This window comes from Lactuca saligna, chromosome 9 (assembly GCF_052625555.1).
Source record: "Lactuca saligna cultivar CGN05327 chromosome 9, ASM5262555v1, whole genome shotgun sequence".
Classification (NCBI taxonomy): domain Eukaryota; kingdom Viridiplantae; phylum Streptophyta; class Magnoliopsida; order Asterales; family Asteraceae; genus Lactuca; species Lactuca saligna.
The window spans coordinates 24,255,839-24,385,477 of record NC_136425.1 but is presented as its reverse complement, the minus strand read 5'-3'; the positions used below and the strand labels follow the sequence as shown (position 1 = coordinate 24,385,477).

The 129,639-nt window shown below is 36.9% G+C and overlaps 6 protein-coding genes and 2 pseudogenes across 12 annotated transcripts; 4 read left to right on the top strand and 4 right to left on the bottom strand.

Annotated features, from left to right (window-relative positions):
* Positions 1–10,278: 10,278 nt before the first annotated feature.
* Positions 10,279–10,932, bottom strand: LOC145018166 (dirigent protein 21 pseudogene; annotated as a pseudogene).
* A 7,030-nt stretch (positions 10,933–17,962) lies between these two features.
* Positions 17,963–18,639, bottom strand: LOC145018115 (dirigent protein 21 pseudogene; annotated as a pseudogene).
* Positions 18,640–56,133: 37,494 nt separating this feature from the next.
* On the top strand, positions 56,134–59,964 carry LOC145018769 (amino acid transporter AVT1A-like). 3 transcript variants are annotated; one of them, XM_078976616.1, is made up of 13 exons: positions 56,134–56,331; positions 56,434–56,603; positions 56,947–57,242; positions 57,336–57,550; positions 57,760–57,783; positions 57,861–58,041; positions 58,131–58,347; positions 58,492–58,627; positions 58,709–58,728; positions 58,921–59,066; positions 59,152–59,195; positions 59,288–59,350; positions 59,451–59,964. In XM_078976616.1, exons 1-13 carry the CDS (start codon positions 56,329–56,331, stop codon positions 59,541–59,543), a joined length of 1,608 nt encoding a protein of 535 aa, XP_078832742.1. In that variant the 5' UTR covers positions 56,134–56,328; the 3' UTR covers positions 59,544–59,964. The 3 variants fall into 3 exon arrangements, with proteins under 3 accessions (XP_078832742.1, XP_078832741.1, XP_078832743.1); XM_078976615.1 differs by having other exon boundaries at positions 56,431–56,603; XM_078976617.1 differs by having other exon boundaries at positions 56,134–56,603.
* A 9,175-nt stretch (positions 59,965–69,139) lies between these two features.
* LOC145014531 (calmodulin-7-like) lies at positions 69,140–70,493 on the top strand. Its single transcript, XM_078972916.1, has 2 exons — positions 69,140–69,355; positions 69,898–70,493. The coding sequence occupies exons 1-2, from the start codon at positions 69,280–69,282 to the stop codon at positions 70,269–70,271; spliced, it is 450 nt and encodes a 149-aa protein (XP_078829042.1). The 5' UTR covers positions 69,140–69,279; the 3' UTR covers positions 70,272–70,493.
* An 843-nt stretch (positions 70,494–71,336) lies between these two features.
* LOC145014530 (protein FAR1-RELATED SEQUENCE 6-like) lies at positions 71,337–74,312 on the top strand. Its single transcript, XM_078972915.1, has 3 exons — positions 71,337–71,466; positions 71,788–73,939; positions 74,015–74,312. Exons 2-3 carry the CDS (start codon positions 71,789–71,791, stop codon positions 74,129–74,131), a joined length of 2,268 nt encoding a protein of 755 aa, XP_078829041.1. The 5' UTR covers positions 71,337–71,466; position 71,788; the 3' UTR covers positions 74,132–74,312.
* A 2,669-nt stretch (positions 74,313–76,981) lies between these two features.
* LOC145017880 (Nuclear transport factor 2 (NTF2) family protein) lies at positions 76,982–79,003 on the bottom strand. Of its 2 annotated transcripts, none has more exons than XM_078975831.1 (3): positions 78,831–79,003; positions 77,869–78,061; positions 76,982–77,739 (listed from the first exon to the last, which is right to left on the bottom strand). In XM_078975831.1, exons 1-3 carry the CDS (start codon positions 78,897–78,899, stop codon positions 77,168–77,170), a joined length of 834 nt encoding a protein of 277 aa, XP_078831957.1. In that variant the 5' UTR covers positions 78,900–79,003; the 3' UTR covers positions 76,982–77,167. The 2 variants fall into 2 exon arrangements, with proteins under 2 accessions (XP_078831957.1, XP_078831958.1); XM_078975832.1 differs by having other exon boundaries at positions 77,869–77,974.
* A 22,141-nt stretch (positions 79,004–101,144) lies between these two features.
* On the bottom strand, positions 101,145–103,282 carry LOC145018487 (uncharacterized). Of its 4 annotated transcripts, none has more exons than XM_078976367.1 (3): positions 102,813–103,282; positions 101,626–102,661; positions 101,145–101,450 (listed from the first exon to the last, which is right to left on the bottom strand). In XM_078976367.1, exons 2-3 carry the CDS (start codon positions 102,592–102,594, stop codon positions 101,178–101,180), a joined length of 1,242 nt encoding a protein of 413 aa, XP_078832493.1. In that variant the 5' UTR covers positions 102,595–102,661; positions 102,813–103,282; the 3' UTR covers positions 101,145–101,177. The 4 variants fall into 4 exon arrangements, with proteins under 4 accessions (XP_078832493.1, XP_078832494.1, XP_078832492.1 ...); XM_078976368.1 differs by having other exon boundaries at positions 103,051–103,282; XM_078976366.1 differs by having other exon boundaries at positions 101,626–102,607; positions 103,051–103,281.
* Positions 103,283–122,745: 19,463 nt separating this feature from the next.
* On the top strand, positions 122,746–128,299 carry LOC145014215 (uncharacterized). Its single transcript, XM_078972587.1, has 3 exons — positions 122,746–123,323; positions 127,259–127,289; positions 128,065–128,299. The coding sequence occupies exons 1-3, from the start codon at positions 122,801–122,803 to the stop codon at positions 128,234–128,236; spliced, it is 726 nt and encodes a 241-aa protein (XP_078828713.1). The 5' UTR covers positions 122,746–122,800; the 3' UTR covers positions 128,237–128,299.
* The last annotated feature ends 1,340 nt before the right edge of the window (positions 128,300–129,639 follow it).

Genomic DNA, 129,639 nt, shown 5'->3' with positions numbered 1-129,639 from the left:
AACAACTCGGCGAGTCCAGTTTGACTCGGTCCATCTGACCATCCTGACTCTCCCTTGACCCACTGAGTTCACCTTTCCCAACTCGGCGAGACCACTCGCTGAGTGGTCGCGCAACATTCATGCTACTCGCCGAGTCTGTTCTTCGGACTCGGCGAGTCCGTGCCATGCACTGGCTCAATCTTGCTCTAAAGGCCAGATCCAGTCCACTAATCCATAGATCCAGTCCCCCCATGCTTATTTAGCACGTAAAGTCACAACCTTGATGCATAAATAACCTCTACATGATCACAAATGATGATTTTGACTCTATTACTTCAACACAAGGCCAAGGACTCCATTTTCACTCATAAAGCTTGATGAGTGAGGCCCTCTGGACCTCTATGGATCCAGATCCATGGTCTCAACTCAAAGAGGGGACAAAAGGGCACCAAATCACCCCATAAATGATCATATTAAGCCCTAACTTGCATCAAGTTCATCAAACAGGAAATGGTCCGAAAATAATACCTCTAGAGTGATGATCCAAGCTCCAAATCCACGAAGTATCAACCTCCTTTGCTTCCTCTTGCCTAGAGCCTCCTTCTTCTTGCTAAACAACACTCACAAGGTCAAGATTTGCTCTCAATCCTTCACCAAACGCTCAAGAACTCTAGGGACACACTCTGGGGGTTGGATGAGCGCAAATGACGGCCATAAGGCCCTTTAAATAGGCCACAAACCCAGAGATTTAGGGTTTCACTACACAGCGCAGACTCGCCGAGTCCATACCTTGGACTCACCGAGTCCAAGCGCGCACCTTCTCTCAAACCCGCGTCTCTACTCGGCGAGTCTGAGCCCCGACTCGCCGAGTCCCTCTTACAAAATAACATAATTAAACTTTCATTATACCTGGTAAAAATCCGGATGTTACAAAAGTTTTCGTAAGTGTTAGTAAGTTAACTGAGATTGTTACTTAATGTTAGTTTCTGTTAGTGATCTCCATTATGTTAACGTTTATAAACCGTCGTGACAGTTGTGTGAAACGTGATCACAACAAGATGTAGCGTTTAGTGACGCCGTCTTAATGACAATGCTAGCTTTACGGCGGAATCTAATGGTGTCGACAATAAAGCTTGCATCGACATTAAAAGGGTCGCCGTTAATACCTTCTACCGGCGATCCATGTGAGGTTTCTACTAATGAATTGTAGCCCTACATTTTTAAGTTGATCCCTCATGTAAGGTTTGTCTTCATAAATAAGCACTAGAGGCGACACCGTCGCCGCTAATGCTCTCGAAAATGCCCGCGAAGAATTCCCTCTAACGCGTTGCCGCTATTAACTATTGTCGCCACCAAAAGCGTCGCCGATAAATGTAAGTCCCTTTAATTCGTTCAACGTCCTAAAATTGGATGTGCCCTCGATTTCCCCCCTCTCGATTTTATCGAACGAATTCACCGGCTATTTGCAATGATTGTCACCCACATCATCGACCGGTGCCACCAGCCTCCACCCCCACTTATACAAGTCTGTTTCAACCCTCACTTATTCATGACATTGACTTTAACGACGACGAATACTCAACTTTTGCAGGCTTCTCCAGTGACGATATGTTCTCTCTTACCTCCTTTTTCTTTCTCATTTTCTTCTGATCAACATGTCGACTCTATTTTGCTTTTTTTTTTTTTTTTTTAAATGATTTTAAGGACTGCAATTGAACCACAACCACTCATCTCTTGTTCTCTAACGACTACCACCACCACAACACCATTGGTTCTCTTCCCTCCTTTAATTTCTCTTTCTCTTTCTCCTCTAATGAAAATTTTGACCCTAATTTCATATTTTTGTGGTTGTAAGACATCACAAACGTCACGAGCTAATGTCTTAAAAGTCCTTAAGTTTTGAAAATATTATTGGTTCTACCCTTTAAAGTTTTTTGGTAAATTAAAGCAACATATTCGTTTTAATTTTTCGCATTTTTGCCCATTTTAGGTGTTTCCCGGTCACTTGCAGGTTGCCTAAATGGGACGCCATGTCGATGATGATTGTGCATTTTTTGCTGATTTGGCACTAAGTTGTTAATTACTTAAAAAGGAACGCACTAAGCACAAGAAACATGCAGGATTAGAGCTCTCTCCATACGGAATGTCAATAACCAACTTTACCACTAGGATGGGATGCTTTTTATGTATGGATGTCCAACTTTTTCAGTTTAATATATAACTAGGAAAAAACCCTATTTGCCCCGTGTCAGATTTTTTTATTAAAAACCATATCAAGGAAGATATAATAAAATTTGACTTTTAGGACTTTTGACGTTGAATTCGAAGAACTATTCCCAGCTGATTCTGTCAACGAAGAGACTTTTCTGACGCGTATGCAACGTCCCAAAACTTATAGGGTAAAAATTTCATTTTTATTATATATTTAAACATTCATTATCCATTAGTCAAACATTTAGAAGTATTTCAAAATAAAACAACTATCAGAGTTCATTCCTAAAATCACAAATTGCGGAAAACACGGGTGTAAGGGTTGCGATCAAGTCGGACCCTTCCCCTTTGAAACCGGAAGTACTTGAAACCATAAACCATAAACTGTAAGCACAAAGTTTAGTGAGTTCCCCAAATACCACATACTTTACATATCATACGAGGCATAAATATCAAACATACAATAGGAGGTCACATGTGCCAACCATAATCTTATCATTATTCCACGAGTCGTATCATGTGACAATTAGGGGTCCTGCATAGAGACCCAAGACTTTTGACCAGCGAGTGAGATGCCAGCAGGGTTGAGGTCAGTGTAGCACATGCGGGAAGTAGCACGATGGAGTTTGTCGATTTAGGGTTCAGGTTGCTTTAAGTGTGGTAGGATTGGTCATGTCAGCAGAGATTTCCCCCGAGGACGAGTCATTTATGTTTCCATTGCAACCAGGTGGGTCACGAGAATGTCGACTATCCGATGCTGTGGGTGGAGCAGTATGTGTACCTGCTCTAGTTACTTTGAGGATCACTGATAGTCACGAGGGTAAAATGGATGTTCCCATGGTGAGGAGTCAGACATTGCAGTCACGAGCTGAGGATATCCGAGTTCCGCCAGCTGATGTCACACACATTTTATTTTGAGAATATTAATATGCCGTTTTGCATACCGAGAGCCGTGCTTAGATGATATTCAAGTGATATGGTTTTGGATGTCGATGTGGTAGGCATTGACCACTGTCAGAGCAAGCTTTAAGTGAGATAATACCAACAACTGGTTCGATCTTTGGTGGTATCAGCAAGGAACTCAAGGAATACTCAAGGTGGGCATGTTGGGTTTGAATGCAGGAATTATAGGGATCATTTAGGAATACGAGGCAATTAGGAATTGGTTTGATTGTAGGTGTAAGATTGGTAATTGTCAAGTTCATACCTTCGAAGTGTGGTCAGTTGTAGGTTCGCATGGGAATTACACTAGTGCAAGTAGGTTGTTGAATTGGTTTGTACCCGTTTCGATAGTTGAGATTTTGTTGTTCGTCATTCGATAAGCCGTTAAGGACTTATAGTGGATTTAGTGGAAAGTGCTCGGGAATATTGATCTTTTTATTTTTAAATTTGGAATCCCAATAGATGTCCCAGTACAATAGAAATGGTTGAAGGAACTGAAGAGAATTTCTCAAACAACCCAGAGAAGTTCACATTACTATTGGAGGATGTTGAAAAGCCCTTTACAAAGGATGTCATAAGTATACAAAGTTGTCTGTATTGGTCCAGCTTTGGAACTTGAAGAGTAAGTACGGGGCATCAAATAAGTTCTTTAATGAATTACTACCTTTGATAGAGAGTATGTTACCTGAAGATAATGAAATCGTTAAAAGTATTTATAAGGCAAAGAAAACACTAAAAGCAATGGATTTAGGATATAAAAATATACATGCTTGTATCAACAATTACATTTATACCAAAATAACTATTCTGATTTGAAATTTGTGAGGAATCAAGATGGAAGGTGGACAAGCACTAAAAAAAAGGAGTACTATAATATTCCAGCTAAAGTTTTGTGGTACTTCCACATCATTTCACGCTTTCGACAGCTCTTTAAAATAAAGAGCATTGTAAAGGATCTAATATGGCACAAGCCTGGTTGTCGCAGGAAAGATAACGGTGTACTATATCACCCGACAGACACACCAGCATGGCCTAACACAGATGATAGGTTCCTCGAAATCTTTAATAATGGATGAAATATACGACTTGGCATTTCTACTGATGGGGTTGACATAAACAGAGGAAACAAACATCACAATGGTTGCCCATTTTAACCGTCATTTATAAACTTCCACAGTGGCTGTATATGAAAATAAAGTTCATGATGTTGTCATTACTAATATTCGGTTCGCCATGTAATGATATTGATGTTTATTTAGAACCCTTGATTGATGATCTTCAAGTATTATTTGAAAAGGGGTTGATACATATGATGCATACACTAAAGAGAAGTTCACTTTACGTGCAGTTGTTTTATAGACCATTGATGTGCATTGATTATACCTGACCAATTTTAAATTTATAACCTAACAAACTTAACTAGCTAGAATGCACCTAGGCAATGTACCCAGTCGAATTACAGAATAGTTTAGGTAAGTCGGGTGTCGATTACAGGGAACGATATTTAATTTATAAAATAACTACTAAAAGTTAAACTAAGAAAACAACTAAAATGGGGGGTTTTTTTATCTGATTTTACAAGTTCAGAAAACTTAAATTAAAATAACTAACTAAATACTAAAGTAAACAGCTAGAAAGACAATTCTAAATCAAGAATAAGGATACTTTCGTTTAGCTTCGAATCCCTCCTGTTTCTTATGGTTGATTTCAAGATAATTGATTAATTCCCTTAGTTACCAAATAAAAGTTATTGGTCATCATGGTCAGACATATGCTAGTTAGTCTGACCATGATGACTAGCCTTTGAACCCACTTGATCAGTCATTATGAAGATGTAAAGATCAAAGAACTAGCACTCCTAGTGCCATGATGACTAGTAACTTGGTTTTGGGGTGTTGATGAAGATGTAAAGATAACCTTTGAAACCTTTGAACCCACTTGGCTAGTCTTCATGAAGATGTAAAGATCAAAGAACATGACTAGTCATCATGTCATACTAACAAGCATATTTTAGAGAGAATTACTTTATACAAGAAGGAACTAGCGTTCCAAGTGCCTTAATCTTGATGGTGGATACTTGTAGAGAAGATCATGTTCTTTGATCTTTACATCTTCATCAACACCCCAAAACCAAGTGGGTTCAAAGGCTTCAAAGGTTATCTCTAAAACATCCTATGGTTGTTTTTTATTTCATTCTAACCTCTATAAATGGATCCATGATTGTTTGGTTTTGTTATAAACTCAAAAATAATACTACTATTTTTAAAGCTTCTGTTGTCGGTTTTATGAAAATCAAACTTATATTTTGTATGAAAACCCATCAGTGGTATCAAAGCCATCTTTTATATGTTAGAATGATTTTTTATGTTTGATAATCTTTGGTTTTGGAAAACAAGCATGGATTTTTTTGGTTAAGAAAAAATCTATATTTGTCTTCTTTGGCAACTTCTTGGTTAAAATTATTTATTTTATATATAACCATTTTTCATGCATCTTGGTTATATAAAATTTGCCTTAGAAAAAACAAAGACTTGTTTGTTATAATATTTGATATATATTGTTGTATACAAACATGTCATCTGGAACTTTGTGTTGTGTTTGGTTGATATTTATTTATTCATAAGATGTAATAGATAAATAGATAATTTTTCATTTGTTGAATTGTTGTAAAAAATTAGTTAGACTAGTTGTATTTCTTTTTAAATGTAACAAGATGAATAAATGACCACCTTGAAGATGACTTAACAATTTAAGATCACAATCCCAACCGTAAGCTTCTACTTTTGGTTTTTGGGTTAGTTATAGTGTTAATGGTTTAAGTGTTGAAACTTTCACAACATGAAGATTTGAAGTCATTTTGCAAGCATGAGTTGACTTGGCAAGTGGGAGCTTGAAGACCCTTTTGAAGTGTTCCTTTAGTCATTTAGAAAATACTTAATACTTATTGTGATGACTCACAAAAATTATTAGTAGATATAGCTTGGTTTATACACATTAAAATGCATGCATGTGACGTTTAATTTTATGATATTTTATGTTATGTTTTGTATATTAAAATGAGTTTTACATGTTAAACAACATTTTAACATAATATAATATCATTTGGAGTTTGAGTAAAAAATATTTAAAAGATAACATAAGATGTTTAGGATATTTGTAAAAGCATTTTTACCGTTATCGGTTTATCGGTTAAAAATCGATTTTTGTTGAAAATAATTTTATTGTAAAACTTATAAATACCCAAATTTAAAATATTTGAAATGTTTTAAAAGATTTTTAAACATTATATAAACTTCATGTCTTTATAATAAAAAATAGTGTTTTTATTAAAAAGACTAAAATCGGTTTATAGCGTTATAACGACAGATAATAAAATTAATGATTATGTTTTGCATCAAAACTTAATATATGATATTGGTGTTTTAAACATAATGCCACATGTTGATATTATGTTTTATGCATATTAAATGAGATTTAAAACATAAGTATCATCACCTATGTTCTGGTTTATTAAAATATGATTTTTATTATAAGATGCATAATATTGAGTTTATAAGATAAAATTAGTTTATTCTATAAATTCAGGAAGTCATAAGATTTTGATTTTAAAAGGAGATTTAAAATAGTGATTTTATAACTCATTCAAAACTCCAAGTCTTAAATATAAAACCAAATTTTATTAAGACTTTTACCGGTTCTTAAAACCGATCTACGACTAAACTTTAAAATACCGGAGTTTAGTTTATAATTGATCGCGACTAATGGCAAATAAAATAAAGTTTTATTTGGCACTTGAAGAACCTCATAACAAGTTATATGAATTTTACAAAAGAGTATATGAATTTTTGGATACATGTAATATTCATGAGACTATGTTTTTATAAACTATAAGTGTAAAACATATATAAAACCTTTTCTAAAAAAGGAAACCATTGCCGTCTTTTTGAAGAACACTCGTTATCATTTGTATGGTATTAGTGTCCCAAGGTCACCTGGTCATTAGGATTGGATTATTATGTTGAGGGTAGTTTTGTAGTTTCTAGTTTCTAAAGGGTCACCTTGTCATTGATTAGTTACAATACTACACGTTGTTTCAAGTAGGATGACTTGATCGGAATCTTGTATGATAAAGGTCACCTAAGCATGAGAGGTCTGGGGCATAAATGTGATAAACATGCCAAGTTAAGCAATAGTTGTTTAGAATCCCATAATCTAAGAGTTACATATCGTATGTAATTGATAATCACTACCTACTGAGTTTGATTAAGTTCATGGGATAAAGGTCACCTAACCATTTACTTGTTTCATTACTTGGATCCTAAACTTTAATAAATTAATGTTTTTAAAAAATAATAGAAGGTATTAATTTTTTAAAGACTAAATATTGAAAATACTAAATAAAACTTTGTTAAATTATGTTGATAACTGTTAATAAATTTATGTCCTGCAAAACCTCTCTCTTGTTGAGTTTCAAGAGACAGTAACATTTGATGGTTATAATTTCTATAACTGGTATAATATATTGAGGTTCTAGCTTTAAGAGAAATAGAAATTATATATATATATATATATATATATATATATATATATATATATATATATATATATATATATATATATATTATTGAAAGTTCCTATATGCTAAGCTATCAATTGCCTGCTATAGGGGTGCTATAGCATTTTACGGAGGTCAATAACCGCTATTTTCAGTTAAGCGTTTTTGTTTCGCAGTACCACTATTTGCGGTGCTATTCACTGCTATTTACCGCTATTTCAATAATAACTATAGTGGCGCTATGGGCGCTATTCCATTTCCGATCACATTTTGGGCAATTTGGTTACTTTGTAAATGAAAAAATGGTTTTAATGATCTCACTACACTTTCATTTTAAAAATATCGAACAACTAACATAATTAAAAGCATTCAAAGCAACTACATCTATTGACAAGTCTCTTTCTCTACTCACAACGATTTGAGTTGCTATGGTCGGACTCCATTTATGTTTTTTTTTTGTGAATCGACCCACACCTATGAGGCTACGAATTGGGACTTAGCTCCTTAAATCAACCACGACCTACTAATACGATATTGAACATGTGAAATGCGATTGAACTCAATTTGACATTTTGACACTACCTAGTTTCCATAGTACTATAATAAAATATTAAGTTATGTTTTTATATGACTTTTAGGTTTCATCATATTAATTGTATATAGAGTTGTAGTATTAATACTCAAATATATAAATTCTATATAAATATAATATAATTTAAAAAATCCTCCTCTTTTAAAGAGGTATGACCAAAAATATAAAAATATGGGGGTTACTTGTCACCCTCCATGCTTTGTCTCCCATGCTTCTAAATGCTAGAATTACTTTAGAGTATTTTAATCAAAAAGCCTTACTTTGCATAGACTATATAAGAGATGCATGAGAAACATATAACTTCTGACTCACAAGATCAGACTGTGGGCTATAGCAGGAATCGAGTAGAAAAGAATTTGTTCCAAAAAAGTAACGTGCCGAGAAACATATAACTTCTTACTCACAAGATCATAGCAACGATATCCTTTCTGACTAATCCCATACCCCAAAAATATATAAATAGCAGATTTTGGCCCCAGCTTGTTCCTTTCAACATGAGGACGAAGAACAAAACAAGTACATCCAAAAACTCGTAAAGAAGAGTAGTTTGGTGGATGACCATATAACTTCTCAAAAGGAGATATTTCTAAATTCAATGAAGTAGGGATACGATTAATCACATACACAGCAGTTAGGACTGCTTCTCCCCAAAAGGCACTAGGGACATGCGTAGATAGGAGCAATGAGCGGGCAGTCTCAACAATATGACCATGTTTTTGTTCTGCCACACCGTTTTGCTGAGGTGTGTCAGTACACGAAGACTAAGACTGGTGTATGGTACCATCAGAAGCAAGTAACTGATTGAAATCATTAGAGGTATATTCACCCCCTAAGTCACACCTGAAGCACTTAAACACAGCCGAATGTTGAGTTTTAACGAGAGCTCTAAAATTGCTACAAAGACTTCTAACAAGGTATCAAACCTCAGCTCCGATACCATGAGAACATTGTCATATGATTATATCAAAGAGAAATTACAAGGGTTCTTAGACAAAAGCATGTAGACTACAAGGAATAAAGCGGATATAAATATTAGCTAGACAGAAACACTAATGAGCTAAAGACAAAAAAGAGCCCATAAACAAGCGGGCTAATAATATAGACTAACATTGTGTTTGATTAGGAAGGAGAACGAGGAAATAGATGGCAAAGAAGGGTCAAGAGAAAAAAATTAGGTGAGATTAGAGGGAGAGAAACCAGTGTGTATATTTTAGGTTTTCAAAACGGTGCAACACCATTTTTGATTTTTGGAAAGATTTTGATATTTCTAAAACAATTTTTAGTTTCCAGAATCATTTGGGTTACAAGTTTCAGATTATTGATTTTTTATTTTGCAATTCTGGAGAAGAGCGTACTGGGAGAAGAAGATAAGGAGTGGGTGTGCATATTTCTGGTGGTGCACCATTTTTTGATGATAGTGTCGGCGGTTAAATGTTCAACAAAAGAGGAAATAATATATGTATAGTATTTTAGATTTAAAGTTCGACGGACCCCCAATTTTAGGTAGATTATTTTACAATAATTAAAAACAATGAGAAATGTTAAAAATAAAAGAAAATTAAGATTGAAAATGACATTGTAGTCTATTTATATCACGCATGGGATTAAACGTGTAAATTTAAACTAACAGTGCATGAAGTGTGCAATTTCTAACCAAACGAGTGATACTCTGAGTTAATTATTGAATATGAGGATTGAACGTGAATTTTGGTACCTGGACGATAGACGATTCGTTTAATTACTCTGTAATATTATAAATGACAATTTTCTAAAGTAGAATGCTAGTGTTTTTTTTTTTTTTTTTTATGTGTGGTTACCATGAGTATTAACCTAGTAGGATAATGTTTGAATAAAAGTCAATGTGAAAGAATAATACTTTTCTGAAAAATATAGAGACAACATTATGATAAACGAGAAATAACTAATTCAGCATAAACAAATACACAAATGTACACTCATAAATAAAGAATATAAAAATAAAATTATCATGAACCGAAAACCAGAAATAAGAACATCAATAAGCAAGAATGAAAAGTTAATATCAATAATGAAGGACATAAATATTGTACTCAACAATGGCATCTCGATTGGTCGCATTAAGAAAATAAGTCCGAGCTTCAGCATACCCTCGAGCAAATCGGAAAACACCACTCCCTCCAATCACCGGGAACTCTCTTACCGGCGACATAAGAGGGTTCCGACCCAATATACTCAAAGTGCTTCCATTATACCTTTCTTCATCAAACACATAGTTGTGAACCATCATAAAGCTCATATTATTCAAATCCGCAGATGCATACATCCCTTGAGCTCTTCCCACCCGAGTAGAGTTAGGTTCCGGCCCCACTGTCAAGAGGTTGTCCACCATGATCACCGCCCCAAATCCGGTGGCGGAAGTGTTGGTAATTGGGGCTTCAGCCACCCGAATGGCGGTTGCATTTGGGCCGCCAACCACGTTGTGGTAGAAAAAATGGAGGTGCGTTAGGTTTTGCTTTCCACGTGGCATCGCTGTTCGTCGCAAGCTGGTTGAGAAAGTCTGGGATTTTCCGGCGAGGAGGAGTGAGAGAAGGACGACTATGAAGGTGGTGGCAGCTGTGGAAGTGGAGATGAGATTGTTTGCCATTCAGTTCGATCTTTTAATTTGAGAAATAGCTAGAAAGTGGTGGATTGAGATGTTTTTTCCTTTGCATGGTGCTTGCCTATTTATATATACTTGAAAGTGAAAACTTTTGCAGAATAACTTGTCATAATAAATATTTCTATATATTAATACTTCTATGATGTAAAAATATTGAATAAATCTAAAACCTTGAACTTGATTATAAAAAACTGATTACACGTTTTTTCAGTATATATTTTCTTATGAATAAATCTTCAACCTGAATTTTTTTATACATTTACAAGGGTAAAACTAAATATTATTATACATTCAATTCATCCTTGTAAACTAGGGGCAGAACACGGGATTTAAAAAAGGGGGTTAAATATATATGATACTTGAATTCATTTGAATAATTTTGTTTATAAAACTATAGAGTTGAAGAAGTTTTACGATGCAGTTCATCTTTAATGTGATATAAAAAAGAAACAGACAAAAAAATCTGAGACTATAATTGTTTTGGGTAGTTGTGATGATAATTTACAAAAATACAATGTTGAAAGTTTGCGCCGATTTGAAACTAACTGATTGTATTGATCCTTCATATTTTTGATTGGTGGATGTGCATGGTTTTGAAACCTTTATGGCATCCACCACGCAAAACTGTTTGACCTTCTCCATGGTCAACGAATATAGGGTTTGACTTTTGCTTGTGGTACTTAACTTTATCCACACAATACAATGCTCCATAATAATTAATTCAAAAATTAGTTGCCATATCTTTTATCTATGATATTAACATCTAGATGTTCCTAACCATCTCCCTCAAAGACATCAAGTGTTGTTTATTTTATTTTTTGTGACACTGAGTTATTTAAAGCTAAGACCAAGGAAAGAGGAAATATACATAATTGTTTGGGTAATCATTGCTCGGAGAGATAATGTAAAGGAAATAAAAGCTCGAAGAAGTAAGAACCAAGTCTTCACATATGTAGACTAATAGACACCACCGATGAACTTGTTGAGATCATATTCCTACTGGATTCACCGGTAAGAATTCTATTATTATGGCATCAAAAGTTGGGGATAATCAAATTCAGAGAAGGCTAAGGAGGCTTGAAGAATCCAAAAGATGGAATGAGCATAAGGCTAAACAGAAAATTAATAAGAAATTGGTCGCACATATCCTACTCTTGAACTTCGGTACTCAACTTCCTATATATAAGACATCTAACGCATGAATCATGTACTAGAATTCTCCTTCTTGAGAGTTCGAGATGTTCTTTCACATTGTCAAGATGAAGTGTCAAAATGGAACTTGTCTTTGACAGTGTTAATTAAGGAGTTATTCATGTATTAGGGCCGGCTCAATAGGTTTTGAGGCTCTAAACGAACCAAAAATTTAGGGCCCTTTGATATTTATTATATTTAATGTTATAAACTCTCATCCTTGATCATTCATGCCATTTGGATAAAACCAAAAACAATTAAAATACAAATTAGATAACTTAATAGTAGAACATTGTGTCTTAATCAGAAGGCATTATATAAGATCTGAAACAAGAATCTCATTCAAAACAAATTATGAGGCCAAACCAAAGAATCTGTCCAGCTACCATTAACATGGCAGCCAAGTTTTTGATTCAATCTCAGCCCAAGTGGATGTGCTTGAGAAGCCCAATATCTTTTATATTTTTAGAGACCATTTTCATTTGTTATCTTATTTAAGCTATGCAAAGTGTCCAATTTGACAGCCCAAAATTATTTTCAATCTTTGAGCCGATCACGTGAGGATGAAGTTAAAAAAAAGTGCACCAAAACAACTAAACAAGAGGAATGGGATGACTTAAAAAGGCCACACACATTTTTTGGGGGGGGATCCACACTGAGAAAAAAAAGGCAAGAACGAGAACGGCAAACTTAAAGACTTATTTAGCATCAAAACAATCGTAATTTCTTGTAGTAAGTTTTATATTTTGTTGATTGAATTGTAGTTTCCGGAGTTTAGCAGTGGGACAAAGCTTATGCAAACATTACCGTTTCAAATTCAATGACAGCAGAATAGTAGATTTTGATTTTTGAGCAATGGAGAAACAGAGAACAGCAGCGATTCAATCGTCTGTCTTTTAGTGTGAAACAGTGGAAGAATCGATTGGAGAAGAAGGCCTAGAATTGAGTCATAGAATGGAGAAAAAACAGAAGTTTAATCATCTTGCGTCTTAGACATCGTCGCAAGCATGATTGTAGTTGAAAGAATCGCAAGCGTGATTTTTTGTGGAATGGGAGTAGGGCATGGAGCGTAAATAGATGGAGACTAGAAGTAGACTCGAAATTAAATGGTCCCGTTACAATTGGGGGCCCTAAGCCCTACCTTTATTCACTAAAGCATAAGGTCGACCCTATCAACTATGATATTGACTAACCTAAAAGTTTTTGTAAGTTTTAGTAAGTTAACCGCGATTGTTACTTAATGTTAGTTACTGTTAGTAATGTCCATTATGTTAACGTTTATAAACCGTCGCGACGGTTGTGTGAAAGGTTGTGATCACAACAAGATGTAGCCTTTAGCGACGCCACTTTAACGACAATGCTAGCTTTAGCAGCAGCATCAGGTGTCGACACTAAAGCTTGCATCGCCGCTAAAGGGTTCGTCGTTAATACCTTCTACCGGCGATCCATGTGAGGGTTCTACAAGTGAATTGTATCCCTACATTTTTAAGTTGATCCCACATGTAAGGTTTGTCTCTATACGTAAGCAATAGAGGCGACACTGTCGCCGCTAATGCTCCCGAAAATGCCCGCAAAGAATTCCCTCTAACTCGATGCCGCTATGAACTATTGTCGCCACAAAAAGCGTTGCCGATAAAGGTAAGTCCCTTTAATTCGTTCAACGTCCCAAAACTGGGTGGACTCTCCACTGTTTCCCCTTTCGATTTCTATTGAACGAATTCACCAACTATTTGCAACGATTGTCACCCACATTATTGATCGGCCTCGCCAGCCTCCACCCCTACTTATACGAGCTTGTTTCAACCTCACTGGCTCATGACCTTGACTTTAACGACGACGAATACTCAGGTTCTGCAGGCTTCTCCGACGACGGTATGTTCTATCTTCCGTCCTTTCTCTTTCTCATTTTCTTCCGACCAATATCTCGACTTTATTTTGCTTTTTTTAATGGTTTTAAGGACTGCAATTTAACCATGACCACTCATCTGTTGTTCTCTAATGACTACCACCACCACAACACCATCGGTTCTCTTCCCTCCTTTATCTTTCTCTTTCTCCTTTAATGAAAATTTTTACCCTAATTTCATGATTTTTTGTGGTTTTAAGACATCACCAACGTCATTGGCTAATTTCTTAAAGGTCCTTAAGTTTTGAAAATATTATTGGTTCTACCCTTTAACGTTTTTTTGGTTAATTAAAGCATCATATATTTTTTTTAATTTTTTGCGTTTTTGCCCATTTTAGGGGTTTCCCGGTCACTTGCAAGTTGCTTAAATGGGACGCTGTGTCGATGATGATTGTGCACTTTTTTTTGTTGATTTGGCACTAAGTTGTTAATTACTTAAAAAGGAACGCACTAAGCACAAGAAAGAGGAAGGATTGGAGCTCTCTCCACACGGAATGTCAATAACCAACTTTACCACCAGGCTGGGATGCTTTTAATGTATGTATGTCTAACTTTTTCAGTTTAATATATAAATAGGAAAAACCCCATTTTCCCCGTGTTACATTTTTTTTATTAAAAACCCGTATTAATGAAGATATGAGAAAAATCGACTTTTAGGACTTTTGACCCTGAATTCGAAGAACTATTCCAAGCTGATTTCCTCAATAAAGAAACTTTTTCAGACCCATCTGTAACGTCCTAAAAATTATAGGGTAATTTTTTCATTTTAACATATATTTAAACATTCATTATCCTTTAGTCAAACATTTAGAAGTATTTCAAAATAAAACAATTATCAGAATTCATTCCCAAAATCACGAATTGCAGAAAATACGGGTGTAAGCGTTGCGATCAAGTCTGACCCTTTTCTTTCGAACCGAAAGTACCTCAAACCATAAACCACAAACTGTAAGCACAAATCTTGGTGAGTTCCCCAAATACCATATACCATACATATCATATGAGCCATAAATATCAAACATATAACAAGAGGTGCTATGTGCCAACCATAGTTTTATCATTATTCCACTAGTCGTATCCTGTGACAAGTAGGGTCGTGCAAAGAGACCCAAGACTTTTGATCAGCGAGTGAGAGGCCAACAGGGTCGAGGTCAGTGCAGCACGTACGGGAAGCAGCACGATGGAGTTTGTCGATTTAGGGGTTCAGGTTGCTATAAGTGTGGCAGGCTTGGTCAGGTCCGCAGAGATTTCCCTCGAGGGACCAGTCCGTTATGTTTCCATCGCAACCAGGTGGGCCACGACAACCGCAACTATCCGATGTTGTGGGGTGGATCAGCATGTATACCTACTCTAGTTACTTTGAGGATCATTGATAGTCACCAGGGAAAAGTAGATGTTCCCGTGGTGAGGAGTCGGGTATTGCAGTCACATACTGAGGAGATCTGAGTTCCACCGGCTGACGTCGTGCATATTTTATTTTGAGAATCTTCATATGCCATTTTACATACCGAGATCCGTGCTTAGAAGATATTCAGGTAAGATGGTTTTGGATGTCGATGTCGGAGAAATTGACCACCATCAGAGAAAGCTTCAAGTAAGAGAATACCAACAACCGGTTCGATCTTTGGTGGTCTCAGCAAGGAGGAATCCGCAAGGTGGGCATGTTGGGTTTGAATACATAAATTATAGGGGTCATTCGGGAATACAAGGCAATTAGGAATTGGTTTGATTATGGGTGTAAGATCGGTAATTGTCAAGTTCATACCTTCGAAGTGTGGTTAGTTGCAGATTCTCATGGGAATTACACTAGTGCAAGTAGGTCGTTGAATTGGTTTGTACCCGTTTCGATAGTTGAGATTTTGTTCTCGTCATTCAATAAGTCGTCGAGGACTTATAGTGGATTTAGTTGAAAGTGCTCGAGAATATTGATCTTTTTGAGATTTCAGCAGCTTTAAGTAGTCAGGTTGCAAGATAGATTAGAAATCTATCAATTATGTGGTTGGAAGAGCACAGTTGAATCCAAGTGGGGGAGAACCGCTTAGACTATGGGATTGCACAAGAAATGAGATTTCTGGTTACCTTGCACATTAGTTGTGTTGTATAGAGGGTATGTGATTAATTTCGAGGAGTATTCACTTAATTTTGGCTAATGCTCCTGTACATAAGCAATAGAGGCGACACCGTCGCCGCTAATGCTCCCAAAAATGTCCACAAAGAATTCCCTCTAACTAATTGCCGCTACTAACTATTGTCGCCACAAAAAGCATTGCCAATAAATGTAAGTCCCTTTAATTCATTCAACGTCCCAAAACTGGGTGTGCTCTCGATTTCCCCCCTCTCGATTTCTATAGAACGAATTCACCGACTATTTGCAACGATTGTCACCCACGTCACCGACTGGTGCCACCAGCCTCCACCCCCACTTATACTTGACAGTTTCAACCCTCTCCGACTCACCACTTTGACTTTAACGACGATGAATACTCAACTTCTGCAGGCTTCTCCGACGACGGTATGTTCTTTGTTCCCTCCTTTCTCTTTCTCATTTTCTTGTGACCAACATTTTGACTCTATTTTTTCATGGTTTTAAGGACTGTAGTCAAACCACGACCACTCATATGTTGTTCTCCAACGACTACCACCACCGCAACACCATCAGTTCTCTTCCCTCCTTTTTCTTTCTCTTTCTCCTCTAACGAAAATTTTGACCCTAATTTCATGATTTGTGGTTTCAAGGCACCACCAACGTCTGGGGCTAATGTCATAAAAGTCCTTAAGATTTGAAAATATTGTTGGTTCTACTCTTTTACATTTTTTGGGTTAATTAAAATCGCACATTTGTTTTAATTTTTTGCATTTTCGCCCATTTTAGGGGTTTCCCGGTCACTTGCTGGTCGCGTGAGTGGGATGCCATGTCGATGATGACTATGCATTTTTAACTAACTTGGCACTAAGTTGTTAATTGCTTAAAAAGGGGCGCAATAAGCACAAGAAACAGGCACACATGGAATGTCAACAACCAACTTTACCATTAGGTTGTGATGCTTTTTGTATATGTCTAACTTTTTCAATTTAATAAACAACTAGAATAAAACTCCATTTGCCTCACGTCAAATTTTTTTTATTTTAAAACCGTATTAATGAAGATATGGGAAAAATCGATTTTTGAAGACTTTTGAGCCGATTCCACCAATAAAGAGACTTTTTCAGAGTCGTCCCTAGAACTTAAACGATTGTTAATGTGTTAGAGCAATTGCAAAACTAAAGATAAAAGATAACTGCCTCATATGGTACATGTGAAATCGATTTCAATGCTACATCTGGAGTTTTCTTGAAGAATGGCATATTAAACTTAGGTGGTTTTTAAAAAAACCGGCAATAATTTCATTGGACCTTAGAGGCGGCCTATGAGATGAACGGATGAAAATCAATAGCTGAAGGACCAAAACAATCAAACCCTTAAATTATTAAAACATTTATTCATATGAAGATTGAAAAATCATTTTCGACCCGGCCCTATTATCTCTAAATTGCCTAGCTTAGATCTACGGACGTTACATATTGTATTATACTTCTTTTACCTGTGGACTAGACCTGAGTAGGTTGGGGGTACATAAGGTATGGACGACACACATTCATGCATGCGCAAATCGGGTTGTCCCTATGTACGTTGGGCGTACCCATGCGTATGTACGTTGGGCGTACCCATGCGTAAGTACACGAGCCAAGGGTACATAAGGTATGGACGACACACATCTGTTGTTACCATGAGTATTAACCTAGTAGGATAATGTTTGAATAAAAGTCAATGTGAAAGAATAATACTTTTCTGAAAAATATAGAGACAACATTATGATAAACGAGAAATAACTAATTCAGCATAAACAAATACACAAATGTACACTCATAAATAAAGAATATAAAAATAAAATTATCATGAACCGAAAACCAGAAATAAGAACATCAATAAGCAAGAATGAAAAGTTAATATCAATAATGAAGGACATAAATATTGTACTCAACAATGGCATCTCGATTGGTCGCATTAAGAAAATAAGTCCGAGCTTCAGCATACCCTCGAGCAAATCGGAAAACACCACTCCCTCCAATCACCGGGAACTCTCTTACCGGCGACATAAGAGGGTTCCGACCCAATATACTCAAAGTGCTTCCATTATACCTTTCTTCATCAAACACATAGTTGTGAACCATCATAAAGCTCATATTATTCAAATCCGCAGATGCATACATCCCTTGAGCTCTTCCCACCCGAGTAGAGTTAGGTTCCGGCCCCACTGTCAAGAGGTTGTCCACCATGATCACCGCCCCAAATCCGGTGGCGGAAGTGTTGGTAATTGGGGCTTCAGCCACCCGAATGGCGGTTGCATTTGGGCCGCCAACCACGTTGTGGTAGAAAAAATGGAGGTGCGTTAGGTTTTGCTTTCCACGTGGCATCGCTGTTCGTCGCAAGCTGGTTGAGAAAGTCTGGGATTTTCCGGCGAGGAGGAGTGAGAGAAGGACGACTATGAAGGTGGTGGCAGCTGTGGAAGTGGAGATGAGATTGTTTGCCATTCAGTTCGATCTTTTAATTTGAGAAATAGCTAGAAAGTGGTGGATTGAGATGTTTTTTCCTTTGCATGGTGCTTGCCTATTTATATATACTTGAAAGTGAAAACTTTTGCAGAATAACTTGTCATAATAAATATTTCTATATATTAATACTTCTATGATGTAAAAATATTGAATAAATCTAAAACCTTGAACTTGATTATAAAAAACTGATTACACGTTTTTTCAGTATATATTTTCTTATGAATAAATCTTCAACCTGAATTTTTTTATACATTTACAAGGGTAAAACTAAATATTATTATACATTCAATTCATCCTTGTAAACTAGGGGCAGAACACGGAATTTAAAAAAGGGGGTTAAATATATATGATACTTGAATTCATTTGAATAATTTTGTTTATAAAACTATAGAGTTGAAGAAGTTTTACGATGCAGTTCATCTTTAATGTGATATAAAAAAGAAACAGACAAAAAAATCTGAGACTATAATTGTTTTGGGTAGTTGTGATGATAATTTACAAAAATACAATGTTGAAAGTTTGCGCCGATTTGAAAGTAACTGATTGTATTGATCCTTCATATTTTTGATTGGTGGATGTGCATGGTTTTGAAACCTTTATGGCATCCACCACGCAAAACTGTTTGACCTTCTCCATGGTCAACGAATATAAGGTTTTGACTTTTGCTTGTGGTACTTAACTTTATCCACACAATACAATGCTCCATAATAATTAATTCAAAATTAAATTAGTTGCCATATTTTTTCTGTCTATGATATTAGCATCTTAGACGATGAACAAGACCAAGTTGCATGAGATACGCAACTTTCCAACGCGCTTCAAGATCGAGAAAGAAGACTATAATATGCACATCTAGATGTTCCTAACCATCTCCCTCAAAGACATCAAGTGTTGTTTATTTTTTTATTTTTTTTGACACTGAGTTATTTAAAGCTAAGACCAAGGAAAGAGGAAATAGACATAATTGTTTGGGTAATCACAGCTCGGAGAGATAATGTAAAGGAAATAAAAGCTCGAAGAAGTAAGAACCAAATCTTCACATGTGTAGACTAATAGACACCACTGATGAACTTGTTGAGATCATATTCCTACTGGATTCACCGGTAAGAATTCTATTATTATGGCATCAAAAGTTGGGGATAATCAAATTCAGAGAAGGCTAAGGAAGCTTCAAGAATCCAAAAGATGGAATGAGAATAAGGCTAAATAGAAAATTAATAAGAAATTGGTCGTACATATCCTACTCTTGAACTTCGGTACTCAACTTCCTATATATAAGACATCTAACGCATGAATCATGTACTAGAATTCTCCTTCTTGAGAGTTCGAGATGTTCTTTCACATTGTCAAGATGAAGTGTCAAAATGGAACTCGTCTTTGACAGTGTTAATTAAGGAGTTATTCATGTATTAGGGCCGGCTCAATAGGGTTGGAGGCTCTAAGTGAACTAAAAATTTGGAGTCCTTTGATATTTATTATACTTAATGTTATAAACGCTCCTCTTAATCATTAATGCCATTTAAATAAAGCCAAAAACAATTAAAATACAAATTACATAACTTAATAATAAAACATTGTGTTTGAATCAGAAGACAAAAATATATTATCTCATTCAAAACAAAACCAAATTATAAAGTCAAAACACAGAATTCTGTCCAGCTAACATTAACATGGCAGCCTAGTTTTTTATTCAATCTCAGCCCATGTGGAGGTGTCTCAGCAGCCCAATATCTTGAGAGACCATTTTTCATTTGTTATCTTATTTAAGCTATGCAAAGTGTCCGATCTGACAGCCCAAAATTATTTTCAATCTTTGAGCCTATGACGTGAGGATGAAGTTAAAAAAATTGCACCAAAACAACTAAACAAGAGGAATGGGATGACTTACAAAAAGGCCGCACACATTTTTTGGGGAGGATCCACACACACACACAAAAAAAAAAAAAAAAAAAAAAAAGGCAAGAACGAGAACGGCGAACTTAAAGATTTACATAGCATCAAAACAATCTTAATTTCTTGTAGTAAGTTTTATATTTTGTTGATTGAATTGTAGTTTCCGGAGTTTAACAGTGGGACAAAGCTTATGTAAACATTACCGTTTCAAATTCATTACAACAGAATAGCAAATTTTGATTTTTGAGCAATGGAGAAACCAAGAATGGCAGCGATTCAGTCGACTGTCTTTTAGTGTGGAAGAGTGGGAGAATCAATTGAAGAAGAATGCCTAGAATTGAGTCCGAGAATGGAGAAAAAACAAAAGTTTAATTGTCTTGAGTCTTAGACGTCGTCACAGGTGTGATTGTAGTTGAAAGAATCGCAGGCGTGATTTTTTTTGTGGAATGGGAGTACGGCATGGAGCGTGAATAGATGGAGACTAGAAGCGGACATGAAATTAAATGGGCCCCTTACAATTGTGAGCCCTAAGCCTTACCTTTACTCACTAAAGCATAAGGTCGGCCCTATCAAATATGATGTTGATTAACCTAAAAGATTTCTTAAGTGTTAGTTAACCAAGATTGTTATTTAATGTTAGCTTCTGTTAGTGATGTCCATTATGTTACGTTTATAAACTGTCGTGACGGTTGTATGAAACGTTGTGATCACAACAAGATGTAGCCTTTAGCGACGCCACCTTAACGACAATGCTAGCTTTAGTAGCGGCATCAGATGGTGTCGACACTAAAGCTTGCATCGCCGCTAAAGGGGTCGTCGTTAATACCTTCTACCGGCGATCCATGTGAGGTTTCTACGAATGAATTGTAGCCCTACATTTTTAAGTTGATCCCACATGTAAGGTTTGTCTCCATACATAAGCAATAGAGGCAACACCGTCGCCGCTAATGCTCCCGAAAATATTCGCGAAGAATTCCCTCTAACTCGTTGTCGTTATTAACTATTGTCACCACAAAAATCATTGTCGATAAAGGTAAGTCCTTTAATTCGTTCAACGTCCCAAAGCTGGGTGGACTCTCGATTGTTTCCCCCTTTCGATTTCTATTGAACGAATTCACCAACTATTTGCAACGATTGTCACCCACATTATCGACCGACGCCACCAGCCTCCACCCCCACTTATACGAGCTTGTTTCAACCCTCGCTGACTCATGACCTTGACTTTAACGACGACGAATACTCAAGTTATGGAGGCTTCTATGGTGACGGTATGTTCTCTCTTCCCTCCCATCTCTCTCTCTTTCTCATTTTCTTCTAACTAACATGTCGACTTTATTTTGCTTTTTTTTTAATGGTTTTAAGGAATGCAATTGAACCACAATCACTCATCTGTTGTTCTCTAAAGACTACCACCACCACAACACCATAAGTTATTTTTCCTCCATTCTCTTTCTCTTTCTCCTCTAATGAAAATTTTGACCCTAATTTCATGATTTGTGTGGTTTTAAGACATCATCAAGGTCACGGGCTAATGTCTTAAATGTCCTTAAGTTTTGAAAATATTATTGTTTCTACCCTTTAACTTTTTTTGGTTAATTAAAGTAGCATATTTGTTTTAATTTTTTGCATTTTCGCCCATTTTAGGGTTTCCGGTCACTTCCAGGTTGCCTAAATGGGACGTCATGTTGATGATGATTGTACATTTTTTTTGCTGATTTGGCACTAAGTTGTTAATTACTTAAAAAGGAACGCACTAAGCACAAGAAACAGGTCGGATTGGAGCTCTCTCCACACGGAATCTCAATAACCAACTTTACCACCAGGTTGGGATGCTTTTTATGTATGTATGTCTAATTTTTTTTAGTTTAATATATAACTAGGAAAAAAAAACCTCATTTTCCCCGTGTCAGATTTTTTTATTAAAAAATCGTATTAATGAAGATATGTGAAAAATCGACTTTTAGGACTTTTGACGCTAAATTCAAAGAACTATCCCCAGCTGATTCCGCCAACAAAGATACTTTTTTAGACCCGTATGTAACGTCCTAAAAATTATAGGATAAAATTTTCATTTTTAACATATATTTAAACATTCATTATCCTTTAGTCAAACATTTAGAAGTATTTCAAAATAAAACAATTAACAAAGTTCATTCCCAAAATCACGAATTGCAGAAAACATAGGTATAAGCGTTGTGATCAAGTCTGGTCCTTCCCTTTCGAACCGAAAGTACTTGAAACCATAAACCACAAACTGTAAGCACAAAGCTTGGTGAGTTCCCCTAATACCACATATCATACATATCATACGAGCTATAAATATCAAACATACAACATGAGGTGATATGTTCCAACCATAGTCTTATCATTATTCCACGAGTCGTATCATGTGGAAATTAGGGGTCCTGCAAAGAGACCCAAGACTTTTGACCAGCGAGTGTGTAATGCCTGTAGATCCGGGCTATTCAATTTAGAGACGATAAGCATCAAAAATGACTTTTTTGATGGAAGATTATTTAGAAGCAGTGATATTAACTAAGTTGTAGTATCTGTTACAAGGATTCCGTACATATAAAGAACGCCGAAATCCGAGTTATAACGAAGAAGTTATGACATGTCGAAGTTTCACGACAGAACCGACACGACACAGCACGATGTAAATAGTGAATTTACGTTAGAGCGATATTTGGCCTTAGTGATCTAAATAAAGGTCTTAGAATACGTTAAACCAAGAGCGTGCATAAAAAGAACGTCTTAATCTGACTTCGTATGAGGAAGTTATGATTTTTCGAAGTTTCAGCATTAGCAGTATGCAGCCGAAACTCGAGATTGAGGTCGAGTGATATTTAGCCAAAACTTTCTAAATGAGAATTGAAGATCTCATCAATATTAGTCCAACGATAAAAAGACAGATGAAAACGGAGTTCATATGAAGGAGTTACGAATTCCGAACGAAGTTTTCGTGTCTCAGCCTACTAAAAATAATATATTAATAATATATTAAAATTAAATTCAAAATTAGCCAACAGAGTCTAAATGAGAGTTGTAGAGCATAATCTCACCTTCACGTCGATATAAAGAACGTCAAAAACGTAGTTCGTATGCAAAAGTTATGAATTTCTGAAGTTTGAGGAGCGAAACCCCAAAACTGTTAGAGTTCACGACGTGAATACAGTATTCACGACGTGAACTCAGTATTTATGACTTCTGGAGTCTGACAGACGCAACTTTCGATGACGCATGCAGTGAAGACTGAACTCACGATGTGAATATTTGAGATTCACGACGTGAATCCATAAAATCAGCCCTATAAATAGAATTCAAGGGGCAGTCGAGTTTGGTTGCTCAATCTCTTCTCTCCCACTCCCGATACTATCTCTAAGCCCTATTTTAACCCCCTGAAGCCCCGGTATCATCCCAAGACCCGAAGCCTAAAAATCCCGAGAAGAAAAGAGTTTCCAAGCCGAAGCTCTGCCTGCGAGAAGCCCGGTGTGTGAAGATCTTCTAGTTTCACCAAAGAATACTACTTCTACAAGCAGTAGTGCTGTCCGATCATCTTCTGATCAAGTGAGTGTATAGTCACTTTCTTCTTACACATAAATATTAAGTATTTGCTATGAAATACGTATTATGTGTGTATATATTGTTGTTTATTTGAGATAATTATGGAATGGATAAATTATATAGATATTAATGAGTTAAACTGTATATGTATCTTGTATCTACGAATATGTTGGGTAGAGCATGGGTAGATGAGATTGTTGGTATGGGATAAAGGATGATTTGGATCATGAGATAAAAGGATAAAGATATAAACTTGTTATAGATTCGGGAGTATGGATTAGATCAAGAGGTTAGTTTTAGATCCAAGAATATGGATTAGGTAATGAGGTAAATTTTAGATCCGGAAGTACGGATTATGTAATTTTGAACTAAGTGTTCATCCGATAGGGTATCATGTGCATATTCCATTTCATGGGCATAATTTTGATACAAGTATTGATTAAAGTATTAATTATATATGTATGTGAAGTATTTGTTATTACCCGAAATACGTGTTATATATATATATATATATATATATATATATATATATATATATATATATATATATATATATATATATAATTGATGATATACAACGTACGAACCAGTTATGGTCCAATATGTGTTAAGATGTGTATATATGATATTATTACTTAAAACTTTGTGCTAAGTATTCTCATAGTTAGCGTTTCCAAACAAAGATAGTATCGGAAATTGATTATAGGCATTGTAGGCTTGCCTAGTGATGGGTTAAGACTTAAATAGGGATGTTTAGTTCCATTAAGTTTGTACATTGGGTAGCCTCTTATTAAGAGTACGTGTGTTGTGAGATTGATGATCGGTGGAGTACGTCCTACGTACAGAAGTACATTTTATCTATGAAGTCCTTTTCAAAGCTCTATGTCTTGGGTGCTGCTTGTGCCAGGGTACTATTATGTTCTCGGGTACGAGTCTTTCGCATACCAGAGTACAATAATGTGCCAGAAGTACTATCATGTACAAAGTCTTTTGACAATTTTGTATGTCAGCTACGGGAGCGTACATGATTACTCTAGTAGTATTTCCCCATACTTTTATTTTGAGAGAGCTTTGGAGTCAGTGTTTCTTTTATGAGGTGATCGACCAAGCTTCATTTGTCAGCGTTTTCTTTCACGAAGTAATTTAGGGAACGTCGTAGACTGCCTAATAAAGTGTGTCGGTAATAGACCACTGCTAGGTATGTCTGGTGTTATATTGCTGGATAGGGTGCGCCTGGGGGTGAAATACCTCATGTATTCAGGCCACTGCTAGGAAAAGTTCGATGCTAGATAGGGAGAGTCTGGGGGTATAATACCTCACGATATTCGGACCACGCCTAGGCATTGTTATCTAGATAACTACCCCTGGATTAAAATGTCTTGTGGTTCTTTCTTTTACGAATGAAGGTTCGTGGTGAAACTTATTCCATTCCCCTCATTTGATGTCTTTATTGATCCTCGTTTGTTGTCAGGGAATTTCCGAAGCGGCTTCGTCAGTTTGTGGTTCATATCAATTCCTTAGGCTAGATCTCGTAAGATCATTGTATAGAGTCAGTATGTGGGGATTAACGGGATGGGATATATTGTTTTAGAAATATGTTTTATATGTGTTTATAATATTAGTAGTTTTGCAGGATCGATATATACTTTATTATCACATTGTTTGAACTAATAGCTTTCATACTCTGAGTTCCTTAGGGGATTGGGTTCACCAGGGATATTCGAACTAAGTGTTCATTAGATATTTGAACTTAGTGTTCATCAGGGATATTTGAACTAAGTGTTCATTAAGTGTTTGTGAACTAGGTGTTCATTGGGTAATATTGGAACTAAGTGTTCACTAGGTGTTCTTGAACTAGGTGTTCATTAATTAGTGTAAACTGCATGTTCACCAGAGGTAATCTAAGAACCTTGGCAGCACTAGACTGTGTGCCAGTTCCTTAGGGCAATCCTTAGGAATGAATAGGAGAAGGGTAATCAATTCTTAGGATACATCTTTAAGAAATAAATGGAGATAATGGGGTGGGTAATTAGATTGATTGTTTGATAATTCAATATAATAATTATATTATTGTGGGTTGAAAACCCTATATGCTCAACAGGCTCCCAATCCTGACCCTCTCAGTTTTCTTTGTATTACAGGTTATGGTACGAGAGCATAAGTTGGCTGACATAATGAGAAATTTTGGATTATAGGTCAGTAGTTATGAATAACTGTTGTAAGGTCTATTTTTGTTCTGTTTATGCTTTTGTTCTGTATTGAACATGACATCCCGAGATTTTGTTATATAACGAAAATACTTTTCTTTAAATAAATGTTTTGATAAATTCTTATCATATTTTGTTTTGGGAACAAATTCCGTAACTGTTTTCTTTAAAAGATTGCTCGGATTTTAAAAACAAAGCATAAACAAATCGGTCTTTTATGGCCGTGAAATTGGGGATGTCACATAGTGAGAGGCCAGCAGGGCCGAGGTCAATGCAGCACGTGCAGGAAGCAGCACGATGGAGTTTGTAAATTTTAGGGGTTCAGATTTCTATAAGTGTGGCAAGCTTGGTCAGGTCATCAGAGATTTTCCCCGAGGGATGAGTCTGTTATGTTTTCATTGCAACCAGGTGGGCTACGAGAAGGCTGACTATCCGATTTTGTGGAATGGAGCAGTATGTATACCTACACTAGTTACTTTGAGGATCACTGATAGTCACGAGGGCAAAGTGGATATTCCCATGGTGAAGAGTCGGGCATTGCAGTCACGGGCTAAGGAAATCCGAGTTCCACCAGCTGACGTCGCGTATATTTTATTTTGAGAATCTTCATATGCCATTTTCCATACCGAGAGTTGTGCTTAGAAGATATTCAGGTAAGATGGATTTGGATGTCAATGTGGGAGGCATTGACCACCGTTAGAGCAAGCTTTAAGTGAGAGAATACCAACAACCGGTTCAATCTTTGGTGGTATCAGTAAGGAGGAATCCGTAAGGTGGGCATGTTGGGTTTGAATGCAGGAATTATAGGGGTTATTCGGGAATACAAGGCAATTAGGAACTGGTTTGATTGTGGGTGTAAGATCAGTAATTGTCAAGTTCATACATTCGAAGTGTGGTTAATTGCAGGTTCGCATGGGAATTACACTAGTGCAAGTAGGTCGTTGAATTGGTTTGTACCCATTTCGATAGTTGAGATTTTGTTCTTCGTTATTCGATAAGTCGTCGAGGACTTATAGTGGATTTAGTGGAAAGTGCTCAGGAATATTGATCTTTTTGAGACTTTGGGGAGTATTCATTTAATTTTGGCAGGTGTGTGTTTGCTAGGATTGGATAGTAATGAATGCTAGTAGTTGTTGGCTCAGGTTGTCGGCAACTTTGAGTAGTCAGGTTGCAAGATAGATTAGAAATCTATCAATTATGTGGTTGGAAGAGCGTAGTTGAATCCAAGTGTAGGAGAATCGCTTAGACTATGGGATTGCACAAGAAATGATATTTTAGGTTACCTTGCACATTAGTAGTGGTGTATGGAGGGTATGTGATTAATTTTAAGTGGAGATTGTATTTGAGCCTCTTTTCCTGTTCTTTTTCATGTTTGATGAAGGCTTTAGGGTTCGAATCATAACTCAAACACCTTATTGGGGTATAATTGGATTACGTTTTGTCTCATGATAATTATGGTTAGTATGGTAGATGCATGGTAAGACCATGGGTTGGGTCCATGGCAGTATGGAAGTGTTTTAAGACTACGGGGTGGTCGTAGCATTCACTAGGATGACAGGTAGTGATAGAAGTGATGTAAGATTGTTGGGTGGCTATTGCATTCACTAGGTTGGTAGGTAGTGATTGAGTTGTTTTAAGACTGCGGGGTGGCCGTAGCATTCACTAGGTTGGCGTTGTAATAAAAGTGTTGTGAGACCGTGGGAAGGCCCCAACATTCATGGTATCAAGGAAGGATGTGGGCCATATGGAGTCGATCATGATGTAAGACTGTAGTTGGATGGGCAACATTTATTTAGAGCAAAGTAAGTGACATTGCATCAGTGTGTTGGTTGGTTATGATATCCTTGGTTAGAACAAGAGGGTTGTTGAAGCCTTATATACAAGTAGGTTCGGGTAGCTTAGTCATACAACCTCTTGGATAGAGTCTCATAGTGCATTCATTTGAAAGGAAGTTGATTTCAACAATTGGTCGGTAATCCGACGCTTCAGATAATTTGTAGATCAGCTCAGAGCTCAAAAGATCTTTGATAGATCGAATATGTGAATGTTGATCAGCAGGAAAATTTAGGGTCGTAAGGACTTGGTTCATATTAGATAGCGAAGTGGAACCATATTGGCTGTGATTTAGAATGGTTTTGTATGTCGGGAAGTCAGATAAGGTATTGGATTCCTGGTTTTGAGCTAAGTAATGATGGTTGTCTGTTATCAGTTCACGTCAGCAGGAGCAAGGATTCGTCCATCGTTAGTATGTTACTTTTTCTTAGGATGGGTTCAATTATTTGAAGGCCATAATATGTTAGGGTCAACTTTTATCAGGAATCTGGTAGGTGGTCAGGGTGTATATTGTAACGCCCGTAGATATGGGCTAGTCAATTTAGAGGCAATAAGTGTCGAAAACGAATTTTCGGAAAAATATTATTTATAATAAATATTCTTAAACAAGTTGTAGAATATGTCTCACGGTTTACGTACACATAAATAAATCCGAAATCCGAATTATAACGAATAAGTTATGGCTCGTCGAAGTTTTACGGCAAAACTAGCACGACACCGGGAAGCGTAAATAGTAAATTTACAATGGAGTGACTTTTAGCCTTAGCAATCTAAATGAAAGTTGTAGTATAAGATGAACCAAGAACATACAAAAAAAAGAACGCTCAAATCTAACTTCGTATGAGGAAGTTATGAATTTTCTAAGATTTGGCTTAGCAGTGCACGGCCCGAAACTCGATTTTTAGTTCGAGCAGTTTTTGGCTTACGCGACCTAAATGAGAGTTGAATATCTCATTAATAGGAACTCAACGGTAAAAAAGAAAGACAAAAATGGAGTCCGTATGAAGGAGTTACGAATTCTTCGCGGTCAATTAATAGTCTAAACGTCTCCTACTGTTAAATTTGAGATCGGTCAAGAATTACCCAACGGAGTCTAAATGAAAGTTTTAGATCTTGATTTTACCTACGCATTAAAAAAAGAACGTCAAAAATAGAGCTCGTATGCGAGAGTTATGATTTTTCTAAATTTGAAGGCTGATACACGATAGGGGGTGATGTGGCACCACCAGAATTGGACACGTGGCACCACCAGAAGTCTGCCACATGCCCCAACTCGGCAAGTAGGTCCTCCTACTTGGCGAGTCCATCTGTCAGCACCCCTAAAAATAGAGGTGTCGGGTTCCCTCACTTCCTCACACCTTCAAACCCTTCCTTCTCTCTCTAAAGCCCCAACCCCCCCCCCCCCTAAAGTCTAGGTAAACCCCCTAGCACCTGAAGGAAGCCGCAAGGCTCCCGAAGTCTCGAGAAAAGATCATTTCGCTCAGAAACTCTACTCTGGAGGAGCCCGGTTTTCGATAAAACCTGTTGTAAGTGAGTTATGCCTACCCTATCTTTAGTATAGGTTATGTTTCAATATAGTAATGTTATTAGGTCCTTAAATTAACTATTTGGGCTATTATTATGAGTTATATAGAGTGTTGTTTAACACTTATATAATAATAATAATAGCTAGACTATTAATTAGTTGCGGTTAATGTTAGACTAAACCTTAGTGATACTGATACTAGGTTGTATCGAGGGATAACTGTTTTGAGATAACGAAGCGTTGTTTGAAGGCAGAATCACCACCTTTTCCAAGTGAGTGCATAGTCCCTTTCATGAACATGATTTTAATAAAAGTATTGATTGAAGTATTAAATATATGTTTATGTTTGAGTTAATTGATGTTGCCTGAAAAATGTGTTAAAGAACATACCTGATTATATATGATGATTTAGGATAAAGAGTAGACCTAAATTAATTATGAGGAATATTGGGTAGTATTTTCTTACAAGTACAAGTGAGTTATACTCAGAGAATAGAACTTTAGTATATGTCATTTATCCAGGATCATGGATTAAGACATAGCCATTCGTCCCTAGTCCGAGAGTATGGATTAGGTATAATCATTCATCATTAATCCGAAAGTATGGATTAGTCATTCGTCCCTAGCCCGAGAGTATGGATTAGGCATAATCATTCGTCGTTAATCCGAGAGTATGGATTAGTCATTCGTCCCTAGTCCGAGAGTATGGATTAGGAATAATCATTCTTCATTAATCTGAGAGTATGGATTAGTCATTCGTCCCTAGTCCGAGAGTATAGATTAGGCATAATCATTCGTCATTAACCCAAGAGTATGGATTAGTCATTCGTCCCTAGTCCGAGAGTATGGATTAGGTATAATCATTCGTCATTAATCTGAGAGTATGGATTAGTCATTCGTCTTTAGTCCGAGAGTATGGATTAGGCATAATCATTCGTCATTAACATGAGAGTATGGATTAGTCATTCATCCCTACTCTGAGAGTATGGATTTGGTAAATCCGTTCATTTTTGATCAGGGAGTATGGATTAGGTAAAGCGGTTAATCTTAGGTCTGAGAGTACGAATAGTCTCGTTGTGAGGATCGACGGGGTGGGATAACAGTTTCTTATATATATATATATATATATATATATATATATATATATATATATATATATATATATATATATATATATAGTGAAATTGTATATTTTGTGAGTTCTAAATTATATATATGATATAACATTGTGGGATTGAAAACCCTATGTACTCACCAGGTTTTCCAACCTGACCCACTCAGTTTATTTGTAATACAAGTGTCGATATGAAGTTACATTACACTGAGAGATTTAAAAGAGATGTAGATCACTATTCACTAGTGTAAATGAATGTAAGTTCTGTTAATGCTTATATTTCTGTATTGACGATGACATCCCAAATGTTCTAAAAGTGATTAAAAATACATTTTTTTAGAAATGCTTTAGTAACACATTTATCGTATTTTTCTGGGAACAAATTCCACAACATTTTTATTAAAAGAAGTACTCTAATTTTCATAAAGCATAAACAAAATCGGTCTTTTCTGGCCGTAAAAATGGGGATGTCACATATATGTATTCGGGTATCTGTAAATTTGTTCAGTCCGGATAGGTTTGTTCGGTTTAAGTTGTGAAGTTGAGTCTTTGTAGGAGTAGTTTTGATTGGTTATGTCTGTTTGGGAGTCGAACATTGTTCAGGGTTTTCAGTTTCAGGCATATCGGTTGGATACTCATTGGCTTAGGTGAAAAAGTTGATGTTCATTATTCATTAGGGCTTATGATATCTGTTATTTTGGGTTCGACAGCAGTAAGGGTAGGTGGTCATCAGAGCGAGGTGACCTCCTATTCATTTTTAATATTTAGGGAGTTCAGTCAGGACCGTTTAGTTCACTAAAAGAGATAGTAAGGAATGATTTTGAGGACAAAATCTAATTTAAGTAGGGAGAGTTGTAACATACTGTTCGAGATCATTTTGTGATTCAGAGTCGTGGGGTGGAAATCGATTGTGTAAAGGATTTGGGCCTTAAGGAGGCAATGTTTAGACCTTTTAGTAGGAGGTAATGATGGTTATGAGATCTAAACCTTTAAATTATGTTTTGGAGTCGAAGGGTAATACGGGAAAAGTCATAAGCCAGGTTCTTGCATGAAATGTGGATTTTTGTTCGAGAAGCTTTTAGTCCAAGATATTTAGATAATATTGTAAAGCTCCTCAATACCTTTTCGTGGATATAAAGAATGTCAAAAACAGAGTTGGAACGAAGAAGTTACAACTGTTTGAAGTTAGGACAGTTTTTGGGTCAGCTGCATAGGTTTGGCGTAAATTAAGTACGCTAGACATTTTGAGTAGGCCTTAGCACACTGGGTGTAAATTGAGTACACAGGGCGTACGCGATCAGTTCCCAAATCCTATTGTTGTGTTTTGAGATCTATTTAAGCTCCTTTACTCCTTCAAACTCATTCCATTCTCAGCCTCCACCTCTTCAACACCCTTTCTTGTAACCCTAACCCTAGATTGAGCATTGTGAGCAAAAAGAAATTTTTTTTCTAATGTTTTGGAGTGTTCTTGGTGCACCTTGGAGAAGAAGAAACTCAATGAAGAAGTGTTGGTTGCATTGGAGCTTGTAGATCCGGACTTTGTTCACCTTGATCTTTCTCATAGAGGTATAAAGTTTAAATCTTGATGATGAAATTGTTAGATCTAGTTAGTTTTGAGTGTTATGAGCCTTTGGTCACTGTAAGTGCATAAAATTTAGATCTTGAAGGTTTCTTACCTTGTTATAGATAAAGTTTGAAACCTTATACATCTAAACATCATTTTGATTTAGATCTGAAGGTTAGAGACTTGGACTTAATGGATTAAGTTGGAAAAGATGCACTTTTGGGTCCCTTTGAGACTGAAATGCTAGATCTTGTTTGTTGCGACCATTCTAATTGATAAAGTTAGACACTTTATCTATTATGGAACTATTTATGAACCATAAAATGTGATCTTGGCCCTTTTATCCCTTCCATACAAGAGTTGTGATCTCTTATTGGGTTAAAAACTTAGAGTTTTGCTCATTAAGCACTTTATAGCCATGAAAAGTCATAAACTTAGAAACTTTATGACTTAGGACATCATTTTGGGCTTGTATCTAAGTTTTGGATGTAAGGACTTAATGAAATAAGATCTTAATGGAGTTTTCGGACTGGGTTGAGTACGTTGGGCGTACGTGGTGGTATGCTACTCGTACGCAGTCAGTGCCCCGCTTTTGGTCAACATCAGAGTACGTTGGGCATACTCTTTTGGTACGCAGGCGCACCCTGCTAGGAATAAATATTGACTTTTGGACATTAACCGTTGACTTTGACTTTAACCGTGGATGGCTAAGTTTGACCTAAGGGCATTTCAGGTAATCTGATTTATAGTTTGAGATTTGGGTTCCTGTTAAGTGTATAGGTGACTGGTAGAGATAACGTTTAGATAAGTGATTGATGCAGCAATTCTTTCAGACTGTGAGGTGAGGTTACTCACCATATTCATGGGTCGAAGGCACCAATGTCGACTTATTTCTTGTTATGTAGAATGCTTGTTGTCTTTGTGATAGTTATATGAAAGACCATGGGGGTTGCCTATGACGCTTCGGCATCGCAAGGAAAGACCATGGGGGGTAGCCCATGACACTCGTATGTAAGACCGAGAATTAGCCCTCGGCATTATGAGAAAAGACCATGGGGTAGCCCATGGCACTCGTATGTAAGACCAGGATTTGGCCATCAGCATTATGAGAAAAGACCATATGGGTGACCCATGGCATTTGTATGATTTGGTATGTACTATTTTGGGGAAATCACTAAGTTTTGTGCTTACGGTTTCATATTTATGGTTTTAGGTACTTTCTGTTCGAAAGGGAAAGGCTCGGCGTGACTGCACAACATCCCCTAGAGTTTTCCGCATTGGAAATTAATAATATTACTCGGATGTTTAAATGATATATTCACTTGATCGGTTTTAGAACAACTCATTTTTATGATTTATTGTTTTAAAAATGAAAAAAATTTACCTTGGATTTTTGGTTCATTACAATAATTGAGTTGAAGGACATTTTAAACCATAATATTGAAGTTGAATGACGTTTTAAACCATAGTATTCCAAAAAGTTTATAGGGTTGATCCCTTGTTTATAACGTAGTCAGTTATAGACATAATTAACAAAATTTAAATGGAAAGATCAAAGAAGATGACCATACCCCCTCATGGTTAATCACACAAATGGGCTATGGCGATGCAAATACAACTGTTCTCAAGGCATGGATTAATCATATGTAAATTTGTAAGTCGCTATGGCATACTTAGGAGATGAAACATTTGAAATGGTGATAAGAAGTGAACCTTTTCTTTCATCCTCGGAACAAATTTTGATCAAGCCTATGAATAAAAATCCAAATTGACTCCCACCTCTTTTATCCATGGTGAAACAAGTTCAATTACCCACCTCAAGAATGTGTTGTACTGTTAGTATATCCCATATCAGTATATAAGTGAATAAATATCTTGGAGTCATCCTTCTTTCACAATAGCTCTTTGGGAGAAACAATTTTGGGTCCTACATATATTTACATGATATCAGAGCCTCACGGAATCTGAGGGAGAGTGTTACTAGGAATGTTATTGTATCCCACACTGGTGAGTTACGGTCTAATAAGTGACTATATATGTTGGAGTCCCCCTTCTCTTTGCAACGGATATTTTGGAGAGATAATTTTTGGTTCTACATATATATTTTATTTGAGCAAACGATATCTGATTTGGAGTTAGATAAACCCTAACTTACTCCTTGAAACTGAAACAGAGGAGGAAACGACAAGACCTTTCTTGTGAAATAAAAGTTTGCCTCCTTTTTCCCTTTTTCCCTTGTCTTCATTTAAATCGACATACTCATGTCGCTGGTTTTGAGGAAATCAGATAATGGACAAAACAAATGCATCAAAATAAGACTCTTTCACCGATATGGGATTCTTTTTTGTCTTAATGTTGTCTATTCATTGTTTAGCATTGATTTTTTTGTTCATTTGTTTCAAAATTTGTGATCCTCGGTACTTTGTAGTTGATATCTTGCTTTGATAGATATCTTATATACCAATTCAATATGAAGATTAATTTGATTCTAAAGGAGCATTCAAATGACATTGTGGTCAAACAACTCGATACAAGCTTCACTAAAATTATTCTCTATTTCCCTCCAGTTTAGATGTTAAATTTTGCAGAAAATAACTATGAATCACATAGTATTCTTCTATCTGCTCCGTTTAAGTGTTTGTAGAAAATCTTTTGCTCCTTGGCATTATTGTTATGTGTCTTGCACCAAAATGATGTGCAATTAGATCTAGCATAACAAGGTTAATTTGTGAAATCTTGTTTGTATTCCATGAATTTGTTCTTGTCCAAAATGTTAGAAATTGATCTTCAGCCATTGTTTCCTTTCTAATATTGTTAATGTTTTCGTATGTAAATGTTGATAATGTAGTTTCTATATTATAAGTTTGGTTTATATTAATCATAATAGACCTGAACCAAAACTAGTTAAATTAATTAATTAAAGACAGAACACACATAACAAAAGTACAAGAGTGTAGCTGAACCAAGCATAAGCCATGGAACTTGATCAATTATCAAATGAAGCAGTAACACATAAATAGTGACATGCATACTCACAATCCAAACACTTCATGTGGCATCCCCAATTTCACGGCCAGAAAATACCGATTTGTTTATGCTTTTTTTTTTTAAATCAGGGTATTCTTTTAAAGAAAACGGTTGCGGAATTTGTTCCCAAAACAAGATATGATAATAACTTATCAAAACATTTCTCAAAGAGAATGTATTTTCAATTAATAATAAAACCTCAGGATGTCATGTTCCGATACAGACATATAAGCAGAAATAGAACTTACATTCAATTACACTAATGATTTATATCTCCTTTAAATCTCTCTGTGAAATATGTCTTCGTATTGATACATGTGATACAAAGAAAACTGAGTGGGTCAGGCTTGGGAGCCTGGTGAGCATATAAGGTTTTCAACCCACAATGTTATATATATATATATATATATATATATATATATATATATATATATATATATATATATATATATATATATATATAGAATCAAGATCAAATAAGAAGGAAATTTTTGGTAGGAAGGTAAGAAGTTTTTTTTCTACATATCTTTTTCACGAACAAACAAAATGAATCATTAGATGATTCATTTGTAAGATGATTCACAAGAAAAAATTCTCAAAAAAACATCTCGATGATTCATTTATATAATGATTTTGTTGTTATTCACTAAAATTATCATAAAAAGTGAATTTTTTCTTAATTTACTTAAAAATGAATCATAAAGATGTTTTTCTGAGAATTTTTTCTTGTGAATCATCTTACAAATGAATCATCTAGTGATTCATTTTTTTAGTTCGTCAAAAAAATATGTAGAAAAAAAACTTCTTACCTTCCTACCAAAAAAAATTTCTTACCGGATCTATATATATATATATATACACACACACACACATATAGAACTCACAACTTATATAATTTCACCATATAAAAACAACTATTATCCTACCCTATCGATCCCACAACGACACGATCTAACTCTCGTATCTAAAATTTTCCTCTTTACCTGATCCCTACTCACGGATCTAAAACTAATCTCTTCACCTGATCCATATTCCCGGATCTAAAACTAACCTTTTGGTCAGATCCATACTCCCGGACTAGGGACAATTTACTATACCTGAATCCTGATTTGATCCATACTCTCGGATCTAATAACAAGTTTATCTTGTTTATTAATAGTATCATTCTCGAGATCCCTCTCGCAATACATGTCAATGAGTTTTTAGAGTACACCGGTGAACACATCGTTCACAAACACCTACAAGTTGCGCACTTACTAGTGTTCCACTGACTGTCTAGAATAGTCTGTGGTTATCATCCCTACTCTGCTGAATGACGGGGGGCCATCGTTTGGGTAAAGGTTTCACTTATTTTCCAGGTGTCAGCCTCATCTCAAGATCTATATCACCTCTTATCTCATTATCCAACTCATCCTTTTATCACACACCAACTATCTCATTTACCCATGTTCTACCCAACATATTTATAGATATAAAATACATATACAGTTTAACTCATTTAAAAACTATATCAAACATCCATTCCAAACTCATCTCAAATAAACAACAATATATAAACATATAGCACGTATTTCATAACAAATACTTCATATTTATGTGTTAGAAGAAAGTAACCACACACTCGCTTGATTAGACGATGCTCGGACAGCACTACTGGTTGTAAAAGTAGTATTCTTCGGTAGATCTGGAAGATCTTCACAAAAATCAGGCTTCTCGCAGGCAGAGCTTCGACTCGGGAATTTCACTTCTCGGGATCTTCGGGGCTTCGGGGACTTGCTTCGGGGCTCGGGAATGATGTCGGAGCTTCGGGATATTTCTTGCACGAAAAACGAGTAAAACGGGAGAGAGAGGAGAGAAATTGAGCAAGGAACTCGGCTGCCCTCGCACCCTTTATATAGGGGCTGATTCTTCGAACTACACTGGGCGTAAATAGAGTTACGTTGGGCGTAATTTGGATAAGGCCACTGACTCCCCCCTTTGTATAATATCCGAATTTATATTTAAATTAAATACTTTAATTACTTAATAAACTTCAAAAATTCGTATCTTCCTCATACAAGCTCCGTTTTCGACGTTCTTTATATCCCCGCGTAGGTGGGACTACGCTCTACAATTTTTATTTAGACTCCGTTGGCTAACTTTGAATTTATTTTTATTATTTATTTTTAGTAGGCCGGTACAGGAAAACTCCGTTATAAATTCATAACTTTTTCATCCGACACCCGTTTTCATCTGTCTTTTTACCGTTGGACTACTAACGACGAGATATTCAATTCTTGTTTAGATTGTTTCGGCTAAAAACCGCTCGATCTCAAATCGAGTATTCGGGATTCATACCGCTAAGTCGAAACTTAGAAAAATCATAACTTCCTCATACGAAGTCAAATTTGGACGTTCTTTTTATGCACGCTCTCGGTTTAACGTATTCTATGACTTTCATTTAGATCGCTAAGGCCAAATATTACTCTAACGTAAATTCACTATTTACGTTGCGCTGTGTCATGCCGGTTCTATTGCGAAACTTCGACAGGTCATAACTTCTTCGTTATAACTCGGATTCCAGCGTTCTTTATATGTATAGAATCCTTGTAACATATACTCCAACTTAGTTAAGATTATTCATCCTAAATAATATTCTATCAAACAGTCATTTTTGACTAGCCCTGATCTATGGGCGTGACACTTCAAGATCATATTGTACATCAAATCTTCATCACACTCATTACACCGACCATGGCACTTAATCCCTTGAACAAAGGCTAGACGATGTGGGTGACCTTTTATCTCAAATATCCCTCCAAACTGGACATGTAAATAATAAAAGATGCGTCTATTATAGGCTCCACGTATAACTTGCTCACAATGAAGGATTTCAGGCGCACATGCAGGATGCGTGGACTGGGTGAAAATACTACAATGGTAGAACCAATCTTCAGGGTCGAATTTGTGCTCACAAATTTCACAGAAGTATTCACAACGATGATTCTCAACTGGATTATATGTTAGGTTCATTGCATTCTTATCGTGCTTGTGCCTGATAATTTTAGGCAATAATAAAGCGCACTTTAAATCCAAATAGAAATCACAAGAGGGAAAATAAAACGCGATGCAGTCTTTGAGGTAAAAATGACATGTCCTGCAATACGCTTTTGGTAGATAGGATGAAGATGTTATTCTTAATAGGAGATGTTCCGAGTGTGCTTCATGCGTGATTTCTTTAGGTAGGAATGCACAATTGACATCTATATAAAAGAAGCACATCGTACATCCATACACAAAACTGTTGGAAGGTAACTTGCAAATTGAACAGGTAAACCCACTAAAGCAAATACGATAGATGTTTGGAAAGAGAATGAGTGTATGCTTTGGATGACCCGGGTGATTTTGTACTTGAGAGGGTAGTTTTGCACACCATTCATGAAGAACAAAACCACAACTCATATGAACATCTTGTGAACACTTGTAAAATGGAATCTTCGTGACTGGTTTCACACATCCATCACATAATAGTTGAATTTTCTTCATTGGGTTGTGAAGAAAAATTGATTTGTCATCGAGTGATGTTTGCACGTCTAAAAGAATCAGTGGGAGTTTATGACTAAAATGCTCAAGCATTTCTCCATGGCTTTCTTTTACTACAAATTTCTTTTGATTGAAAAATTGGTGTTTTAAAAGGTTGTAACTTTCATTAGGAAATGGACAACGCAACAGATTAGGATGATCCTCGTCTTTGAAATTTCTAAAAGTCTTTCCACGACCTGATAAAATTGATAATAAATTAAAAAAGGAACTAAGATCGGAAAAATCTTGAGCACACAAACAAGTAGAAGAAAAAAGAAGAATAAATATGTTACTTGGATACATGATAGACATAAAAGGATCTGTCTTGGATGTTGCATAATTAAGATGGACGTAATATCGACATTTATCACATTTGTAAATCCAGAAGTAGCTACATAAGTCATCATCACACACTCTACAGTTAAGGTAGAGCTTAGCTTTCATATCATTTTTGGGAAAAGAATATGCAAGGGTAAGTGGATGAGAATGGGTGAAAGTGTCATTAGTATGTTGTTGGATAAGTAATTTGGTAGGCAACAAAGCACAATCCAAGTGGATGGAGAACCAAGAACAAGTGGTGCAGTGGTAGAAGGTCCCTACATGTTCCTCACCACAAGCATTGCAACGTGACAACTAAAAGACTATACAGAGAAAAAAAGAACAAGAATGCGTGTGAAAGAGATGAAAGGTAAAGTAAAGAAAAAACCCTAATTATGTTCCCTTTAGATTATACAGACCACTTTATATACAGAAGTTCTACAAGGGTAAAAAAGGAAAAACACACAAAAAAGGCAAATATGCAACCTTAATTACAAGACATAAAAGCTTGAATTGCAAGTCTGTCAAAAATCCTAAAAATATGTACACCAAGTTATTTGGTTACCATAATTACTCTTACACCCCCCCCCCCCCTTAAGTAAGACGTCCGTAAGGAAGGCGCAACTTGATAGATAAGGAGTTAAACCTAACTTTAGAAATTCCCTTTGTGAACAAGTCAGCTAACTGGTCCTCTGTTGAAATATAGTGTAACTTTAAAAATCCACGAGTGACCAGTTCTCTTATGAAATGGTAGTCGATATCAATGTGACGGGTACAGACATGAAAGACAGGATTGCGTGCCATATGTAAGGCTAATAAATTATCACAAAAGAGAGAGGTAGGATGAAGAAAGATGTTTAGTTCACGAAAGAGGTATGAAAACCATCTAAGCTTCGTTGTAGTAGTTGCAAGGGCACGGTATTCAACTTCACTGCTTGATCTTGAAATTGTAGATTGTTTCTATGCAGTCCAAGATACAAGATTTGGACCAATATAGATAAAAGTACCTGTGGTAGACCGACAATCATTCGGATCTCCTGCCCAATTAGAATCAGAGTAAGCTCGGATGTTAAATGTGAATGACAGGTAAAAGGTCAAACCCTCTTGTAGTGTGCCTTTAATGAACCTTAGTATGCGTTTAGCAGCCTAAAGATGAGAGGTGCGCGGTTGGTGCATGAATTAACATACTTGATTAACTGAAAAAGTAATGGCCGGCCTAGTAAGTGTAAGGTATTGTAGGCCACCAACCATGTTACGATACTCCGTAGCATCAAAGAGAAGATCACCCTCATATAATGACAACCGTGAATTAGGAGCACTAGGGGTAGTTGCTGGCTTGCAACTAGTCATGTTAAACCTCTCCAAAAGATCTAGAGCATATCTAGTCTGTTTTAGCTGCAAAGTATGAGAACTACGAGTTACCTCAATGCCTAAGAAGTAATGCAAGTCACCAAGGCGTAGGCTGTCAAATGTGACACATATCACATCAACAATCAATGAAACACTGGACGAAGAAGATCATGTTATAATTATGTCATCGACATAAATTAGAATAACTGTAGTAGACTCCTTAGTGTGTCTAATGAAGAGAGATGAATCAGATTGGTTGTTAAAAAAACCTTGGAGTAAGAGAAAATCATGAAACTGTTGAAACCATGCCCTTGGACTTTGTTTGAGACAATAGAGTGCACGATCCAATTTGCACACATGATCTGGAAAGGATTTAGAGATGAAACCCGAGGGTTGCTTCATATACACATCTTCATGTAGAATGCCATTGAGAAAGGCATTTCTAACATCCAGTTGTTTGATATCCCAACACTGAGCATGAGCTAAGGAAAGAACGGTACAGATCGTTGATGGTTTAGCCACCGGGCTGAATGTATCAGCATAATCAAGTCCTTCCTGTTAGGTGAACCCTTGTGCCACTAATCGAGCCTTGTGGCGCTCTAGGGACCCATCAGCTTTGCGTTTGACCTTAAAAATCCATCTACATCCCACAACATTCATACCTTGTTGAGATGGAACAAGGCACCAAGTCTTGTTTTTGTGTAGAGCAGTAATTTTTTCCTTCATTTCCTGTTGCCAATGATGAAATTTGGTTGCTTGTTTAAATGTCTGTGGTTCATAAAACATGTCATCTAATTGAGTGGCTATCATACCATGAGGCAAGGAGTGTGGTAGAAGTTTGTTGGTAGATCTCAGCAATAGGTCTGACCTTGAGGACTGGATTTAAAATATTTGGACTTTTCAGGGACAGGATTTGTAGAATCTGATCAAGGAGGGGTGGCGGGTGGTGAAGAAGAAACCACAGGAGTGAATTTTGTATTTTGTAGGGAAGAAGATTTGTCCGGGTGAGGTTTAATTGAGTTTTCGGTTCAACAAATGTATGTTGATTATTAAATTGCGCTTTGTTGGGCCTACTAGGCATTAGAGGATTTGACACTGATATTGGGCTTGGCATGTGAGGTGGCTGCCCAGTAGTAGTTGAACGGTGGATTTCGTCTGAATTTTGTGTTACTGTAATTTCGGGTTGTGATATTGCTTGCGAGTTTGAAACATGGTGATGAATGTTTTCAACAAAATGGTTGGTCTGCAGTGGCGGTGTTTGCCCATTTGAAAAACCTGCACTTTTATTTTTCAAGGGAAAATCCAGTTCATCAAATACCACAATATTCATTTCCGTGTTCTCGATTCAATAGTTTGTTCTAGTGTATTTAGTCATATGTGATTATATGTATCTAATCACATATTATTTATGTCAATAAGATTCAAATTCACGTTCTCAGTTCAATATTTGTTATCATATATTTAATCATATGTCATTTATGTATTTTATCACATACTATATGATTAATATGGACAAAGAACAACTATTGAATCGAAAACACAAAAATGAATATTGTGCATAGAAGTCATATGCGATTAGATCATATAATCACATATGATTTAATACACAAGAACAACTAACGAATCAATAACGCGGAAACGAATCTGTTTTCTTACCTTTCAAACCATTATTAAATTTTGATCAAATAACATTGTTAAAGTTCCCCCTTTTATATTTTCAGGAATATAAAGATCTCATTCTAATGATTTTTGGTTGATTTTATATTAAATTTACAAGTTAGTAACTTTAAGTTGTCACTTTCCAGACCACTCAACACTCTTGGAATAAATTGTACCAATCTACTCGAATTACATCAGACCCATTATATGTGAGAAACTATACATCCATATCTAACTATAGGCTTTGGAATTATGGTATTTGGAGTTTTGATAAGTTTATTATGATTTTTTGAAGACAATGCATGAAATTTGGGACTACATGGACCAACCTGAGAAGATTTTACCCCTTAAGGATTTGGAATTTCGAAATGTGATTCAAAGTTTGAAGAAACTAGAGACACTAATATTTTTAGAAAACTAAGTCTCATGATTTTTAGGTGTTCTTGTTAACTTGTACGAATTTTAGAACTTGAAGGATAGATTTGGGAAATTTGATCATAATAGCTTTTAAATCACTTTTGGCGTTCTATTAAGGACTTAATGGTTAAGCCCAATATTGTAATATCTTGTTTGTTAAATAAATAAATAGATAAAATTGGTTAATGAATTGTAGCCCTAAAATCCATAATATTTATCGGGGTGTTGGTTTCAGGGAGTCAAATAGCATGATTTAGAGTTTCGGGGTTAAAGTGTAATTTCGGAACTTATTTTGTTAAGATTTTCAGTAGTCAGTGGTGTTTGGTATCATTTGGACTTAAAATGAAAGGAATTACAGGAGTAGGGGTGTAATGGATAAATATGGGAGCTGTTTCAAAATTATTTATAGAGGGAGGGACCATAGTTATCATTATGGAAATAAGTTTGGGATGGAGTCGGGTATATAGCACTCTCGTAACCCTAACCCTAAGAGCGATATCAACCGCCACCTCCACCCTTATGTTTCCCCCTTCGTCTCCGGCGCCGATACCACCCGACTCCAACTCGTTTTCGATCAGCAAACGACAGCAAGCGACCACGAGATGGCCTCCACCCTCACTTCCTCAACTTCCGGCGCGCACCACCATTGTTATTGAGGTCGCTGCCGCCTCCTAGCCATTATCTAAGTTGCGAACCACCGACTACGCCACCTCAGTGCTACCAATGGTGGAAGGATTGATGAACCAGTGGTTGGACGTCGGGGCAAAAGAGAATGAAGAGACGATGCATTTTTGTTGCCGATGAAGATGTCCTGGATACAGTTTCATTGTCACCGAACCGCCGAAGCCACCTGTTGATTATGCTGGGGATCGAACACCGCAAACATGTGCTGCCTGTTACATTGAATACCAAGATTGTCGTTGCTTCTTTTGTGGCGGAGGACAAAGACCGACGGTGGGACGTCAGGAGTGAGGAGGGGCAAGCCACTGCCGCCATAGCCACTGTTGTGACCGCCTTCCAGCTCCATATGCCAATGGCAACATCGATTGTAGGCGCTACTGTTTTTTCCGGACCATCGTACGCCACCATGATGTGGGTGGTCATGTTCATTCCCGAGCAAGAGACGTCTTTTGTGTGCATGTTTCAGTTGTAGTATGTGGTTTGTTTGGACGGAAAACCAAGAATAGCCACCACCACCACCATCGTGAGGTGGTGGCTGCTAGTCTGCCACCATCTACCACTGCCGGCCACCACAAGGGTGGTTGTGTATGTGTGTGTGATTATATTTGTGTGTATGTGTGTGTTATTGGGATTTGTGTTGTAAATTGTAACCGGTGCTAGTATAAAAAAAAAAGTCATAACCACGGTGGTGGCTACGCCACCAACCGCCGTGTTGGGTGATGGTGTGCTTTGTTTGTGTTTAGATTTCGTTTGGGGTGCTTGGACAAAAATGGACTAGAACCATAACCACCACCACTATGTGGTGGCCGCCATCGTAAGCCGCCATTGACCACCACTACTCGTGGTAGTAGTGGTTGGTGCCCGACTTGTGTTACCCTAATGGGCTCAATAAATCCCTAATTGACCTAAAAGCCTAACCATGAGACTAATTGGAAAGTATTTGGGTTGGAAACCCTAATTAGGGTTTGGAAAACCCTAATGTCATGAAACCCTAATTTTGGGAATTGAACGGGACCCGCACTAGAATTATTTACTAAACTTAAAATATTAATTAGTAATCATTTGCATTTAACCTAAGTCAATATTAGACTTAATGGATTAAGTCCATAATGGGTTAAGTAGGAAGATTTAACCCTAATCGTCATTTCATGTGAAACCCCTAATTTCACTTGGGCCTTAAGTTGGGCCTTTATTTTGGGCTTTTTTGATTGGGTTATTGATAGGCTATCCAAAAATAAGCATATGGATTAGAATATTTATATGGACTTTAGGATAAGGCCCATTGGAAATGCTTGGGCCCAATTTGGAAAATTTGGACATACTTGGGCCTTGATGATTATAGGATATTGGGTCATTAGAGTACCAAGATTTTGGACTAGAATAAAGGGATGGGCCTTAAGGAAAGACCACGTAGAGGTCTGGGCCTAATTTGGAAAATTGGGCCATATGTTGGGCTTTGGTCCATTACTTGACTTTTGGGCCTTTAGAGTGTGAGTTAGACCTTGTACTTGAATCAAGCTAGGTTAGGGGTAAAGTAGTCTTTTACCCCAAGCATGGACTTATGGTTATGTATTGAAACCCATTTATTAATTAGGTGTTGTTTTGATGATTGACAGCTAGGGAATCTATCAACCAGCAGCTAAAGTTTATCCGCGAAACTTCAGCAGTGTGAGTTGAGTTATCCTCACTATACTAAGGGGTCAAAGGCACCAATGTCGGCCCATTGGATTTGATATCCCAATAGTTGATGATGTGTTAAATATGAGATAGTTATACATGCTAGTTTGCTATGCCAGTTTGGTAGATCTGTAGGACTACCTGTGTCATTGTTTGATTATCTATATGTGCAATTAACTGTATATGTAGACATGTTATATGGGTAGGATTAAGGTTGCATTGCTTCGTGCGGTGACCAACAAACCCTAGAGTATGCCAGATATGAGCTGAGGGCCGGGAAGGCATATCGGACTCATACTGAGGACTCATTAGCATACCATATACGAGTTGAGGACCGAGTGGTATGCCAGACTCGTACTAAGGGCTTGAGGGTATTGGAGCATTCCAATTACGAGCTGAGGGGCAGAGGAGCATGTCAGACTTGCACTGAGGGCTGATCAGTTATGTTTCAGTCTTACGACTGAAAGGGGCAAGCCAATCATAAGTTGTCGGCTCAAAAGCAAACCAGACTTATAATGTTGTAACGACCCGTTTCTGGTATGTTAATTAATTTGATTTGGGCTAAGTTTTCAAGAGGGACTCGGCGAGTTCTAGCCTGACTCGCCGAGTCGGGTCGCGCATCTTGTGCACGCGGGAGCCGGCGACTCGGCGAGTCCATACCCTGGACTCGGCGAGTCCGTCCGTCTGGGTGAAACCCTAACTCCCCGGGTTTGCTCACTATTTAAACCCCATTATAGCCTCCATCTCGTCACTTTCCCCCTGAGAGCACTGTGAGAAACCCTAAACCTCCCTCTTGTGAGCTTATAAGTGATCTTGTTCCATTTTGTGAAGGGGTGAAGAAGGAGAAGAAGAAGGAAGCAAGGAAACGAGTTCTAGTGCCAAGATCCAAGATCAAGTGTGAACTTATTGAGGTATTTTCGGAGTTCTCTTCTGGTTTCATGCTTAAACTTCCATTAGAGCTCTTTTAAGGGCTATTTGATGCTTGTTCCAAGCTTTATGCTTGCTTGAATGTGTTATTAAGCCGAAATACCTTTGGATCTGAGTGTTGGGGTGTTGTAGAGTCCAGATCCACTGTCTTTTTGGAGTTACATTGCTTATTAGCCATGGATCTACCCTTATTGTGCATATTTTAGTCTTATTTCCCTCATTCATGTGGTTGTGCACGTAAAGTTGGAAACTTTACGTGGTAAAACAGCTTAATGGACCTAGATCTATCATTTGCATGTGTTGGATTCAAGAGAAATCGAGTAAAAATATGTTGCATGGCGGCGACTCACCGAGTCGGAAGAACGACTCGACGAGTCAGGTCGCGAGTCCCGAGTTCTTCAGTTTCTTCAGTGTCGAGTGGACGAGGTGAGTTAGGGAGTGGACTCAGCGAGTTAAGAGTAGACTCAGTGATGGAGGGACTCGACGAGTTTGTTCATACAACTCGGCGAGTCCAAGGCAATCTTCTTGAGGATTAAGAACAACTCGTCGAGTCTGTTCATCTGACTCGGCGAGTCGGATGAAGATCATCTGAGTTCTTGGATCCAGAGGGTACTCGTCGAGTCGATGCCACACTCGACGAGTAGCAGCATGTAAGAGTTGAACGGAGAGTCTAGGACTCGGCGAGTCGGATATCCCGACTCGGCGAGTCAGCCCTGAGTAAGTCAACTTTGACCAAGGGTAAAAGAGTCATTTTACCCTGAGTGTAGTGCTAGTGATTGATTGAGTGTGTTTATGGATTTGTAGCCGAGGAGATTCAGGAGCAGCAGCCGTTAGCTTTCCGAGCCGCACACTCATCCGCTAGCTTACGAGGTGAGTTTCCTTCCCGTAGGGGCGGGTCTAAGGCCACAATGCCGGCCCGTCCAGTTAATAGTAGTTTCCGGACTTCGGTCCGATGAAGTAGTTAGTATGTTTGATGCCTTCGTGGTTCAGACATAATTCATGTGCTATGTGTTATGTGTTTTATGTTCCGGGTTGCGGCCCGATGCAGTATGCAATATGTTTGTTATGATATGCTATGCTATGCTCAGTCAGTTCCGGGCTCTGGTCCGATGCAGGGGACACGGTCCCAGTCAGTTCCGGACTTCGGTCCGATGCAGTCAGTTCCGGACTTCGGTCCGATGCAGTCAGTTCCGGACTCCGGTCCGATGCAGTTAGTTCCGGACTCCGGTCCGATGCAGTTAGTTCTGGACTTTGGTCCGATGCAGGGGACAAGGTCCCAGTCAGTTCCGGACTTCGGTCCGATGCAGTTTCCGGGCCCCGGCCCGATGCAGTGGGCAAGGCCCAATATGTGTTTATATGTTGTTGTATGGTATGTGGTAAGTTGGGGGAGCTCACTAAGCTTCGTGCTTACAGTTTCAGTTTTGGTTTCAGGTACTTCCGCAAGCAAAGGGAAGAGCTCTGGATGACGGCATCGCACACACCACCGTTTCAGCTTTAGTCTGGATTTGATTTAGTTGTTGTTTTTGGATATAGCATGTTACAGTTTCCGCACAGTACTTTATTATATTTTGGGACATATCACGCATGGTTTATTTATATGATACTCTGATTATAGTTTTGATGGTATTAAAAACGAAATTTTTGGGTCGTATTTTTGGGTCGTTTCAAGTTGGTATCAGAGCCCTGGTTTGAGGGATTCGGATACACTCTTGGGTGTATCTGAACTCAAACTAAAGGGAAATAAAAGATTTTTAATAAAATGTTTTTACAAAAGAATTTTGAAAACACTTAGAAGGAAAAGAATTGTTTTAAGAAAGAGGTGTGTGCATGCGGTCAACCGAGCTCAAGTAAGTACTCCCAAATTACCCATACAAGTTATTTGTTCAATTTCAGTTTAGTAGAACAGCATGCTAGAATAGGACTAAGGGTGTAGGAGAACGCCTTATGTGCCTGCTTATGTGTTACAGCTCTATGAATATTGCATGCTAGAATTGAGTAGACAGCAGTAGGATAGCCTGTTTAGGTTATGCCTGATAGTATGAGCTTAGCATCCTATGCTAGTGCAGTTTCTTGTTATAAGAATAGCTTGCGTGAGTCTGTTTCCCTTGTCCGAATGCTGCTTGCTTTGTGCTTAGTGGGATTCCGAGTAATGGGAGTTAGCCATTAGGTGGACACGTCACACCACATGTAATCAGGTTTGAATAATCCCAGAGTGCTGGAACTGGCCCTACTGCGCAGCTCTTGTTTGAGTCCAACCGTTGTAGGGACGGATCTTTTACTTGAAGGATTATCCGATCCTCATCACATGTGATGGTGTTCAGGTGATGGCTAACTGGCAGTGCAAGGAGACCTACAGCAGCTGAGAACCAGTCGTATTGAGCTCGAGTTTTCTCTAGGGCAAGCCTAGGGTGAGAGTAGCAGAGAATAGCAGCGGTAGAAGTGACTTGGGGAAGTCGAGGCAGTTCTTGAGGAAAGTATGGATAGATGTGGAAGGTAGTAGGGGCCCATACTACTGGAAGCAGAGGATCCGTACTCGAATCAAGGAAGGCCAAGATTAGACCAGGAAGCTAGTAGTCGTATCATGATCCCTTGAAATATTTCAATGTTCTGATGTTGTTATGATATGTTTCAGAATGGTAGTTTTGCGTCCGAGGCCAGCAGCCGGCAGTTCAGATGCCGGAGGAGGATCAGGATCAGGATCCGACCCGGAGGTCGGACAGATCGATGAGCAGACCAAAGAGTTCCTTTCTTCTGAGATTACTCGCATCATACTTGAGCAGACTCCTGTGATCTTCGGTTCGATCAAGGAGGGCATTTTGGAGATGATGGATGAGAGACTGAGTACCTTCCGTACTGAGATGGCGGCCGTGATGGGGTCGCGCACACTCACTTTCAGGGAGTTCAGGGCATGCGGGGCTCCTGACTATCACGGGGCACGGGACCCCATAGCGAGTACCAGGTGGTTGGCGGATGTGGCCAACGCATTCCGCACTAGCAGATGTCCCGAGGGGGACAAGGTCAGATTGGCATCCTGTCTCCTGAAGGACAGGGCACGTGACTGGTGGGAGGAGGTGGGACATACCATCGGGGATGATGCGGCATTGGATGCCATGACCTGGGCTGATTTCTCTACCAGGTTCAGAGCGGAGTTCGCACCGGTCATTGAGGTGCAACAGTTAGCCAGGGAGTTCCAGGATCTTACCCAGACTACCGAGACAGTGGCGGAGATCACCGCCAAGTTCAGGGAGCGGGCCCTTCTTGTTCCTCAGTATGCAGCAGATGAGGAGATGAAGAAGGCCCGTTATCACGAGATGTTGCGGAGCGACATTCGTATGTTTGTGAGCCGGTCCAGTTGCAAAACACTGGACGACATGATTGCTAGAGCCAGAGAGAGGGAGATTGATCTCGAGATGGAGAGGAAGAGGAAACCGGAGGCGGTTTCGGGTGCAGGCAGTGTGGGCAAAAAGCCCAAGGTTTCAGATCACAGGACCAGGGGTCAGCAGAGCCACGGTCGATGTGGCAAGTGTGGGAGGTTGCACGAGGGGGCGTGCAAGGCAGGGAGTTCCGGCTGCTACAAGTGCGGTCGGACCGGGCATATGAGTAGGGATTGTACGGCCCCTGCCACTACGGTTATAGCATCGGATCTGATTTGCTTTCAGTGCAATCAGAGGGGACACAAAAGGTCCCAGTGTCCCAGTTTAGCTGCAGCAGGGAAGGTGCATGCACCCGCCCCTGCTACTTTGAGGATCACGGATGGCCGTCAGGGCCGAGCTGATGCGCCGGTGGCGAAGAGCAGGGCATTTCAGATGACAGCAGAGGAGGCGCGAGCGACTCCTGATGTGGTGACGGGTATGTATATTTCTTTCATCTTTTAATTATTAATATATCGTTTGAATATTATTTGATGGTACGCTTTATTTAGGGTCGTTCTCGGTGAACGGCATCCCTGCTTTGGTATTGTTTGACTCGGGGGCCACCCGATCATTTGTATCGCTTGCGCTTAGCAAGAGATTTAGCAGAGCTCCGGGGGAACTGGATTGTCCATTAGAGGTTGAGATAGCAGATGATAGGACCGTGAGGGTCGACAAAGTATATAGAGGGTGCTCCCTTCAGATATTTGAGGAGCAGTTTTCAGTGGATTTGGTTCCGATTCCCCTGCGCGGGAATAAAGTTATTGTGGGAATGGATTGGTTAAGCCCCAATGGGGCGGTGATTGATTGTGAGCTTCAGCTAGTGAGGGTTCGCACTCCCAGTGGGGGAGAGATAGTGGTTCAGGGTGAGAGGCCCCAACAAGGATTGACCTTCTGCTCTGTCGCTAGGGCGAGGCGCTACGTTCAGCAGGGTTGCGCCGGTTATGTAGCCTACGTCTTGGATGCCCGGGATAAGGGCAAGACGACGATCGATGATGTTCCTATTGTTCGAGATTACCCGGATGTGTTTCCCGAGGATTTGCCGGGGATACCTCCTGAGAGGCAGGTTGAGTTCAGGATCGACCTGGTTCCTGGTGCGGCTCCGATAGCCAAAGCACCATATCGACTTGCTCCCCCTGAGATGCAGGAGTTGTCTACACAGCTTCAGGAGCTGTTAGACAAGGGTTTCATTCGACCGAGCAGTTCGCCTTGGGGAGCGCCGATCTTATTTGTGAGGAAGAAAGACGGGTCGCATCGGATGTGTATTGATTACCGGGAGTTGAACAAGGTAACGGTGAAGAACCGTTACCCACTTCCGAGGATAGATGACTTGTTTGATCAGCTCCAGGGAGCGTCTTGGTTCTCCAAGATCGACCTACGCTCCGGTTACCACCAGATCAGGGATTTGTGTATGAGGATGACGGTAATCACTCCTTTGTTGGAGCGGATCAAAGAGGCTCAGATGGAGGGTCTCAAGGAGGAGAGGCAGAAGTGCGAGAGGATAGTGGGTCGAGTAGCTTCGTTCGACTACGACAGTCGGGGTTTGATGATGCTTCATGGTAGGGTGTGGGTACCGTACTGGGGTGGGGTACGGCAGGTATTGATGGACGAGGCCCATAAGTCTCGATTTTCTATCCATCCAGGGGCGACGAAGATGTATCGAGATCTTCGACCTGATTATTGGTGGCCCTGCATGAAGCGAGACGTCGCTTGGTACGTTGAGAGGTGCTTGACCTGCCGGAAGGTCAAGGCGGAGCACCAGAGACCTCACGGCAAGATGCAGTCATTGGACATTCCCGTGTGGAAATGGGAGGACATCACCATGGATTTTATCACCAAACTTCCCAGGACCGCACGTGGAGTAGATTCGATATGGGTAGTGGTGGATCGATTGACGAAGAGTGCCCATTTTATTCCGATCCAGGAGAGTATATCGGCGGAAAGGTTAGCCGATATCTATGTGCGAGAGATTGTGGCACGTCATGGAGTGCCGGTATCGGTAGTGTCGGACCGAGATGTTCGCTTCACGTCCAGATTCTGGAAGCGGTTTCACGACGAGATGGGTACTCGTCTCCATTTCAGCACCGCTTTTCATCCTCAGACTGACGGGCAGAGCGAGAGGACGATTCAGACTCTCGAGGACATGCTTAGGGCATGCGTTCTGGATTTTGGGGGCTGTTGGGATACGTATCTTCCCTTAGCGGAATTCTCGTATAACAACAGCTATCATGCGAGCATTGATCGACCTCCTTTTGAGATGTTATATGGCAGGAAGTGCAGGACCCCGATTTGTTGGGGCGAGGTCGGTCAGCGGGTTATGGGGAGCACCGAAGTGGTGCTCAAGACGACGGAACTGATCCAGCAGGTCCGTAGTAGACTGCAGATTGCGCAGAGTCGGCAGAAGAGCTACGCCGACAAGAGGCGTTCAGACTTGGAGTTCCAGGTAGGAGACATGGTTCTTCTGAAAGTCTCACCTTGGAAAGGTGTCATCAGGTTCCGGAAGAGGGGCAAATTGGGCCCCAGATTTATTGGTCCTTTCAGGGTTTTGGCCCGGGTGGGTCGGGTTGCTTACCGGTTAGATCTTCCCGAGGAGCTCAGTTTGATACACAACACCTTCCATGTGTCGCAGTTGAGGAAGTGTTCTAGCCTGACTCGCCGAGTCGGGTCGCGCATCTTGTGCACGCGGGAGCCGGCGACTCGGCGAGTCCATACCCTGGACTCGGCGAGTCCGTCCGTCTGGGTGAAACCCTAACTCCCCGGGTTTGCTCACTATTTAAACCCCATTATAGCCTCCATCTCGTCACTTTCCCCCTGAGAGCACTGTGAGAAACCCTAAACCTCCCTCTTGTGAGCTTATAAGTGATCTTGTTCCATTTTGTGAAGGGGTGAAGAAGGAGAAGAAGAAGGAAGCAAGGAAACGAGTTCTAGTGCCAAGATCCAAGATCAAGTGTGAACTTATTGAGGTATTTTCGGAGTTCTCTTCTGGTTTCATGCTTAAACTTCCATTAGAGCTCTTTTAAGGGCTATTTGATGCTTGTTCCAAGCTTTATGCTTGCTTGAATGTGTTATTAAGCCGAAATACCTTTGGATCTGAGTGTTGGGGTGTTGTAGAGTCCAGATCCACTGTCTTTTTGGAGTTACATTGCTTATTAGCCATGGATCTACCCTTATTGTGCATATTTTAGTCTTATTTCCCTCATTCATGTGGTTGTGCACGTAAAGTTGGAAACTTTACGTGGTAAAACAGCTTAATGGACCTAGATCTATCATTTGCATGTGTTGGATTCAAGAGAAATCGAGTAAAAATATGTTGCATGGCGGCGACTCGCCGAGTCGGAAGAACAACTCGACGAGTCAGGTCGCGAGTCCCGAGTTCTTCAGTTTCTTCAGTGTCGAGTGGACGAGGTGAGTTAGGGAGTGGACTCAGCGAGTTAAGAGTAGACTCAGTGATGGAGGGACTCGGCGAGTTTGTTCATACAACTCGGCGAGTCCAAGGCAATCTTCTTGAGGATTAAGAACAACTCGTCGAGTCTGTTCATCTGACTCGGCGAGTCGGATGAAGATCATCTGAGTTCTTGGATCCAGAGGGTACTCGTCAAGTCGATGCCACACTCGACGAGTAGCAGCATGTAAGAGTTGAACGGAGAGTCTAGGACTCGGCGAGTCGGATATCCCGACTCGGCGAGTCAGCCCTGAGTAAGTCAACTTTGACCAAGGGTAAAAGAGTCATTTTACCCTGAGTGTAGTGCTAGTGATTGATTGAGTGTGTTTATGGATTTGTAGCCGAGGAGATTCAGGAGCAGCAGCCGTTAGCTTTCCGAGCCGCACACTCATCCGCTAGCTTACGAGGTGAGTTTCCTTCCCGTAGGGGCGGGTCTAAGGCCACAATGCCGGCCCGTCCAGTTAATAGTAGTTTCCGGACTTCGGTCCGATGAAGTAGTTAGTATGTTTGATGCCTTCGTGGTTCAGACATAATTCATGTGCTATGTGTTATGTGTTTTATGTTCCGGGTTGCGGCCCGATGCAGTATGCAATATGTTTGTTATGATATGCTATGCTATGCTCAGTCAGTTCTGGGCTCCGGTCCGATGCAGGGGACACGGTCCCAGTCAGTTCCGGACTTCGGTCCGATGCAGTCAGTTCCGGACTTCGGTCCGATGCAGCCAGTTCCGGACTTCGGTCCGATGCAGTCAGTTCCGGACTCCGGTCCGATGCAGTTAGTTCCGGACTCCGGTCCGATGCAGTTAGTTCCGGACTTTGGTCCGATGCAGGGGACAAGGTCCCAGTCAGTTCCGGACTTCGGTCCGATGCAGTTTCCGGTCCCCGGCCCGATGCAGTGGGCAAGGCCCAATATGTGTTTATATGTTGTTGTATGGTATGTGGTAAGTTGGGGGAGCTCACTAAGCTTCGTGCTTACAGTTTCAGTTTTGGTTTCAGGTACTTCCGCAAGCAAAGGGAAGAGCTCTGGATGACGGCATCGCACACACCACCGTTTCAGCTTTAGTCTGGATTTGATTTAGTTGTTGTTTTTGGATATAGCATGTTACAATTTCCGCACAGTACTTTATTATATTTTGGGACATATCACGCATGGTTTATTTATATGATACTCTGATTATAGTTTTGATGGTATTAAAAACGAAATTTTTGGGTCGTATTTTTGGGTCGTTTCAAATGTGGACTTGGAGGCAAGCCAGATGTGAGCTGTGGGCCCAAAAGGCAAGCCAGACTCACACTGTAGGCCCAATGGTAATCCAGTATGTAGAGATGTGGATCCATTACATGTTATTATGGGTATTATTTGTTATGTATCGGTATTTTGGGGGAGCTCACTAACCTTCGGGCTTACAGTTTCAGTTTTGGTTTCAGGTACTTCGGATGATCGCAGGAAGGCGAAGGCATTATCGTACAACTCCTCACATTTTTATGATTTTGATTTCTGGGATACTCTGACATGAAACTATTTTGAAAACACTTTGTAATTATTAATAGTTTTTAATTAGTTGAAAAAGTTTTAAATTTGTTTGAATTTTATGGATGTTACAAATACACCTCTCTGTTGATATACGTAGTCTTTAAATGCTTGCAAGTAAGCTAAATTGACATTCTATGTTGATATATCAAGATTCATACCTGCAGTATGCATTATACTTGTATTGTTGGAAGTGGTTGTACATGGAAATCGATTTGTAACAAGTTCAAGATGTGTACAACTATGAGTATTGTTGCAAGAAGTTAAAGTAAAGTTAGTTTGACATAGGGAATCGAGTCTCCCAAAGCATCCAAAACCTGTAAACCATTAGCAGCCTAATTTCCACCATATCATAATTAATCTAAAAGTTGTTAGAAATCGTAGGATTACCTTTGACTAAACAAGACAGATATTGTAGATGACTAAGGCACAATTGCTTCAGTGGAATTCTTTTAAGATAAAAAGGTCGTAGAGATCATGTATCACTTTGTCTTCATGTACACTAGGTGATGTCAGAGGGTTTGATTTAGGCAAGACTACTCCTTCAAGCATTTAGTTGAACACCTGGTGTGCAAGGCTCATTTCCCCTTTTTGCTATCATATTTAGAGTACCACGCACAGTTGACCAAATAACTTCACAATAGGAGCAAGTAAGAATCATTTGACCCATTGCATTTTCCATTTTGTATATATTAAACCTGAAACATGCAAAATGTATTTAGATCGAGCTTCGACAAGTAAACCATGTACCAGAGGTGAGTATGAGAAGAGACCACTAGCGAACTAATTTCTAGTTGTAATAGCTAAGATTAAGCATCATATTTGTAGATCGGTGGCATGATTTCCAACTTCTGATGCTTAAAAAATTGCTCAAGATCAAAACTGACATAAGCAAATAGAGAACTTATGATGCATCGTAATAATTTTATAAGAGTCTTTCTAAAAGAAAATAATACACAACTGATATAATGGATTGTGAATTGTAAGGTTCATAATGGATAGTCTGCATCGTAGTTCTCCTTTTTCTGAATTGCTTCTTAAAAAGAAAACAAACATCACCCAATAGCTAGCATTTTCTTTGAGTTGAACAAAGCAAGATCTGAGAGTAAAGTTTGGAAATAATAGCCTCTCTCTAGGTAAGCTGCTGCCGGAAGTCAGAGACTCTGATTCGAGATCGAGAAACCAAACAGATCCAAAGAGAATGAAGAATCAGTTGTCCGTCCGATGATTCTGGCGTCGTAATGATGATTACGACAACGTTATGTGGTTCTGGCATCATTACGATGATTACGGTGGATGTCAATTGATGGTGATGGTGGCTGAGATTACCTCAAGAGATACCTAGAGAGAGAAAGAGAAGAGAGATATGTCGAGATAGAAAGATGAGAGACACATAGAAAAAGAATATCTAAAAAATGCTCTCAAATGTTTTCGTTTTGGATAATATTATCATTTGAACATACCCCGATTGAAAATTGATCATCAGTTGGCCCATGTCTCGACCTTCAACTGACTAACTATTTATAACAATATCTTTAGTATTTCTCAAAATCATATTTTTCATATTCCAAAAGATTGCTCTTCTGTCATATTTTTCTTTTCACATACGCATGGCATGCGATCAAAGATAAAGTATAAAATTAGATGAACCAATGAGACCCATGTCAATTGTCAAGTACATAAGAGTTTCCATTTTTTTAATAATATAACCCAATCTTATTCGGTATGACAAAATGGGTTACGAAAAGACAAATCCACCTCTCCATTCAAACCCATTATCCGCGTCGGTCGTTGTCCATGGAACTTCCATGTTACCTATTCATCTATAAACAAACATCATACTTCGACAACTGTCTGTCGATTCATCATCTCTCTCCTCCTTACTTTTCGCAACTCGCATCACGTCTACGCGATTATGACAGACAAGTCTCATGGTCGAGTAGATGCATATGAGGACGCATCAAGATCCTGACACGTACATTTACATTAATGTATCCGTGAATTAGCCTGCATCTTTGATCCATGGTATTAGTAGATCGAAAAAGATAGAGAATTTTTATGACTTCTGATCTGGGTATCGCGTAAACTTTATGCGTTTTGGAATTTAATTAAATTCTGATTTAGAAGATGGCAGGTAAAGCGAAGGACACAGATTATTTCGCGATCGAAGACGATTATGATGACAACGAGAATGATGATATAGAAGCAAATAACAGTGATGATGATGACACCGATGATGCTTCCAGTCGTAGATCGTCGTTTTCTCAAGCTACTGGTCAATGGCCACAGAGTTACAAGTTAGTTTCAGTTTCATCTATTGCGTTCATATGCTTCAGTTTTGGCTTTTCTTGACGTTAATTTATATATATATGCCTGTTTTTTTGTGATTTACATTTATTTATTTTGTTAATAATCTCGAACACAATGCCATGTAGAAATGATAAGCCTATGTTCTATGATGGTTTGCAATAAAATTAGGGTTCAACGTTGATTTTAGAAGTAGTATATATTGAACTGTTCGCTTGTTGGGTTCTTAATTTACTGATATTCAAAAAAAGAAATTGAAAAAAGATGAGTTAATTTTGTTTAGTTTTTTGAAGTCTTATATATACCCACACAATATATCATTAATTATTGCAGGTATACACTTGATTCGTACTCAATTTCAGCAACACCAAGTGTGGCATTCCTTAGACGCCCATCGGGGTCTATATATTCAATGTATGAACCGGGGATTGATAGTAGTACCGCTAACTTTGGTGATAATATAAAGTCTAAGTTGCTGATAGAATGTTCAAAGGTTTTTAGCAAAGAGGATGTAGATAGGATTTCAAGAAAGATATCAACATGGTCAGGAAAGGGTTCTTTGCCTGATCAACTAATCGATGAGCTTCCCATTGCCTTTGGATGTAGCGTCACTCAGACTGTTTTCAATTGTGAGAAAAGCTCAAAATCATATATAACATCTTATCACGTTTTTGTTGATCATTCTATTAATCAGACTTTTACTGGTATATGTGTTGTATCAGCGGTGAATGTGATGGTTGGAGTTGGAGTTCTTTCTATGCCAAATACAATAGCTACCGCTGGCTGGGCTGGCGTAGGAATCCTACTCCTTTTTGCAGCAATATGTTGCTACACGGCTTATCTCATGAAACTTTGCTTCGAGAGTAGAGACACCATTCAAACATATCCCGATATTGGAGAAGCTGCATTTGGGAAATACGGACGCCTTACAATAGCAGTAAGTTTAATTTATTTCACTTGGTGTCCAAGATCAACTAACTTATGTCGACAATAGTGTATTTGTTGCATCTTTGTGACTCATAAGAAAGATGATCTCTTTGCAACATAAATCCAAGCAAGATTGGTTTGAAAAGTTAACCACCTATGTATTGTTAATTAATAGTTTCAGTTCGATACTGATTAATCCACTCAATTCTTTTCGTGCAGATCATTTTGTACACGTCACTTTATGTAAGTAAACTATTTCTTAGTCGTCCATGATTGGTTATTTTATAGCTCAAACCTTGATTTTGGCTATTAAAATTTAGGCATATTGTGTGGAGTTCATTATATTGGAAGGAGACAATCTCACCAGTTTGTTCCCTGGTGTATCGCTGCAATGGGGTAGCGTCAATACCGACCCGGTTCACATGTTTGCAGTTCTTTCTGCTGTGGTTATGGGATCTACGCTTTTAGTAAAAAACCCCCGAGTGATCTCATTATTTTCGGGTAAAGTTGTTCATCATTAATGGTGTATATATTTTAGCTCTCCCTTTGTTGAATTAAGAATATACAATCTTCTATCGATTTGCATGCAGCTACTGGTGTTGTGGCTACTCTTATGGTCATCATCTGTGTATTTTGGCTGGGTACAGTGAACGTGGGCTTTAATGAAAGAGGTCCACCTATAAAATTGGGTGGCATTGCTTTCGCACTTGGTATATACGGATTTTGCTTTTCTGGACATTGTGTGTTCCCAAATATATACCAGTCAATGGCAGATAAAACCAAGTTTACCAAGGCAATGATAATATGGTGAGACACTTTAATTTCAATATCAATCTAAGTACTACTTGAGAAAAACGTGAAAAACATCTCAAGAACTTGATGAGTGATGATTCATTACTGGCTATGATATATCATAACTCTTGATCAACCTTCCACTCGATTCTTTTGCAGCTTTATTTTGTGTCTTTTGATGTATGGGAGTGTTGCAATTGCGGGTTTTCTCATGTTTGGAGAACAATCGTTGTCCCAGATAACATTGAACATGCCTGAGGATGCAGTTGCTTCTAAAGTTGCTTTGTTGACTGTAGTAAGTGTTCATTGGTTGGTTTATTTTCATGGTTTTACTTTTTCGACTATGGGTTTTTAACATACTTTTACATATTTACAGATTATCAATCCGGTCACGAAATATCCTTTTTGTGATATAATATAACTTATAAATATTAAAGAAACGTAAAATTTTAATTCTTGTATTTCAAATCTCACATGTCATCTCTTTAAGGTCTACAATGGAAGTTTTAAATTCATATTTGAAATGGATTTTGATACAACAAGAGGATTATGCAAACTATTGAACAGTCGCTCCTTAACATTTCATACGTATGCCCTGTTGATGAACCCTTTGGCAAGTGCCATCGAAGAGCTGTTTCCTGCTAAAGTTGCACGTAGCAATTGGTGTTTTATTACTCTACGGATTGCACTTGTTGCATCCTCTGTCTGCATTGCGTTATCTATTCCCTTCTTCGGTATTGATCAATTAAATTACATCGTCTTTTCAATAATCTCACAACCACATTGAATGATACAAATGATTTTGTTTCTTGAATACAGGTCTTGTGATGGCTTTGATGGGTTCAGTCTTATGTATTTTGGTGGTAATTAAGCATGCAATCTCGAGTTTAGCATTTCATATCCTTGTTCGTTTTCTTTTATCTCTTATCATGGCTCATACGTGTTTTTGGTGCAGTCTCTCATATTGCCATCTCTATGCTTTTTGATGATCAGTGGGAGTAAGGCCACGACTACGCAGGTAAATTATAAGACATAATCTGGATCATTTAATCAAAAGATTTTGTACTTCTATCCTTGTTCTTCGAAATTGACAATGAGGGTTGTTAAAATGTTTGCAGATTGGTTTGAGCATTTGTATTATGGTGTTGGGCATCGTTTGCATGGTCGTGGGAACGTACTCATCATTGGCAGATATAGCAAATGAACTCTAAAGACTGCACATTCTGGCTTCTCCCATTTGTAGTACTTCCATACATACTTTGGATCAATAAACATCATGAGTCGAATCTATCATAGAGGCTACGAGTTGAAATCTTGATCAAGTTTGACTCCGGCAGCTCTAGTTTTAGATTTTTCACTTGTGTCATTATGAATTTTGACAGCTCTTTCTCGATTCTTACCATATTGCGTCAGATCCCCAATTTGCAATTGAAGACTTTAAAAGCGGAATACTTCTCTTCATTATTTTTAATTGCTCGGATAATCTTATAACAAATAGCCTTGTTTTCTTTAAGTCTCCACCATTGTAACCTTATAATAAATAGCCGATAGGGAAAGATTGATAGTCCTTAAACTCCCAATCCTACTTCCAAATCTAATAGTATAAAATGTTGTGTATTAAGTTTACAACTACATTTTCTCTTGAGGGTAGGGTTGATGTAGATTCAAATGATTTGTTTTCTGAATTGCAATAGCTGCAAATGAATTTACCGAATAAGATGATGTTTGCTATTGAAATTAAGAAGTTTTCGATATTTGGAATGTTTACATTACATAGAGACTCTTATTGACCTTTCAATTTGTAAAGAGTAGTTTTTTAAAGTTGAAGTTTTAAAAAAATTATTTGATGTCATCATTATCACAAAAAAATTGAATGATTTGACTACATGTCGAGAATGACATATTGAACCATATTGATCTTGATACAGCTATTACTAATTAGGCATTTAGAAAAGATAGCAAATTCATAGTCAATTTCTAAAAACAAAATCTATGATGTGTATTTGAGAAGACATATCTAATGGTCATATCATTGGAATTAGTCATCACGCATATGATGGCTAGATTCCCACTTTGTAGGCTAGGGGATGATTTGGTGGTTTCCATCCTTGTGAACCATTAAGAACATGTTTACCAAGTATTCTCATTAAGAGGGCGCTTGCTATAAAGATCATTGGATATATGCAACTTATAAATGTTATAATCTACACTAATGAGTTAGACAATCAATCACAACAATCTTAATCAAACTATAACTACAACTTAACATTGTATATAAAATGAATCTTATCATGTAACCCAGGGCGACACATAAGATATCAAAACAATTGGAGTCGTCTTTCTTGATAGGGTAACTATTCTAGAATTTGTTTTTTACATTGCAACAATACACAATTAGGTTTGGATGAACTAATTGATTCGTTTTGATGAACTCATTTCTAGCATTAGATTTTATAACTATAGATATATTGTATACGAGCGATGCTTGAGATAAGATTGTAAAAACCTTTAACCAACACATATGTTAGTAAGAATTCAAAGCCATGAATGCGATTTTAAAATGATAGTTATATGAAATATCAAGTCAAAAATTGAAATTGTTCTTAGACAGGCCTAAAATCGATCATATCAAAAATTGAAATTGTTTCTAAACAGACCTAAAATCGATCCTAAAAAAGACTATAGTGATTATAACCAATCCTAGTCCTAGACCGGGCATCTAGTTCTTAAATAATTCTTCTTTTGGTTTAAATACCTATTTAAATCATATTGAAATAAGTTCGAAATTAAAATCAGTTTCAGTCCTAAACTAGTTAAAGACTAAGACCGGTTTAAAACTACCATCAAATCAATTAGTGTATAATTTTATATTATAGATTAAAATTAACCATGTGATATGTCTTTCTTTTCGGGTAAACATGCAAATTTATAGCTAAACATAACGAATGGATTGATTGACTATGAAAGCTACCACTATAAATTAATTGATAAAAACACATTATACATGCTTCTCTCACTTGTCAATGCTTTTAAAACTGATTAAATTATTTAATAAATATTCTTCAAATTTTATAAGCACAACTGAATCATGAAGTGAAAACTAAAACTTAATGAATGCTCTTTAATGATTTTATCTAGGTCTGACAATCGTGTCGTGTTCAGGTTGGTGGGTCGCATGTTGGCGGATTAGCGGATCAAAATATGTCAACCAAAATACGGTCTATTTAACTATATAGGTCACGGGTTGACGGGTTTGGAACAAAAATTCATACATGACCCGTCAACCCACTTATTTATACGGATTCATAGGTTCGTGGGTCAGATTTTGGTTCAGAGGTTTGTGGGTCAGATTTGGGTTCGTGTGTTTGTGGGTCAGATTCCATAAACAAAATTGATAATTAAACATGAATAAATTCTTGATGCAAACATATCTGAATTTTAGAAACTTAAGTCATAAACATCTAAATGAAAATTAAAAACAGTCATAGAAACATGTTCAAACTAAAACACTAATACAAACATAGATAAATTAAATACCAGGCATCGACGTCATTCGATAATGATTCAATCATTCATGCTGTCGTTCTTCGTAAGTTCATTTTGTTGTTCATCACAAAGGGGAGACCAAGAGAAGTCTTATTCGATTTTGTTTTGATATAATGAGATTATTTATGACAAACATCAAACGTGTTGCAATGTAAATTAGTAAATGGTTACCCACAGGTCAAATGGTCAATGATATGGGATATCATATCCTGGTATAAAGTATAAACTCTATAGTGTATAATACTTCATACATTGAAAAAATATATAAAAAAAATAATAATTATAATTCTAAACGGGTTCGCGGGTCAACCTGTATATATTTTTAGAAACTCATATATGACATGTTTAATAAACGGGTTGACGGGTTGAAAAACTCAACCCAAATTCGTTTATTTTGTGTCGTGTCGAAAATTGTTAGGCCTAATTTTATCTTGTAACTTATATAACAATATTTTCTTTTAAAGTTCTAATCATCTCACTTTCATCTATATTCTTGCAATTAGTTGCCAACAACAAATATATTCACTAACTCTTGGGAATGAGCATATAGATCGGGGAACTAGTCAAAACCAGTCTCAGAACCGGAACCAGAACTCGATGGAACCGGTCGGGCCGGGACCGATACTATAATTTCGTCAGTTTTTTGAACCGAGACCCGGTAAGAACCGGTCATTGGAACCGGCCCAAAACCGGGAACCGGACCAAATAACCCACTCAATTTTTGAAAGTTGCATAACTCACTCAATTTAACTTTTTTTACCTCAGTCTTTTTCCTACATGTAGATTATGATTTGTAGTTAAATTTAGACTATAAAAACGATTGATTTGGTTAAAAATTGAATGAGTTACAAGCCCCACAAGAAAGGGTGTCAAATCAGAATTTTTTTATGTTTCAGCAACTAAATGTAATCTGACTTTGTTGTTCAAATGTACATAACTCACTCAATTTAACTTGTTTTGACCTGAATCTTTTCCTAGATGCAGATTAGGATTTGTAGTTATGTTTAGACTATAAAAACGCTTGATTTGATTAAAAAAAAATTGAATGAGTTACAAGCACCGCAAGGAAGCGTGTCAAATCATAATTTTTTTATGTTTCAGCAATTAAATGTAATCTGACTTTGTTATTCAAATGTGCATAACTCACTCAATTTAACTTTTTTTTTTACCTGAATAATTTCCCTACATGTAGATTAGGATTTTTAGTTAAGTTTAGACTATAAAAACGTTTGATTTTGTTAAAAGTTGAATGAGTTACAAGCCCCTCAAGGAATGGTGTCAAATCAGATTTTTTTTTTATGTTTCAACAATTAAACGTAATCTGACTTTGTTGTTCAAATTTGCATAACTCACTCAATTTAACTTGTTTTGACGTGAATCTTTTTCCTACATGTAGATTAGAATTCTTAATTAAGTTTAGACTATAAAAACGTTTGATTTGGTTAAAAATAGAATAAGTTACAAGCCCTGCAAGGAAGGGTGTCAAATCAGAATTTTTTTTATGTTACATCAATTAAACGTAATCTGACTTTGTTATTCAAATGTACATAACTCACTTAATTTAAGTTTTTTTTACTTGAATCTTTTTCCTACACTTAGTTTAGGTTTTTTAGTTAAGTTTAGACTATAAATATGATTAAAGAACAAATAAATAATATTAAAATGAGTGTAACTAGTTTTTGACAAACTATAATATAATAGTATAATTTAGGGTTATTTTTAATTTCTTAATTGATTTTTTAAGAGAAATGACACAAATAATCCAAACCTATTTTTATAATTAGATATTTCATATACAAAAAAGTTTTTATATAGAAAAAATAAGATTTTTATGTGAAAATATATATATTTTTTTGTATAAAGAAAAAACATATTAGAAACAAACTTTTGATAAAAAAAAAAGTTGTAAAGAAAACTAAAGTTATGATGAATTCATAATAAAAATTCTAAAATTTGGGCAAAAAGGGTAAATTTTGGACCAAATTTGTAAAAAAAGTTAAAATCTGAGCCAGAAGTGTAAATTTTGGACCAAATTTGTAATAAATTTTGAAATCTGGGCCGAAAATGTAATTTTTGAAAGTTGAATGACCTGTTGACCGGGTCAAAGGGTTAAATTGAATACAATTACCGGTATTTGGGACTTAATTGAATAAAAAAAATATATAATGGCTAAATCGATTATGAGGCCAATATGTAGGAACTTTATTGCGGTTTTCCCTTGAATATTTAAAATATTTGAAAGATTGAATAATCGAATATTAAGGGTGCATTTGGTTTTCTGTAATTGAATGGAATTCGGAGGAAAATGAATCTAAATTCCATCATATTTTAATGTTTGGTTCAACTTTGTATGATGAAATTGGAATCCTAAATGAAATTTTTTTCCATCAAATAAGGAAAAACATTTTTTTTTTCAAGAAGATGATGAAATTAATTCCCTACCGGCATCACCCACCTTACCACCACCATCGCCACCACCACCACCACTACCTAACACCATCACCACCACCACTACGATCGGGACCACCACCACCACATATCATCGTCACCACCTCCACCACCATCAACCACCGTTACCATCATTGCCGCCCCCACCATCTACCACCGCCACCGCCACCACCACCTATCATCGCCACCGCCGACACCTACCGCCACAGTCACCGCCACAAACATCTACCACTGCCACCGCCACTACCTGTAACGCCCGTAGATCCAGGCTAATCAATTTAGAGATAATAGGGGTCGAAAACAACTTTTTGACAAAAGATTATTTAGAATAAATAATCTTAACCAAGTTGTATAATATGTCTCAAGGGTTCCGTACATATAAAGAACGCCAAAATCCGAGTTATAACAAAGAAGTTATGATCCGTCAAAGTTTTACGGCAAAACAGGCACGGCACCGGAAGACGTAAATAGTGAGTTTTTGATAGAGGATTTTTTGCCTTAGTAATCTAAATGAAAGTCGTAGAATATGTTAACCTTAGAGCATCCATAAAAAGAACGCCCAAATCTGACTTCGTATGAGGAAGTTATGATTTTTCGAAGTTTCAGCTTAGCAGTGTACGGTCCGAAACTCAAATTTTAGTTCGAGCGGTTTTTGGCCTACGCGACCTAAATAAGAGTTGAATATCTCATTAATAGGAACTCAACGGTAAAAATACAGACGAAAACAGAGTTTGTATGAAGGAGTTACGAATTCTTCGCGACCATTTAACAATCTAATCTCCTTGTACTGTTAAATTTAAGATCGGTCGAGAATTAGCTGACGGAGTCTAAATGAAAGTTGTAGATCTTATTTTTATGTACCCGTAGATATAAAGAACGCTGAAAATGAAGTTTGTATGCAAAAGTTATGAATTTTTTAAAATCGGCTAATTTCCACCCTGTGTGCAATGCCACGTGTCAGCACCAGGCTGCGCCTGGCTGTAGCCAGCCTGGCTCACAACGTGAATATCACAAATTCACGGTGTGAACCTTCCTCCAGCCCCTATAAATAAGTGGTAAGACCTCCATTCATTCTCACACCTTCCTACTTCTTCCTCTCTCTCTCTCTTTAGAACCTCTCTCTAGCCCCTGAAACCCCCCGGAGCGCCCGACGGCTCCGAGAAAAAGAACCTTTCGGCTCAGGAACGCTGCTCCAGCGGAGCCCAGTTTTGAGAAAAACCTGTTGTAAGTGAGCTACGTCTATCCTATCCTTAGTATAGCTTATGTTTTGATATAGTAATATTATTAGGACCTTAAAATAATTATTTAGGCTATTGTTATGAGTTATATAAGAGTGTTGCTTAACGCTTATATAATAGTAATATTAGCTAAACTATTAATTAGTCGCGGTTAAAGTTAGACTAAACCCTAGTGGTATTGATACTAGGTTTTGTCAAGGGAAAATTGTTTTGAGATAACGAAGTGTTGTACGAGTACCAAGTCACCATCTTTTCAAGTGAGTGCATGGTCTCTTTCATCTTACACATAGATATGAAGTATTTAATATAAATTATGTGTTATGTGTGCATATTTTCTGAATACTTGTTGTCTATGTTGGGTGAAATATTTTTATACATGTTTTAAATGATTTAAACTGTATACATATTTTATATCTACAAATATGTTGGGTATGATATGGGTAGATGAATGATGAGAGATGAAAGATGATGTGAGTAAACATTGGCAGCTATAGACTAAGTGCCTATTGGACAAACACTGGTAGCTATGGACTTAGTACCTATTAGGTAAACACGGATGGCTATGGACATAGTACCTGTTAAGTGATAGTAGCTATAGACTTAGTACTTGGCAGTTATGGACTTAGTGGATGTTAGGTAAATATTGGTAGCTATGGACTTAGTACCTACACTCGTAGCCACAGATTTAGTACCTGAGGAATGAACTTTAGTAGTCACACTACCACCACCACCTATCACAAGCATAAACAAAAATCGGTCTTTTCTGGCTGTGAAAATGGAGATGTCACACTACCACCACCACCTATCACCGCTACCACCAACGTCACCACCACCTACCGCCGCTACCACCTATCGTCACCGCCACCACCACCACCACTACCACCTGTGTCACCACTCACTAGCACCAACACTAACTACCCCCACTACCGCCACCGCTACCACCATCACTATCACCCATGAACACCACTACCCACCTACCACCAATGCGAACACCATCACTATCACCCACCACCACTATCAACCCCCACCACCACCACCTAGCACTGCCACCGTCATCGCCACCACTTATTGTCATCATCATCACCATATACAACCCCTGCCACTACCACCACCACCCACCACCATTTATCCCCACCATCACTACCATCACCGCTACTACTACCACCACCACCACCACCTACTATCGTCACCGTCACCATCCCGACCACCACCACCTACCATTGCCAAGGACATGAATGCTCAATTAATAAAATGAAAATATACTATTATATAGTTTATATAATATATCTATACATCTAAGATAGAAAACAAGGTAAACTTAATTAAACCAGATAAAAAAAGAGCAATTATATCATTTTACATGGATTACAATTTCATTTTCTATCAACCAAATAGAATTTGGAATTAATTCTAATTTCATTTCTTGTCAACCAAATAGTATATAGAATTGGATTCAAATTCATGATAGATTCTTTTTCTAATTCTAATTCTAATTCCTTTACAAACATCCTGCGAACTAAGCAACATATATATTTCACTTTTAAAACTATATGTGCACTTCGAAATTATAAGTAATATACAATTAAAAAAGAAATATATTCTTGTAGGTATTATGAAAAAAATATATTACATAAAAATATTAACAATTTATTTTATGCAAAAGAAAGTTCATTCACGATGAAAAAAGTCAAGGTTCTAAATGGCGTGTAGCGTGACTTAACAACAAGGTTAAACCTATGTTATGGTGAGCCTTGGTGATCCATAACGTTTTTCAATGCGTGATAATTTTATATACATTAAAACAGATAAATCATATAATTATATAATTATATAGGTAAATAGCACAAAAGACACTAAGTTTACACCAAAATTCTAATTTGACATTGTGTTTTTTTTTTTTCAAATTTGACACTGTATTTTCCAATTTTTTACAATTCTGACCGCTTGACTGGTCAACCCAGTTATCTTGGCATGATGACGTGTCATTTTTGATAATGTAGCATACTGACGTGCTAAAATTGAATTTTTTTCCACAAAAGACACTAACTTTTTTCATTTTTTTCGATTTTGACACTAATTTTAATTTTTTTTTCTTTCAATTTTAATACTCTTTTTTTTTTGTTCCAAATCGAACATTATTTTTCCATTTTTGTTCAATGTTAATCATTTATTGTTTGAAACCGTATAAATATATTTTTTATTACATTTTAAACTCTATAATATATATATATATATATATATATATATATATATATATATATATATATATATATATCGTTTAAAAACCAACATTTTTATATAAATACATGTTTTTTTACATTCAAAGCATAATGTTATGCATAAATATGCATTAGTTATATCATGAGAGCCAAACTAACCATAAATTTTGAATAAAATGTAAAAATTTTACTGGTTGTAAACCTGACATTTGAGCTTTGATCAATTACAGATATTCAAATGGAAAATGGTTAACATTGAACAAAATTAATATATATATATATATATATATATATATATATATATATATATATATATATATATATATATATATATATATATATATATATATATATATATATATATATATATATATATATATATATATATATATGTTTGATTTAGAACAAAAAAAATAAAGTGTCAAAATTGAATGAAAAAATTAAACATGATTCGAAAATTAAAAAAAAAATGAAAACTTAATGTCTTTTGTGGGAAAAAATTTCAATTTTTACACGTCAGCATGTCACATCATCAAAACTGACACGTTATCATGTCACATCAACAGGTAACCGAGTTGATCGGTCAAGTGGTCAGAAATGTAAATTTTTGAAAACATAATGTCAAATTTGAGACAAAAAAAAACATACAGTGTTAAATTAGAATTTCAGTGCTATTTACCCGAATTATATCAAATATATCATGTTTTAGAAGTGTTATATTATCATTTAATATGAAAAAATTAACAAAAAAGTCAATTGTTTTAGGTCCGATTAGAAAAAAGAAATCTCGCGTCTTGATAAAAAACTCACCTCATAATGCGATAAGACACGCCTTAACAAGTTATTTGACCGTCACGCTTAACAAACTCATGTTAAACATTTTCATAACGGCTACACCGTTACATATCTTTTAAAACCATGAAATAACCGACCCGTACCGGCTTGAACATGGATGAAAAGAAAAAAGTAAAGGAAAATTGGATCGATACCAATCTTTAAAAAAACTCATATATTTTTTTTCATGTTTAGAAAAACCAAACCATTAAAAGTAAATTGAAAATGATATTTGTTCATCTCTTCTCCCAGATCCAATATATTTTTAGTCCCACAACATAACATTTTGGAAATGGTAAGTTTGCAAATCCTAAAAATTTAATCATTTTCCTATATTCCGCAATAAGATTTGATATGTTTTTGTGAATATCCATGTATCAATTATTTAAAATTTAATAATCAAATGAATTATTAGTTGTTTTGTAAAAAGAGATGGGAGACGAGGGCAGGGCGATGAAGGCGGATGTAACGAATTTGATAAACCGATCACGTCCGGATGCAAAAGCCAAAGGAAATCAAGGAACACCACTAATATCCCATTCGCTGGTATATAACGCTAAAGCCAAACGCCATTCTTTTTTCCATTTCATTCCCCCATTTTTGATTTTTCTCTCTCGCTCGCTCTCTACTTCCCACTTCTCCACCTCCCAAACAACCAACAAATGGCGGAGCAGCTCACCGATGATCAGATCTCTGAGTTCAAGGAAGCCTTCAGCCTATTTGACAAGGATGGCGACGGTATGTTACGTCTTCCCTTATGTGACTGTTTTGTTATTGATTTGTGTTCTTCATGGTGTTTCTCCATAGAATCCTATTCATAGTTTCTGATAAGCTTTATATAGATGTCATTCGACGTTTTTTTTGAGCGAGTTTGTCTTCATCTGATTTAGATCACGATTTGCCTTTTGAATTTCGTAAACAATTCGAAATTGCTTTTTCTGGATAGGTTGTGATTTGGATCGTCGATGTATTGACAAAATTAGAAAGAAAAACAAATAGATAAGTGAGCAACACATATCGGGATTGAATTGAGTAATCATCGTTAGCCTATCTGGATTCATTTAATTAATAGTTGATCTGATATTCTGATGATTATATATCATTTCTTAATGGGGCAAATGCCTTGTCCGTACATCCCGAACAGGGAATTCCGTGTTTTCTTGTAAAATTGGTTGAATATATTCAATGATTTTGGTCTGGAATAGAATCATAAAAACAAAAATCCTTCAATTATTTAGTCGAATTCGAAAATTGATTTGAAAACTGGCATGAATATATAGGTTGCATCACCACAAAGGAGCTCGGGACTGTGATGAGATCCCTAGGGCAGAATCCGACGGAGGCTGAACTCCAGGACATGATAAACGAAGTTGATGCTGACGGAAACGGAACAATTGATTTCCCGGAGTTTCTAAATCTGATGGCGAGGAAGATGAAGGACACAGATTCCGAGGAAGAACTGAAGGAGGCGTTCAGAGTTTTTGACAAGGATCAGAACGGCTTCATTTCTGCTGCGGAGCTGCGTCATGTGATGACGAATCTTGGGGAAAAGCTTACTGATGAAGAAGTCGATGAGATGATCAGGGAAGCTGATGTTGATGGTGATGGCCAAATCAACTACGAGGAGTTCGTTAAGGTTATGATGGCCAAGTAATAACCCTATAACCCTATATCTCTTTTCTTAAAATTAGTATTGTTTTTAAGGGCAAAAAGGGTTTGAAAAAAACGTTAAAACCTCAAGAGGATGATGACGATGATGATATGATGATGATGATTGAATATTGATGATGATGATAATGTTTATTCCACTGGAGGCCATGATGTTTAATTATGATGTATGTATTGTTGACAATTATATTCACATCTCCTTTCCACTTCCCCTCTTGTTCGTTGCTATTTCTTAAGATTTTTCAGACCAAAACTTTCAGTCTGTTGATTCATTTCTAGGAATCGGTGGACTTGTTATCATATTTTTTAATGGTTTATTCATAAAAATACTATCATTAAATATGACTTTTTTTTTTTTTTTTTTTTTGTAAAATGAATTATGCGAAAGTATATCAGTTTGCGAAATTTCTTATGGCGGAAAACAATTTGCAAAATCATATAGATTTGGGCGTAGTCATGGAGACAACAGATTTTATAGTTGACAAAGTATATGTGTGTATATATGTTAGAATCCAAAAGTCAAAAGCTAAACTTTCTCTTTACATTCGGACAATAAGGAGAAAGTACAAAACGAAATTTAAACTCTCTCAAACCATAAGCACGTTAGGGTCTTGAAATGGCATCAAGAATCAAGCAAGGAAAATAAGGGGAAAAAAATTAAAGACTGATGATCCTAATTAATTGATTATGAATTGGAATTCGATCATGAGGTGCTTTAAAAAAAATATATCCCCATGGATTACGAAAGGGAAGTGGTCATAGTTGCAAACATTCAATTTGTCTAACGACTTATTTCTTATAACCCTTTGTGAAAATCAATGAGTTATGAGTTTTGTGAAATAGGTGAACATCTTGATGATGATGAATTGATGATAACATAGCCCATCTTGATGATAATGAGTAGAGAAATTAAATTGATTCCTCCCATTTCTTCCTACTAATATATCTACCCACTAAAATTACACCATTTGTCATCAATATTCCATCTCATCTAATTTAATTTGATATTCCTATAGTGCCCTTGATAAGGTAATTGAGAAAAAAGAAAAAAAAAAAAATCACGTAACGCAGATACCAATTCCTTGTCAAACCCTTATTCTCGTCTATCATATTGCCCACGACAATTGCAAAGCCAGCAACAGCATCAACAATCAATAAGGCAAACTATCGGCAACAATCAGGTATTTGCAATGAATGCTCATAATTCGTATTTATATAGTTTAATTCATTGAGAAGCTTAAAGCCAAAGTAACGTACAAACTAAAATTGACTTCCTTTAATAATATAATGTTTTCTCAAATTATTTTATAATATTCATAAGATTTCTAATAAGGTTTACAACCGTGGTTATATTTTACAAAATCATATTCATTACATAGTATATTAACAAAATTAATTTAAAATTTACAAAAAATATATTAATAAAATTTTGGGATGGTCTCTGCTTAATTATTGATAAAATCTTTGGTTTGTTGTTAATAAAATATTCGATATTTGATCAGTATGGAGGCTTCAAATTCAGTTGAAGAGACTGCAAATTCAGTAGAAAATGTTGCAATTTCAGTTGAAAAGGCTGCAAATTCAGTTGAAGGGCATACAATTCTTAATCCTCAAGATCAAAAAATTCCTAAAGATGGAATGAAGTTTGATTCAGAAGAAGACCTTTACAATTACTTTAAAACATATGCATTCCAGACTGGATTTGGTATACGGAAATCTAGTACAAGAACAAAAGATTCTTGTGCTAAAACATACTATTCACTTGGATGTGCTAGAGGGGGGGTATATGTTCCTAAAACAAGCAAACCATATAAAAAGACCACTAAAACAAATTGTAAAGCAAAAATTAGCGTAATTGCATATGGTGATGGAAGATGCATTATCTCTAGTGTTTTTCTTGAACATAATCATGCTTTAAGTCCCAAAAAATCTCGTTTCCAACGATCACATAAGAAAATGGATTCATATGCTAAGAGAAGACTTGAATTGAATGATTATGCTGGAATTCCGTTAAATAAAAGTTTTCACTCGTTAGTTGTTGAAGCGAAAGGGTATGATAATTTGCCTTTTGGCGAGACAGATTGTAGATCTTACATCACAAAAGTAAGACAACTAAGACTTGGGCTTGGGGATGCCGAGGCACTTCGTAATTATTTTGTCCGTATGCAAAAAAGGAGTTCAAATTTTTTCTACGTGATTGATATGGATGATGAAGGTCGTATGCGAAATGTATTTTGGGCAGATGCAAGGTCAAGGGCAGCATACGAGTCATTCGGGGATGTTATTTCGTTTGATAGCACATATTTGACTAACAAATATAATATGCCGTTTGCGCCTTTTGTTGGAGTAAATCACCATGGGCAATCTATCTTATTTGGATGTGGTTTGCTTTCACGAGAGGACATAGAAACATATGTATGGTTATTCAAGTCATGGTTAGAATGCATGCATGGACGGGCACCAAAAGCAATAATAACAGATCAATGTCGATCAATGCAAGGAGCTGTTGCACAGGTATTCCCTGAATCTCATCATCGTCTTTGTCTTTGGCATATTATGAAAAAGATTCCTGAAAAGTTAAGTAGGTTGCCTCAATATAAAGTAATAAAGAAGACTCTAAAAACCCTTGTATATGAGTCTACGAACACTCAAGAGTTTGAAGATGGCTGGTGCAAGCTGGTTGAAAAGTATGCACTTGAAAAAAATGAGTGGTTAAGTTCTTTATTTAACGAGCGAATGCGTTGGGTGCCGATATATGTAAAAGAAAACTTTTGGGTAGGGATGTCTACTACGCAAAGAAGTGAAAGCATGAATGCTTTTTTTGATGCGTATGTTAATTCTAAAACCTCATTACGACAATTTGTTGAGCAATATGACAATGCACTGAAAAGCAAGATTGAAAAAGAAAATAAGGCAGATTTTGAGTCTCTCAATTGTTCATATAAATTAGTAACTGGGTTTTATTTTGAGAGACAGTTTCAGGAAGCATACACAAATGCAATATTTAAGTTGTTTCAAGATGAGTTGCGAGGTATGTTGTTTTGCAATTCTTCATTGGTCAAAATAGATGGTGCTCGCTATGTATTTCATGTCACAGATATTGTGGAAGGGAAACATGGAGATTCTAAAAAAAGAGTTGTTTATATCGTTAGTTATGATGAGACTGAATGTGATATACAATGTTCTTGTCATTTGTTTGAGTTTCGAGGAATTATTTGTAGGCATGTAGTGAAAATATTGATTGAGAAGGATGTTAAAGAAATCCATCCACGGTATATTTTGTCTCGGTGGAGGAAAGATGTGAAGCATGGACACTACTTAGTGATAAATTGTTATGAAGATTTGATGAGTGGTGAAAATGCTAAACAATTTGACCACTTGTGTTCCAATTTTTACGAGGTTGCGCATATTGCTAATTCCCACGAAAAGTATCAATACTTGCTAAGTTGTGTAAATATGGCTAAAGAAAAGTTAAATGATGATTCAATTTGGGGTTGTAGTAGTAACATCAATTTGGTAGTTGAAGATGTTCGTGTTTCAGACTCGACTACGAAGTTGTTACCACCCTTGCAAGTGCGTAGTAAAGGCCGTCCACCATCAAAAAGAAAAGAATCTAGATTAGAACAAGTTATCAAGAAGAAAACAAAGAAAAATGTAATATTTTATCTATTTAGTTTTTTATATTTTTTAATTTGGTTAACGTAGTTTATAATTACCGAGTTTTTTTAGGTACGTGAAAAAACAAACAACATACAACAAGATCAAATGGATTCAAGTCGTGAGCATGGAGCAAATTCCTATAATAACGAGCCGAACTGCCAGTTTGATCTTAATTTACCGGTTTGAATGATAAAGACCGAGGAGTAGATGGGAATAGTATAAAATAGGTTTTTTGAAAAAAGATTAATTTTTAGTTTCATTTAATTTGCTTTTAATGATTTTGAAAGAACCGAATGACATTGTGATAGTGTTACGAATTGCACTTCTTGCTTTCTAAATAAAGGGTACATTGGTTCTTTATTGAATAATTATGATTTTATTTTATTTAGGATCAAAATATGTTACAAGAAGATGAGTAGAGGGACAGATTGCAAAAAAAAAAAAAAAAAAAGTAAGTGCTGAAACATAAATTAAAACAACATTGATATGCAGTCTTTCCGGGCCTATATCTGATTCAATATGTAACCAAAAGATATGTTTGTATAGTCTAAAATGAAGTACAAAATCTAAACTACATGCTGGAAAAAAAATCAAGTAAATCCGATTTCATATGACTAAGTTATGTGCATTTTTAAAAGGGGGACAGATTGCAAAAAAAAAAAAAAAAAAAAAGTAAGTGCTGAAACAGAAATTAAACAGCATTGATACGCATTCTTTCCGAGCTTATATCTGATTCAATATGTAACCAAAAGATGTGTTTGTATAGTCTAAAATGAAGTACAAACTCTAAACTACATGCTGGAAAAAAAATCAAGTAAATCCGACTTCATATGACTGAGTTATGTGCATTTTTAAAAGGGGGACAGATTGCCAAAAAAAAAAAAAAGTAAGTGCTGAAACAGAAATTAAACAGCATTGATACGCAGTCTTTCCGGGCCTATATCTGATTCAATTTGTAACCAAAAAATGTGTTTGTACGTTCTAAAACGAAGCACAAACTCTAAACTACATGCTGAAAAAAAATCAAGTAAATCCGACTTCAGTTGACTGAGTTATGCGCATTCTAACTCAAGGGCATTTTTGTCCAGATTTACAAAATGGAAGCTTTGTACATTTTTTTTCCAGGTTTACAAAGAACAAATTCAAGGGCATTTGTGTCCTAAATGAGAAATGAAACTAATGAATATTTGATTCCAGATACAAAAATACAACTCATGTAAAGTGTTTACAAAAGTAAACTACATTGCTATATTAAACCAATCTAGCATAAACAATCTCAATAATGACTATCACAGGGTTCAAAAGATAAGAATAGAACATTTTTCATATAACTACATCTCATAACAAACTTAATCCGAATTTACATTGCTATATTAAACCAATCTCGTATAAACAATAGAACATTCTTCTTATGAATTGATTTCCAACTTATCACCTTCGTGTAAACTCTTTATCATCCGGATCACAGACCAAAACCATAAGTAAAGCCACCGATAGCCTCAAATAGATCCAAGAAGGACCAAACAAAATATCCCTTTATGTGTGATCCATTCCGAATGAAGTTTGGAAAAAGTTGGAATTCGGGTTCCTGCATTCTGTTGATATCTGTTGGATATGATCTGTAACATTATCTTCTAAAAGCTTGTTTCCATATTTATATTTATAGAACTAATTCCACAGTACTTTTAAGGTGCCATTTGAGGATACCTTCATTAATAATCTAAGTGTTTCGAATACCCGGTTACAAAACACGAAAAATGAAGGAATTTAAGTTGGTTAGGAAACAACCAATGGAAAGAAGTGTTATTACCTCTGTAGATGCATACAATTAACAAGCTTCTCAAATTCATGATCAACGTCTAATGTAGGAGACCGAACTGTGTTGAATTGTAAAAAGAAAATAACACAAGCCAGGAAAAGGGAAAACATAGAGAAGAACCGACCCTAATCTATGAAATCCTATACCTGGTTATAAACCATCAAGATCCTCCATTTATCCCACCAAGAATCAGTCCTAATCCCCTGAAACAAACCCTAGAAATCGTTTTGATATTGAAATTAACCACCCATAACTCTGACCATCTGATTCTTCATCTTCCCTAGCAACACCGCAACATGTAAGGAGTAGCACCTCCGAGAATTGGAATCTTCCCCTATTTGGCTGGAAGGAGGTTTCAATCATAAGGGTAAAATTAACATGCTTTTTGGGTTTGAAGAGGTCGATTTGTTCTGAGAATTTCGGGATTGAAGATGTCGATTGAAGTAGACTGGAACATACCAGCCGGAAAGAAAGCTTGGATACGTTGGAGATGAAGGTAGATTACGTGATTTTCTTTTTCTTTTCTTTTTAAATTATCTCTGAGGATATTTTAGGGATATCTTAATAAATTAGATGAGGTGGAAAAGAGATGACAAATGGGTTGATTTAAGTGGGTAGGAAAAAATGGTAGGAGGTAATTTAATTTCTCATTTCTCTAACGAGTAACACTTATTCTCTAACGAGTAACACTTATTGGTGAATGCCAAGTCAGCGAGGGTTACCGGTTGGTACCCTTGAAACCGGCTTTCCAAAGGAAATAATATTAATAAAAATGTTGGGTGTTTTTTGGTAAGAAAAAAAAAAGATTTTTGTTTTATGAGAAATGCTAATAAGTATTATTTCTTTATTGAAGTTAACTCGTAATATTATTATAAAAGAAAATTGATTGTTAAAATTATCAGATTATTCCTTATATATTCCTTGTATAACTAAGGACAAAAAACAATGTAAAAACATATTGTTTTGTTCGACGAAATTCTGAGAGGCTATTGTCGTGAGCTTCGAATTGATGTGCCGAGTCCAAAGAATAAAAGTTAGTAATGTGGCTAAAGTATGATGAATGAAAGTTAACAAAATAGTTATGTTAAATAATTAAATCAATAATTCCATACAAAAGCTTTTACTTCAACAATGTCACTTCTAACTTTTAAGTTGTAACCAACCATCCAAACAAATTTCAAAACCAAAAAAGTTAACTAAAAGACCATTTCGAATCATTTTACACATGCACTATCATAGTCTATAGATATAAACCACAAAATTTAACAAAATTATTCATTACATTACATAACCTTTTTATACCAAAAATACACATCAAACACCATCTAGATGATTAATTATTGCAACTTATTCTCAACTTAAACTATGCTTATGATCAATTTCAACCACAACACTCAACTTTTTCACAAATCAACATGAGAAGCATGATGAACACACATACACCACCTCCCATCAATCTTCTCAAACACATTAGTCGCAAACTGTCTTCCCCAACTTTTACCCGTTGTTCTCACCATTTCAACACAAGTAACATACCCCATCTCACCTTTCACATAAACTTGCACATCCTTCACATCAATCGATAATGGAAACTCATAATCAGCCCACACAAATTCCCAACTTCCCATCACAAGTTCATACCCCGAAATCCCACTAACACCCGGGTGCACCACACACACGTTTTCATTTTTCGACCATAGTTCTTGCATGGCGGCTAAATCACCGTTTCTGAACGAGTTGTAGAATCGGGAATTAGCGGCTAAGACGGCGGTTTTGCTGTCTTCTTGGAGGAGTTTAAGGTTGTCCCGGATTTTGGCGGCTTGTGTGTAGTTTTCATCGCGAATGGCGATTTGGAGTTGTTGTTCTAGGGTTTGTTCGTCGTATATGATGCTTTCGCCGCTTAGGGTTTTATCCGAATCTTCTCTTTTCACTTGACATGGTTTTGGGAAATGTGGAGATGTGTGTCTCAAAGGTACTGCACTGAACAAGTACGAAATTAGACAGATGCAGTACACAGGACATGCCATGACAGTACAATACAAGACAAGGCAAAATGTTTTATTTATTTTTTTCTGAGAGAAGGTAAAAAGTAAAGAAAGCTTACTAGGAATTCCCTTTTGCTGATTGAAATGAGAACCAGAAAAATGTTTAAGCTTCATTTCTCTTTTAGGTTTCCAGATTGCAACCAATTTGTATTGCTTCCAAGAAGACTGCAAGGAAAGTTTATCTTTTTCACCAAAAGAACTTACACAAGAACAGGGTATGCTACTAAATTCCTTGTTATTACACCAACTCACCTAAGAATTAAAAGGACTAGCATTAGATATATATACACAAATAAATGAAACTGTGTTGTTATTTCTTGCATTTTAAAATCATGTAAGTGCTGAAACAGAACAAGAAATCTCACATATGTCACGCAACTTCTATTGGTCTGAAATAAAGTAGAAAACAGTTTTCCTCTTTTCCCAAAAAGAAGGAAGATTTTAACTTTTCATGTTACATATATTTAGATATTTGGAGGGAAGGTTTTTGAAGGGTATGCTATAGAAGGGCTCAAGATCTGGCAATAAAGGAGTACAATGGATGAGTCTCTTAAAGAATGTTGTTTTTGAAGTAATATTATGTGTACTACATCTTAATCTCATCATCAAATAAAAATAAAAAAGATACATGATACAGATGAGAAAGAAGCATAACAGTTTGACTTCTCTAGAAAACTTTCAAATTGTCATTTTTCTATATGACAAATACTAGATCCAAAATCAGATCAAAGGGTAGTTCCTTTACAAGAAAGAGGGTATAAAGTTTTATCATCTAATAGTAAAACTCTTCTCCTATTCTTCGAGCTTTGCATAATGTTTAAAGTCAAAAATCTAGAAGTCAAGATGCTAAATGATCAAAAGCAAGAAATTGATGTTGCAGACAGTAGTAAAAGGTGCTACGATCTCAAGAACCCAAGTAAATTCTATAGTAACAGCTAAGATAAACAGCCGCAGAAATCTCGTAGTGAAATCAAAAACTTAGGAGATAATGGTTTGGAGGAAATAGGATATGTGTGCTTACATTGTTGATAAAGGTTGGTCGGATAATCCCAGGTCGCCCTGACAGAGTAGTGAAATTTGATACCTCCATCAATCGTGGAAGAAGACGATTGAAAGGATTTGCTTTGATCCTCAGGGATAGGATTTCAAGGGATTTGTTGGTAGTTAGCAGGAAATAAGCCGTTGCGACAATTTCTAGGGTTTATAGCATTTAGTATTATTAATCTTTCTTGCTTATTTTTTAATTTAAATATCTAATTATTTTAAGAAAAAATGAACATAATAGCTAAGGTTTTACATAAAATAGAAAATTTTCATAATAACCATTTTGCAGGTTACTATATGCTAAAATCTAGATGGCCTGTGAAATATTTTCTTTCTTTTTTTTTTTTTTTGATTTTTTTTAATTTTCATTGGCAAACAGCTATGAAAATCTAGGTAGTATGTGTTTTTTTTTAATTTTTTTTTTTTAGATATTTGCAAGCCGCCTTTGTAGTAAGAGCTTAAAAAATATGATTTTTCGACATTTAAAATTGGAGTGTGATATATTTACATACAGACTTTGTTATAAAAATCATAATAAAAAGAATAAGTTTAAATGAAGTTCATAACAAAAAATTATGAATGATTAAAGTTAATTTTTTTTCCACTATATTTTACTGAGTAGTCTACTTTTGATATAAAAAGTGTGATTTTTCGGCATACAAATTTAAAGTGCAATATGTTTATTGATAACTTTTATTACAAGGAACATAATAAATTTTTTTTTAGCTCAAACGAAGTTCGTATTAAATAATTAGAAATGTTTGAAGTTGAAAAAAACGATTTCATTAGGCACCTATAAAAACCATGACTATTTTTGGTTTTTGTGAAAATTTTGGCTATTTTTTGAAAAACCGTGGAGAGATTAGCTATTATGGTCAACTTTTTCTTATTTCAATCCTAATTTTGTTTTCATTTCCTAAAACTTTTGAATTCTTACCAAAACCGATTATTTATATTATGATATTAGATATAAATCATTATTTTATGGTCATACTAGTATAAAATAGTCAAATTTATAGATCCATATATAATAGAATTGAATTGATTCTATTATCTACTTGTGATTCAATGCGTTAAAACTACACAATAGTAGAATAATAAGTTAATGTTCAATGAATTTAGAGTTTAATGAGTAGAAAAAAAAAATCCAATTTTTAAATATGTTTTATTGAATTATATAGAGTTAAATGTACTATAGACAATTTTAAATATGATTCAGTGTGTTCACTTACATAATAGTAGAATCGTTCGTTACATTTTAATAATAATAGAATCATTCGTTACATTTTACTGAGTTCAATACAATATAAATGTCTTTGTTTCAATATTTTTTCTATACATCTTAGTTCAATTTTTTTTTTCTTAGAATTGTGAAACAAACTCTTGGTTGCTTGTACAAATTTATAAGTTTATGTTTTGGTATAATTGTTATTGCATACATGTTATAATGTCAATCAGATAAACCGTTATAATGATATTAATATAATTTAAATATTCTTCATTATAAATTTATTATAGATGGGGCATATAGTGGCATGCCTTAAACACTTTAAAATTGGAGGAGTAGTTTAATTTTATATTCCTATAATTTGTTAAGATGAAACTTAGAGTTGTTTTATAGTTGATGACTGATAATGTTGACTAAGTTAGAACTTTTGATTGAGTCTACATCTAATTACAATCATGTTGTTTAATCATGTCAAATTTAAACTTTTAAAAACATTTCAAAATCATTAATCATTACAAACTTGTTTTCAAAATGTATAATATCATAGTATCCCAGAAACATAAATATGAGGAATTGTATGATCACGTCTTTGCCTTCCCGCGATCACCTGATTTACCTAAACAATAAATTGAAACTGTAAGCTCGAGGTTTAGTAAGTTCCCCCAAAATACTGATACACTGCACATAACACATATACAAATAATAGCGTGTATTGGGTCCACAACTTTACAGAGTGGATTACCCCTGGGCCCATAGTGTGAGTCTGGATTGCCTTCCGGGCCCACAACTCACATCTAGATTGCCACCGAGCCCACAGTACGAGTCTCCCTCAGCTCGTATTTGGAATGCTCCCGAGCCTACAATACGAGTTTCCCTCAGCTCGTATCTGGAATGCTTTCGAGCCCAAGTACGAGTTTGGCATGCCCCACTTGGCCCTGAGCTCGTATCTGGAATGCTCATGGGTTTGTTGGTTATCGCACAAAGCAGTATCACCTCAACCCATCATACATAATATGTCGACATATAACACAACTAATGTGCATACAGATAATCACATAATACTACAGGTAGTCCTACATATCTACCTAAATGGCATAGCAATTAGCATGCAACACTAACCCATACTCAACATACTACCAACCGCTAGGATATCATATCCAATGAGCCAACATTGGTGCCTTAGACCCCTTAGTATAGTGAGGTAACTCACCTCGCAAGTAGTGTCGAAGTACTGAAAACCTCTGATCGTTGTCTCACCGGAAATCCTGAACTATCACATAATAAATACCAAGTCATTACACAACATAACAATCTTGACTAAGGGTCCACACAATCCATCATGTCCATTCTCTTTATTGGGCCAAGGCCCAATGCCAAGTCCATAACCTTGAAAGTCCTTTATGCAAAACCCATTATTGGCCTAATTTACCAAATTGGGCCAAACTCCCTGATTGGGTCTAATTCCAAGATTCATTATCAAAACTTGGCCCAAAACATTATATTCAAAAAGTCCAGCAAAGGCCCAAATCCAACTAGTCCATAAACAGCCCAAAACCCGAAGCCTAATTGTTAAAGGCCCAAAAGAGGACGTACACGGGGCGTACTCCTCTTGTATGATGGGCGTACTCGTCCTGATGTTGACCACCATTGGGGTGGTTGACCCAGTACGATAAGCATACTGGATTTACGTTGGGCATACGTAGAGGTTTGCCAAAATCTGAATAAGTGTTTATGTAACATCCCAAAAATACATGCCAAAATTTTCACTTTTAAATACATCATTATAAAACCAACAGTGTAATAAAACATTTGTAATGTCATGTCATGTCAAAACCAAAGTAGAAATAATTAAACATGTTATCATAAAACAATATCAGAGTGTAATCCCAAAGATCTCATGTGCGGAAAACCATAGTATGATGTGTTGCGATCAAGCTGGCTCCTTTCCTTTAAACACAAAGTACCTGAAACCAAAACTGAAAACCGTAAGCACAAAGCTTAGTGACCCGATTAATTCTTAATGTTAGGGTTTCATTGGCATTAGGGTTTTCCAATCCAATTATTAGCCCATTTATCAACTTGTTAGGCTTCTAGATCAATTAGGGCTTTATTGGGCCTATTAAGCCCACTAAAATATCATTAAGCCCATTAGGGTTTTCCTTAGGCCAATTAGGGTTTATTACAACCATTAGTCACATGTTTGGGCTTTTGGGTCCATTAATCATTATTGGGCCCATTAGGGTTTATTAAGTCCATTAAGCCTCATTGGGCCCATTAGGGTTTCTTGGTCCCTTGTCTAATCATCCAAACGAGTCCAAACACCATCAAAGCACACCGTCACCCAACACGGCGGCCGGTAGCGGCAGCCACCACCCTACGGTGGTGGTTTGAGATTTCTTTCCACTATTCCAATTTTTATAATTACAATGATCTCACGAAATAACACACACACACACTATACTAAAATAAACACACATATACAGGCGGCACATGGCGGCAGCCACCAACCTATGGTGGTGGTGATGCCTTTTCCAGGAATTCTAGCCATCCACACATCCACTCACCAACTGCAACACACCCACCTTCATGTCTTTTGCTCGGAAAGGGAAGCCAACCACCCGCCTGGTGGCACATGGCGGCGGCAGCAACAACTCTTGCGATAACAGCCACCACCTCATGGTGGTGGTGGCAGTTCTGTTGATTCTCAGTCAAGAAACACACGCCCATAGCATCAAAACTCGCACATCCATCTTTGAACACGCACCAGCACCGGCCACCCCTGCGGTGGTGTGAAGCAAAACGAATAGAAAACGAAAGAGTATTCATCGGGATACCAAAGCATCACAAAACCGGGCAGAAGCGGAGAAGGAGAGGAATAATACAACAGGGAGGTTTTCATCCGACATCCAAATAGCAGCAACGACTAGGCTATCTCGGACCTCCACCGCTCGAAACTAGACATCGACTTCACAGCTTACCCTTCTCCGTTACAGCGCAAAAACCCGGTCTCAGTGGTCCCTATCATTTACGGTGTCACCGACAGCAATGAAACTTCGACGAAGCAGCAGCGTCAGGATGCTCTCTTCCACCCCTAGACGGTCTCCGATGTTGACGGTGAAGAGGACTACCCGATGATGCTGGGCGGCCAGAAGAACGAACGAAGTAGATGATGGTGGCACCAGATCGGAGATGAAGAAGGAGGGTAAGGTGGCGGTCGAGGCTGGTCACTTGTATGGGTGGCGGCTGAACATATCTTCTTAGGGTTAGGGTTCAAGAATGGGTGATGGGTTTATATACTCGGTCCCCTTAGCTACTTTCCATAATACCATCTTTAGTCCCTCCAGTCCCTTTTCTTTCAAAATAAACCCCCATAGTTACCATTTAAACCCTGAACTCGAAAACCCTTTTCAAATTAAGTCCCATCTTTTACCAAACAATCCCCATCTTCTAAAATCTTTACAGTTAGCTCCTCGAGACCATCCTTTCATACATAATTATTTATTTTAGGACTACCATTTATTCATTAATTTATTTATTTATTTAATAAATAAACGGGGTTTTACAACTCTCCCCCACTTAAATTAGATTTCGTCCTCGAAATCATTCCTTACCGATCCTTACATACCAAGCCACTCTAGTAACATAGTCATCATCCCGGGCACGCCCTAGCCTTCCGAGGGTAGCCGTGACCAATCTTCGCAAAGCCCTACAATCCGCAGGTGAACGAATTCCTCGCAACCATATCTCGTCTACTCCGTCTGAAGTTTGCTGTCTCGAGATGATCTGAATCCCTAACATACCACTCATACTGAAATATCATCGTTCAGTCCTGCCCATTTGTCCCTTAATAGTCTACTCAGCTCCTGATAGCTCGAGGTTCCCACTATCAACAGGGTCACAGACCTAATTATCTATGTCGATCACTCGTACCTGACCAAGGTTCAAATACTCCTGCTGTGAGTAAATTTTCACTCCTCCAATCATCTAGCTATTTTGTACGTATTTGCAACATGAAACGCAAATACTAACACTGCCCAAACGCAGAAACTGCCCTAACACTAAACTGCCTGAAGCAGTATGCTGCTACATAGTTGCTTCCCAAAATCTATCGAGAGCTGCCTGGTCTCGATTCATTCACCAATCATCTGAAATGTCGGGTTCAGGCCCGGCTGTGGATCCAAAGGACTCCCCACTTAGTTGCCTCACACGACTTTTGAACGAAATACTTCCCTTGAACTAGTTGCCACTGGTTATCATGCTACAATGGCCCAAACAACTTTCTGATCTAACCAATCAGTTCCATGCGTCGAATCCCGACGGCAGCCAATCCAAAACTAAAAGTGATTGCTACCTAACCAATGGTAGTCTTTCTTCACAAACGACCTTAAGCGGTCCATTGCTTCCCTGATCTCATATATGTAGTGACGTCCCTACCATTTTCATTACTGGCTTAACCAGATCGAATCCATTTGGGTAGGTCCGAAATCCAATCCCTGGATTTCCATATTCTCACTGCTGCACCTGAACTGGTGGGTACTATTGTTCCTTTTGAGTTCTAACAACACACTCATGCCATCTACCAACCTAGTGAATGCTACGGCTACACCCACAGACTTACAACACTCTAACACTATCTGATCGCTAATGAATGCTACGGCTACCCCCGTAGTCTTACAACACTTCCCATACTAACTGACGTCTAGTGAATGCTACAGCTACTCCCGTAGTCTTACAACACTTTCCATACTATCTGACCACTAGTGAATGCTACAGCTACCCCCATAGTCTTACAACACTTCCCAAACCGGGTCGAACACGCACTCGACCTAACCCTCAATTGAACTCGAGTCCCAACCGGGACTCTAACCTGGTTCCCAAAACCTGTTATCACATGACCCCACTGTATCAGTACCACACCCATGCCCATGATCAAAGCGTCACAGTAACCCATGAAATCATCTAAAACCTCTGGCATGGTGAGAATAAGTGCCTCGCACACCCGCTGTCTGAGAGTCTCGAAGGCTGCCTACTACTCAGGCCCCCAATGAAAGGTTGTCGACTTCTTGGTCAGTCGGTTCAAAGGAACCTCAATCTCGGAGAAGTCCCGTATAAATCTCCGGTAATAACCCACTATACCCAGGGAATTCCGAATCTTAGATGGAGACCTCGGAATCTCCCAATGCATCACGACCTCTATCTTGGTCGAATGAACTAGAATACCCTTCTGGTTGACAAGGTGGCCAAGAGATTGCACCTTGCACCTCTATCTTGGTCGAATGAACCAGAACTCACAGTTAGATAACTTTATAAAAAGTCTCTTCCCCACTTAGATTCGACTACGTCTTCACATTACTTGAGAATTGAAGGATTCCCAATCCTTCTCGCTTTCTAATATCCCACTGATGACAACCTGTGCTTGCGAATGCTTACGTTTAATCGCCGATTAAACCTTGAGATCGCTCATCCTCGGAAGTCTCGATGAGTACCCTTGAAATCTGATCCAGTCTGACACCTCAATCCATTTAACATGCTATCAATTGAAGACCTTAATCTTCACTCTAGCTGACGAATCCTCGTTCCCACTGCCAATCTTGCAGTATCACTGAACTCTAACCGAACACAACCCATGCGAAAACACAATTATCATGAACATGCGATGACCAACCACTTATGCATCTAACATCCGCGACTGGCACTACCCTCTTCGTGTCACCAGTTCCGTCCTAGCAACGGTAGTGCCTTGAACTCCAAAGTTCATCCATAAACAATTACTGACCATACCTGAACAATGATAGAACCTCTGAACGCTGACTTCATTGGAGAACAATCATTCCAACCCTGATCGAGTATCCTCTAAATAATACTCCTGCATAGATCCCGACAAAGATCCAAAATGATAACGGTATGCGCGGAACCCACTCTGCAAGACGTATCCCTCTTTGGGTTCATCAAGGACCTTTCGGCATGCTGGATGGCATATATGATCCCTGATAACCCAAACACTAGCAGAAAAACCGACTCGAGGTCTGACTTATCCAAACTCACTCACAATTCCAACGCGATACGCATCCCCCAACATCTATCTAGTAGCAATAGAAGGTGACATACTTGCAACATCTGGGGAAATACTGGTCACCTTCTGCTGATATGACCAATCCTGCTACCCTGCAGCAGTCTAAACCCTTGGAGTGACAAACTCCCTTGTGTAATTTCTCGTACACACTGCACTGACTCAGACCCTACTGATCTCTCACCTGATGTTCAGATGTCATGGGTCTCTTCTCGGGACCATCTACTATAATCACCTGGCACGCACCTCTCTTTCCAGGGTGCTCCAAATCAATGTCACATCTGCAACTCTTGGAAATCATATCCTTCAGGGTCTGACACCCTGTCACGCGCATTAGCTCGCTTGCCAATGACTAAGCTGCAACAATTGGAACATCCTCGGTCCCCAAATTGGGTCACAAACTCTTCCCTGAAGCTTTTTAGATTCTCCAAGACTCTCACTGATTCGAGTATGGATCCTGTGCTTTCAGTAGTACGGGCCCAATACTACCTTCCACACCTACCATACTTTCCTCAGCAATCCTTTCGGATCCTCCGAATCACTTCCTCAACTGGTACACCTAAGTCTAACTGAGCCTCACTACTAACTCACAGAAATATATCCTAGGCTTCCCTAGGTTCCCGAACTCACCTAGTCCTCAGCTGCTGAAAGATTCCCAGTAATGTCAACTAGCTACCTCATGAATATAGCCACATGCAACAGAGATCAGATAATCCTTTGAGTAAAAGACCCATCCCTAGAACGGTTGGATTCAGACAAGAGCTACGCAATAGGATCAAGTCTCTCACTCTGAGATTATCCAGCATGTGTCCCATGTGACCTAGCATATTCACGTAATAGTTAACTCACATTACTAAGAGTCCCACAAAGCATAGAGCAAGCAGCATTGAGACAATGGGAAATTTAACCATCATATTCCAATAAGATCATTATATCCTCTAATCAGGAATCTGTACATGCAATTCAAAGGCTCATACAATTAGGCATAACCTAAACAGGCTATCCTATAATCATAATTAAAAATACAAAAAACTTGCCTAAAATAAAAATGCATCATGTTCTTGTTCTATGATTGCACCTAAATTCAGCCAAAAGTGAAATATAATCTGAAGACCATTCACAATCAGAAGGTCAAATATTCTTCAGATTTGACACAACAAAAAATTCTGAAGTTGAAAAAAAAATATTCATAAAAGAATCAAATTTCAAACAAGAATAATAATTTTCAAGAAGGCTATAAAGCAGATCTTACAAAGATTTATAATCAATTTCGTCTCAGTTTCAAACATTCTTGATTTTGTGTAAATTTCAAGAAGATTTTGAGTATGAGTTACTCTCGATTCTAGTCACTCAATCACTGATGCAAAGAAAACTGGAAATCGAAAATAAGAAGGGCAAGAATCGATTCCAGTTTTCTAGAATCATGAAAAGATGGAAAAGCAATTAGACTTTGAATTCTCTAATTCTTAATTTTAGCATGGTGTGTGGCAACATGGTTGTTGTGGACAAACTCAGAAACTTAGAAAATCAGAAAATATGGAGATTAGAGAATATGAGAGAAATTGTTCACTTGAAATCTTGGATAAGAAAAAAGAAATTAGAGAATAAATCAATTTACTAGTCGTTGTTTCTGGAATCTAAAGAAGATTCGTTTGGATTTTCCACAGAAATCGATTGGTTGTTAAAGATCAATTGTACCTTGGAACTTAGAACTCAAACGTTGTATGCTTCATCCCGCTTTCTCTTCTAGATCGATACAAGTTATAAGTTAATTAGAGTATTGGGCTTTGAAAAAACTAGTCCAACATGCTTAAAATTAATGGGTTTATACCATATAACCAATATAACAAGTGCAAATTGGGGGCTTTTTGAAATTTTGGGGGCTAGGGAGGTTGCCTAGCTTGCCTAGGCCAATGGGTCAACCCTTTTTAGATAAATATTCATGTATATCTCATTCTTTGAAATAAAGGAGTTGTTATAGTAGTTCAAGTGTTAATTCAGATTATGGTAACATAACTTAGTCGTGGATGTGTGTTCGTGCTCTAAGTTTATATTAGTGTTTCTCATATTCATGGCTAGTTATCTGTTAGATTTTCTTCATCTGGATTTTTCTCCTAACTTCCTTGGTTTGTCGATTCAGATTGGTTGTTTCTAGCCTTATTCTGTTCGCTCTGCATCAGATCTTGGATTTATTTATAGAGTGGTCTTTGGTTTGTGTAAGAAACACATCACTTACTTGTTTTCAGGGAGATCTCATTGTTTTAAAACCAAAATTTTAAGACCGAACATTTACATGGTTCTACCATAAGGCCCAACCATTTATTCCAATCCAAACATTTAGCGTTCTAATGGCCCAATATTTCATAATCATAAAGGCCCAGATATGGCCCAATTTTCCAAATTGGACCCAAACCCCTCTCATGGGCCTTACCTTAAAGCCTATTAATTAATTCTAGTCCATATGATTGTTCTTGGATGGCCCACCAATAACCCAATCATCAAAGCCCAATAGAAAAGCCCAACTCAAGGCCCAAGTGAAATTAGAGTTTTCACATAAAATGATGATTAGGGTTAAGTGTTTCACAGTTAACCCATTAAGGACTTAATCCATTAAGTCCGTCACTCTACTAAACAAATCATATGGTGTGTTCGAGCTTAATACATAATCCAATTCCAATGGCCCAAAATGCGGGTCCGACAAGTCCAAGCCCGAAATCCCAACATTAGGGTTTTCTAAAACCTAATTAGGGTTTCCAACCCGATCATAGCCCAATAGGCCCAAAACTTAGTCTTTTGATCAATTAGGCTTCATTAGGCCCACTAGGGTCACATAAGGTCGTTAGAGTTTCATTAGTCGGGCACCACCCACTACCACCTCGGGTAGTGGTGGTCAACGACGGCTTACGGTGGTGGTTACGAGTTTCTTTTATTAATATAGCATTGGTTACAATATTACAAAGAAAAAACCCAAATAACTCACACATACAGCCACCCTAGTAGTGGTCGGCGGTGGTACATGCCGGTAGCCACCAGCTCACAGTGGTGGTGGTGGTTTTTCTCGTGAAGTCCAACCAAAGTAATACATTCGACATAATACACTAGCAAACACCTAAACACATAGTAAAACACGCACACAACCACCTTCCATGGTGGCTGGTGGGGACGGAAGATGGCAGCTGACAGCGGCCATGGTGGTTATTTTCCTTGATCTCCGGTCAGCAGCACTCATAAAAGACATCTCGGGTTCAATAACAACATGTATCCATACTTAACACAAGACCACCGTTCCAAACCATCGACTAGGCGACTGGAACAAGCTAAAATAGTGCCCGAGAGTCACAACGACAACAGCAGCGGAAGGCAGGTCGTGGCTGTGGTGTAGTGTCGAAATGAAGGAGGAGAAGGGATGAAGTGAACGGCAACAAAAACAGATACAAAGGAAGGCGTCCGCTTGATCTTCACTGACGGAACAGGAGCAACCGACGTCGCTAGGAATGACAGCTGTGGCGTACGACAGTGGTTTCGTCTTCTTCAAAGTGGCGGTCCAACGGCGACATCACTTCGGTCTTCCTAACTCGTACATTGCGGACCCATGGTGGTTGCCTTCGCTGGCAACAATGGTTCGCCGGTGGCTTAGTCGGTCAAAGAAGCAAGAGGGTGGCGGTCGGTGGGAGTTTTAGATGTCATTTTATGCATCTTTTATGGTAGTTTTCATTATTATTTAGTATCATATTTTGTACATTTGCATTTCATTTATTTAAATAATGTTTAGCTCATGTATTTTGTTAGAATTCTCGTAATGCTCATGTTTTTATGTCAATTCCAGATAGTTCAAGTGGAGCAGTTGGATGCGCGTTTGGAGCTTAAAATGGAGCATGGCACTTATGAAGGATTATGAGGAATGTTTGGAAGATGCTTTTGGTTAAGAAGCATTCGATTGAATTGATCACACGAAGATAGAATATGCAATCTAAAGTTAAAAGATGTTGCTGGTAGCTTTGACCCCCTGTCAGTATTTTGACCATATCTCGAGAACCGTAACTCCGATTGACGCGATTCAAAATGATCTGAAAATTAGACGAAATTTCGGACGTCTTAGGTATAATATGCGATCATAGGTTTCCTTTATGCGATCCCATGGGGCATTTTGGGATCGTAGGTTAGGTCGCAGCTTGGATACGAGGTTTTTTAGCGCCAAAAATTCATCTAGAAGTAAAAAATGAAAACATGCGATCGCAGGTTGTGTACATGCGATCGCAGGTTGGCCAAAAAGTGTCAAAATAGCATCCTACTTTATTAAAAAGGCACGAGACACGTTTTCTTCAAAACCTACGATCGCAGGTTGTGCCCATGCGATCGCATGCGTGTCGTTTTTGCTGTTGGACGTATAAATAGATCCTGATAGCATTCTTGTAACCTAAGGTGGCGATTCCAGAGGTTCTTAATGACGAAAATACAATTTTTGAGGCGTTTTTTCTCCGATTTCAACGATTTCTGAAGATCTGAAGACTGTGGATAATCTCCTTCAATTAGATTAGTAAGATTAGTTGTTTGATGTCTCTTTTCATTTGTTTTTATCATATTTTATTCATGTTTTCCTAAAACGTTAGTTTTCAGTTCTGCTAAGACAAGTACTTTTCATGTGATTGATCATTAAATCTGGTTTTTGATTTGTTTCTATCTAGATTCTTCAGTTTTGTTCTGAATGAATGTTTGATTTTAATTCTTGTTAGTCTCACCACATAGCTAGGGTTTTATCATTCTAGTTAATCAATTAATAGAATTCGTAATTGGTCTAATAAATTGGTAAAAGTAACAAGTATCAGATCGGTTCTGTTTTGGGATTTAAGTTTGATATAAAATGTAAAAACCATATATTTACGCTTCCAAGCTTGTGAGAAATATTGGGTATTACTGGGAATTATACAAAGAACTTAGTGCAATTTTTCTGATTTAATTAAGAGTGTGTTTAATTGAACAGTAAAAAGTTAGGGTTAATTGAAGAGCTAGTTTTGATTAAATAATTTAGGTAAAAGAGAAATTACTAGAGCTTGTTAGTTTTTCTCAGTACCAGCTTAGATAGAACGCATCTCAAATAATCAGATTTGGATCAATTGCATGATTAGGAAAGTCACAGCAGAACTGGAATTATTTTTATTATTGATTTTCGTTTCATTTAATATCACTGCATTTTTAGATTTTAGTTTAATCAAAAAACTCCCCTTTTATAATTTCTATTTTGACTAGATGTGCCTGATGCAAAAAGACATTGACCATTAGGCTGTGTCCCTGTGCTATATTTTTAGGGCATTCCAAGCAGTGATAAAATTATTTGTTTAATATGTGTGCAACAACGTGTTAACAGGGAGACATAAGGGTGGAGAGATGGTGGTTGTAGCTTCATTTAGGGTTAGGGTATCGGGGGGTGATGACGGTTATATACCCGACTATCAAAACTTAATCCCATAATGACATAAATAGTCCCTCCCTTCAAAAATATTTTCGAAACTAACCCATAATTTACCCTTTCTGCCCTCAGCATTAAAATCCATTACAATTTAGGTACAATATTTACCAATTACACCCCTGCTTCCATAATTCCACTCAAATTCAATCCCTAATTTACCAAACAACCCCTTAGCCTCCAAAATTTCTTCAAATGAAGTCCCAGATGTTACCATTTAGTCCCTGTCTTCGTAAATACTTACAAAACCAATCTGGAACTTACACTTTTAACCCCCAACTTCTAAATTATGCCAGTTAACTGCTCGAAATCAACACCTTGCTATATAATTATTGATTTTAGGGCAATTATACATTCATTAATTTGTTTATTTATTTATTTAATAAACGGGGTGTTACACTTCGCACCTAGATCTATAATCTCGGAAGTTCTTCAAACAATTTATCAGTTCCAAGTTCCATTTAAAACACCTAGATCTATTGTGTTGTATGGTATTTATAGTTTGCACCATTCATTTCCTGAGGACGCCACTTGTTTAAATAAACAAGAATCTGAATATGTTGAAATTGATATTATTCGTCATACTGATCTTAGAAGGTCAAATAAGGAAAAAAAAATTAATGCTAGGTTTAATGAATGCCATAGAAGGTAAATATATTGTTGGAATTGAAAAGTCTATAGGTTATTCAAATTTGAATTATGGGTCAAATCGTTTTGTTTCAAGTCTTAATAAATGTGTTGAACATTTAAAAATCCTAATTAAATTAGATTCATGAATGATTAAATTGAGGATCTAAATTGTAATGTAACATGGGTTATTATTAATTCACTAAAAGATAGAAAACATAATGATTGTAAATGCATTTACAATATAAAATATAGATCTAGTTGTGAAATTGAACATTTTAAAGCTCGTCTTATTGCTAAAGGATATAGTCAAAGATAGGCTTTTGACTTTGATGCGACTTTTTCACCCGGTGCTATATTTGTCACTATGAGATGTATTATTGCGATGGTTGTTAATTTTAACTGGAATTTGTATCAACTTGACATTAATAATGCTTTTATGTATGGGTCTATTGAGGAAGAAGTTTATGTATTTACCTCATACTTCATAAAGAAAGACAAGCAAGTGTGTAAATTAGTTAATTTTTTGCATGGCTTAAAACAAGCTCCACATAAATCAGATGAATCCTTAACATCATCTTTATCAGAGTTTGGTTTATTCAAAGTAAAAGTGGGTTGTATTTGTCTCAAAGAAAATATTGTTCAGAACTATTGTTTGACTTTGGACTTCTTTCTTCTAAACCCTTTTCATCTACTTTAGATTTAAATGTCATTGTTAATATTGAAGGTGAGAATTCTAGTGATGCTATATTTTGTAATATAACTGGATATTAAAAATTAGTTGGGAAGTTGATGTATCATAATAATACCCGTCCTAATATTTTGTTTGTTGTCCAAACTTTAAGCCAATTTATGCATTTTCCACGAAAGTCTCATTTGAGAACAGCTATTACGATTTTTCGTTATTTGAAATTGTCCAGGAATATGCCTTTTAATTTCTAAAAGCAGCTCTTTGGACTTGACTACGTGGGTAGATGCAAATCGGGGTCGTTGTATTTCTACTTGAAGGTCTATAACTGGTTATTGTGTGTTTATTGGTAATTTCGCTTGTTTCACGAAGAAGTAAGAATCCACTATTTTGCGATCTTTTACTAAAGCAGAGTATCGTGTCATGGCGTCAGTAACTTTTAAATTTTTATGGATTTTAAAGGTTCTTAAATATTTTATTATAAAAAGTTAACTACCTATAAATATACTTTTTGATGATTGATATGCAGTTCTTATTTCATTTTGCACGAAAAGACAAAACATATTGAAATTGATATTCATCTTGTTAGTGATAAAGTTTCAAAAAGAATTGTTAAAGTAGTTAAGGTTGATTTTGTTAATTGTGGAAAAAGCCCTCCTTAATTAGGGGCGTTGTATTGCATATATATATATATATATATATATATATATATATATATATATATATATATATATATATATATATCCAACACTGGTCCTGAAGACGGGTCTTCCAATGGAGACCTGAAATTTCACAACAAAGAACTAACTATGAGTCAGCGTACTTTATAGGTAGCGTAGAATATGCTTGAGAGAAAAGAAATGAGATTCAAAAGGATCATGCATAAATAAACAGATCTACTGAACAACATATGCAATATCAAGACAAGTGAAGGTAAGATATTGCAAAACACTGACAAGGCTTCGGTAAAGAGTATGATCAAAGATATAAGTACCATCGGGATATAGTTTAGAATTTATATCCGTAGGAATAGAGAACATGTTGCAAGAGGACATGTTAGATCAAGAAAGGATTTCTTTAGCCAAAGAAGTTTGAGATAGGAATAAACCCTTTGTTAACTGAGAAGCCGTAATCCCGAGAAAAAGCAAAAAAGAGCCTAAGTTGGACATGTGGAACTAAGAGGAAATATGAGTAATGATACATGCAATAAGTGTAGAATAAGTGGTAGTTAGGATTATATCACCAACATAGAGGAGAAGAAATATGTTATCAGAGCCAAAGTGGTAACTGAAAAGAGAGCAATTAGACTGATTGCTAGTAAAAAACTGAGGGAGGTGATATAGATTGTGACATGATGATATCAGACTCTATGAGCCTACTTGAGGCCATAAAGAGCCTTCCAAATGTGACAAACATGATATGGGAAGGTATAACTAACATACCTTAGAGGTTGTTTCATATAAAACTCCTTAGATAAGTCACCATGAAGGAAATCACTTTTGACATCCAACTGATGTATTGGCCGGTCGTTGGATATCACAATGCTTAAGACAATACAAATAATACATTACTTTTGTTGGCTATTGTTCACCTGCATCTCTTGTGACATGTTTCCTTAGGTTTATTGTACTCTTTGATTTTTTGGTTTTTCTTTTGTCTGTACAAACTCAGTTTCCGTTCCAACTCCCTAAAAAATAATACATAAATAGTTATTTAGTTGTTAGGGTTGTGGTCTTGTGGATGATAACTTTTACGAACTTTTTCTTACTTTCAGGGATAATTTTTTGATTCTAAAAGCTCTATTATGAAGATATGAACCAAACCTTGGAATTTATGTGGTTTTCTACATTATATTAATTTATGTGGATTTTGGTCCATAGATGAGTGAAGTTAAAGTTGTTCATTTGTGTACACTAGTTTAATTTATGTGGTTTTCTATAACTGTTCATAAGTCATAACTAAACATATGCATGTTCATAAATTAACATTGTATATATTCAATATTTATGTCTAATGGATATATTCATGCATGTTTTGTATTGAACATGTACGAAGATGATCAAATTACTTGGTTTTTGAATATATGTTCAGTTATGAACATATTCATATTGCATAAAAATGACCGACATTGACAAGTGAACATGAAATTTTATGATGTTTAGGAGCATTACTAGTTTAGGAGGTTGTGTATAAATGTTCACTTATGAACATATGTTGCACAAAAGGCATTCACGTTTATTGATATATGTTCGTTAATAAATTTGTGCATATAGTTTTTGGGGTTTTGTATAAATATTTGATTATGAATATGTACGAATGTAACAAATTTATGAATATTTGAGAAATGCATATCAACTTTCATCAGTGAACATTCATTTGATAATGATAATAAATGGTAGTATTTTATAATTTTCGTATGCATTAATTTTTTCCATTTAAATAAAATAATCGGTAATTTTACCATCATACACGTAATCATTTAATCAAATCTAATGGTTTAAAATATAGTTTTATAGTTCTATGAGTTATTTTGGTTCCCGCCATATATATATATATATATATATATATATATATATATATATATATATATATATATATATATATATATATATATATATATATATATATATATATATATATATATATATATATATAATTTAAAAGATCCAGCTTAACAAATTGTTGTTTTTACTAAACCTTTAAGTTCAAAACGACAAGAATTCTTTGAAATAAATGTAGATTAATTAATGCCTTCCTTGTTGGTGTTAAAATGTGGTATATAAAATGTTTTAATTTAGTTTAAACTTGTTTTTATAAGATATTGTGGAAACAGATCATAAAATTTATATTGTCTGATTCTCTTGGATTTGGGCTTGTTTTCTCTTGAATGTAGAAGGAATAAATATGTTGCCTCTTTTATTCCATGGGTTAAACTTTTTTACATTAGGGTTCTAGTATTTAAAGCTAAACGAAAGAATGAAGGGTCATTTAACACTTATTCACCAAACACCGTAGCCACTATGTTTTTCTCTATGTTCTTGTATGAACCCTAAATTTTTCTTGAGCTTTTTGCAGCACCTGTTCCATGTATCATTTAACTTTTAAGTTTTTTTTAGGGTTTTGTACTGGAACTCGGCGAGTTGGGAACCCAAATCGACGAGTAGAGATTGATTTTTGGACGCGGGACTTAGGGTCTACTCGACGAGTCGGAAGACCCCGACTCGATGAGTAGACACTATAAAGGAAAACCCTAAGTTTCAGGGGTTTGTAGCCTATTTAAGGAACTTATGGGTCATTTGTGTCCTCCTTCATCATCCTATCTTTTCAGAGAGAAACCCTAGCCATGCTTTAGTTCCTTCTTGAGTGTGTGTGAGCTTTGGAGAGTAAATCTTGTGCTTTTTGGAAGGAAACTTGAAGGTTGAAAAGATTGAAGTGAAGAGAGGGCTTTAGATCCGGCATCTACCTGGTGTTAGCATCCATTTGGAGGTAAAAGTTGCTACCTTGATCTCTATTTGCTTAGATCATCTTATGGAAGAGTGTGGTCAATTTTGGTGCAAAAAGGGTGTCATACTCGAATTTGGACTTGTCATGAGGATATGTTTCCAGATCTAGACACATCTAGGTCTTCAATGATATAAAGTTGCTCCCTTTACCTAGTCTAGGCCCTTTTACATGTCCTAAACTGTAACATCCATAAAAATCAAACAAATTTAAAACTTTTTAAATATCCAAAAATACTATTAATTATTACAACGTGTTTTAAAAATAGTTTAAGCATCAGAGTTCCTAGAAATCATAATCATAAATCAAGGAAGTGTATGGTCACGCCTTCGCCTTCCCACAATCATCTGTTGTACCTGAAATAATAATCGATAAACGTAAGCTCAAAGGCTTAGTGAGTTACCCCCAAAATACCTATCTCATACAACCATAAACATATCATATAACAAACACTAACATCCATGCATCTCGAGTCCACAGTATGACTGGTCCCCCTGCACCGTGCCTTCAGTCCACATGGTCCACTCTCTGAGTCTACAGCATGACTGGACCGCCCACATCGGGCCATCAGTCTATTTGGCCCACTCTCCGAGCCTCGACACGTCTGGACCGCCCTCTCGGGGCCTTCAGCCTATCTGGACCGCTCGTCGGGCCTTCAGTCTGACTATGTGCCCTCCTGGGCTTGCAGTTTATTCGGTCCGCCCTAGTTATCATGGCCTACAACACGAAGCAGGACCCACCTCAACGCAACCCCCATACCAATCAAACAATCATGTGCACATAAATTTCATACGCTAGCATCTATATAACAGATAATCATACCGATCTAACAGATCACTAAAACAGTAACCATCCCATAACCAGGATACCAACCTAACCGGTCACTGACATAGCATCATTCTATATACCAGGATACCGACCTAAACCAGGTCACTAACATAATACCATCCTAACTACCAAGATGTAGATCTAGCAGATCAATAAACATATCAAGCGAATACCTGGATACAAATCCGATAAAGGGTCGGCCTTGGTGCCTTAGACCCTATTGATATAGTGAGTATAACTCACCTCGCAAGTAGTGCCGAAGTACCGAAACCTCTAATCGATGTCTCACCGAAAATCCCAAACTATCATATAATAAATACCAAGTCATTACACAACATAACAATCTTTACTAAGGGTCTACACAATCCATTATGTCCATTCTCTTTATTGGGCCAAGGCCCAATGCCAAGTCCATAACCTTGAAAGTCCTTATGCAAAGCCCATTATTGGCCCAATTTACCAAATTGGGCCCAACTCCCTAATTGGGCCTAATTCCAAGATCCATTATCAAAACTTGGCCCAAAATATTATATTCATAAAGTCCAGCAAAGGCCTAAATCCAACTAGTCCTTAAACAACCCAAAACCCGAAGCCCAATTGTCAAAGGCCAAACATAGGACATATACGGGGGGTATTCCTCTGGTATGTTGGGTGTACTCATCCTGATGTTGACCACCATCGGGGTGGTTGACCCAATACGCTGGGCATATTAGATTTACGTTGGGCATACGTGGGGTTTCACCAACACCCTAATAAGTGTTTAATGGCTTAAGCACTTAAGCCCAAACTCCAAATCCATCGACCAAATGTGCCATAGGACTATAAAGTCTTGAACTTTATCACTTTGGACGTCCAAAAAGTTCTTAACACGTAGTATTGATCCATTAAGACCTTCCTACTTCATGCATGAGACAAATCTAGCTATTGGGATACCATTTTTATCACCTAGGACCTCCTCTAAGGTCTGAAAGGACAACTCATTTCTTTCAAATCATAACATGCACCATTTTGGGACTTTTGGGACAAGAATGCTTCCATAAAGCTAAAATGACTAGATCTATCTCATACAAGTATAAAGTTCCAAGCTTTTTACCTTTTGGAGCTTCTAGGGTACAAACCAACTTCAGATCTACAAGCTTGATCTTCTTCTCCAACTCCTTGATGCAACACCTTCTTAAAACACTCAAGAAACACTCAAAAGCTCAAACACTCAGAAACGGCTAGGGTTTGGGGGAAACGACTCTAAGCAGTGGAGGCTGGGGTAAGGGGGGGTTTTGTGCTCATAATGTTGCATATACAGCCCCCAAACCCTAAATATTAGGGTTTCCTTCTGATATGAGTATGCCCAACGTACACAAGTGTACGCCCAACATACTAGGGCGCGCCTAGTACGCTCGGCGTACCCTTATGTACGCGCGGCGTATTCCTCCTGGACCCAAAATTTCAACTTAGCCCTTAGACTTTTCATGGCTTCACCCTTCCATTCCTAGGGACTATAAATGGCAAATCTTGGGATGTTACATAAACATTGTATGAACCCTAGCTTTAGTGTTTTAGCCATTTGAGGCCATGCATGCACATAAAGTTAGCAACTTTACGTGGTATTTTGGTCTTAAGGGACTGGATTTGTAGTTTGGAGGTTTGGATTCAACTGGAAGGGATTGGTTATGTTGATATAAGGGAAAACTCGATGAGTCGCCCCAACAACTCGGCGAGTTGGATCAGGTTTTCTCGTCTTCGGTCTACAGAGTAAACTCGGCGAGTTGATAAAATAACTCGACGAGTTGGATCAGGTTTTTCCCGTTTTCGATATGACGAGTAACTCGGCAAGTTGATGAGAAAACTCGGCGAGTTGGTTAGGGTTTTCCCTGGTTTTCTGAACACTGGAGGAACTCGATGAGTTGCTAGATGCACTCGATGAATCGGGTCAACATGGACTATTGACCTTGACTTTGACCAAGTTTGACCATAAGGGTATTTCTGGTATTTCAGGATTATGACAAGCTAGTCACATGATGATTGTAGGCAGTTGAGTTGGAGCTACGTGTTAGGACTTATCTAATCTTATCTTATCAGTTCAACATTTTTGAGAGGTGAGTCTCCTCACCATACCAATAGGTCTAAGGCACCAAGGCCGGCCCATTATTTGTTATGTGATATGCTAGTTGGTTATGGGATATATATGGTATGCTAGTTATTTGTGGTACTCGCATGAAATACCTCAGGGGGTTCCCGAGGCACTTATGTGTAAGACCTTGGAAGGTTTCCAAGGCATCCTTAGTAAAGACCTCGGGGGGTTCCTGACTCATTTGGGTGTAAGACCCTAGAGGGTTTCCAGGGCATCGCTAAGACCTCGGGGGGGGGGGGGGGGGGGGGGTCCGAGGCACCCAGAGTAAGACCCTGGAGGGTTTCCAGGGCATCCCTGGGCTAAGACCTCGGAGGGTTCCCGAGGCACCCAGATTAAGACCCTAGAGGGTTTCCAGGGCATCCCTATATGTTTTATGCATGACTAATATGGATTAGGTGATTATGTGGATAATATGGGGAATGCTTTGGGGAACTCACTAAGCATTAGCTTACAGTTTGTTGAATTGATTCATGTACTTCTGAGCCTAAGGGCAAGAGTAAGGTTTGATGACGCGTCATGCACTCTCTCAGGCGTTTTTATAGGACACTCTGATATTTGAAATAAAATTGTTCATGTTATGAATTTGAAAACAACTATTCTAGATTAGTTCATCAGTTTTCTCATCTTTTATTCCAGATTAGTTCATCAGTTTTCTCATCTTTTGCTAGGATTGAGAGTATAATATGTGAGGGTTGTTGTGAGGTATTATGTAAATTAGAATGAGATTATTGTAGTTAGGGTTTGATATGTAACATGTATTCGATCTCGTTCTCCTTTAAAGAGTGTTGATCTTTGTGTTCTAGTGATTCAAGTGTTGATTACTCGCATACCACCCACAAACCCCTACAATTCGTCCGCATGGAGAGGGATTTGCAATATAAAAAAGTAACTGACGATGTTAAACCATATTTATTAAATGCAGTATTGTAAATATCCTGACTAGGTCTCGATTAATTTCCAATTAGTCCATAAGCGCTGCCCAACCGACTAGAATACACCCAGTAATTAATCACTGCCTACATAATAAGTGAAATAGTAGAAAGCAAAGGATTTTTAACATTTTGAAAAAGTTGTCTTAATAGAAAATATTTGAAGAATAATTAATGTTGTATTAATCATATTAAACTATTTTGTTATGATATTAACATTGTTTACAAATTTGTTATGATACTAGTCATATTTAATTTTTTAGCATTCATAGAATTAACAATTTATTGTCGCTGATTAATCGTTTGATTAATTCTTGTCTAGCCAATTAATCCCTAATCTGAGTCCACCAACTAGCTAACTTTAAACATTTTTTACAACCTTGATTAAAGTTGATAAGTTTTGTTTTATTGTTGTGACATATTTAATTTTTTAATTGTAATTTGGGTTACATGAGTTAATAAGTGGAAACAATTTGTTGTATCAAAAGCCATGGTTAAAGTTCCCCAAACCAATTACGAATACTACTAAGTTAGTAACCACCCCATACGTCTTAAACAATTTCCATAAAATTCCCTTTTACCCCAACTCGGCAGGAAATTCGTCACATAAAACTAATAACCTTAACAACAACGAAACAAACTTGATACTACCCTCTTAAAAGAGTTTCATTAGCCTACAAGGAACAAACTATGAACGTAATTTCGATTTAATGAAGTTGTCTCCTTAAAATTGATAGGTTCTATACAAACCGACACTCTTATTTCTATTAACATTTGCCAGTATCTTCTATTAGCTACTCGTATTTTCAAAATTTCAAGCATACCATATTAAACCAAAAGTGATAAAAATATACTATATATTTATACCCTCCCAATCGGTGAGACTGGTGGTTTTTTATTATGTACAACGGTTTGACTTTTGACTTTCCGATGTCTTGTAATTACGGGTTTATTGAAATCAAATACATCTTGAAAATGATTAACTTGGAAAATATGAGTTAAATTTTGGCTACTTACAACTGCAACACAAATGGAGAATACTTGCAACAAAGACATTGATGCATTGTATTCGACCGAGTAAACACCATTCTCAAGTAAAGCCAAACTAAAAGCACAATTGTTATTGCCCCTTCCCTGAAATATAATCATTTACAAATTATAAAAATATATATATATATATATATATATATATATATATATATATATATATATATATATATATATATATATATATATATATATATATATATATATATATATATATATATAGAAGAAAATAAGCAGATTGCTAATATAGGAAAAAAAATACCTGATAATAAAGATCGATATGATCTGAGATAGATGGATTTAAAATTTCAGTTGATTCACTCTGATTAGTAAGAACTTTTAGCTCACAACCAATATCCCACCCTCCACAATCACAAGCTCCACCAGATTTCCATCTGTTAATCAAAGAAGAAGGTTTTCCACTTTTTGGCAATGTATGAATATTTCCAGGAAGAACAACCACTGTGCTTTTTGACCTCCCTAAACCTCCATACTTTTCTTTACTTGAGTTCTTGACAACAATGGCAGCAAGCTCGGATTGACCAAAATCAGGATCATACAATACTGATTCTCTTTCCACAAATAAGTCTCTTTCTAGTCCACTAAACTCAGCATGATAAGAACTAGAAATCTTCATATGCCCCACAATCTTGTTCTTGATTTCATGAACAGAGTGGAATGTGTAAGTCAAACTTGAATCGTCTTTCCCAGATGGTAATTTTTTCACAGTGGCAACTAGAATGTTATTGGAGCTATTGCTATGAGTATCTACCATAAGTTTGAAGAAAGGAATATCATTCTTCATTGTAAGATGTAGAAGAGCTTGTAAGTTAGGTGATTTACTTTTTTGTTCTGGATTATTGATGGAGATTGATGGTTTTGTAATGCGATTGGTGTTGGACTTCCAGTTTTGTAGAAGGTTCCAGTCAAGAACTCCAAAATCAAAAGTTTTTTCTTGGATATTTCCAGTTTTGCCCCCGCACTGGAGATAGCTAGGAAGATTGCTACTGTGTTTCACAAGATCGCCAACTTTATGTACAATAGTTTCTGACCTCTGGTTCTTGTAAGCCATGGAACTTGTTCTTCGTTCATGATGTTTGCTAACATGTAACCGGTTTCCCATTTTAGAACATTCTGTAGATTCTCTAATCTTGTTTTCTTGTAAAGATGGAGTTTTTGATTTCTTCTTCACCTCTTTTGAGGTTTTCTGTTCGCCTTTTTGTGTCTTCATTCAATCATGTTGGCTGATGGAAGATAGTGCGAGAAAGGGTCTCAGTTTATGTGTCAGGGTAATCAATCTGATAAGTTTCATGTATGTGTTCATATTATCGACATCATAAAGTAGAAACCGATCAAGATCAAACACAGATAGGCGAAATGAAAATTTTGGAACAACAAATTCAAAGAATGAAGGTCAAAATAAACTAAAATGTAGAAAATATCACTTACTTGAGTAATGATCATGAAACGAAATCCAACAAAACAGAGAAAAGAAGACCAGAAAGGAAGAGAACATTATAAAGCAAGCAAAGAAATGAACAACTAGAAAGGGAACCTAGGAAGCTACTTTGATTCGACGCGTCAGGAGGTGAAGTTTCTTTCTTCTATGTACATAACATGAATTATAAACTACGAAAGGAATCGATCACCGAAAACGCAAAAGGGAGTTGGAAGAAAACGATCTTACTCTACAGTAGTTGACCGATTGCTTGCTTCTGCGATAAGATGATCCTTCTTATTGTTTTTGAATGGCGTAGAAATCATAGCAGATGGTTGTAAATCTGTGGAATCGCCGTGTGATTCGATGGCGGAAGAAAACCCCGCGAAATCAGCTCCACATTGACTGTGTTGAGAAAAGATGAGAGAGATGTTTCGTTTTGAATCGAGCGGGTAGAGGACAACGGTTCGGATAGGATCAGATATGGGCATGGGGTATGGAGCCTTTAATGCCATTAATAATTCCTCTTGATTATTAATGTCTATTAAAACTTTTGATTTTGATAAAACGAAGAAAATGACATTTGAATATAATCAATATATGCCTTAAAGACTATTTATTGTTAGTTGAGAAGACAATTTTTTCATTAAAAATCTAGAAAACTACATTAAATAGTCAAAAATTCCTTTCTTAAACACTTCATTCCACTTCTCATACAATTAACTCTAATATATTTTTTTTTCTTGTTTTTTTTTTTTTAACCGGCCAATGAGATATATAGAGGAAAAAGAAAGCCACACCTAGTGGCAAACAAGAGTTCAAAATACAATGAAATGAAAAGAACAAGAATTGTAAAACAAAACAAAGAAAAAATTCAGAAAAGCAAAGGGCAATGAGACCATGATGCTCAATTTAGCTTGTCAATATTCCCCATATTCTTCACCCAGAGGTAAACCACTGATTTGATGATATCAGTGACTTTATCTGGTGGCAGCCGGTTTTTTTTGAAGACCTTTTCATTCCTTGACTTCCAAAGACTCCATAAAGTTCCATAATAGATGGCTAATATTGTCCTTCTCCTTTTTTTTGCATACCCCCCATTGAGAAATGGAACCCAATACCTCCTTGACTGTGTGGATAGGTCCCAAAAACTCTACAGAAGTTCAATGTATATAGTTCTATAAATAAAACATTTTTTTTCTTATAATAACTCTATATTTATTAAATTTAATTTATTGAAAGTATCATTCCATTAGACAATGACTCGAATGATAAAAGGACAGGCAGAAGAGCCATTCCAAATAATGATCATTTGAGAAATTGATTTCTCTATGCTGGCGGCTTTCCGGAAGACTGTGAAATCCAAGTATGGAGGTTGATCCGCCTATGGATGGCTGAAGGGTTTATTAAAGAATCAACTCAAAGAAGCTTCGAGGAACAAGCTGAGGATTACCTCGTGGAACTAGTTAACATAAATCTGTTGATTGTGGTCAATAGAAGGTTTGATGGTGGAATCAAATCATGTCATATGCATGATATTTTGGGAGAGCTATGATTGATAAAAGCTTTTGAAGAGAAGTTCTTTATTAAGAAAATAGATCTCTCATATGGCTATCGTTCATCTTATTTTACTTCCAGCATAAAGGAGCAACACCACCGTCTATTCGTAGATTATAAAGTTTTATGTGAGATATATAATTCACATGATTCTACCACACACATGCGATCAGTTTTGTGTTTTTTTAACACTCACCAATCCATTAGATTTGAAAGTACAAGGTGGGCTCCTTCCTTTTTGCTACTTTGGGTGTTGGATATACTAAATATTCGGTTGGCCGATCTCAGTGACATATTCATACTAATTCATTTAAGGCAAAATGACTAAGGAGCCCAACAAAGTTTTCAAACCGTTCAAAAAACCCCAATCATGTTTTGTTTGTTCAAAAAAATCCAACAAACTTAACATTTTGTCTAAAAAGCCCAACTAAGTTACACTTTCCTAAAAGTCAAATAAGAGAAACATATGATATGACGTGGCTTATTACCGTGTCGGAAAAATGACTTGTTAGACCAACGAAGTTTTCAAAACTGTGACATCCCCAAAATCTCGGCCAGAAAACACCGATTTTCATTTATGCTTTTAAAATAAATTCAGAGTCAATCCTTTTGATTTGAAAGAGTTGCGGAATTTGTTTCCAAAAACAAAACATGATAAAACAATGTTTACCAAAGCATTTCATAAAAGAAATGTATTTTTGATTATATAATCAAAACTCGGGGTGTCATGTTCCGATACAGACCATTAAGCATAAACAATAACATTACAAGTCATTCAACAAATATATACATATACAGACTTATAAACAAAACAACTTGATGGTTCATCCATCTTACACCCTTGCGCCACTTCATGTAATACAAATAAAACTGAGAGGGTCAGGCTTGGGAGCCTGGTGAGCATATAGGGTTTTCAACCCACAATAAATAAATTATATTTAATTTCACCAACCAATCACTATCTCGATTACCCATTCCCGTTATCCTCACTTTACGTCTCTAAAACAACATCTATCTCAAGGGACCTAATCTAGGATTTTCATCGGGACGGACATTACTGCTAAGGGGTTTCCTCAACAATAGATATCCTAAAGGCAACCATGAGGGGGATAGAGTACACCGATGAACACATCGTTCACAACACCTACAGGTTATGAACCTGCTAGCGTTCCACGAGACTGTCTAGAAGGAGTCTGTGGTCGTTATCCATACTCCGCTGAATAACTAGGTCAACAACAACAACAACATCGAGGCCTCTCATCTGTTTATTACACACCAACTATCTACCCATGTTCTACCCAACATATTAGTAGATAAATATATATATTTTTATACATAGTTTAAAACTTGTATAGCATTTTCATTCAATACATATTTCACATAACAGATGAGGCATACCCACATAACACGTATTTCATAGAAAACAAATTAGATCTATGAGATTAAAGAGAGTGAATATACATTCACGCACATAACAACAAAATTTATACATATAACACGTATTTCGTATAAAATACTTCATAATTATGCGTTTAGAAGAAATTAACTACACACTCACTTGATCAGAAGATGATCGGACAGCACTACGGCTTGCAGAAGTCGTAATCCTAAGCAGATCTGGAAGATCTCTACAAAAATCGAACTTCTCGCGGGCAGAGCTTCGGCTCGGAAACCGCACTTCTCGGGATCTTCGGGATCTCGGGACTTGCTTCGAGACTCGGGAATATTACCGGGGCTTCGGGGTGGTTTCGAGGGTAAAAACGCAGAGCTTCGGCATAAAAACGAGAGGAAATTAGCAAATAAACCCGGAACCCTCACATCCTGTTTATAGGAGGCTGAAGCCTCGGAGTACGCGGGGCGTACGCGTCCGAATTCGTCACTGCATGCGTCATCCGAAGCCACTTGCTGCGAATGTCGACACCTTCGGAGTACGCGGGGCGTACTCGAGTACGCTGGGCGTACTTCGGATCGGATTGCTGACTCCCCTTCGGATAATGCCGGATTTAAAGATTTAATTTAAATACAAAATATTTAATAAACTTCGGAAATTCATATCTTCATCATACGAACTCCGTTTTTGACGTTCTTTATATCCACGCGAGGGTGAGACTACGCTCTACAACTTTCGTTTAGATTTTGTCAGCTAATTTTGACTTTATTTTTATTATTTATTTTTAATAGGCCGAGACAGAAAATTTCGTTATAAATTCATAACTTCTTCGTTTGACGTCCGTTCTCGCCTAACTTTTTATCGCTTTGATACTAACAACGAGATCTTCGATTCTCGTTTAGATCACTAAGGCTAAATATCGCTCTAACATAAATTTCACTTTTTACATCATTCAGCGGTGCCGGTTTTGTCGCGAAACTTCGACAGGTCATAACTTCTTCGTTATAACTCGGATTTCAGCATTCTTTATATCTTCGGAAACCTTGTTTCAATTACTACAACATTATCTAAAGATATCAAGTTTATTATACATTTAAATTTTGACGCTTATTTTTTATTCTTAATTAATCAAACAAAATAATTAAGCACAAAACACATAATACTCAAATAATACACTTCTATTATTTCAAAACGGGTTACAAAGGTTAACCTAGACTATCACATTGCTAAAAATGGCAAGCCCAGAAACACAGGCGTTACAAAAACGTTTAAAAAACTTCAATCATGTTTTGACTGTTCAAAAAAACCTAACGAACTTAAACAAAACAATTTTAGGATTTTTTGAACGGTTTGGAACTTTTTTGGACTTTTTAGACAAAATGTTAAGTTCGTTGGGTTTTTTTTAACAGACAAAACATGACTGGTTTTTTTTAAATGGTTTGGAAACTTCGTTGGGCTTTTAAGTCATTTTCCCTTCATTTAAGGTACCTAGCAGTTTGGCGCCCGAACCACGACTACTCATTCTCAGTTCGCAATCTCTGGAACCTTCAAACTCTCATTTTGAAAGGGGAGGTTTTTGATTCCATGGATCTAAATATGGGGAATATGGTGGATCTTAGGCATTTATGGAGTGAAAGGACCATCTCTATTGATTCCCGTGTTTATGTATTATGCAACTTGCAGACCATGTCAAGGGTAAGATTAGATGTTGGAGATCAAACTTTGATGCGCTCTTTTCCAAATATAAAGAAACTTGCATGTTCTGTTTCTGGGACATTTAGAGATCATGCATTTCTTAACTTTGCCTTGTTAACTCATCTTGAAGCATTGGACGTGGAGTACATGGATAATCCAACACCTCTAGTGAATCCAATTAGATTGCCAGAAACCTTGAAAAAGCTTACTTTAAAAGGGTTACGTCTTCCTTGGATTTATATGTGAAAGATTCGACTCTTACCTAAGCTTGAGGTTCTCAAGTTACTAGATTCTTCGTTTAAGGGAAGTCGGTGGGTTACTGGTGATGAGCAGTTTCGCAAATTGAAATTCCTGAAATTAGAGAATCTGAACATCCAATTGTGGGAAGCCTCTAGCATGAACTTCCCCCAGCTCAGGAAACTAGAGGTGAGAACATGCAAAAATATTAAGGAAATTCCACTAGAAATAGGAGACATCTCTACACTTAAGCATATTGATTTTGATGACTCAAACTCTTTGGTACTCAGGTCTGTTAATGAAATTCAAGAAAAGCAACGTGAAATGGGAAACTATGACATCCATGTCAAGTTTGTTGACACTGCTCCACAGGAAGTTTTCTTTGAGGGAGACCCTTATTATGAATAATTTTTAATTATATCATGGTTGTATTCAGCTCTTTCTTATTATGAATAATTTTTAATTATATCATGGCTATATTCAGCTCTTTCTTATAGCAATAATAAGGCGATTGCCTAGACAATTTTACAATATCTACTATCATGACTATTTTACGTTTTACAATATCTAATATCATCACCATTTTACCTCATAAAGACCGTATACCCGGTTAACTTGATGATTTGGCTTTTATTACAGAATTAAAGCTAGCCACCTAATAAAAACAAGGAAACGATATTGTAATTCTAATTATCGAGCTTTAAGGAGCGATCAAAGGGTTTCATACATATGAAAGGGAATCAAACAACATTTAGACATTCTAACATAACTTACTAAAAATGATAAATTGTCATGTATCATTCCACATTGGCATCCATGTAGTTGGGTGTTGACTTGCTAAATGGATATAATTAGACTTGCTAAATGGATATAATTAACATAATTCAAATAAACTTGTGGTTTTTGTGCAAAGAAATGCCCGGAATGAAATGCTAAACTATAAGGGTGCACGAAATAACACCAGCACGGCGTGTCTAGTTAAGGAAAAGGTGTAGGTTTCATATAGGCAACACGACGTGTTTCTCTTGGAACATGGCGTGTTGATAGCTGTGAATGAAACCCTAATTTTTCTATGTTTTGCCCCTTGTTTAAAGGAAAGTGGACGCTATGATTCATTCACCCTCAGCCCCTATTAACCCCTCAATCCCTGAAGGAAACCCTAATCATCTATCCCATTCATTTTGAGCTAGTGTAGTGTTATTAAACCAAAAGGAGGGAAAAGGTGGAAGAAGGAAGAAAATATCCAGCAAGTAAGCTTCCATACATCAGTTTGGCACTCTTTTGAACCTTTGTAAGTGTCCTAGATCCGATTTAATTCTTCTATGTTTCTAGATCTTGAGTTTTGTCCCTTTTTTTTTATTCTCTTGAGTGGGGGAATGGGTGGATCTCATAAACTCAACAACTTTATGAATCTCCAGGTCTAAGTGTCCTTGTAAAGTCTTGGATCTGGCCTTTAGCCGAGTTTTGATGCCATGCATGGAGAGTAGGTCATAAATCCGCATTTTTGACCTATTTTGGGTTCAAGACATGCATTGGACATGCATGAATATAAAACACCGACCGTTGGGATGGTTTTGGTGCTAGAATCTCTTATGGAAAGGATAGATTTCAGACTTTAAGGATTTAGTGCTTATTGGTTAAGCCCTTCAATCTTCAAGCCTCGTGGTTAGGTTTTTGGACCTTTGGAAGAGTTCCAATGTATAAAGTTGGAAACTTTATCATTTTTCTTATTATTTGGGTCTAGATCTGAGCCTTCGAGTCCCTGGAATAAGAAAAAACAGCTAAATGTTTTAAGCTGCTGGAACTCAGGCAAACACAACGTGTTTGCAAGCCAACACGCGTGTTGGCTGGAGTTTTCCTGATCGTTTGGATGCTATCGAAACACAATGTGTTTTCTAGTAAACATGGCGTTTTGGGTCAACATGGATTATTGACCTTGGTCGTAGACTTTGACTTTGACCAAGTTTGACCTTGAGGGTATTTTGAGTATTTTGAAATTCTGATGGAATTGGACCATTTGATGGATTTAGGTATCATGTAGAGAGCTAAGATTCGGATTCGGGCCTCAGCAGTTCTATTCAGTTTGCGAGGTGAGTTTTCCGCATTGTACTTGCGGGTCGAAGGCACCAAGGCCGACCCATTGGTTTGATAACCTGAGATTGTTGATATGTAGAGTATGGAATATATATATATATATATATATATATATATATATATATATATATATATATATATATATATATATATATATATATATATGCTAGTTTTAATATGCTAGTCTGGTAGACCTGTATGACTACATGTGATACTGTTTATTTATCTGTATATGATATTATCTGTTATATATCGACATATTATGTAGGTTGGGTTGAGGTTTTACTGCTCTGTACGGTAGCTAACAAACCCTGGAGCAATCCATATATGAGTTAAGGGACAGAGAGAGCATGTCGGACTCATACTGAGGGCTCATGCGCATTCCAGATACGAGTTGGGGGTCGGGAAGGACATGCCAGACTCGTACTGAGGGCTTAGTGGTATTCAGTCCAGGGACTGATCTGGTCAAGGAGCAAGCTAGACATAAGTTGTGGGCCAAAGGGGCAAGCCAGAATTATGTTGTGGACTTAGGGGTAATCCAGTTTGTTAGCTGTGGACTCATTGCATGTTGTTATTGTATATGTGTTATTTGTTGTGTTGGTATTTGGGGGGAACTCACTAAGCTTTGGGCTTACAGTTTTGGGTTATGTTTCAGGTACTTCAGATAATCACGGGAAGGCTAAGGCATGATTGTGCACCTCATCGTGTTTTGATTTATGATTTTAGGAAAACGCTGATATTTAACATGTTTTGAAAACTATTTTTGTAAACAATGATGATTGTGGATTGGTTTTAAAAGTTTAAATTTTTCATGAATTTTCTGGGTGTTAGAAGTTGGTATTAGAGCCTTGGTTTGAGTGAATTGGAAGAATACTCATGTGAATCCAGTCTCAAACTAAGGAAAAAGATTAAAAAAAAAAATTTCAAATGGTTTTCAAAATGAGCAACGAGGATGCGATGTCTACGATCAGTCGGAGCCAATAAGTAGACCCCAAATTATTACACAACTATTTTAAGATTATGTTGTGATATGTTAGAACAACATGCTAGTAATAGGATAGGGATCTTCAATAATCGTATGATGGAATTTCCTGATATATGATGCCTTATCTCTTGTAGAATGCCTTATTCATTGTTGTATGACTCTTCCGTATATGAACTAACTATTGAGTGAATGTGCTAAGTCACATACTACATGAGTTAAATGACCTTAGGGTAAGGGATTTGGTCCTACTGTGCAACTCTTGTCTGAATCCAACCGTTGCAGGATGGAATCTTTTAGCCTAAAATTGTTTAAGTTGTGTAGTATGTGATAGGGTTAATGCGATAGTTATCTGACACCAATAGAGGGTCGTGTGGCAGTTAGTGGTAGGGTTAGTTGTGTGGGGTCAACCGGTCAGTCGCATTATGTTTACCCTTCATCTAGGAAGCAAGGATAAAGTGTTTTAATATGATAGTGTGCGGGTATTGGTAGGGTGGTTGTGATGATCCTTTAAGACAAATACGGGTAGGTGTGGAAGGCAGTATGGGCCCGTACTGCTGAAAGCATAGGACCCATACGCATAATAAGGAAGTCACAGCCCCTAGGGCTTTGTTGGGAGATGGCTCCCTTGGTATGGTATGTGTTTCATCTGATATGTGGATATTCCTAGTGTATTTTTAGTTTGGTGACTACGAGACAAGTTGAGATCGGATCCGAATCGGGATCAGGAGCAGGAAAACAGGGTGAGCCAGTGTTTTCAGAGGACCGCATCAGGGAAATAATTCGTGAGGAGGTAGTTCTATTGTCCGGGGTCAAATTTCGGAGATGTTCAGGCCTATCAAGACCGCGATGGTGGAGTTCTTTGATGATCGCTATGCAACCATCTCTGAGATGACTGCTGCTGCAGCCTCTACAGCCGTGACGGCTGTAGGTGTTGGGATAGGGTGGGTCTTTTAGTATCGGGATTTTGACAATACGAATCCCCTGACTTTCGATGGAGTTCAAGACCCGATTATAGCCATGAGGTGACTATTTGATGTGGAGGGTTGCTTCTTCACTTGTTCATGCCTTACTGACCAAAAGGCCAGGTGCGCTCTGAACCTTCTGAGGTCTAGAGTGAAGGATTGGTGGGGGCTCGCTACTAGTTCTTATTATTTTGAGCAGAGAGTTGTTGTGTCATGGGAGCAGTTTTTTAAGATGTTTTGCTCTTGGTATGTCCCATTGGTTGAGCGTGTGAGGTTAGTGTAGGAGTATCTAGATTTGAGACAGGGTTCTAAGACGGTAACGAAGATCACCAAGATGTTTATAGAGAGGGCTATGTTCTACCCTGAGTTTGTTGCATCTGAGCAGGCTTAAATGACCCGTTACTTGAGCATGCTTAAGATGGAGATCATGCAGTTTGTTTCTACTTAGCGCTACAGTTCATTGTTGGAGATGCAAGAGGCAGCCAGGCGGCATGAGATTGAGATTAAGTTGCGGACTTGGGAGTCGAAACCGGCCCCGGCGCAGTCGTAGTCGGCGCCCAAGCGGTTCAGGGCCGCTGACTCCAGGTCGGGAGTCAGTGGGGTTGCACTTGTAGGAAGTGCGGCAAGGTACATGATGGTGTTCTTCGGTCTTCTTCGGGTTGCCAAAAATGTGGAAAACAAGGCCACATTGCGAAGGATTATCGGCAACAGACTCCAGCTTCGGGCATCAGACTTTGTTACCATTATGATTAGTTGGGCCATATGAAGGCCCAATGTTCCTTGTTAGCTACCAAGCCCGCGTAGGCTCTAGCACCAACTACTTTGAGGATCACTCGCGAGAGTCAGAGAAGGGCAGAGCCCCCGAGGACTCGAGGTTGCGCTTTCTAGCTCACTGTCGAGGAGGTAGGACAACACTAGATGTTGCGACTAGTATGTTTCTATCCCTTATCTTATTGATTATGTTTGTTTTATTCTCATTTGTTTGTACCTTTGGAAGATACATTTCTAGTGAACTTCTTGCCTGGTTTAGTGTTGTTTGACTCGGGTGCAATTTGGCCCTTTGTTTCTCGGTCTTTTAGTAGGGAGTTTGCCTTGCCCATTGGGGAGTTGGAGTGTCCATTGTGAGTTTCTATCGCCAACAAACACGGGTTTTCTGCTTCTTCGGTCTATCAGGGTTGCGTTCTGGAGATATTCAGGGTATCCTTTATGATCGATTTGATTCCTATTCCCATGGGGGATGTCTGAATGATCGTGGGTATGGATTGGTTAAGTCATTTAGGTGTCACAATTGAATACAAGGGTTAGCGTTGGTAGTTTGAACCTCAAGTGGGGGAGAATTGGTTATTTATGGAATGGGCACCAGGTTGGGTTCCGTTTTTTTCGGCAGCCAGTGCTCGACAGTATATTCAGCATGTGTGTGCAGGTTACTTGGCTTATGTGGCAGACACCTAGGTTGGGGATCAGGTGTCGGTTGCTAATGTTCTAGTTGCCAGGGAGTTTCCTGATGTATTCTCGGAGGAGTTTCCTGGTGTACCTTCTAAGAGGCAGGTCGAGTTCATGATCGACCTTGTGCCAGGTGTGGCCCCTATTTCCAAGGCGGCATACTGATTGGCACCACCTGAGATGCAGGAGTTGTCATCTCAGATACAGAAGCTGCTAGGCAAGCAGTTCATCCGTCCGAACAGTTCTTCATGGGGAGCGTCAATTCTATTTGTCACGAAGAAGGATGGTTCGCACTGGATGTGCATCGATTATAGGGAGCTGAACTAGTTTACGGTGAAGAGTCGTTATCCCATTCCGTAGATTGATGATCTCTTTGAGCAGTTGTAGGGAGCATCATGGTTCTCCAAGATTGATCTGAGGCCTGGGTACCATTAGGTCAGGGTGAGCGAGGAGGACGTGGAGAAGACCACGTTCCGGACTCGTTATGGGCATTACGAGTTCGTGGTGATGCTATTTGGGCTCACCAATGCACCTACGATATTTATAGATTTAATGAATTGGGTATGCAGGCTGATCTCGATCATTCGGTTATCATGTTTATTGATGATATCTTGGTGCATTCCAATACTAGAGAGTAGCATGAGGAGCATCTTCGCAAGATTTTGGGGGTTTTGAGGTGAGAACGGCTTTACGCTAAATTCTCAAAGTGCGAGTTTTGGTTATGAGAGGTACATTTCCTTGGACACCTCGTTAACCAAGATGGTATTTTGGTCGATCCAGCCAAAATAGAGGCAGTGATGCAGTGGGTGGTTCTAAAGTCCCTCTCAATATCAGGAGTTTTATGGGTTTGGCAGGGTACTACTAGAGGTTTATTTAGGACTTCTCCAACATTGCAGTACCCCTCACTCGTCTGACAAGGAAGGGGGTGGATTTTCGATAAGGCCTTGAGCAACAGTCAACATTTGAGACCCTTCGGCAAAGACTTTGCGAGGCCCCAATTCTGACCCTCCTTGAGGCAGTCGATGATTTTGTGCTTTTCCGTGATGGATCCATCATCGACTTAGGAGCAGTCCTCTTGCAGATAGGACGGGTGATAGCTTATGCTTCGCGACAGTTGAATCCGCATGAGATGAGATATCCCACACATGATCTTGAGTTGGGGGCGGTGGTTTTCACCCTCAAGATTTGGAGACATTACCTTTATGGGTTCTGCTGTACTATCTACACGGACCATAAGAGTTTGAGGCATATTATGGATCAGCCTAACCTGAACATGAGACAGCGCAGGTGGCTGGACATAGTAAAGGATTATGACTGCGGGATCCTTTACCATCCGGGTAAAACAAATGTGGTGGCGGATGCCCTGAGCAACAATTCGGTTAGATCTTCTGTTTTAGTGACATGTATGAGGATATTTGTGGATTCTCCACTTGTGGGTTTGATTAGGGAGGCTCTGACTGAAGGTGTACGAGAGGAGAATTGGAAGATTGAGAGGATCAGGGGTGAGATTACCAAATTTGTTCCGGATAATCGTGGTTTGTTGACCCGTTGCGGTCAGGTATGGGTTTTTATGTCTGGCCAGGTCAGACAGATCATGCTGGAGGAGGCTCATAAGTCTCGCTTCTCTATTCAACCGGGGGCCACCAAGATGTATTGGGATCTGATATTGAGTTATTGGTGATTGTGCATGAAGAGAGAGATAACTTGGTACATTAAGAGATGCTTAACCTGCAGGATGGTCAAGGCCGAGCATTAGAGGCCGCATGGAAAGTTGTAGTCTCTGGAGGTTTCCATATGGAAATGGTAGTAGATTTCGATGGATTTCATCACTAAGTTACCAAAGACGGAAAAGGGTTCTGATGCTATTTGGGTCATCGTAGACCGATTTACCAAGAGTGCCTACTTTCTAGCAATTCGGGAGAGTTCGTCAGTTGAGAAGTTGGCCGATTTGTAAATCCACGAGATCATTGATCATTATGGGGTTTCGGTCTCTATTGTTTCAGACCGTTGTGTACGGTTCACCTCCTAGATTTGGCAGAAGTTTCATGAGGAACTCGACACGAGGCTGCATTTCAACACAACTTATCATCCGTAGACCAACAACCAGAGTGAGTGGACCATTCAAACTCTCGAAGATATGTTGTGAGCATGCGTTATTGATTTTGGCGGGAGTTGGGACTCCTATCTACCTCTTGCAGAGTTCACCAACAACAACAACTTTCAATATATCATCGGTGCTCCGCCTTTCAAGCTTTTGTATGGGCGGAGATGTCACACCCCAGTCGGTTGGGGCGAGGTGGGCCATAGGGTCATGGGTCTGACCGAGGTGGTTCTACAGACTACCAATATAATCCAACAGATCATGCAGAGACTGCAGACTACACAGAGTCGGCAGAAGAGCTATGCCGACCGACGCCGATCTAAGTTGGAGTTTCAGGTCGGTGACATGGTGTTGTTGAAGGTTTCACCTTAGAAAGTTGTGATTTGCTTAAGAAAGAGGGGAAGTTGGGCCCCCAATCAAGCTTTCTTATAGATTGGATCTTTCGGAGGAGCTCAGTCAGATTCATAGCACTTTCCACGTTTTGTAGTTGCAAAAGTGTGTTTTAGACAAGGATGCAATGGTATCTTTGAGTGATATTCAGGTTGATGAGCTCCTGAACTATGTCTAGAGGCCGGTAGCCATTCTAGAAAGGAAGGTAAAGGTTCCGCGTAGCAAGGAGGTACCTTTGGTAAAGGTACAGTGGCAACATCGGAAGGGATACAAGTAGACCTAGGAGCCGGAGGCTGAGATGCGAGAGCATTATCCAAATTTGTTCGTTGCAGCAGGCTTTGAGGACGAAGCCTAGTCCAAGTGGGAGATATTTGTAACATCCCGATTCCTAGGTATGAGATTTATTATTCAAAAGACAAGTTTCCCTTGGAACTCATCGAGTTGATGACCTTAACTCGACGTGTTGAAGGCTTTTGGACGACACATCTTTTTGGACCAACTTGACGAGTTAGTGAGGAAAACTCGATGAGTTGGAGGCTGAATGAGAAACACTAATTTTTAGGGTGTTTCACCCTATTTAAAGGCCTTTTACCCTTTGGATGGCCTCCTTATCAGTCCTCTCTGTCCAGAAACCTTCTTTCCATGCATCATCTCCCATATTTGAGTGTGAGTGAGCTTAAGGACTAATTTCTTTGTGTTCTTTTGAAGGAGCTTGAAGTTTGAGGTGGCTTGATTGGAAGGAAGGATTTAGATCCAAAACCTCCTCTTTTGTTGCAGTCATTTTGAGGTATAAAGTCGACACCTTGCTCCCTTACTTCTTAGATGTCTTTCTTGGATAGATTATTGGGATTTTTGGATTGTTCATGGGGTTGAGATTTTCATGGATTGTCATCTTGGATCTGGCCATTTTGTGGCCTCTTTTGGCTTAAAGTTGCAAACTTTATTAGGTTCAAGGTCTCATCCATGCATCAAGTTCTCTATTAAGCGTTGTATGAGTTTTAGAGCTTCTTTTGGCATGCATGAACGTAAAGTTGGCAACTTTACATGGTATTCCATCCCCATAGAACCAGATTTGTATCTTGAAGCATTAGATTCGATGAAAAAGGGCTGAATGCGTTAAGACTGAGAAAACTCGACGAGTTATCCTGCCAAGTTGCCGAGTTGGCTAGGGTTTTCCCGATCTTCTATTTACTGTGGGAACTCGATGAGTCTGTTAGTTGTGGACCCATTGCATTCTGTTATTATATATGTGTTATTTGTTGTGTTGATATTTTGGGGGAACTCACTAAGCTTTGGGCTTACTGTTTTGGGTTATGTTTCAGGTACTTCAGATAATCATGGGAAGGTGAAGACATGATCGTGCACCTCCTCGTGTTTTGATTTATGATTTTGGAAAAACTTTGATATTTAACATGTTTTGAAAACTATTTTTGTAAAAAATGGTGATTGTGGATTGGTTTTAAAAGTTTGAAATTTTCAAGAATTTTCTGGGTGTTACATGTCACTACTCTGAAACAAATTTGATATCGGTTTTTGTTCACATTTGATCACTTTTTTGTATACTATTTACCATTGAACATGTTTTTTTTTGTTTATAAAAACATTACGAGCGATTATTATAGGTTTAGCAGGTCAAGCTGAATTTTATGGCTAATATATGCATTTTCTAGTGACTATATGAATTTTTCGACGAAAATATAAAATTTTCGCTGAAGCTATAAACACTATTACTGACTTCATTCCAACATAGATCGACCTCAATTCTCTTTTTGCAGATATGGAAAATAGACCCAGATCTATTAAAAAACACAAGCACGTGTGTGTGTCCTATCTGATAAACCCATACTATTCATCATCTTCCTAAACACCACTTGATACAACCCTAAACCCCTTTTCCAATCGAGCAACAACCAACAAAAATCGTTTGTTTCATTCATGCATTTTATCAATTCGTAGATCTGAAAAACAAAGAAGAAGAAAAATCGAGCATTGGAAGTAGAAAATCGAGCTTCCTTTCAGATCTAAACACATCGATTTATAGATTTTTTTTGGGTTCTACACACGATGAACACAAGAACAAGTTATTAATTTGTTTTTCATATTCATGCTCGTTTTCATTTGTTCGTATTCCAACTTTGATTTTTTGATTTAGTGAGTGTATGTATAAACGATGATTCTAGAAGATAATTATATTTTTGGTATTTAGTTTTACTCTTCTTACTTATTAGGATCTATTGATGTATTTCTGTAAATTAGCAATTAGCCTATTCCTGTAATCCAGCAATTAGCCATATTTGTTTACTTCACCTCCGTGTATATATTTTGTATCATTATTCTCTTCAGAACATAACAAATGTTTATACTTTCATATGGTATCAGAGCCTCATTGACCTCTCTAATATTTTCGCTTCCCAATCTACTCATCTCTTCTATTTCTTGAATCATGACCATTACACAAGAAAACTCAAATTATTCTTCATCTACTCTGATCAATGTTAATCCTAACGGTAATAACATAATTCTCGTTTCTTATCCTGCTACCTTGAAACTTACATCCACCAATTATTTGGGTTGGAAAACACAGGTAGAGGCTCTTCTTCATGGCCTCGATCTGTACAAATTCATTGATGGCACTCATCTTGCGCCTCTATCAACCACTACAGCAGATGGATCTCTCATTCCACACAAGGATTTCTCACATTGGTTCCGCCAAGACAAATTGTTATTTGGAGCTTTAGTTGGCAGCCTATCACCACCGATCATTCCTTTGGTCACCAATGCCACATCATCTTTTGAAGCCTGGAAGATTTTGGGTAATACTTACGCTTCGCCATCGAGAGGACATATCAAACAGTTGCAACATCGTCTAAAGCAATGCAAAAAAGGCTCCAACCAATCCATTACTGATTATATGCAACAAATCAAAACCATTGTTGATGAACTGGCAATTCTGGGGAAGAAATTGGATCCAGAAGATGTCACAAATACCGTTCTTGCAGGCCTCGATCAAACAACTTATAAGCCGATCCTTGATGCAATTTGTGCACGTGACACTCTTATACCCTTTAATGAGCTTCATGAAAAACTCATAAATCACGAGTTATCATTGGCTCAACTTGTGGCTGCTTCTTCTGTTCATCAACCGACAACAATGTTTATGACACATCAGAAATCATCCAACAAATCCTAGAACAAAAAACAACAGACAAAGAATAATTTGCAGATTCATCAAGGCACTGGAATCCTTCCAACTCCAACCACATACTCTCGTCCTTTTCTTGGTAAATTCCAATGGTGTTATATCAAAGGCCACTCTCTTAACAACTGCACGGTATTCAAGAAAATTAATCCACACATTACGGTTCCCACATATAATCGAAACATGAATGCAAACCCTCAAGTTCATACTATGGGAATGCAAGATGGAGCTTCTGCCAATTGGTTGTTTGATAGTGGAGCTTCGCATCATGTGACTAATGATTTGGCAAACCTCTCACTTCATGCACCATATGATGGCACATAAGAGTTAGTAATTGGTGATGGTTCGTGTTTATCTATTTCTCATATTGGTTCTATTACTTTACACACTTCCAATTCTCTCTTAATTTTAAAATATGTTCTTCATGTTCCTTCCTTACCACGAAATATTATTTCAATCTCTTGTCTTTGTCATGATAACAAACTACTAATCGAATTCTTCTCCTATTTTTTCTTCTTAAGGATCTCCATTCCAACAAACTACTCCTTCAAGGAGTGGCTAGTAAAGGTGTTTATGAAATTCACTCCAAATCTAGAGTTGTCTCTCAACCTATCACTCCTCAGACTTCTACAACTCAGACTTCGACAACTCAGACTTCGGTCCTCTCTTTCCAAAAGATATCTTTCATGACTTGGCACCATCACTTGGGTCATCCTCATAATAAAGTATTTGATCAGCTATCTTCTTTCATCAGCTTCAATTTACCTTTGAAGGACCATTGTAATTCTTGTAAGGTTAAAAAAATGCATAAATTACCTTTTTCTGAATCAAGTCTTACTTCTAATGCACCTCTGGATTTATTATTTTCTGATGTCTGGTCATCACCTATTTATTCTATTGATGGATACAAATACTATATAATATTTGTCAATCACTTTACAAAATATATATGGTTTTATCCATTAAAGAAGAAATCGGACTCCTTGAGCATTTTTATCAGATTTCAAAAACTTGTACAAAATTATTTTCAAACCACCATTAAACAATTGTTTTCAGATAATGGTGGTGAGTACATCAAACTCCTCCTTCATCTTCGTTCTTGTGGCATATCACATCTTACTTCTCCTCCTCATAATCCAGAACATAATGGGTATGCTGAAAGGAGACATTGTCACATTGTAGAAACCGGTGTTACTCTTCTTTCTCATGCCAACCTTCATGTTTCCTTTTGGCCATTTGCATTTGCCACGACATCCTACTTAATTAATCTCCATCCAACTACTACTCTACAAAATAAATCACCATACCGATGTCTCTTTCACAAGTCTCCTAATTATTACAAATTACGTTATTTTGGTTGCCTTTGTTACCCCTGGATACGTCCTTACACTGCTCATAAACTTGATTCGCGTTCCAAACCTTGCATCTTCGTTGGTTACTCACCCTCCCAACGTGCATTTTATGCACTAGATCCTATGACCAATCACATTTACACAACAAGACATATTATTTTTGTTGAATCCGTTTTTTCCTTATTCGACTCTAACAAATACCACTACCAAAACATCTTCTATCCCTGAATGGTTTCCTACTCATGTTTCAGCCATTTCCTTACTAGATCCATCCTTCAAATCTACTCCTTTACCTCATTCTTCTTCACATACTGATTTCGTTTCTTCCTCACCATCCACATCCTCATCTAACACCTCAGAATTTGAGGATTTATCTGATTCGGAAACTCTGATTCCATCACCCAATCCACAACCTACTGTTCAAACATATACTAGACGCACCAGACTTAACCCAAAACCAAATTCAAAGTATCACAACAATGATTTCATTGTGCATAAAACTTCAACCTCTCCTATAACCGAACCTAAAAATGTTAAACAGACCCTTAATCATCCACTTTGGCACAAGGCCAAAACCGTTGAATTTGATGCTCTTTATTCAAATCACACTTGGACACTTGTACCTCCAAATGAAGCTCAAAATGTTGTTGGTTCCCGTCGGGTTTTTCAAAATCAAATACAATCCCGTTGGCCCAGTTGAACGTCTAAAAGCCTGTCTTGTCGCTAAAGGGTTCACTCAACGCCCTGACATTGATTTTAGTGATACTTTCAGTCCTGTAGTCAAACCAGCTACCCTCCGACTTATTCTTTCCTTAGCTATTTCCCACGGTTGGTCATTAAGACAACTTGACATCAATAATGTCTTCTTACAGGGAACCTTACATGAGTATGTTTACATGGCTCAACCTACAAGCTTTGTCAATGCCTCTTATCCTGCCCATATTTGTAAGCTCAACAAAGTAATCTATGGCTTGCACCAAGCTTCTCGTGCCTGGTACACTGAACTCAAATCATATCTTCTATCTTATGGTTTTAAAGCCACTATATCTGACTCTTCCCTCTTTGTTCACTCCACACACTCTTCTCTTATTCTTGTCTTAGTTTATGTGGACGACATTATCTCTTAAAGACCTAGGTCAGCTCTCCTATTTCCTTGGTGTTGAGGTTTTACCTCATTCTAAAGGTTTACTTTTATCTCAATCCAAATGTATACTTGATATTCTTTCAAGAACTAATATGATAGATTGTAAGCCAATATCAACACCTGTTACCAACTTAGATAACTGCAATTATCAGGAGGCACTATTCTCTCCTCTCCTACTGGATATAGAGCCATCGTTGGGGCGTTGCAGTACTTATCCATCACTCGACCAGACCTTGCATTTATTGTAAACAAGTTATCTCAGTTTATGCATCAACCTTCAACAAATTACTAGGCTGCTTTAAAACGTGTTCTTAGATACCTACATGGCACACTCCATCGTTGGGGTGTTGAGTACATCTAAACCTTTGAAAGAGACAAACCCAGATCTTCATTTGAACCTCTGAAACAAGCTGAGATCTTCATATGAATCTTATGAGTGCATTTAAAACTCTGAAAGAAACAAACTCGAATCTTCATATACATTTGGCCGGAGAATAGTCGGAAAACTCATGGTGGCCGGAAACTCGTCGGAGAATACAACCAGAATGACATACTAGCCGAAAACCTTTAATACCCGGTAATAATGGTATTTTGAACACCTACAATAAGTTCAATGGTAAATAGTGTGAAAAAATGATCAAATGTGAAAAAAGCCATAGTTTGTTATCCTCATGAATCATTTTCCCTATTTTTTTTATTGTTTACCATTTTGCACTTTTATATGATGTCTAAATTTTCATCTATATTGTGTAATTTTTATTTGTTTTATATATTGTTATAATAAAAATAAAGTAACAATATCTAAATTCTTATCTAACGGTATATGTATATGAGTTTTTACTTATAGAAATACAGTAAATGTCTCTAACGGTATATGTATATGAGTTTTTACTTATAGAAATACGGTAAATGTCACCATTAGTGTCAAACTAATCCATTGCTTAAGAATTTTGTGTATGTTTCTTAAATGAAAACTGATCCGTACACAATAATTTTTTTTCATACACGATAATTGATGCTTTAAAATATTGTATTGTACAACTATATAATTCATTAATTATTGTGTATGACAAAAAAATATTGTGTACGAATCACTTCCCTTCTTAAAAATACTTGTGTTGTTATCGGCTATCTTTGCAATGGATGGCGTCGATCGCAAAATACATGAACATATGTGTTCAAAGCTCAAACATATCCACTATTGAAAAAAAAAAGTAAGACTAGTCTTGTTTAGATCATTATTTTTTTAAAAGCTGGACTATTATATATTATGGCATGATTATATATTATGGCATGATTAGAAAAGAAAGAAACAAGTAAATAAAGGATTAAAGTAGATTGATTGACCATCATCATTAATTTCACTTTCTTTCTCCTTCATCCACCTCAATCTCTTTTCCCCCCACGCCCCAATTCTTTTCCTTTTCCACCTCACATTTTCAAAGACGTAATGATGATGCTTTTCTCCTTTTTCCAAACTCAACACCTTCTGAAACAGCCAATGAACCCACATCATTCATCAATCACCACCTACAAAACACCCACAATGATCCTTGTTTCTCTCGTCGTCATCCACCTCACAATCACAGTCACTTCAGGTTCACTCACCGGAAAGATTATGGACGTCACTACACCTGTAACAACAGTTCCGACCATAACCACCGGAAACCCAAACCCAACTACGCAACCCAAAACGACAACCTCCCCAGTATCATCGAGTACTTCATCTGCAGGCCGAAGCTGGTGCGTTGCAACCCAATCTGCTTCACAAACGGCATTACAAGAGGCTTTGGATTACGCTTGTGGTCACGGTGGCGCTGACTGCTCGGCGATTCAGCAGGGTGGTGAGTGTTACAATCCTAACACCCTGCGCCACCATGCTTCTTACGCGTTCAATAGTTATTATCAGAAGAATCCTGTCCCAAGTAGCTGCAAATTTGGTGGCACTGCGATTACGACGAGCTCTGATCCAAGTCAGTTAATTTCTACTCTTTTTTTAGAAATTTTCTTTGTATGCTTTGAGTTGAAAAGAGGCATGAAGAAGAGAACATTATAGGCTCAAAGTTTTGGTTTGAAGGTGGGTTGTATAACATAGTCACTGCAGCTACACCTAAAAAAAGTTGGTGTACATCGCCGACGAAAAGGGCCGTGACACCCGGCGCCGGCTTTGCCCAAAAGCATCGGCTCCATGTTCGCGTCGTCGTAGGGGATGTCATAACTTTTAAGAGTTAACAGAAGTTAGTCAAAAGAGTTAAATTTCAAAATATTGCTTTATATAAACTCATATACTCGTCTAGGCCGGTTTGTCGGACTAAAACATTTTAACTGAAAAAAATATTTGGTAACTAATGAGTCAGTTTATGAACTAATAATATTTGTTAAAAAAAAAGTTTATAAGCTAAATTGTAAATGTAAAATGACATATATGGACATTTAAGCATACAGCCACAGGTAAAAGAACAATTAAAAGTATATTTTGAATATTTTTGAAAAAGCAGTTATAAAAATCAGAGCCCAAATATATTTTGGGTCCGAGGTAAAAAAAAAAAAAAAAAAAAAAAAGCTCTTTAAAGCCATTAACATAATAAAGATTCGAAACCAGACATGCCAATTACAAATCATAAATAATATTATAAAAAAACACAAATAAAGCCAAACATTTACAAAAACAAGTTAAAAGAAAAATATTTCTCCTATAATACAATTAAAATCAATTTTATGTAACATATATTTTCTATATATAATTCTGTCAAGTCATTCAACTTTTATTGTGACGTTAAAGGCCTTAGATAATTTTCTACAATAACTTCGATTTAAAAAACTTTTATCTCTATAGTTAATTAGATGTTATGTGTTCATTCAAATCAGTATCTTCTTCATTTAAATTATTAATTTATTATTATGTTCATATAAATTAGAAGAAATGAATGGCTTAAAAAACTATCGATATGCTTTTTGAAATTTTATAGAAGCACTAAGAATTTGTCTGTTTATTCCTTTTTCGGCTCCCAAATAAATGTTTTTTTAGGAAACATTGTATTGATTGAAAATAATAGGAAAGAATAGACATGATTTTTATTTTTGTATAAAATTTATGGAAACTGAAGAACAAGCACGCTGAAAAAAAAAAAAAAAAAAAAAGTACGAATCAAATTCACAAATTAGATAAAAAAAAATCTACCTTAATAAATAAGAATAATTTTCTCACATATCATTCTATCATTTAATTGGTCACATGTCATTTTGTCGTAATTTTAAAATATATTTATTTTTCACTTGTCATTTATTTTATTTTTCATTTGCAATATATCATTAATTTAATTTCCATAAATTAAACCTATTATAATGACTATTAATTTTAAATTTTAAATTTTAATTTCAAATAAATTTACAGTTTAAACCTTTGTGTTTAACATTTTATTATAATTAACCCGTTTAATACACGAGTTTGATAACTAAACACAAAATTTTAATTTATTTATTTTTTGCATGTTTTTTTTATCATAATTTTCAAATTCAAATATACTTCCCATTTAAGTGTTCCTATTTAACATTTTGTTTTAATCAACCCGTATGATATACGGGTATCACAACTAGTAAAATAATATGATAACAAACAATTATACTTAACATTTTACCTTATCAAGTCCGAAATATGATATATTGAAGATGAAACTCAGCAAGAATTAAATCACAAACAAAAATGCAGAAAATTTAAAACATAAACTTCTATTATACAAATGCTATTATCAAACAAAAAACTGATATAATCAAAACCTAATGGATTGAGAAATCAAGAAACTAATGAATCCAGAAATTAGAATGAGAAACAACCAAAAATAAAAACCAAAAACAAAAAGTCAGAATTCAAGAGTGATAACTTATTAATTAATAGATAAATACTAAAATCATTGATTGGTTTTAAATAATTAGTAAATTAAGATGTTTAATTATTAGTTTTTAAATCTTATTTTAAATTGTTTAAAATACACTCTTATACTTATAAATTAAATATTAATACTATATGTATGATATGAGTCAACCGAATCACTAGTATTTCGTATTCACGAAGCCATATTATAAAGATGGTATAAAGAAATTACCTATAAGCTGACTGTTGAATGAGTGTCTTTTTCATCCGTCTCTTTCTTGTGTGGTAGAGGGTTGTTAGCAGAACGGATTCGATATGACATAACCTTATTAAAAGTATAGTGCTATAAAGTAATAGGACCTTTAAAAAAATCTCACTCTAGTTAATAACTAAATGAATTAAAGTTTTTAGGTTTTTGATGCTTGAATTAAAGATAACGGTAAACACAATGCAAGAGATAAAATATAAAAATTTCGAAGAGAAATTATGGCCATCAATTATATATTTATATATCCCTCAAAAGTAGCCGCTCTCGTCACATAATTAACAAATACAGAAATACTCCTGCTTTTGACAAATATTAGATTAATGTATATTCTAATGAATTCTTTTTACTAACGTAAATATTCAAATTATTTAACAAATCAACATAAGAAAACACAGGCAAGATAAAAAGTTAAAGCTACCAATATCTTATAACATTCTTAATTAACATACACATTAATTTGGATTGTAATAATCATTAAAAATAAACTCCTATAAGACCATTCAAACGAATTCAGTATCACTAACCTTTCAAATATATAATATGAGCTTTTTGCTATATTTCAGTTAGGTTGTGTTTGACGCGCCACAACTAGCTGATAAGCTAGCTTATTTTTTAAGTTTTTTTATGTTGTCGTGTTTGGTAAGCCAAAAAGTAGCTTTTAAGCTACCTTATAAACTAACTTTTTGAAAAACTACTTAGACTAGCTTTTCAGGAGTTTTTTTAAAATTTTCCAAATGCACCCTTTAATTAATTATAGAAACACATACTCCTATATGTCTTTTTATGTAATTTTATATATTTCAGCTAGCTTTTCAGTTAGTTTTACCAAACGTTATTTTTTATTAGCTAGCTTTTCAGTTATCAACTAGTTATTTATGATTATTTTTTATTAGCTAGCTTTTACCAAATGTAATTTTATATATTTCAGCTAGCTTTTCTTATGATTATTTATGTTTTCAAATAAAACCAAATTGCAAAATTTTAAAAAAAATGACCGGCTATATATATATATATATATATATATATATATATATATATATATATATATATATATATATATATATATACCCCTTATATTTTCTTGATTGTATGTGAAAACAAATCAAAACCTATATTTTTTTCAATTATTTTTGTTCAATTGTGTTTTCCATATGAAATTATATGATTGATTTTTCTCTCTTTAACTAATCGTTTTTATCATAATTAATATCAACATCATATGAAAAAAACAAAAATATAAGCCACATCAGATTTTTAGTCGTGAACTTATCTTAAAAGCATATATTTTTCTATTTTTTGAATGATAACTATTAATATAAGAATTTTTCTTAACATAAAAATAATATAAAGATTTTTCTGCATACTATTTGGAATTGCAAGTTTGAAAAAGCCCACATGGAAGCTCATGTCAATTACTTACTATTTCCTGTAAAAGCCCACATGGAAGCTCATGTCAATTACTTAGTATTTCCTGTTTATTTCTCAAAGTGACAACCTACTTTATCATTGGCACATATAAAAAGTAAGTGATTTTTGCATGTCAAAAGGTGACATAATAAATTTGTGATTACAATTTTTGAAATGCTTTGATGTTAAATTTATTTATAATTATGAATGTTACAAATGAATTATGTCATTAATAACGAATCGTTATGGAATGCCTTATCGAATATGTGCATCATCGTTTATGTGATTTTATAATCTCATATAATTATTATTTAGACAAAAAGCTTTCTATCTCATCTAAATGTTTTGTTATATTTGTGCAGGCTCTAACACATGCCAATTCCTATCAACAAGGTCAACTATCCAACTTTTTCTAAGACTTGATTGAGATTTTTTATTAGTCGATAACGTTTTAATATATTTTTTTGTTTATTTATCTTAAAACAATAATGTTTTATTTAACAAATTGATTATTTAATATCTTTTGCTAAGTTTTAACTGATTTTACTTTTGTTTATTAATAACTAGGTGTGAGACCGGTGTATTACATGGGTTTATAAAAAAAATTTAATATAAAATTATAAGAATTACATATTTTTTTTAAATAATAATTTTACATAAATACAAAGAATATAATAAATAAAACAAGTAATAAAAGTTGTAGAGCATTTATTATGAAATTTAATAGAATAATCTATTTCACATATATAAATCTCATTAAAATGTGGATTTTAAATTTAATTTTTTTTTTTAAGAAAATGATAAGTGAAAAAGAAATAATTCAAAAGCCCTTAGAAAATGACATGTGTCAAATTTAATGAGAACATTATATTTGGCAAAATTGATTTTCATTTATTAAATTAGATTATTAGACGATAATAACAAATTTGATTGTAGTTTATTTTTGTTTTTCCTTTTTTAATAAAAAATCTACGATTACACACTTTTGTTATTTTAAATTAACATTAGTTCTTTAGAAGGAAAACGTATTATTTTAAGACGAAATTAATTAAATACTATTACTAAAGCGATTACTCAACGTTAAGATTATGCATAATTGATAACTTCTTAATACGTATAATAATTAAAATATAAGATCTAATTGTATATAATTTATTTTGCATTGCAGTACAAGCTCATCGATTCTAAATACCACAAATTCAAGTGGAGCAACAGTTTTCGGCTCAGGACCCTCGGTTCCCATGTCCAGCATTGCATCCCCCATCCTCTTTCCAAAAGCAATTCTGTGTTTTCCATTAATTATAATCACTCATATTTTCTGCATCCTTATTGTATTTTAAGACATATATTCTCTATTTTTATTATATAAATAGAACTACAAGTAGAACATTTAAACTATATAATCTGATTTTAGGGTGAAACTGTGATATGTGTTGATTGCTTAGGGAATAATGTATTGCACATTGATTCGACTAATGGTTTAGACAAGACATGCTTATGGCATTTTCGTCTTGGCCGCATTAACAAGAAACACATCACCCAACTCCAGAAGGATGGAGTGTTGGAATCATTTGATCTAAGGTCACATGATGAATGTGAATCTTGTCTTTTGGGAAAGATGACAAAATCACATTTTAGTGGATCATGTGAAAGAGGTGAAGGTTTGTTGGACCTTATATACACAGATGTGTGTGGACCCTTCCGATCTACCACAAGGGATGCTAATCGGTTTATGTAAACATTACGGATGACTATAACATATAAGGTTACATCTACTTAATCAAACATAAATAAAAAACCTTTGAAATGTTCAAAGAGTTTAAACATGAAGTCAAAAATCAATTGGGTAGGAAGATAAAGATGCTCCGATCTGATAAAAGATGAGAGTATCTTAGTATCGAGTTCTACGACTACCTCAAGGAATGTGATATAGTTTCACAATTGACCCCTCCTAGGACACCACAACTTAATGGTGTGACCGAGAGGCATAATCGAACCTTGTTGGAAATGGTTCTTTCCATGGTGAGTTGAGCTACTTTTCCAATCTCTTTATGGGGGTATGCCTTAGAGACTGCAACCCATATCCTTAATCTTGTCCCACCCAAGAAGGTTTTCAAAACACCTCGCGAAATGTGGACGGGGAAAGTTCCCTCCTTAGCACATGTCAAAATCTAGGGTTGTGAAACTTTCATTAAACGAGAGACTCGTGACAAGCTAGAAACAAGAAGTGAGAAGCGTTTATTCATTGGTAACCCACAAAAGTCTTTTGGATACTTGTTCTATAGACCTAGTGAGACCGTAGTCTTTGTAGCTTGAATAGGAGTCTTTCGTGAGAGAGAACTCATATTCAAAGAGGAAAGTGGGAGTACCATTGACCTTGAAGAAATTCAAGAGTCAACCAATGAGGGAACCTCTGAAGATACTGGCACTCAACCAGAGGAAGAAATTCCTGTTGGACCAATTGACAAGTCATTACCTCTTCGTCGTTCCAGTAAAGTTAGCGTGCCACCTTAGATTTATGGTTTCCATATAATTACAGAAGGTGATATGCTTATCAGTGATCGTACACAGATAAATTTAGATGAGCCAACTAACTACAAGGAAGCAATGGTTGGCCCTAAAGTTTCCAAATGGAAAAAGGCAATGGACATTGAGATCAACTCCATGTATGATAACCAAGTTTAGAATTTGGTCGATCATGTACCTAGTCGAAAGGCAGTTGGATACAAATGGATCTTCAAGA

Excerpts from the sequence above, each read along its gene's own strand:
- LOC145018769 (XM_078976615.1), top strand. Across the intron at positions 57,784-57,860 it reads TTTTGTACACGTCACTTTAT|GCATATTGTGTGGAGTTCAT; the intron begins GTAAGTAAACTA and ends ATTAAAATTTAG. Across the intron at positions 59,351-59,450 it reads GTAAGGCCACGACTACGCAG|ATTGGTTTGAGCATTTGTAT; the intron begins GTAAATTATAAG and ends AAATGTTTGCAG.
- LOC145014531 (XM_078972916.1), top strand. The coding sequence starts at position 69,280 with ATGGCGGAGCAGCTCACCGATGATCAGATCTCTGAGTTCAAGGAAGCC. Across the intron at positions 69,356-69,897 it reads ATTTGACAAGGATGGCGACG|GTTGCATCACCACAAAGGAG; the intron begins GTATGTTACGTC and ends ATGAATATATAG.
- LOC145014530 (XM_078972915.1), top strand. The coding sequence starts at position 71,789 with ATGGAGGCTTCAAATTCAGTTGAAGAGACTGCAAATTCAGTAGAAAAT. Across the intron at positions 73,940-74,014 it reads AGAAGAAAACAAAGAAAAAT|GTACGTGAAAAAACAAACAA; the intron begins GTAATATTTTAT and ends GAGTTTTTTTAG.
- LOC145017880 (XM_078975831.1), bottom strand. The coding sequence starts at position 78,899 with ATGGAGGTATCAAATTTCACTACTCTGTCAGGGCGACCTGGGATTATC. Across the intron at positions 78,062-78,830 it reads GACCAACCTTTATCAACAAT|GTGAGTTGGTGTAATAACAA; the intron begins GTAAGCACACAT and ends TTTAATTCTTAG. Across the intron at positions 77,740-77,868 it reads TCAGCAAAAGGGAATTCCTA|TACCTTTGAGACACACATCT; the intron begins GTAAGCTTTCTT and ends TGTTCAGTGCAG.
- LOC145018487 (XM_078976365.1), bottom strand. The coding sequence starts at position 102,594 with ATGAAGACACAAAAAGGCGAACAGAAAACCTCAAAAGAGGTGAAGAAG. Across the intron at positions 101,451-101,625 it reads ATATCGATCTTTATTATCAG|GGAAGGGGCAATAACAATTG; the intron begins GTATTTTTTTTC and ends ATTATATTTCAG.
- LOC145014215 (XM_078972587.1), top strand. The coding sequence starts at position 122,801 with ATGATGATGCTTTTCTCCTTTTTCCAAACTCAACACCTTCTGAAACAG. Across the intron at positions 123,324-127,258 it reads TACGACGAGCTCTGATCCAA|GCTCTAACACATGCCAATTC; the intron begins GTCAGTTAATTT and ends ATATTTGTGCAG. Across the intron at positions 127,290-128,064 it reads TGCCAATTCCTATCAACAAG|TACAAGCTCATCGATTCTAA; the intron begins GTCAACTATCCA and ends TTTGCATTGCAG.